Raw genomic sequence first — 142,197 nt, 5'->3', positions numbered from 1 at the left:
TTGTTTATATTTTCTGCTTCTTTATTTTCCAGATTTTCCACAATGGTTATGTATTATTTTAAATCAGTTTCTTGGCCTCAACACCATTGGCACCTTTGGTAGAATAATTCTTTAATGTAGAGGCTGTCCTGTTGTCCTCTACCCACTAGATGCCTGCAGCACATCCCTTGTTGTGACAACCTAAAGTGTCTCCAGATATTGCTGTATGTCCTCTGGGGCCAAGCTCACTCCCATCCGAGAACCATTGCTCTAAATAATCAGGGAAAGGATACAGGAAAAATTACTGAGAAGCCATTGCATTAAAGTAATCTGAGTCACAAAAGTTACCATGACTTGTCTGGGTGAGGAGTCTTGTAAAGTTACTGCTGAAGGTTTGAAAACTTGAGGTCTTTTTGAATCTGGAACTTGTCCTTTATCTTGTTTTCCTAAGAATTGATTATGAGTTTCTAAGATTCATGTAGAACTTTCTAATTTTGATTTTGCTCTATAGGGAAGAAACACCTGGAGAAAGCAGTGCAACATTGCCTTGCACTTCTCAATCTTACTCTGCAAAAGGAAAACCTCTTTATGGATCTTCTAAGAGAGAGTCAGCTGGCTCTAATAGTCTGTCCTTTAGAACAGCTATTGCAGGGAATCAATCCCAGAACTAAGAAGGCTGATAATGTGGTGAACATTGCCAGGTAAGTTGCATTTGTAGGTAGAGAAATGATGAAATGAATGAGATGGCATTCTAGCTTTGATTTCCAAATCTGGTCAGATCCCTAATGCATCGCTTAAAATTTTTTTTGTCTCATTTTATTATTATCTTCTTTTGCTTCTCTGATTTTAATTACTCTGAACCTTATAATCTTTCTCTTCTTTTTAACTTACTCTTTTTTTTTAAGTACATTTAAAAAAAATTATTTTATTTATTTGGTTCACTGGGTCTTAGTTGCAGCAGGCATGCTTCTTAGTTGCAGCTCATGGGCTCCTTAGTTGTGGCATGTGAAGTCTTAGTTGCAGCATGCATGTGGGATCTAGTTCCTTGACCAGGGATCGAACCCAGAGCCCCTGCATTGGGAGCACTGAGTCTTAACCACTGCGTCACCAGGGAAGTCCCTTTCTAACTTACTCTATGTCCTAAAAATTTCTAAGTACAAAATGACATAATCTTAATATTGTTTGTCTCCTCTTGGGAAATTGGATGTTTGGAGGATAGGACTGGGGAGCAAACTTTTCATTGTATAATCTGAACTTCTGGTGGTTTGCTGGCAGTGCTTGGTGTTCCATGACTTGTGGAAGCATCTCCCAATCTCTGCCTTCACCTTTACGTGGCATTCTCCCTGTGTGTGTGTCTGTGTCCACATTTCCCGTTTTTATAAGGTTATCAGTCATTGGATTAGGATTCTCCTTGATGACCTCATCTTAGCTTGGTTAATTATATCTTCAAAGACTCTATTTCCAGATAAGGTCATTCTGGGTTTGGCTATCAACATATGAATTTTGGGAAAACATGATTCAACCTGTAACAGGTTACATCTAGTTAGAAGGGAAAACCTTTGTCTAATTTACCCAAAAGTGCTGTATGAGTAGGGGAAGCCCTGATCCTAAATGTTCTGTATCGAGAATAGTAAGAAGCAAAAATTTCATCACATAGTTCCTCAAATGTTCTCTTGTTTTAAAGATACCTATATCATGGCAATACTAATCCAGAATTGGCTTTTGAAAGTGCCAAGATCCTCTGCTGTATCTCTTGCAATTCCAATATTCAGATAAAATTGGTTGGAGATTTCACACATGACCAGGTAACTGATTTTGTTGTTGTTATTTTTTGGTGTTTCCTGAGTACATCTTATTCTTGTATGTGGAAAAATTCTGAGAGTAAATATATCTGTATATGATGGATGAAAGCCTACCCATGTGCTGGGCTGTGATTTGTGTTTGACGATAATACCATTCCCAGTGATACTATATACACTATAGTATGTGATTATACTCTGTATTATGGTATATGACTGTATGGCCTAATGAGACTCTTGCTACTCCAGGCACATTAAAGTGATTATTAGGTTTGTAAGTGCAACTTCTGTTTGTTTTTTGCATCCTTTGTTTCACCCTTCCTCAGTGGTGAGTGAGCCTCTGCTATTCTGATTTCACTGTTGTGAGTTGTCTACTTCCATGGCTTTTTGGTGACCCACATTTGTGTCACTTCATTTGATACACTGGAGAACGTTTTTAGATGTTTTCCTCTTTTAGTCCAATTTATAATAGTTCTCTTTCTATTCACTGAATAGCTATAATTGGGGAATCTGCTGTTTTTCTTTCTCTTTATAGACATTTGGCCTTTTGTATTTTATGCTGGTAATCACTGCTTTTGCTAGTTGAAGAATATTATTGTCTTTCCGTGTTTTGAAACAGGGACTCTTCTGGCATTCTGGGTGGGACAGATCTTCATTTTATGTGTAACTGTCCCTCAAATTGCAGGACTCTTAGCATCCCTGGTTCCCTGCCACTGTCTGTCAGTAGTAATCTCTAGTTGTGATGACTCAGAATGCCCCCACATATTTCTAAGTGCCTTCTGGAGTGGCAGTACTGCCCAAGTTGAGAACCATTATTTATAGTAAAATATAGATGTCTAATCTGGTTTTTGGATGAAGTTCATGAAACCACATAATTAATTAGGGGATGTTGAATGAAGATTTTCAGTTTGCTGGCATTCATTTGAGTATGAATTGTTATTACCAATTTTAGCATCCTGCTAGAGTTCTTGTTTTTTATTTGTTTTTTTTTTAAGTGTATCTGTTTATTTTTATTTTTTTTTGGCTGCGTTGGGTCTTAGTTGTGTCGCACGGGCTCTTCGTTTCGGCACGCGGGCTTCTCTCTAGTTGTGGCGTGCAGGTTTTCTCTCTCTAGTTGTGGTGCATGGGCTCCAGAGCGTGTGAGCTGTGTAGTCTGCGGCATGCAGGCTCTCTAGTTGAGGCGTGTGGGCTTAGTTTCCCTGCGGCATGTGGGATCTTAGTTCCCTGACCAGGGAACAAACCCGTGTCCCCTGCATTGGAAGACGGATTTTTTACCACTGAACCACCAGGGAAGTCCCCATAGCATCCTGCTAGAGTTCTTAAAGGAGGTAAAGTAGTATCTAGTCTCTCAGCCCAGAAATATAAAACTGGTGTATGTGTACATTTCTAAAGAGAGAAGGTGAGAATTTTATTTTATATTTTAGTTAAGATCTGATGGCGTTGAGTATATAATGAAGAAGTTATGAAATAGCAATTTAATGTTATTTTTTTAAAAAACTAGTTTGATTCTTTGGGAAAGAAAATTAGTGAAGCAAGTTTTAAAACCAATAAACTTTAAAAGTTTTTGTTTCTTTATTTCTATAGCAAGCTAAATGGCACTCAGTTAAGGAACTCAGTTTTATATTAATTAAAAATGTAACTAAAAAAAAAAAAAAATGTAACTAAAACCTAAATACTTTCCTTGGAGCAGATTTGCCTTTTTTCTTTATAGAAAAATGTTTATAAATATATATCATATTTATCATAGTTTCTCTAATATTTAGTCACTTTAAAATCTTTATATGACTTCAGAGTGTAAGTCAGAAGCTGATGGCTGGATTTGTGGAGTGTTTGGATAGTGAAGATACAGAAGAATTTGTACGTCTAGAAGAGGGTATGTCTTAGATTAACATGTATATTTTTTATTTTATGTAAATGCTTACTGTAAAGAAAACTGTTGGCTGTCTAGTGGTGATGTAAGAGAAATTTGAGAATTTGCTAGCATAAAAGTATATAAGGCTTTTGGGAAACCTCTTAAATCTGAACTTAATGTAATGGCTAATCAAGTAAACTAAAACTAAAGAAAACATGGAGGTTTGGGATACAAGTTTTATATTTTTCCATTTGTTATATGTTAACTTTTCATTGTTTTGTGATTTCCACATTAAGGATCAGAACTTGAAAAGAAATTAGCTGGAATCCGTCATGAAACAAGAATCCACATCTTGAATCTTCTCATCACCTCTCTGGAACGCAATCCACCAAATCTTGCTCTCTACCTATTGGGCTTTGAATTGAAGAAACCTGTCAGTACCACAAACCTGCAAGACCCAGGTATAGCCATAAGACACATAGGCATTTATTTCTTTTAATATTTATGTTGCTAAATGGTCATTTATTGAATTCCAGGCTCATGGGATAATTCATTGAAAGAAATAAATAATGTATGAAAGGTAATGTGATGGGCCAATCTTTAGGACTTAAATCAAGTGTGGACAAACTAAGCCTTGAAAAGTTAGTATTTAATACATTTTCTGTATCAATATTTGAAAGGATGTTTATGGTAGGGTATATGTATATGGAATTTAAGTTTTATAACGATATTAAGGTTTTTAATGCAGAAATTTGAAAAGAGAAGCTGAATTTCCTTTTGGTTTTATGCAGGAGTGTTAGGTTGCCCTCGGACCTGCCTTCATGCCATCTTAAACATCTTGGAGAAGGGAACTGAAGGGAGAACAGGCCCGGTGGCAGTGAGAGAATCTCCTCAACTCGCTGAGCTGTGTTACCAGGTATACAGAGGGCTGCACTTTGTAGCACCTAGGAGAAGAAGCTTAATTAGATGCTTGATTCCATCGCAGATATGAAAGAATAACAGTATGACTGAATTGAAATGAGTTTCATTTAGCGGTTTGACCAGTCTTTCATTTATGGATAAAAATCCTGTAGATCTACATGATCCTATATGTTGATCACTTGAAAAATAAGGGAAGTTGGATGCATTTAGACCAGATAATGTGGGAACTTTTCAAGGATGCTGTGTTTCAAGTTGTTTCTTTTTGGTGATGAGAGTAGTAGATTTGAGTCAGAAGACCTCTGGTTCCTATCTCTGCCCCTTAACTAGCTACGTCACCTTGGGCATACCATGAAACTTCTCTGAGTTTTTAAATCTGTGAAATGGGCTGTTGTGAGACTTACATGAGAATGCAAGAATGTAAGTGAAAGTACTTTTTAAGAACCATGTAAATTATGCTGCCCTATAGCTATATGTAAGGTGGTAGACAGTGAAATTAATGTAAGTTTAAACTGTAATGAGAACTGTTGTCTTACTTGTGTTTTATTCTTTTGTTTATTTCTTGTTTTATTCATTTTATAAGTATTTTAAGAACTAGGCTTTATAAGATACGACTAATTTCTCAATTTAAGTGACACCCTGATTCTCATTTTCATGATAAGAAATGCGTCATTAACTTCTAGTAACATGGAGATTTTTCTTTGTTATTTTCCTGTTTTTCTTTTTGTAATTCTTTACTGTTTTCCTCTGTCCTCTAGCTATCCAAACAGCCCTTCACCTCTGAGTACTACAGCTAGGTCTTCCTGTGAATCCCTTAATTTGGGAACAAACTTGATGTATATTTTAGCACAGTGTTACAGATTTTGACATATTTAGGTAGAAGCAATTGATAAGGTTAATCATCTGGGCTAAAGGAGTTAGGCAGGTGAAGTTAAGTGAATGAAACCAGATTTAAGACAAATAGATGGGGAGGGGAGGGAGAGGAGAATCTGGCAGACTGGAGAGCACATGCCCTGCTACTCAGCCCCTGCTCATTTTTACCCTGTTGGGATGCAGGCCCTGGTTTGCCAGATCCTCTGCTTATCGAAACACTGTACTGGCCAAACAAAACATGTCTAAACCAGCAGTCTGCCAGTTTATTACACGTGCTCTATGACTTTGCTACTCAAAATGTGGACCAGCATCATCAGCATCACCTCTTGGAAGCTTGTTAGCGCAGAATCTCAGGCCCCACTCCAGACCCGCTGAGTCAGAATCTGCATTTTAACAAGAAGCACTGCTCCATTTTTAATGAAAGAGGCTTCCTTTACCTCTAGGTTTATTTATTTATTTGTTTGTTTGCTTGTTTATTTATTTATTTAGGCTGTGTTGGGTCTTCGTTGCTGTGCGCAGGCTTTCTCTAGTTGCGGCGAGCAGGAGCTACTCTTTCTTGCGGTGCACGGGCTTCTCATTGCGGTGGCTTCTCTTGTTGCGGAGCACAGGCTCTAGGCGCGCGGGCTTCAGTAGCTGTGGCTCGTGGGCTCTAGAGCGCAGGATCAGCAGTTGTGGCGCACAGGCTTAGTTGCTTTGCGGCATGTGGGATCTTCTGGACCAGGGGACGAACCTGTGTCCCCAGCTTTGGCAGGCAGATTCTTAACTGTGGCGCCACCAGGGAAGTTCCAACCTCTAGGTTTATACTTCACTATGCTTCAGGAAAAAATTAAACCTCTAAGAAGAACTTTTTAGTTTAAAAATAAATTTGATCAAAATAAATAAATAAATAAATTTGATCATATGGAAGGGAAATAATTTGGGCCTTATTGATACTTTCATCATCCAGCAGTATGAGGTCTTCTGGTTGAAGCGTTGACACTGAATCTTGTGCCTTTGCTCTCTTCACTTTAACGATGGAAATTTTTCCTACCTGGTCTTGGGAACTAGGAAATGTATCACGCAAACCCTTGCAAAGTGGCTCTTCATGCTTTTGGAACTCACTGTTGTGTCCTTCTCCCTCTAATAGTATTACCTCTCCCATATCTGAGCATATTTGAGCATCTGTTCTTGAAGCTTCTTAACTTACCATCTAATATGAATAACTTGGTTTTGTTTTGAGAAGTTCAGTGTTTATAGAGTGTCAAAAACAATATCAAAGCTGTTTGAAAGACAAGCATACATCTGTAAGTACTTAAGCTTTACCTTGTGTTCCCTTCTTATCTTTTCCTTGGGTATACATGTTATTTATTTAGGTATGTTCAGTAGACATACAGTTTTGTGTCCCCCCCACCCCCCCCGTAAACTTTCTACGCTGCTACAGTATAAATTACATTAGGTTGTTTCTAGTCTTTTTACTTTGCTTTACTCAACATCTTTAGTTACCTTTTGTTATTTTATATTTTTCTTAAGACTGTATTTCTAGACACAAATTGAATTTACAGTCCGTTGTCGTTACTAGTTGTATAGTCACAGCGAACACTGAATTGGTGAATACTGAACCGTTGCTCTTTGGGAATACATAGAGTTAGATGCCTGCAAGGGATTCTCTGATCCCAGAGTTTTTATCAACTGATTAATACATAACTTTGGTTTTTAGAAGTTACTTCTGAGTAATTTGCTACTAATAATAGTTAAAATACTAAAACTGTTAATTAACTACATGTATATATATTGGAGTTGGCCAAAAATGTCGTTTGGGTTTTTCATAACATCTTACGGAAAAACCCGAACAAACTTTTTGGCCAACTCAATATTAATATATTTAGGGTGATTTCAAGATTAGTCCCATAATACTGTTGTCAGCATTCTCCAATTGTATTCCAGTATATTTTGAGTTAGTGTGCCAAGAACTGCTTGTAACTCTGAGCTTTTATGTTATATGTACATGTGTTATCCATTTTGCTTTAGTTGCTAATGGGTCTTAGTTTCCACTTAGTAGATTTAAGTTTGCCTTTTTTCTTAAAATGTATAATATAAAAAGCTGATTTGGCAGTTTTCTTATTTTACTGTAATTCTTTAGGTGATATATCAGTTATGTGCATGCTCTGATACATCTGGTCCTACTATGAGATACTTGAGAACCAGCCAGGACTTCTTATTTTCTCAGTTGCAACATTTACCATTTTCTAACAAAGGTAGGACATTATTTTCCCTTATTATTAAAACAAATCTGTAAAGTATGTGTTGAGTGATTTTTAATTTCATAACAGTTGGGGGTAGCGGTTTTAGAATTTGTGGAATTCTGTTCTCATTTTATTACTTTGCTTCTGTGTTCCTTTGGGTTGCTTTTGTAATTTGTTCTTGAGAAACCTGATGTTTTAACTGCCAGCATAAAATTATTTTAAAATAGCCTGTTAAGGATGGAATTTGATCCTTTTACTAACAAATAAAAATTTAAAATTGTGTTGAAGGGATAAGAAAATATATAAGAAGATTCTGGAAATTTAGATTTTTTGAGTGAAATTGTTTCATAAAAATCTGTTTTACTTTTGTTTCTTGTGTATATATTGAAACGAATTCAGGTCTTGAAATGAAAAATAGAAAACTAATTACGATGGAAACTATAACTTTAGATTATTGGCCTGATCAACACAGTTATCCCAGGCTACCTATGTTTTATAGGATTCTATTTTATATAATTTTCTTTTTGATCAAGTTATAAGTTTTCTGAGTTCATATTATATCCAGACAGTAGTGGTTTTATTGAGTTTTTTTAAAGTTTATTTTGTATTATCTTTATGTTTTAGGAAATCTAGGCTCACAAATTTCATAATAAATTTCCATTACTAGTAGTTATCAGCTTCTATTTACTTTTTAGAGTATGGTGTGAGAGACTGTTGGGAATTACCTAGTGGTAGAAAATTTTCACTTCATTTTCATAATAAGTGTATTTTATTTTTAGCTCTAAGATTTTGTTTATAAGGTTTTTAAGAAACCCTTTTTAATACCTAATTAGAAAAAAACAGTTAATATCTTGCCTGTTATGCTTTCTACTTTTTAAAAATTGATCTAGCTTTGCTTGTAATCATTATTACTAGCAGTAGTAGTAGTGTTTGGTGAATTTTATATTTATAAAACTGTCATAATTTAGGACTTCAAAGCCAGGCATATTGAAATAATATTGGATTCAAAAACTTATATTGTATAAGGAATTCCCAGTTTTAATTATATATTAGACCAAATGTCCTCCATAATCTCAAGACATCATAAAATTATGCAATTTAGATTTATTTTAGTTTTTAAAAATGTATTTGTTTCTGAAATAAGAATCAAATTTTATGATAGTGTTTTTTTTTAACAAGTTAAATATTTGCAAATTACTTGAGTTTTCTTTTTTATTTTCATGATTCAAGGATTTATTAAGTCATACATGCAAAACATACTGCTAATTGCATTAGCAAAAGATCAATGTAAAAACACTCCACCATTCTGCAACTGTCAGCTTAAACGATTTTGTTCTAGTGGTTGAAAGGTCCAAGCTCATATTCTTGCCAGTGGGTAAGTTGTGCAGAACTTCGTTAGCATGAGCACAGGGTTTACATAGCCTCACAGACCCCAAGGAACATCGTTCGGGCAAAGACAGGAAGTGTGTGTGCACTCAGTGAGGCAAGCGGTGGGGGATCAGTGTTATTAGTCTAGGTGCAGTGTCGGTGATCTGGCAAGGTTTACAGTTTAAGAATATCTAAAGTATTTTAAAAACTGTAAAGCTGCAGCGCATGATTTTTATACCTAGTTACTAGAAGACCAAGGAAAGCACTTATTGGCTTTGAATAAAGTAACATGAAAACAGGAATGCACTTTTATTAATCTACAAAAAATTTTTTCTAATGCATATTCAGAAAGATTTTATAATACAAGGAGGCATATTGCTCATTAAGAAGGGGTTCTAGGGGCTTCCCTGGTGGCGCGGTGGTTAAGAGTCCACCTGCCAGTACAGGGGACACGGGTTCAAGCCCTGGTCTGGGAAGATCCCACATGCCACAGAGCAACTAAGCCTGTGCGCCACGACTACTGAGCCTGCACTCTAGAGCCCACAAGCCACAACTGCTGGGCCCACGTGCCTAGAGCCCGTGCTCCACAATGGGAGAAGCCACTGCAATGAGAAGCCCACGCACCTCAACAAAGAGTAGTTCCCGCTCGCTGCAACTATAGAAAGACTGCGAGCAGCAATGAAGACCCAATGCAGCCAAAAATAAATAAATAAATTTGTAAAAAAAAAGGGGGGGGTTCTATAAGAAAAGCAGTTATACTAAGTTTGCAACTATGAGAATGACCAGATCAAAGATGCATTAAATGCCCAATTTCAGGAGGGATAGGCAGGTTTAAAGAAAAGGAAAAGCTTAAGAAAACACTTACTGATAATACTGACCTTTCTTCATCATCTACTGCATTTGACAGAAATTAACCTTTTAAAACTTTTACCTGTGACACTTTTCATAGTTTATTACGTATACAATGTAGTGTAAATTTCCATATTTTGTTAAAATACTGTCTTCATCTGATCACAAGTGTTCCACACACTCCACCCAGTGCACCCACGGCCAGAGCAGAATGCTTCATCGGAGGGAGCATGGGAGTAAGAGCTCTGTTCAAAATCTCACAAAAGCTAATACACTAATTTGTTCAAAAAATCTCTCTATGAAATCAAAAAGATTGATCCAAAGAGCTGAGCTGTTACATTCATTCATTATGATGTAAAGTACAATGTTAGGTAGTGAACACGGGCTGGTAAATCAGGATGCATTAAATGACAGCGTTTCAGGAAGGAGGCTGTACTGCTCTTCACGTCTGAAACTCATTAGCGAGCGTCTGCATCTCCTGCCTCAGAAGCTACAGTCTCTTCCAAACAAAGGTCTTTAAACAGTTTAGTGGTTAGTGTTCTTAGCCCAGCAGTGCAACTTAGTTCACAAGGTATTTTGGCAACTCTTAATCTGAGCAAGAATAGGGGCTTTGAAAAATAAGGCTTTAAGGAAGCTTGTCATTTTAGGGCTAAACTTTAATAGAATGTGAAAGTACTTTAAACAAACAAAACCTGGAAATTACTGATTGGTTCAGAATGGTTTTATGGAAAAACTAATCTGTAACAAAAACTTGGCATTGAGTGCAAAGTCTCCACCATTTGAGCAAAGCGTACAAAGTGTCCTGGGGGGACGGGACAGGCAGGAGGGGCCCAGACATTCACAACAGCAGGCATTTTCTCTTTCTCTGCTTGACGGGAGGTGGGCAGAGAACTGCCCAGATAGCTTCATCAAAAACTGTCTTGAGGCCTCGCTGCGTGAGCGCCGAGCGGCATTTGATGCCACTGATCTCCTTGGCCATGGCCAGGGCCTGTGGGTAGGTGATGGGTGTCAGCTTCTTCTCCTTCAGTTTCTCAATCGTGTCTTTCTCATCCCTCAGATCAAGTTTCGTCCCCACCAGGATGATAGGAGTGTTGGGACCGTGGTGTCACACTTCAGGGTACCACTTTGCACGAACATTTTCAGGACTCACAAGAGAAAAGCAAATTAAGAATCTGTTTGCGGATAGGATAGGGGAAGTAATAGGTCATAATCATCTTGTCCACCTGTATCCCACAAGCCCAGATTCACCAGTTTTCCATCTGCCATAACATTGGCAGAATAGTTGTCAAAGACAGTGGGGTATACTCTCCAGGAAAGGCATTGGTCGTGTAACTGATGAGGAGGCAAGCTTTACCTACTGCGCTGTCTCCCGCCACCACACACTTGATGGCCTGCATCTGGTATGGTAGACTCAGAATCCTCTACGTCTGTGTGAAATTATTCTGTTGACAGAAACTTGATTCTCTTTTGTTCTTCAGTTGCTTTTGCTCAACTTTCATACACATATACTCGTTTATTTTTTCTCCCTTGGCATCTGTTTTTTTTTCTTTTTTAATTTTCTAGAGCAATAAATTATTATGGTGCCAATTTTCATAAAATATTGACTATGTTACATGGGAAAATATCTGGTGAGTTATGGATTTTAGGTCTGTTCTGATCTTGTGTTATTATACTGGGAAACTAAACATTCATATTTCAATTCCAGAATATGAAATATCTATGCTGAACCAAATGTCATGGCTGATGAAGACTGCCTCGATAGAACTAAGGGTGACTTCTCTGAATCGCCAACGGTCACACACCCAGAGGCTCCTTCACCTCCTACTGGATGACATGCCAGTGAAACCATACTCAGGTGAACATGTGTTGGCATTTGTATTGTTATGCTGCTGACTGGTCTGTGTGAATGCAAGCACAAATCTGAATCTTATGGTTAGTATGTGATTGTAGGCCAAACAAGTTCTTTCTGCCTTTAGAATTCTTTTCCTTAAAACACAAAATCACCCATAATTGCAATTTTATTGTTGTTTCGAGCATTCACATTTTGCTGTATTCATAGACACAGATACACAGTGGAGTTTGTCACACTGAGCCAGCATGACCCAAGATATTCTAATACGTATTTTACATGCAAATTAAGCATAAGCTTTTCTAATCATCTCACTGGCATGGTTGGGTCCTGCCTCTCTTGGAGTTCTGATTATGCTCTCTACAATTGTGAAGTGGATCTCATAGAGACGGAAAGAATTAGATGAATGTTGTTGATAAGTCCTCATCATCTTTGCATTTTAATCATCCGTTTGCAAGGGGCTCTTTGACCTAGAAACAGTGACTTAGAAATAAAATACCTTGTGTTTGTTATTTCCAAATAAATTTTATGAGTGTGTTGTTCTTTTTCTGATTTTTATTACTGATGCTTCAACAGATGGGGAAGGAGGAATAGAAGATGAAAATAGGTCTGTCTCTGGGTTCCTGCACTTTGATACTACTACAAAAGGTAAAGCCCTTTGAATTTGTAATAAATTTGTAGATACGTATATATTAAATTGCATAAAATCTCAAGAGGTAATTAATGCCTGTATCTGCAAATTCTGAACTGATGTAGAAAAGCTATATAAAGGATTGTTTGTCATCAAAAAAAATTTTTTTTGTAACTAAGATGATAGTATGGGAAAACAATATTTTTGCGAATGAATGTATTAGAAATAAAATCCAATTTAGATTTCAACACAGTCTTCAATTTCCAGACTGATGTCCTTTCTGAACATAGTGCTGCCTTAGAGGGTGAGCTGAGTATGGTGGTTAGCTCTTCTCTTCAGTGTCCCAAGTGAAATAGAACTACTTTTTATTATTTCTAGTACGTCGAAAAATTCTCAGTATTCTCGACTCCATTGACTTCAGTCAGGAGATCCCTGAGCCTTTGCAATTGGATTTCTTTGATCGGGCCCAGATTGAACAAGTTATTGCTAACTGTGAACACAAGAATTTACGGGGACAGACAGTCTGCAATGTCAAGGTGAGCGTTGCTTTAGAGCATGTGCAGTATCAAGTGGTTCAGACTTTGAGTCGTTAAGGAAAAAATAACTTTTTATTTTCTAATAGAGATATTGGTTTATTGGACTGGTTTTCACTTTTCAAACAGTCAGGAAAGAAAACTGAATAGGCCACACTAATTTTGCCTCTATAAAAGGTTCCCTATCACCTACCTCTTAGTAGTCATGCTACCCAGCTATCACAATGGAGTGGTTTTACCCTTTTAACTCTCTACCAGGTAAATGGTAATCACCTCACTAGTAGAAAGAAGCTATCCCGTGCAGTTCCACTAACTTTCCTGCCATAGACGCTCTTTGGTATCACTCTCCAGCATGTGAGGGATATACTATTTTTGACAGAAACTTGGACAGTGCCACTATTAGATTATATATAAAGGTATCTGAAACTTTTCCGTCTAGGGCAGTTTAGAGTAATTGCTAGGTTATTGTTCTACCAGTGTCTGAAATGGTCTTATTTTTCTCTCATTTCTCAATTATATAGCTGCTTCATAGAGTTCTTGTAGCCGAAGTAAATGCCCTTCAGGGTATGGCAGCCATAGGACAGAGACCTCTACTAATGGAGGTAAGCCCTGTTGAATATATGTTAGTTTTACCCTTTTAACTACTTAACTACTTAAATTGCCAGTTAGAAGACAAAACAGTGAATTGACTTCTAGTTCATTATTAGTAAACTACTTAGAAGTTAAATTTTAATTGTATCTTTCACTTTTGACTTTGTGACTGTTAAAAGCTGAACTGAAGTTAATGTCTGGATGCCAGAAGAAATAACATCTTTTCTGCTAAGTTAGTTGAGGATTTTGTAACCTTTTCATATTGTGTAATAGAGTTCACTTGCTCCCTATCAGCGAGGAAGGAGTCATTTGTCACCACAAATGGGGAGATACGGGTCAGAGAGCAGGTGGGAAGAACCACATTCATGGAAACACAGTTGGTGAGGTCAAAGCAAGAGGCAAAGAAATAAAAGACACATCAAGGAAACATGCCATTGAACTTGGGTTTTAGGGAACTCTAGTGTTCCAGAGTAAGTATAACTAGACAGTTGCGAGAAAAAAGAAGATGGGGTTAAAAACTCATTTCCACGCACATCGCCTCTGCCCTCTGCCTTACACATGCGCACGTGCGTGCACACACACACAGCCTTATTTATTATTTTTCATAGCTCTGGCTACCAGTATAATGTGAAAAGTTATCTGCTGACTTGCAAGCATGTGGAAGGTTTCCAGAGTATTCTATAAATGTTTTCGGATTAACTGACAGTGTTAAAAATAGGAACCTGTTGTTTAAAAGATGTTATTTGCCTGTGTGTTAACCTTGCAATTCAATTTCTGCGGCTTTAGGAAATCAGCACTATACTTCAGTACGTGGTAGGAAGAAACAAATTGTTGCAGTGTCTTCATGCAAAACGGCATGCTCTGGAGTCATGGAGGCAGCTGGTAGAAATTATACTGACAGCTTGTCCTCAGGACCTCATTCAGGCAGAGGATCGACAGCTGATTATTCGTGATATTTTACAAGATGTGCATGATAAGGTGACATGCTTCATAAGTTACTTTATACTGCCAAACGAATATTTATATCATTTAAACATATAGTTTGCCACTCCTTTTTTCCCATTTGGAGTAAACAGAGTTGTGCAATGCCAGTGTTAAGACTTTTCTTGAGAAAGGTATTAACTCTGTACAGTAATGGTTCTCAACCAGAGTGTGTATCAGAATTTTCTAGGAAGCTTTTTAAAAATCTACATGACACATCTTACCCTAGACCTACTGAATGGGAGACTCTAGTGGTGAGGCCATTATGTTAATTTCCATGAAAAACCTGTAGGGAATTCTGATAGGACTCCCTTCTGGTTAAGAACATGTTACCCAGCATTCTATTTAAATTTCTTTTTGTGTATTAGCTTCTACTGTCTTTGAACAATACAATTCCATTCTTATATTCTTATGGTAATTGAAAAGCTAAATGTATAAGACATGTTAATGACTGTAACTGAAAGCAGGGTGCTCACTCTGATTTGTCTTTCTGCTTTAAGATACTGGATGATGAAGCAGCACAGGAGTTAATGCCAGTGGTAGCAGGTGCTGTGTTCACCCTGACCGCTCACCTAAGCCAAGCCGTTCGCACAGAACAGAAGCAGCCAGTAGTCTTGGGACCCGGAGAGGCTCATTATGCTTTTGTGCTTGATAACTCTTTCACCTCACCTCCGCCTGCAGAGAATGCAGTGGTGGGGTTCGCTTCTATTGGAGATTCTTCACTTCATATCATATTGAAGAAACTGTTAGACTTCATTTTGAAGACAGGTTTTTTTCATCTAAATTTTCTATAACTTACAACTTCTGTATTTGTTTTAACTTAATTTGAAAAAAGGTTTTTACGCTACCATATTTTCCTAGGTGGTGGATTCCAGCGAGTGAGGACACACCTGTATGGCTCTCTGCTTTATTACTTACAGATTGCCCAGAGACCGGATGAACCAGACACCTTAGAAGCAGGTAGAATTAGATTTCTGTCTTTTCTGTGTTTAGAGATTGGTTACTTTAAATTTAAAAAAAAAAAAATCACCTTTTCATCTTTTGGCTCAGCGAAGCTATAATAAATGAGTCTTTATGGAATCAAAGTGCTTGCTCTAAAGTCAAGGAAGAATGTTTAGTTTTCTAAAATTGTGACAATAGTACAAAAGTAATGTACTCAAATACTACTTTAGCTTATATATTTTTGTAACTCCCACTCACCTCTGGTCCCATTGAACAATACATACAGTACATATCTTTTAAAATAGCTTTGTTATTCCATAGTATAGAAGTACCATTTGTTTAACCATTTGCCAAATTCATAAGTGTTTAAATTGTTTCTAATTTTTTACTATCACAAAAAAGCTGCATCAAATATTCTTTTATATGCCTATATATTTCTCAAGAAGGATACTTCATGGTGGAATTTCCATGTGAAAGAGGGTGCACATTTTTATTTTAATAGATTCTACCAAATGGCCTTCTACCAGCTTAAGTTCTCATCAGTAGTATACATATGTCTTTTTGTACTAATGTGAAGTTTTTCTTGGATAAATTCCAAGGAGTAGAATTTCTTGGTCAAAGATCTGTGTATTTAAAACAATGATAAATCAACTTTGTAAACTATGGTTATCTTATTTTGGCTGCACCGCTCAGCTTTTGGGATCTTAGTTCCCCAACCAGGGACTGAACCCAGGCCCTTGGCAGGGAGAGCACGGAGTCCTAACTACTGGACCGCCAAAGAATTCCCATATAGTTAGCATTTTTAAATAAGAGTTAATAATATGGATTCTTTCATTGCCAAATGTGAAAAATGTTTTTAACTATTCAGGAGACCAGCGTATAATACTCTTTGCCAGAGTTACTCTGCTATTTAAGAACTTGTCATAAGTACCTTCTCGTAATGGGCTCCTTGTGCTTTCTGAGAACCTTAATGAGTATTTGTTATTTTGTTTTTTTATAAATTTATTTATCTGTTTTTGGCTGCGTTGGGTCTTTGTTGCTGCGCGTGGGCTTTCTCTAGTTGTGGCAAGCGGGGGGCTACTCTTTTTCGCGGTGCGCGGGCTTCTCATTGCGGTGGCTTCTCTTGTTGCGGAGCATGGGCTCTAGGCACGCGGGCTTCAGTAGTTGTGGCTCACGGGCTCTAGAGCACAGGCTCAGTAGTTGTGGTGCACAGGTTTAGTTGTTCCGTGGCATGTGGTATCTTCCTGGACTAGCGCTCGAACCCATGTCCCCTGCATTGGCAGGCAGATTCTTAACCACTGCGCCACCAGGGAAGTCCTGAACACAGATTCTTAAAAACCACTCTGTGTGTAAGACTTAGATTATCTCATATTATTCATTACTGGCTATATATTTTTGTATAATATCTCTCTTAGAATGTAATAATAGCCAAATAATGTATTTATAGGAATTTCCTACCAGCATAAATAATACACAAAAATATTTTTAAGGTCGTTAAAAATAATAGTTCAGAGAAACTTTTTAAAGAAATAGGAGCTTTTTTTAAGAGAGATAATCCGCCAATACACCTCCCCCATTTTCCTCTTGACTAAAAAATGTTTTTAACGTTGTATTTAGTTGAATTGGCAAAAATCACCACTTAACCACTAGGTGGAGCTCTACAATGTGCTTTATAAGAAGTCATTATCAAGATGTGGTAAAAGCAGTGTGACCATAAAAGAAGATTCTCCTTTTTTAAAAAAAAAAATCTGTGATCTTTTTATTATTATTATTATTTATTTTTATTTTTCTTATTTTGGTTGTTCCGGGTCTTAGTTGTGGCTCTTCGGCTCCTTAGTTGTGGCATGCATGTGGGATCTGGTTCCCTGACCAGAGATCGAACCCGGGCCCCCTGCACCGGGAGCGTGGAGTCTTAACCACTGTGCCACCACGGAAGTCCCTCTCCTTTGCTTTTAATTTTCAAATGATCTATTTTTAGAGCAATTTTATCCCTTAAGTAGCTTTTTTTTTCTTAGTCATAATTACTGCTTATTTTGACTTGTTTTAGATAGCAAAGTACTTTATTCCCTAGATACTAGTGTTTTTAATTTTCAAATTAGAAATATTATATTTAATAAATATTTATGAGCACATACTTTTGTGCTAGTGTACCTATTTTCTGTTGTTTTAAAACAAAAACTGAATTTTTAATGTTTATATACTTACTTTTTCATACCACTTTTTCTTTATTTTTACATAAACATATGTACTGAATACTGGGCAGCCATTTTCCCTGTTTGGTATAAAAGGAATCTGACTTAGAGAGGCTAAGTGACTTGCTTCTTTTTGACAGATCTGAGAATTAGAATTCAGTATCAGCAATGTATTTGTAGCTCATATCACAAATGACTAATTTCTAATAAAGAGCATCTACAAATCAATAACCCAACAGAAAAATGGGCAAAGGATATGAGCAGTTTAGGGAAAAGGAAATTCAGACGTCTCTTAAGCATATAGTTAATTTTCTGAAAATCCATCTGGGTGGATCCTATCACTTTGAGCTGGCAATGCAGTAGATCTGGGGAGGAACCAAAGCATATATTGGGTTGGCCCAAAAGTTCATTTGGGTTTTTCTGTAAGATGATATGGAAAAACCCAAATGAACCTTTTGGCCAACCCAATATTTTTTTTGATAAAATTATTTGGAGGATCTTATATGTTTCCTTAATTAAGAACAGTGTAGTTCAAATCTGACATTGTTTTTGCATATGTAATTCCTGGGGCTTAGTTGACAGCCATTGACATCACAAATAACTCTCTTTGTATTTTTTTCACCTTTTTATTCTCTCTCTTTTCTACCAGTGACCACTAGAAAGAAAAAGTGGATAATTTGACCAGACCCTAAATGTTTAATATGAACCCCAATTATTATGTTCTTAATTTCTCTATTGATCTGTTCCTTAAGCTCTAGTATTATAAAAATATTTCACATTTAAAAACAGATTGATAATGACAAAGATATATACTTTTCAGCATATTTTTAATCAGATTAATGTTTTCAATAAAAGTTTATAAAGCCAACCTATAAAGTTATGCTAACACCTCAGTGTAGAGGATATAGTGCATCCTCCTTAATTTTATTTCTGTGAGATTAGCCCTGTTTGAATGTTTTGTTGTAATTTCAGTAAAATGGATTATATTGCTTTTAAAACAGATTCATTTTTAACTTTCTATTTTCTAGGAGCTTATCATTCAACTTTAATTTATAGTTGATTGATATAGCTGTATGGAAGATGTCAGTTAGAATTTTTAATTTAAAAATTTTTTAAATTGTAATTTTAAGTACTTTTATTATAAGTTTTTCTCATATGTTCTATTTTCTTCTAAACTGGCTTTTCTTTTTAAGTTTGACAAGTTAATGGTACTTGGTAGTATCTTTTATTTATAAATAAGAATTAGGAATTATAATAAGAATGAAGAATTTTCTGCTCTGCTCATAATTCTTCTGGGCTATTGCGACTTTTGATCAAGAATATTCCTGTTGTTCTTTGTTTATGAAACCATAATATCCAATCATCTTTTTAAAAGAGATTAGAAAAGATAATCTCTTGCCATTATTAAATTTTTTAGGATCCTATCATGAGATTTTCAGTTTTTATGGTCTAGGTGTTAGTATGATCTAGAATTATAGTACAAGTACACCTCTGATTTTAGTCATAAAGTAGTGGGACTAAAAGGATTTCATAGAGAATCTTGCCTGTTGTTAACTCCGTTCTTGTGAATCTGACTCCAATAAGTGACTTAAAAATACAGTACCAGGGGCTTCCCAGGTGGCACAGTGGTTGAGAGTCCGCCTGCCGATGCAGGGGACACGGGTTCGTGCCCCAGTCCGGGAAGATAACACGTGCCGCGGAGTGGCTGGGCCCGTGAGCCATGGCTGCTGAGCCTGTGCGTCCGGAGCCTGCGCGTCTGGAGCCTGTGCTCCGCAATGGGAGAGGCCACAACAGTGAGAGGCCCGCATACCGCAAAAAAAAATAAAAAAATACAGTATCAGCTACAGGAATTCCCTGGCAGTCCAGTGGTTAGGACGCCGTACTTTCACTGCTGAGGGCGTGGGTTCCATCCCTGGTCGGGGAACTAATATCCTGCATGCTGCATAGTGTGGCCAAAAAATAAAAATAAAATTAAAATACCAGCTGAGGCTATATATATGTGTGTAGTGGGTGCAGGCTTTATGCTTGATGTGAATTTAGATGTACATTTCTCACCACTCCTTTTATTTTTTTTACAACCCGAGTCAGGTCCTAGAACCTTAGAACCTGACTAAAAATTCATAATCAGATATTTTAAAAATATCTTTTAGGGCTTCGCTGGTGGCACAGTGGTTGAGAGTGCGCCTGCCAGTGCAGGGGACACGGGTTCGTGCCCCGGTCCGGGAAGATCCCACATGCCACGGAGCGGCTAGGCCCATGAGCCATGGCCGCTGAGCCTGCGTGTCCAGAGCCTGTGCTCCACAACGGGAGAGGCCACAACAGTGAGAGGCCCGCATACTGAAAAAAAAAAAAAAAAAAAATCTTTTAGCTTTTATTTTTTTATTTAAAAATAAATATTGATTATAGGAAATTTAGAACACACTAATAAACAAAAGGAAAAGTCACACATTTTACCTTCTAAGATAACTATCACGACATTTTGGTTATAGCCAGCCATCTTTTTTTATTGATTTAAATCTTCCCTTTTCTCTCTATTTAGTATTTTATCAACTTTTCCTGCCTCATTAAGTAACATTTTTAATACCTGTATAGATTTTGCCACTTATGGATATACCATAATTTATTTAGCCTACCCATTTTTGGACATTTAGATTATTTCCCCTTTTTACAATACAAACAAAAATCAGTAATCATTTGGTGGTTGATTATTTTTAGTTGTTCCAGGAAGCAGGAAACATTAATTGGGTTCTTGCTTTCATAAAATCTTTTATCCTAGTAAAAATGGCAATATATGTGTTTATAAAACAATAAGCCTTAAATTGGATGATATAGACCAGATGCCAGCAAGCTTTTTCTGTACAGGGCCAGATAATAACTAATTCAGACTTTGCAAGCCATATGTTCTCTGTTGCAACTACTCAACTCTGCCATTATTGTGCAAAAGAAGCCAGAGATGTATGCTATGTTGCATTAAAATTTTATTTACAAAAACAAGTGGGAGATCACATTTTTCCCACGAGCCTTAGTTTGCCAACCCCAAGTATAAATTACAAGTTTTATAAGAGTTAAGAAGAGAAAGGAAATTAAGAGTTTTGCTGGACTCTTCTGGTGGGGTTGCATTTACATAAGAATGTTTGAACTAAGGAATTCATGGCTAAAAAATGTTAAACCTATAAAGTAGTGGCTTTCAGACTTTTGTCCAAAGCCTTTATTCAGATAATTTTGTGGCAATCCTATGCGTAAAACAGAAGAGGAGATGCCATAGCTCCTCAGGCTGGGTTCCTGAAAACCCACCCACCATAGTACCCCACCCTGAGAGCATCTGGTGGCATCCCTGGAGCAAAGTTTCTAAACTTGCCTTTAAGCTGTCAATCAATCAGTAATTAATATTTGAGCTTCTACTATGTGCTAGACACTGTGCTAAATTCTGGAGAAACAGTGGCAGACAAGACAGAATCCCATTGTTAATAAGCTTACATTCGATGTGAGGAGACAGAGATACAAGCATGGAAACTAAAAACTAACATAATTTGAGTAAATCTGATAAATAAGTACTGTGGAGAAAATGAAATAGTACTGTGATATATTGTGTGTGGGGTGGGAGGAGGAGGGAAGCTGGATGTAGTTGAGGAAGTGATATTTGATAGAGGCTGAAATGATGAAGAGGAGGCAGTCATGCTAAGATCTGGGGAAGAATATAAAGAACAGCTAGTGCAAAGATCCTGAGACTGAAGGAAGTGCTGAATTTGAGGGCTAGTGTGGCGGCAGCGTTGGGGTGGAGGTGGAGAGTGGAGGGAGGTGAAATAGAAGTACATGGGACCAGGTGACCAAAGGAAGTGACACGGTTGAGAAAATAATCTCATACCCTGCTTTGACACTATTGGAAATTAACTGTGACTAAAATAAAATCAGAGTAGTGGTAAAGATATTTTAGGGAAAAAATAAACAAACAAAATTAAAAAAAAAGACCTCAGGTTTGACTGCTGCAAACTTTATAGTGGAATATAGTCCACCTTGTGTGTACTTTTTTTTTGTGGTACGCGGGCCTCTCACTGTTGTGGCCTCTCCTGTTGCGGAGCACAGGCTCTGGACGCACAGGCTCAGTGGCCATGGCTCATGGGCCTAGCCACTCCGCGGCATGTGGGAACTTCCCGGACCGGGGCACGAACCCGTGTCTCCTGGATCGGCAGGCGGACTCTCAACCACTGCACCACCAGGGAAGCCCTTGTGTGTTATTTTTATTTTTCATGGTTAAACCTGCTTTGTTTTGCCCTCCATTCTGATCACCCTGTCTTGAGAATCTTTCCACAGTTTAAAAACTGCTACTGTTGGCATATATACACTACCAAATGTAAAATAGTTAGCTAGTGGGAAGCAGCTGCATAGCACAGGGAGATCAGCTTGATGCTTTGTGACCACCTAGAGGGGTGGGATAGGGAGGGTGGGAGGGAGACGCAAGAGGGAGGGGATATGGGGATATATGTATACGTATAGCTGATTCACTTTGTTATACGGCAGCAACTAACGCACCAGTGTAAAGCAATTATACTCCAATAAAGATGTTAAAAAAAAAAACTGCTACCATGTGCTAGTTGGGGAAAAGTCATAAGATTAGTTTCAAATACAGATTATTGCTTTATGTAGTGTATTTATGAAACTTTTCTAAAAGGTTTACAGGAATCTATGTAAAGCATATGATCCTATCTTTAATTATTAGTGTTCCTTGAATTAAATTAAATTTAATTAATTTAAATTATCTTCATAATGAGTATACCTTTTCTTTTTAATAAATATTTCAGTTAAAAATATAAAAGAATAAAATATCTGTTTTTTGGAAGCAGATCTTTGTCTACTTTGTACCTGCTCCTTTGTAGCCAAATTCTCATAGATCTCAATAAAAGATAAAACCAGATTGATTAGTGGAATAAATACAGGAATGTTTCTCCTGGGGTTTCATAGTTCATTTTGATTTCTTTAAGGATAGTTTATCCTTTTCCTAATACCATTGTTCTCAGAGTACATGCATGGAATAGTGCATTGTGTTCTTAAAGTTTACCTGCCTAGACTCATTGGTTGATGGGTCTTTGTGTGCAGGCAGTAATGGAAGGATTTTTCTGTTGTTGTCATGTATGAGGTGTAATTACTCAGTTACCAAACTGCTTTTTGCTGGAGTGTTTTATATGTCTTCTATTGTAACCCTTTAGCCAAGAAAACCATGTGGGAAAGGCTGACCGCCCCTGAAGATGTGTTTAGTAAATTACAGCGAGAAAACATAGCAATCATTGAGAGCTATGGTGCTGCCCTCATGGAAGTGGTCTGTCGAGATGCTTGTGATGGTCATGAGATTGGAAGGGTACAGTAACTCCTGCTGAGTATTATAATTGGATAGATATTTTGACTTATTAAGGCATAAACTGGATCAGCTTTTCAAATGTATGTTACATATTGGGAATTATTTTCTGTAATGTATTTTAGTGAATTTTCTTATTTACTATAATTTTGAATTTCTGTTTTGTTCATTCATATGTTTTGTTTACTTACGTTCAGAATCCTTTATTTGTTCAGACTGTACCCTCAGAATAATCTTTTTGCTAATTTTGAGATTTGCCTTACACTGGTAGAAATTAACCAGCAGAGATGCTGGTTAATCAAGATCTTGGCATAAGAGAATGCTGGATACGTAGCTTTTATACTGAGTGTATCTTTCTCTGCTTTTTCAATGAGTATTTGCATTTATATGTCTTTAAAATATTATGTCATACTGGTGATAATACAGTGAGAAGATAATTCCCTGCTGGTGGAAAATTACATAGCATTTGAATCATGTAGTACGCTCTCAATTATGTTAAAAAATATTTGGGAAGACATAGAACAAAGTAATCTTTGTTTCTCAGATAATGTATTTTCTGTATAAGTTTTCTGTTTTCTACAAGGAGTATGTGAAACTTTACAATTAGGGGGGGAAAAAACTATTTTTAAGAATCCCTTTCCTCCAGCAAGTAATGTTTAGATTTTGCTAAAATATATTTAATGCCATTATTTTAATGTGTTAGGTTTTGTTTCAGAAATATAACTTTACCCTGAAATTTTTTCTTTTATTAATAAATCAAGATTCTGGATACATACATACATTTTTCTCAAAAAAAAAAAGAGAGAGAGAATTGTATTGTAGGCAACCATTCTCCTTGTAAGAAAACTTTTAAACATTTCCAGATAAAGGGAGTTACTGTTGTTGATTTTGGTAGCCATCTCCACATTTTGGATTTTGATGTGTTCTTCCGTCAGATGCTGGCACTGGCTCTACTTGATCGGATTGTCTCCGTAGATAAGCAGCAGCAGTGGCTTCTGTATCTTTCTAACAGTGGCTATTTGAAGGTGCTTGTGGACAGCTTGGTAGAAGATGACCGTACTTTGCAGAGCTTACTCACTCCACAGCCTCCCCTTTTAAAAGCCCTTTATACATACGAATCCAAAATGGTAAGGCTTTATATTCACTTGAAGTTAGATCAACAGGTCACTTCCTCTTGAGGTTAAGGATATATTAAAGAAAATTAACGTGGCCTACATTTTGCATGTTTCTATCATACAAACTGTAATCATTTCTAAGGAGTTTTAAATTTGGGCACATGTGCTAGAACTGTATCTTCTGAGCATGCCAAAGTTGAGTTGAAATGATCCTGAGAGGGTTAGTTGGGTACTGAGACTGCTGCTTACTCACTTCGATTGCTGGTGGTGGCAAAGCCACATGACACCCAGTGGTCTATGAGGAGAAGAGTGAGCAAAAATGTCCTTCCGCAACGAAAATCAGACTGTTAGTTGCCTGTTGAAATTCCAATGTAGATGTGCTGGTTCTACTTTAAACACAGGATTTTTCAGTACAGTGTATATAATTCATTTCCTTTCCTCCAAATCTGTTTTAATTTCTGTTTCCTCCTGCTTAAAAATACCACAAATGTCACAATAAGAGAAGCACTAAAGTCTTAGATTCTTCATTAATTCTGTTTTCCTTCCTTCATTCATTTATTCAACAAGTATTTATTAAATATCTGTTACATGCCAGGTATGGCACTAGGTAGTAGAGATACAGCTGTGAGCAAAACAATCTTCCCTGCCCTCCATAAGCCCACATGATGATTTAGTTGAATGCTTAATCCTTGCAAGGCGTATGTAGCACTTCAGATACGCTGTGCCATTTACTCCTCATAAAAATCCTATGGTTAAGGTGGTATAATATGCCCCTTCCTAGCTAGCTCAGAATTTCTCTTCACCAGTGATTACAGATCAGAAATGTGCTATGAGAAAGTCTCATTTTAATGTGAGACGCTTGGCTCTGATCTCTGTACTGATGATTTTTGTTTCATAACTTCTTAGGCATTTCTCACAAGAGTGGCCAAGATACAACAGGGCGCTTTAGAGCTGCTGAGGTCTGGGGTGATTGTGAGGCTGGCACAATGCCAAGTCTATGACATGCGCCCAGAAATGGACCCACAGGGGTAAGCATCCATATCAATTTATTTATTTTTTAATGGTTTTTATTTAAAATTTAATTTTATTCATTTTTTTATACAGCAGGTTCTTATTAGTCATCTGTTTTATACATGTCAATCCCAATTGCCCAATTCATCACACCACCATCCCCACCCCCTGCCGCTTTTTTTAAAGTTACCAGTAAAGGATTATTAAGGGAAAAAAAAAATTTCAAACATAATTTTGCCGTTTATAATTCTGTTGGAGCAGTACTCTCATCTTGATGGTTTTGTTTGGTCATATACCCCTGCCATTAACTAATAAATGAAAGTTGCTAATAAGGGTAAAAGTGGGTAGGTACCTAGTGCTTTCCATTTTAGAGCAGTAACGTAAGAGGGAAATGGGAGAGCATTTTGTTAGACGTTTTTCTTCCCAACTTTATTGTTCTGTTTAGTAGAAGTACATGTTTTCAGTTATACTGGTCTTTTAAAGTATTGTAATGAAATTATAATTTGTTGTGGATTTTCTTTTCTTGATGACTTGAATAGTATTTTATATTTTTCTCATTTTAACATTTTACCAACTGCTTGCTAATTTGAAAGCTTCAAGTGAAATTATTTTAAGTTTCAAACTTTCTAGCAGATTTCTCAGTTGAGTTTGAATATGAATTTTTTCTTTTTTGTCTACATGGCTGCAGCATTGTTAGGGCCTATAGCATACCCTCCTACTGTTAAATAACAATTTAGGTCAGTTTGAGTAATTTTCCTCAAAAGATCCATTGCCAAATTGTATGTTTGAGTTTTTCAGGCTTAACTATAGAAATATTTTACTTCTAGAAAAGAAAATTTTTTTAGTATAACTTTCTAAGGTTTTAACACAAGAGTCACCTTAGGTGAAGAGGATTGAGTAAATTGTATTCCTCAGTTCATGGCACATTATTATTGCCTGTCTTTGGAAAGCCTTTCTGTTATTTCTTTTTATTTCCATATTCTGCTTTCATTCTCTTCTCTTCAACAGGCAACCATTTTTTTTGTTCAAAAATTTAAATAGAAATATTTACAATAAATAATAGTTTATTAATAGTGTTCTGAGACCTCATCTTAAAGGTTAAGTGATTTTACAATCTCATTTTAATTTTTAAAATCTTGTTTTATTTTATATAATGGACAATGTAGATTCATTTTTGGCTTTGTGTGTACAAGAGGGAAATTTGGGGAGAGTAACTTTTGTTTCTGTCTGTTTCTCACACATAGTCTCTGTGGCCCAAGGGAATATTTAGAGTAGAATAAGTATGTTTGGGGAATTTTAGCACTGTCTTTTCAAATTTATGCAATTATTCTTTACGAAGATTTTTAAAAATTCAGATTTTTTCACTAACTGTACCTCTGGGATACAGAGTCCTCATTAGTAGCTTCACATCTTAATTAGCCACCTGTGATTGTTTGCCGTGGAGATGGTCGGGGACTGTTTTAACTGTTGGACTGCTGCTCTCTCTTTGTTCACTGGATGCAAATCAAGCATGTTTGGCCTGAGAGATGCCCCAGTGTTCATCCCTACTCCAGTGGACCGGTACCGCCAGATTCTGCTTCCAGCTCTCCGCTTGTGCCAGGTCATCCTCACGTCTAGTATGGCCCAGCACTTGCAGGCAGCAGGGCAGGTAAGAGGATCCTTAGTGTAGAAATCATCAAGTGCAAAATCTTTATTTTACAAATGCAGAAGCCCTAGGCATAGAACGCTTAACGTGAATTTACCTTAACCGTTCTGTTTGTGGCAGAGCTGGGTATTGAACATAGACCCCTTGCACTTTGCTCTGAACTTTATCGGTCTGTTTTTGTACTCTTGTTTGAATGAAACACCACAGCTAATTAATAGAATAGTGAGATAGAAGGCAAGAGATCTAAATTTGTTGTTCTGCAAAAGGAAGCAGTTATTGTGATAGAAATAAGCTGGCTTCTAAAATGTAATTTAACCAGGTATTTATTAGAGAATGCTGTTCCTTTATTAGACCTTGCAGAAGATACAAAAGATAAATGATGATGCCACATTTAGTTGTGATGTTGAAAGAATGAGTAATTTAAATAAGTGAGTTTCTAATAAAATATTTTTCCTTCAAACACCATAAATTAGTTTTATTTTCATTGCTTTTCAGTGAAATCTTCAAAAATATGTTTGTTTCTTAGACTAATAATGCAATATGCAATTTAACCTTTTACTGATTAATTAGGCTTATCACTAAGAATCTGCAGTTTTTTATTGTGTTGCTCTATTATTATCATACCCTCAGGAATTAGGACACATCCTAATAATTTCTGGTGATTTTATCTGCTTTCCCTGCCATCAGTCTTCAGGCATACTTTCCCAAGATAGAATGCTGCTGTTTCTAGTGTGCTACCTGATTTTATATTGCGTTAGTCTAAGTGACATTCTACCCCTTTCATATGCAGCCTTTGAGTCAGTTCTTTAACACTCAAAAACTTTGTCTTCTACTTTCTCGAGATTAAGGTTTTTTAGAAGAAGTGGGACGTTGTGATACAAGGCCAGTCTTATACTGAGCATAGTGGAATTACCTGAGTAGGTTCTTTAAAAAATACAGATTACTGAGTTTCATGTCCAACGATGATGGACTCTGAGGCCAGGAATTTGTATTAAAAAATAAAAGTGGCACAGTTCCTGAGAGATTCAAATGTTCAGCCAGTTGTGGTGTAGTCCCTGCCTTCAGGGAATCTATAATCTAGTTAAGAAGATGTTTGAATGTGAAAATGAGTAGAGTCTTCTATGATGGTACACTGTAAAATGCTAAGCTGAAAGGGCACAGTTTAGAGGTCAAGATTTGTATCTCATTTATTTTCATCATATCAAAAGGAGAGTTAGACAAAAGCTTTTATGTGATTGTCCCCATGTCACACTAGTCAGACTTTCACAGAGCAAACTTGAATTCAGTAAGTCATTTTTTAAAAATAAATTTATTTATTTATTTATTTTTGGCTGCATTGGGTCTTCGTTGCTGTGCGCAGGCTTTCTCTAGTTGCGGCGAGCAGGGGCTACTCTTCATTGTTGCGGTGTGTGGGCTTCTCATTGCAGTGGCTTCTCGTTGCAGAGAACGGGCTCTAGGCGCATGGGCTTCAGCAGTTGTGGCACGTGGGCTCAGTATTTGTGGCTCGTGGGCCCTAGAGCGCAGGCTTAGTAGTTGTGGTGCACGGGCTTAGTCGCTCTGCGGCATGTGGGATCTTCCCGGACCAGGGCTCGAACTCGTGTCCCCTGCATTGGCAGGCGGATTCTTAACTACTGAGTCACCAGGGAAGTCCCAGTAAGTCATTTTTGAACACACTCACACACATTAATTCATGTTCTAGTTCCATTTAGACAAAAATTTTAAAAAATAGGGGTCAAATAATAGTTTTCATACAGTAGTTCCAAGTTATATTATACTCTTCTATAGTAGCTTCTAAGTGTATTAATCTCTAAACTTTGAAATAATCCTTATCTTTAGCTTTCTTATAAAATTTAGTTAGATGTTTGCTTCTTGAAAATAAACTACGTAAATGCAAAAGACAACTGCTTATCTAATATTCTTCATTACATTAAATTACTTGCTTCAATGTTATTAAACAGATGGATATAAATTTATAATACAATTTTCTACTCTTCCACCTGTTTTTCCATTTCCCCTCCTTTTCTTCGTCTTAGGTGTTGCAGTTTCTCATTTCTCATTCTGATACCATACAAGCAATCCTGCGCTGTCAGGATGTTAGTGCTGGGTCTTTGCAGGAATTGGCTCTGCTGACAGGAATTATAAGTAAAGCAGCACTTCCTGGTGAGTTGATTATGTTGAATGGATTTTTACCAGTGCTTTACAGACTGACATACACTTAATAGAATGAGGTTATTGTTACTTTGCAGCTATATATTACTTATTTGAGATTGGAACTAACAGAGTTAACTGCCTTTTTTAAAAAAAAATTATTTAGTTATTTATTTCATTTTTGGCTGCGTCGGGTCTTATCGAGGCACACGGGGTCTTTGTTGCGGTACGTGGGATCCTCTGCTGCGGCATGTGGGCTTAGTTGCCCCGCGGCATGTGGGATCTTAGTTCCCTGACCAGGGACTGAAGCTGTGTCCCTTGCATCAGAAGGTGGATTTTTAACCACTGGACCACCAGGGAAGTCCCCTTAACTGCCTTTATTTGAAGTAATATGTTTATAAAAGTGATATATGGTCAGTATAAAAAATTCAAAAAGTTCAAGAAAATAATTAACACTCAAATCCCACTATCTAGAAATTGTCAAATGTTAACATAGATAAGTAGCTTTTCAAACATTGCTCTATGTATATGTATGTATTGGTGGGGGGGAGGGGCGGTGGAGAGAAACAGACATACAGAGGTACTTTTCGAGAATGGGATACCTTTTACATTCAGTTTTAGAAAACAACTATTTAATTTTACGTGAACTTTACAGATGAAAAACTAATTGAAGAGAAACTGAAGACATTGATGAATTCCAGACAAATGTTTCTTTACTACAAGTGTACAAGAGATATTAGTTCTTAAAATATCACTATGATTAAGAAGAAAAAAAGATTATGATAAACTACTAAGATATTTTGGTCATTAAAAACATTTTTTTTACTACATATTTTACTACATGTTTTTTTACTACAAATTTTAGACAGGGGGCTTCCCTGGTGGCGCAGTGGTTGAGAGTCCGCCTGCCAATGCAGGGGACATGGGTTCGTGCCCCGGTCCGGGAGGATCCCACATGCCACGGAGCGGCTGGGCCCGTGAGCCATGGCCGCTGAGCCTGCGCGTCCGGAGCCTGTGCTCCGCAACGGGAGAGGCCACAACAGTGAGAGGCCCACGTATGGCCAAAAAAAAAAAAAAAAAATTTAGACAGAATCAACTAACTCCTGATGTGAAAGATGAAGTAATGAGTTATTTTACACTTCTTTTTCCACCCTCATGTTGTTTGCTTGTATTATATTTACAAGTAAATATCATTTATATTCAGTCTTGTAACCATAATAACTTCAGTTATTTAGTTTTACTTGTATATTTACATGGATTCACAGAAAAACACCAATTCTTTTTTTTCCTCCTATAGCTTCACCATTTCTGAGTTCTTTCTTTTGATTTATTTCTTGGTGTTTTTAATTTGTATTGAGGTCCCCTCCCCTAAGAAAAAGTATATAATCTTCCCTGAACTCTCTAATGTTTACAGACATCTAAAGGTTGCCTTTATTCTTGAATGAAAGCATGGCCTACTATTAATAATAATGTCATATTTTTTTTACAAATGAGGAAACTGAGGCACAGAGAGGTTAACTTGTCCAAAGTCACACAAATAATACTGTAGGGTTTTTCATGCACTGTGGCTTCTGAGTCTGCGTGCTTAACTACTAGCCTATACTACCTCCATCTTTATATTGCTGTGGAGAAGTCTGAGGCCAACTTCTGATTCTGCCCCAACACCCACAATATTTTTTCCTCTCTGGGCATGCCTCAGTACCTGAGCCCTTTGTGTTGGGAGAAGGAGAGAGTTTGGAAGGGCAGAGTGCAGTGCATATTAAGGTACTTAGAGACTGTGCTCATTCTTCGGAGATCCCAGGGTCAACTCCACCCAGCCTTGGAGTGTCTTAGTCCTGTGTGCTTATTATGTTCATTTCCCCACTTCATTCCAGTGTCCTGAGATGATACCAAGACAGGCCACCCTTGCCTTTACTAAGGTCCCATAGTGCTATGTAGTGGTTCTTCTCCAAATGGTTTTTACCTTGGTTTCTCCTAATTGCTAGTTCTCCTAATTACTTAATTTACTTAATCACCCGAATGTGCTGCTTCGCAAATTGTGGGGTCTCCATGAGAATTTGCAAGAGTTTGTTGGCTTATCTTCTTTTCTCTGTATTGCTTCTGAGGGGTGGGATGAGGGTCATGAGTTGAATTATGCTACTTACTCCCCTGGAATTTTCTTCACCTCCCCTTTTTTTTTTCCCTTAAGCACCACCATGCTTTAGTATTTATGGCGTAAGTTGGCCCCTTTCCCTTTTTGGTGAATTTCATTTATTTGTAGTTGATTATAGAAGGGACATTCTATGATACTACTTCATTCTGCCATCTTAATCCAGAAGTCCTGAGTTAGTACAGAGAGAATTTACCTTTTATCATATCCTCTGGCAAGGTGATTTTATTGATGAATTTTCCTTTCGTTCCTTTTTCTTTGTTTTTGTTTTTGTGGTACGCGGGCCTCTCACTGTTGTGGCCTCTCCCGTTGCGGAGCACAGGCTCCAGACGCGCAGGCTCAGCAGCCATGGCTCACGGGCCCAGCCGCTCTGCAGCATGTGGGATCTTCCCGGACCGGGGCACGAACCCATGTCCCCTGCATCGGCAGGCGGACTCTCAACCACTGTGCCACCAGGGAAGTCCCCTTTCGTTACTTTTTAAAAATACTTGAAATATTCTGTATTTTACTAATAGCAGCATTTAACCCTGTCACTGTATTAAAATTATCTTCAGAAAGGCACAGTTTATTTTAACATGCTCATGGTATATTCAAACAAAATAAAAGAATAAAGCACTCTGACCAGCAATTCCTGCTTCCTAAAAGGAACCAATTATCAATTTATACTTTGTTTTTCTAGCAGTTTCTCTGCTCGTGGTGTAAAAATTTTTTCCTCCCTACACAAATGAAATACCATACACACTGCTCTGTAATTTTTTCCCCACATTATGTTTTGGGGATTTTTTCTCATCGGCATGTATAGTTCCTACCTGACTCTTTAATTGGTGGAATAGTTTTCCAGTTGTGAGGTGGTTACCCAGACCCCTGTGACACGTTGACTGTTTCCGATCTTTTTAAAAATGTCAAACAGTATGGCATTTAATAACTGTGTGTGTGTGTATACATATACATATACATTTTTGTATATTTGAGCTGGTAGGCTTGGTAAGTTCCTGGCAGTGCTTTGTCAGATATAAATATACTTTTATATATATATACACACATACATATATACCATTACATACGTGTGTGTATATATATACACACACACACACTTTAAAATAATTTTAAAAGATAATGCAAAATACCCTCCTAATTTTTTAAAATAACTTTAAAAAATAATTTATACTCCTCTTAACCCTACTCTGCCCAGTTCAGCCCTTGATTACTTATGGTTTTGTATTATCCTGTAATTTTACTATATGGTTTTGTCTTAAATGCTTAGCCCAGTACCAGATATGTTGTACCTCCTCAACTACTTATCATCAGGTTAATTTTTTATCTGTGACCCACAGATATTCTGTAAAGTGTTTTGGAGTTGAGGATGATATATATGGTCCACAGCACTCAGGTGGCATGTAGCAGAAAGGTCTTAAGAATCTGAGAATTGGACTTCCCTGGTGGTACAGTGGTTAAGACTGTGCTTTCACTGCAGGGGACACGGGTTCGATCCTCGATTGGGGAAGCTCCGCATGCCACTCGGTGCTGCCAAAAGAAAAAAGAATCTGAGAATTGCTAGTTTTTTAAAATAGAGGCAGCAGTTGATGTGCAGGAGGAATGAAAGAACTGGGGAACAGCAACACAGGTTGCAGAGATCAGAAAGGTTAAGGACAAACAGGAAAAAGCCAAAGTTCCACGGTAGTGTTAAGTGCAAACTCCAGCTTTCAAGGGGTTAAGATGGAAAAGGAGGGCATGAGAATCACAAGCAACAAATGGAGAAAAAAATATTTCAAGAATTTGATATTAATCAGGGTTTTACTTGGTTTTGTTTTGTTTTGGAGTACAAGGGAGACCTGAACACATTTTTAGATAGTGCAGAAAAATCCTCTGCGGTAGGGTAAATTTTAGAAAGTAATTAAATAAAGTGATTCTGGGAACCTACTCCCCGTGGAGGTGGAGGTGGGAAAGGGAAAGGAGCTAGTGGAGCAGTGAGGCGCAGGTGAGGTAACAAGCCAGCATGTGCCAAGTGATATGAGTATTTTCTGTAGGTTTGTGTAGAGGTTGATGGGCTGAGAAATCTAAAAGGAGGAAGGCTTGTCATTATAAGGAGCAAAAGGATAAGGTTCCAGGTTATGTGCTATGGAGTGTATGCTTGGAAGTAAGAAATGGATTAAAGGGATTGTGAAAACACATGGATAGTTAGGGTGGCTGGGACAGGATCAGCTGGGTTCTCCTCATGGCTACAGTCATAGAACAAAGAAATAAACCAGTGGAGAGAATGACCCATGGGTTTGCTTGGAGGGCTCAATAGAAATAAAGGGAGTCCATGGTACTATAAAAGGTTGATCAGCTTTAGGGATTTCGTAATGGGTCCAAACTGAGAAATTGAATGGCAACTTTTTTGTGTATGTGTAAACTGTACTTTACCTAAGGGAAAAGAAAAAAAATCAAATGGTACAATACATAGACGAGATAAAAGAAAAAAAATGCATTTCATTTTTAGTGTTTTATATTCTGAACTGTTACATGAGAAAGTAATTTACTGCTGAGTTTAGAAAATTTTAACTTTTATGTTTATAAATAAAAAGTCGATTTTTCTCAAAAACTTTCAAGTGCCTTTTTGAATTACTGATTCAGTCTAGATTTAGCTTGCATATGACTGAATGTGTGATGTGGTACACTTAACATATTGTGTGGTGGTACACAATCTTTGTAAAGTCGTATTTCTCAAACCTCCTTCATGGCAGAGTCTGTGTCTATTTATGCATATATATATAAAAATATATATTTATACATATATAAATATATATATGTATACATATATAAATATAAAATAGTAAAACTACCATTCCTGGTTTTTTAATGTTTTTAATTTTTTGATTATAACACTACATTTAAAAGCATTCCAAATTTTATAGGTATACTAAGTGAACTTGATGTTGATGTTAATGAAGGATCTCTAATGGAGCTACAGGGACATATTGGAAGATTCCAGGTAACTGATTCTTTCTTATTTCTTTTTTATTTTTTAAATTAAAAAAAATTTTTTTACTTCTTTAAAGAGCAGCTATAAGACTTGTAACAAAATACAACAGTCCTCTCACTGATCCTCCCCATTCTGCTCCCTGAATTTGGGTAAACCCAGCAATGGTTTTAATTGATTCTTTCATATCTCTAAATAATATGCTTATGTTACTACTACTTGATTTTCCAATTTTAAGAGTCATCTGTTGACCTTCCATCGAGAAGGATGAGAATTTAGATCTCTTTACTCCTGTTCTTCTGTCATACAATATGTACCTCTCTTGTAACGTGTCCCCACCCCCAACTCTAATCATAATTTCGATTAGATTAATATTTAGTGTTATATTATTATTACTATGAAATGTCATTTATGAATAAGCCATGGATGGACCATATTTTACTTTTCTATACAACATTGTTTTTCCTAGAGTAAGTAATTGTTTCTTTTTTTTATTTGCTTGGTTTTATGTACTTATTTCTAATTTATTCCCGAACTCTCCTCCAGTTATGTAATCTCTTTTCAATATGTTCAAACAGAGTAGATAGCTTATCAATTAGATATTTTATCGCAGTCTTTCTGGGAGCCTCCTGGCCTGCTTTGATTTGAGCACCTTCACTTTTTTTTGGCTGCAGAAGAATTATATTTATATTCCATTATTTTTGATACAGTAATTTTCTTAAACAGTCCTCTTTTCATGAGCTGTTTTTCAAGTTTCCAAAAGAAAAATGCTGCCATCAGCATAATTGTTATCAATGGGTGCATGGGTATACAAGTAGTACATTTTGAGTCATTGTCAAATAGCACTCCAGAAAGGCTTGTACTCTCTCTAACCAAGCCAAAATACTCTGTTTTGTTTTGTTTTTTTAAGCCTTCTAACTTTTTTCATTGGTGGGGAGAAAAAAATATTTTTGATGAATCTTTCATAAGGTAGCCTCTGGAAATGTGATAGTGCATCTGTTTTTGTCTGTAAGAATAGCAAACAGCCAGTTTTAAGATTTAAAAAGAGTATTTTGACAAATTAAATTTACATTATAATCTCCTTAGTATGTTTTGCCTTATCCGTACTTATTATTTAAACTAACATCAGTTTAAGTTAGATATTATATAATATATATGGATGTATATATGTAGGGGTGAATGTGTGTATGTGTAATACCAGTGTTTTAAACGTGTTTTTATTGTGCACTTACTATGTGCAAAACACTGTACTAAGCACTTTAAATACAATTCAATGTCTCAGGTAATCCTAACAATAATCTTATAAGGTAGGAATTGCTATTATCACTCTAGAAATATGAACACAGAGGCTTGAGGAAGTTAAGTAACTTGTCCCAGGACATATAGCAAAAAGTCATGTACCTGTAATTGGAACCCACATCTCTGATTCTGGACATACTGCCAATTTTGCAAAGCTTGTCCTTTCCCACTGAGAACCTTAGGAACAATTATATTCTCAGGTGAAAATTACCAACATTTCAAACTAATGAGCTTTGCGATTTATCTGCCAAGGTTTCTTCTGTGTTCCCAACTCCTTTTTGAAGTCCCCAGAAGCAGCCACAGGAGTTAGAGCCTTTAAATTTGAGCCTTAGTAGACAAAATTATCACGAATCTGCTTCTGTTTGCCATCTCATTTTGTTTCTCATTGTTTATTGATTAGTATTTATTTAATGGGAATCTACTAAGGAATTATTTGGTGTGATACAAAAAATCTTTGGCAAGCACTTAGATTTTAGTCGGGGTTAACTGCTAGAAGAATTAATATTCTTTTAATGAGTTGTCTGCCAAGTAAATACATTTGCAGAAAGGTAAATTTTAATATTGCTAACTTTAGTTGAGTCAGTTGGAAGTAAGAAATTAGATGCTTTAAAGAGTGATTTTATTCCCCACTGAGTTTTTCTTTTTTTTCTCCCTCAAGAAAGGTCACTAACTTTAAACATATACAACTAGATATGAACAAGGAAGTATCTTTTCTTTCCTTAGCGCCAGTGCTTAGGACTACTAAGTCGCTTTGGTGGCTCCGACAGACTGCGTCAGTTTAAATTTCAAGATGATAATGTGGAGGGGGATAGAGTGAGCAAGAAAGATGAGATCGAACTGGCTATGCAGCAGGTAAGAGGAGTGAGAGTTGTGTAGCTATTCTTTAAGCTTTTTATGTTTTTGGAGGTATTTGAGAAAAATAATAGATGTGGGTAATTTTACAAATTGATTTGTAACTTTGTTGTAGTTTTACAAACTGATCTATAACTTTGTTCTCCTTCAAATCTGGATTTCCATGATATGAGGCATTAGGGGAGCTAATATTTTTGTTACTGCTTGTTCTTCCTTTGTAGATTTGTGCCAATGTCATGGAATATTGCCAGTCACTCATGTTACAGAGTTCCCCTACCTTTCAGCATGCTGTGTGTCTCTTCACCCCTAGCCTGTCAGAAACCATTAATAGAGATGGGCCCCGGCAAGGTGAGCTAGCTAGTTCTTTCTTTCTGTATTTGAGGAATTAAGTTGCCAGGATTATGACAAGCTCTAGTTGGCCCCAGTATGATGCAATTTTTTTTTTTTTAACCACGAGTAATGAATGGGAAATTTTTAAAACGACTTCTTTAAGAAGGAGTGATGAGGAGGTACTCTTGTCAGACCTGTGGATACAGCTGGAGAACTGGAAAGAATAGAGAAATTTAAGATTTTCTGAGGATGAATCTGGAAGAGCCGTGTGGGGAGAGTATAGTTTTATGTAGCGTGTGAGACCCAAAAGGCTCTAGGATTGGAGAGTAAACTAGCCAGGTGAAAAGTATGAAAATAGTTTGTATGTTAAATCATGTTAAGCTGAATTTAGTGTCTCAGTTAGGTTTTGTATTTAGCTCCAAATTTCTGTAACATAGCAAAGTAAAATTTCGATAGTTAGTAAACTGATGTAGCCTATGATTCCCTAGTGACCCAGTAGGGAAGATTAGGAATATGAGGCCGGATTATGGATTGGTTAAAGCTTTTGTCCCATGGGACATTCAAAAGCCAAAGCCCGTTTGGATCTTGGTGGTTGTATTGTGATGGACTGGTGATGATCTCAAGAAACCTTTTGTTTGAGATTTCTGTGAATCATTTTGTCACATTTTCATCGTCTTCAGGATCTTATTTTCTCTGAAAATTGCTTAATCACGTAAAGTATCTATTTAATAGAATAATATTATGAAAAAATATGTTATGCCAAGAACTCTTGTTTGTCTAACTCCATTATAAAATGTCCTAGCAAGTGGGATTAAGAAATATTTTTTTATTGAGATTTTTTATTTACATACAACAAAATATACCCATCTTAGGTGTACAGTTTGAGTGCTTTTTGTAATTTTATGCAGTGTGTAACCACTACCACAACCAAAATATAGAATAATTCCCTCATCCTTAAAAGTTTCTTCTTGTCCCTTTGCATGTGATTGTTTCCTTTGACCCCTGGTCAAGGTCTCTATTATTTTGCCTTTTCCAGAATTTTATATAAATGGAATCATACAATATGTAGTGTTTTTTGTGTTTCGACTTCTTTCATTTAGCTCAGTGTTTTTGAAATCCATCCATGTGTGTATTACTATTTTGTTCCTTTTTATTTCTGGCTGGTATTCCATATTAAAAATATACCATAATATATCTCTTCACTAGTTGATAGACATTTGGGTTATTTCCAGATTTTTAGCTATTGTGAATAATGCCACTATGAATATTTGGATATAAATCTTTATGTGGACATAATGTTTTCATATCTTTTGATTAGATGCCTAAGAATGCAATTGCTGGCTTCTGTGGTATGTTTGACTAAATAAGATACTGCCATTCTGTTTTACAAAGTACAGTCATTTTGCATTCCTACCAGCCATGTATAAGAGTTCTAGCTGATCCACATGCTTGCCAATGCTTGGGTTGTCAGCCATTCTAGTGGTTGTGTTGTGATATCTCACTGTGATTTTAATTTGCATTTCCTTGATGACTAGTGATGAGCCTGTGTCCAGTTTTAGTACTATTTGTTGAAAACATTATCTTTTTCTGTTTGGATTACTTTGGTACCTTTTCTCAAAAATCAATTGACCACATAAATTTGGGTTTATTTTTGGACTCTCGATTCTGTTCCATTAATCTGTATGTCTGTTCTTTCTCTTAATACCACACTGTCTTTATATACTTTATACACACTGTCTTTATATACTTATTCTTCAATAGCTTTATATCAACAGTAAGTCTTGAAATCAGGTGGTTTAAATCCTCTATCTTTGTTCTTCTTTTTCAAAATATCTTATGCTTATGGTTTACATGGTTTATTTCTTTCTGTCTATTTATTTTCATCCTATCCATGTTTTTCTGTTTAAAGTGCATCTCTTGTACACAGCAGAGAGTTGAGTCTTTTTTTCTTTAATCCATTTTGACTATCTCTGCTTTTAGTGGTGTGTTTAGTCCTTTAATATTTAATATAATTATTGATATGATTGGACTTGGATCTATCATTTAATTGTTTTCTACTTATTAATTGCTTTCTACCTCCTTTCTCTGTTTTTTTGTTTTTCCTTACCTGCTTTAAAAAAAAGTTTCTTTTATAGAATTTGATTTTAATTTGACCATTGGGTTTTTACCTACACTTCTTTGTATTTTTTTTTTTTAGGAATTGCCATCGTTTTTCACAGCCTATTTATTGTTAATATAGTACCACTTCATTCAAAATTTACAACTCTTACAACTGTATAGGCCCACATTCCCCCCTTCTTTTATGTTATAATTGTTACATGTATTACATCTACATACGCTGTAAATTCCCTTAGACAATAATTTTTATTTCAAACAATTTAATGCTTTATAAGTAAAGAACAAAAGGGTAAAAAAGAAAAAAAGTCTTTTGCATTTATTTAGATATTAAACACATTTGATGCTCCTTATTCTTTCTCAATGATCAGAGTTTCCACGTGGTGTCATTTCCCTTCAGGCCGAAAAATTTCTTACATAAGTATGGGTCCGTTAGTGATGAATTCTCTTAACTTTCTTTTATTGAAAATGTCTTGATTTTGCCTTCATTCTTGCAGGATAATTCTGCTGGATATAGAATTCTGAGCTGGTAGTTTTGTGCTTTCTGTACTTTAAAGATATGGTTTCACTTTCTTTTGTCTTCCATGATTTATAATGAGAAGTCAGTCATTGATGGGAATGTTGTTCCTCTATATGTAAAGTGTTGTTTTTCTGTTGCTGCACTTGAGATGTGCTCTTCCTTTTTAAACAGTTTGACTGTTAACGTGCCTTGGTGTGGGCATCTTTGTTTTTATTCCGTTTAGTGTTGTTGAGAATTTTTTATCTATACATTTCTTTGTTTTATCAATTTTGGGGAAATTTTGACTCTTTTTTTCTTCAAATATTTTCAGCCCCATTCTCTTCAAACATATATTAGATGGTCTGATACTATGGTTTTTTTTTGTAATGCTCTTTATTTGTAAGAAATAGGATGAGAACATTTGCTATACTTTTTTTTGCAGTACGCGGGCCTCCCACTGTTGTAGCCTCTCCCGTTGTGGAGCACAGGCTCCGTATGCGCAGGCTCAGCGGCCATGGCTCACGGGCCCAGCCGCTCCGCGGCATGTGGGATCTTCCCAGACCGGGGCACGAACCCGTGTCCCCTGCATCGGCAGGCAGACTCTCAACCACTGCGCCACCAGGGAAGCCCCTGCTATACTTTTTTATTATTTGATTTACTATCTCATGTAAAGTTGCGTTACAGTTTATGTATGTTAGCATGATTTCAAGGCCCTGAAGGTAAATGTAATGGGCAGATCATTTATTTTTTGCAACTATTCCTCCTTGTAATTTTTTGTTTATATCTTGGTATCATGAATATGTAAATTTTACGTTAGCAACTATATTTACAGATAATGGAAGACTGGAATTTTTTTCTTCCAGTTTTATTGAGATATAATTGACATACAGCACTGTATAAGTTTAAGGTGTACAGCATAATGATCTGACTTACATGCATCATGAAATGGTTATCACAATAAGTTTAGTGAACATCCATCATCTCATATAGACACAAAATAAAAGGGGAAAAATTTTTTTCCTTGTGATGAGGGCCCTTAGGATTTACTCTCCTAACAACTTTTATGCATGACATAGAGCAGTGTGAATTATATTTATTGCATGGTACATTACATCCCTAGTGCTTATTTATCTTAAAACTGGAAGTTTGTGCTTTTTGACCACTTCAGTTGCTTTATCTTCAGGTTCACTTATTCTTTCCTCAATAAGCTCTATTTGGCAAAATATATCCAGTGAATATTTTTATTTCAGAAATTGTATTTTTCAGTTTTAGAATTTTTGTTTGATTCTCTTATCTCATTTTTATTTTCTCTACTGAGATTAACTATGTTTTCATTGTTTGTTTTCCCTCAGTTATAATAGCTACTTTAAAATGCTCATTCATTAGTTACCAACATCTGGTTTATCAGGGATTAGACTTGCTTGGTTTTCTTGTCTCTTGAGAATGTGTTCCATTTTCTTAGTTGTTTATATGTTGGGTATTTAAAATTGTATACTGAACATTACAAAGGTTTGAAGGTTCTAGATTCCATTATTTTTTCCCTGTATGGTGTTTTTCTTTTGTTTTGGCTTAATTACCTTGGCTGTTTTGACCTGTGAACACTGCTTCTTGGGTGACAGGTGCTGCGTCAGTTTATGTCTTTTGCCTTTAGCTGAGATGTTTTGAGTGTGTTACGTGCATGGTTCAGGGGTCAGTTAGTGATGTGGGTAGCTATAGGGATCCCCTCTCTACTCTCCTGGGATTCCCCTAAAACTTTCTTCACTGGTCATGGTTTCCAGGCTTCTCAGCTGCTGTTTTTTTGGTTTGTCAGGCGTTAATGACTATGCTTTTTCCATCAGCACTCCTGCTTCTGCATTGTGTTGCTTGTGCTACTGCTGGGTGTACTTAGCCCCAGGCCGAAGGCCATGAGCTGCGAGCTTAGAGTTGTACCGGTTCCATCTGCCCTCTTCCCAGTGCGCCTGCACTCCCTACCAGCATCTGTCTGCTTCTGTTTACTTTGGTAACTTTAGGTAGTTATTTTTTGTGTTATGTCTAGGTTTTTTATTTTCTGCCATGAGCGGGGAGTGGGCTGTTGTCTACTATGGTCTTAGTTTGACATATTTGGAAACAGAAGTTCTTAAAACCTAGTAAGATACCTTTACTTAAAAATACCTGTCATTCAGTGATTCATTTGGAGTAGCCTTGGGTGAGAGTATGTCTTAAATAAATTGAGGAAGTAACTATAAAGATTTATAGTAATATTTTATGGTGTAAAGTGCTTAAATCATTCAAACTGGATATATAAAACAATTTCTTTGACTTAGTTAAGCAAATTAATTCTACATAGTTCTAGCTTTCTCCTATATTCAAAAAGTTTGCTGCCAGGAAGATCACTAGACTACAAAGGTGCAGCCTCACCGGCATGTGGGAAAAGTGCTAGTTCAGGTGGCTCAGCAGATAGGAAAAAGGAGGTCTTCTTCACTTGGAGGGGCATGGGATGACTGGGAATCCTACTCAGAGCCCCCTTTTCATTCAGAAGAGTGGTTTTCCTACCACACAGCAGTGACATTTAACCTGCTGTGTCCCCTTTCTGTCTGGGAGTTTGTAAATGAGCATGAATCTGTTTACTAATCCCTGTAGGTCTATAGCTTGATGCAGACCTCTAACTGCCTCAAGAGGGCAATCCTTTTCTTCCCCTTTGAATCTAACTTTTTTTTTTTTTTTTTTTTTGTGGTACGCGGGCCTCTCACTGCTGTGGCCTCTCCCGCTGCGGAGCACAGGCTCCAGATGCGCAGGCTCAGCGGCCATGGCTCTCTTGCCCAGCCGCTCTGCGGCATGTAGGATCCTCCCGGACCGGGGCATGAACCCGTGTCCCCTGCATCGGCAGGCGGACTCTCAACCACTTGCACCACCAGGGAAGCCCTGAATCTAACTTTTTAAAACAAATTTAACCTGAGCATAAGATTTTTTAAACAAAATTGTAATTTTGTCATTTATTCTTCAAAACATTAATATCACTAATAATTATTAAAATTTCATTAGTTTCTTATCATTTTGAGCCAATCTTTTGCATACCATGTTGTTTTTTGATCTTTAATACTTAAAGATAAACTTTATGAAACCTTATAAATTGGTCTTTATTTTTCTTCAGACTTTTTTAAGGGTTAATAAGCATATTCTTCTCTGCCAATTCTAGACATATGAATGGGTAGGTATCTGGTAGGTTCTAGAATATTTAGTTATAGAGAGATAGTTTAACCTAGTGGTTAAGAGCACGGACTGATGATGAACTGCCTGGATTTAAATCCCAGTGCTACAAGTGACTTAAGAAAAATGACTTATCTCTTTGTGCCTCAGTTTCCTTGTCTATAAAGTGGAAGTAATAACAAGCTCCCTCCGATGAATTATTGTAAGGATTAAATGTGTTAATATGTGTAAAGTGCTTTAGAACAGTGCCTGGTGCTTGGCATGACATCAGTGTTAGCTATTATTATTCTTATTATTGCTCTTGTATTATTGTTATCCTCTAGTATATTTACTATTACTTGTGATCAAGGGACCCTTTTCTGTAGCACTTCCACTTCTTTGACTTCATGGTCTTTTCTGCAGAATCTGTTTCTGTAGTTAGATATCTCATGGGCCATCCTCATCTGATGTCTAAGTCTGGTGCCTCTGAATGCTCTAATATTTTCTAGGCTTAAGCAAGTTAGTATATAAGAACTCCTGAAGTGATTTGGAATACTCTCAGCATTAGACCATCATATTTATGGATAGCTTCCTACCAAGTTGAGGTCACACAAATGTCTGGGGACCGGCGTACCTAATTTCACTAGAAGAAGGCTCTCTGTGATGACCTGTATCATAAAGATTGTCATATCTTCACTGAGACTGGTGAAGGAGAATTGGCAAATCCGATGAGTATAGGATATTTTTTTGGTGGCAGAATCCACTGACAAGGGACTCTTTTCTCTTTTCCCCTCCACATGAAGGTCTGTGAGATTGGACTTTGGAGCAAAGTTCAAGGGGGTGGCAGTGAAGGAAGCAAATATAGATCTCTCCTTCAGTGTTCATGGCAGTTGGGGCCATTAAACAAAGATTATCTCCAAATTAAACCTGAAATTACCAAGGTGTTTCTCAAAGAAATCCCTCAGTCACAAGAGGAAATTGCTTTACTTGCACCACACAAACCATCTCTATCAATAGAATAGGAACATTATTGCTCGCCTTGTTTTTCTTTCCTCTACAAACAGCTTTTCCAACATCACGTTTTTCTTTTATACCTTCATCAGAAAGTCGTCAAGTAAAAGGCAGATCATTTTGTTCTGCTATCCAAATGGAGTTATTGTGGTAGAAGACTTACTAAACTTTAAATTTAATTATCTATTTTTTAACTATTTGTTAGCGTTCTCCTTGTCTCTTTGGAAGAATAACTTTGATCTGGGAACTCAGCAACCAGAAAGATGCAGACTGGAAATGAGTCCATATAAGTAGAGCCGCAGGGCGAGGCAGGAGTTATTCACCTGGGGTCAGGAAACTGTAAACTGTATTTGTGTGCACGGGGTGGGGGGTGGTGGAGAGACAGGTGTAAAGGTTTATAACTTCTATAGAGTTCTCAAAGAGGTCTTCACCCAGTAAAGGGTAAGCTGTCTCAGTGTCCATCAGCCAGATCTCCTTATTGTCTCAAGGCTCCAGCCTTATGTACCTACCTCATTACAGTAGCTCCTAACCACTCCTTTGAACTGTCAGTGGTATTTAAAAGTAGTCTTGGATTGGTTTTAATAATAGTTTACATGCCCTTAAATTCCTGGGCTTTCCTTTTTTTAAAAAAACAGGTCATTTGAGATTCATATAAGATGGCTATAAGTAGAACATTGTTCTTTATCAACTCTATTAGATACCCAAGCTCCAGTGGTTCCATACTGGCGCCTACCTGGTTTGGGCATTATTGTCTACCTGCTGAAACAGAGCGCTAATGATTTCTTCAGCTATTATGACAGTCATCGACGGAGTGTCAACAAGCTACAGAACGTGGAGCAACTTCCCCCAGATGAGATAAAAGAGGTATAAATCTTATAATGAGTGGTAGATACTTTTATTTTTTTAAGAGTTATTTTATTATTTATTTTATTTATTTTTGGCTGCATCGGGTCTTAGTTGCGGCACTCGGGCTCTTTGTTGTGGTGTGCGGGCCTCTCTCATTGTGGCGTGCAGGCCTTCTCTCTCTAGTTGTGGCTCGTGGGCTCCAGAGCGCCTGGGCTCTGCAGTTTGCGGCATGCAGGCTCCCCAGTTGAGGCGCACGAGCTCAGCAGTTTTGGCGTGCGGGCTCAGCTGCCCCGCGGCGTGTGGGATCCTAGTTTCCTGACCAGGGATGGAACCTGCGCCCCCTGCATTGTAAAGCAGATTCTTTACCACTGGACCACCAGGGAAGTCCCAAGCGATGGAGACTTTTGAGAAGCCATTGTTTTTACTGATAAGGACCAGGGGTCTGGTGTCAGACTTGTAGGTAAAGATGATGCGTGCAGTGAGATGAAAGGAATTACAATGACTCAGAGCTCTGTGTGGCTTGAAGAAGAGCTCCTCACCTAAGCAGCACACCTCATGAGCATAGAACCTCTTGACTGAGTGACAGGAGGTTGTACCTGTTCAAGAAAACCACCTGCTATTCAGTAGAAATTTCGGTAGCTGGCCTTTGCATAAAGAGTTTGGTAATTTATACTCTAAAAATCTGTGCTGAGAAACTTAGGTGCAGATGCTTTTTCAGTTAGAAGTGACTCCTTAGGCAAGATGTCTCTGTTCCTTCAGCATTTCCAGTATCTGTTAAGTGAATTTTTCAGACAAATGAGATGGCGTATCAGATTTGACTGCCTTCTCTCAATGATCCAGAATCATACCCTGGCACTTATTGTAACTAAAGATGTTGAGTTACTGGGCCTGCTCTTTCTTTCCATGTGGCACAGCTGAGCTATAAGGCTTCCCTTGGCCAGTGCTGAAGCTTCGTGTCTTTTGTGGCAGCCTGCATGTTGAGCCATTTTGCCATTCCTGGTTCACACCAGGTTTTCTGAAAAACACCATGTCACTCTTAAGAGTAGTCAGAGCCTACTCTCTTTTACCATTCTTATAATTCTAGGGGACATTTATTGAGAGTTTATGATGTGCCAAGCCATGAGCTACATATTCTACCTGAATACCTTAGGCAGATATTGTTGTGTCTCCCATTTCTCAGATGAGGAAGCTGAGGCACTGAAAGACAGACTAACTTATCCAAAGCCACACAGCTAGCAAGTACAGGTGGAGGCAGGTGTTACTGACTGGGTTCAGGTAACCCCTGAAATTGTGTGGTTTACACCCGGCGGTCCTTCCCCGTCGTGCACAGCTTATGGGTGATGCTAGTACACACAGGAGGGGCTGCAGCATCACGGTAAAGCATGTGGCACTCCACCAGTCCCACTGTAGAACACCTGCTGCCAAACCCAGTGTCTGCACGTTAAATTGACCCACTGTGCTTGCAAGTATGCCAGATGGAGAAAGGATCAGGGGAGGTTCTGGTTGATGATCATATATTTATTATGCTCTGCAAGTCTAATTCACATTTTCTTCAGAAGATACCTGACAGCTGTTATAGAAATTCTCCACACAGCATTGTGACACTTACTGCTTGGAAGTCCCACTGTTTTGTTTTGTTTTAATTTGACAAGAAATTCAGGATTGGTTGGCCCCTCAGCAGATTGGAAATGTCTGTTTCAGGGACTGGACTTTCAGAAAGCAGCAGATGAACGTTCATTTGTGAATTCAACTGCTTCTTTGGCTCTCGTTTTTTAAAATTACTAGCTTCCTAATTAGATAATTAACTCTTGTCTGCAAGGATGTTTAAATTTATTTGAATGTTTTTCACAGTACGTATCACAAGTGACTACTTATAGTGTATAGATTTTCATTAAACTTTTGTTACAATATATGTCATTCTTAATACTGTGTTTGTTTTTTTTCTTAGTTGTGTCAGTCTGTGATGCCTGCTGGTGTTGATAAAATCTCCACTACCCAGAAATATGTTCTAGCAAGACGCCGTTTGGTGAAGCTGATCAACAATCGAGCTAAACTGCTTTCCCTTTGTTCTTGTATCCTTAATGAGATCATAGTGGGGCTTGAAGGGTGACCTTTAAGAGAATTTTCAAATGTGGGAACTGTGTACTTATTTTCACATTACTTGGGTATCAAAATCACATGGAAAGGGACATAATTACTGTTAGTTTTTTTCTAGTTAAATGTGTGATATATTTCTAAATTGAAAATATTTTTCTTACCTTTTAGAGTAACTAGTAATCCTCATAATATACACAGACACTTTCTGTCCGGACAGGAGACAAGGACACTGAAGGCTATGCTGGCCCAGCATCCCACAGTTTCCACCTCCTTCCTCTCAGCACATCTTGCTGCTTTCTGGAGAGACCTTACTTCCAGTTTATTAGACTGAGGCTGTGGTACATCACTGAATGGTGCAGTCTCTTCTTTTCCCTCCTGCTCAGAAACTGTTTTGCAAAATCATGTGATGAGATTGTTTTCCTTTAATCTGAGCTCTCCTCTATAGTTATCACAGAGACCTGCCTGTTTATTCTCTGGCGCCATCTGGAGTACTACTTGTTACATTGCACACCCACGGATTCTCAAGACTCCTTATTTGCCTCCAGGACCTTATTTAAAAGCAGAAGGCTACAAGGTAAACTTTATTCTGAAAACTAGTGAACCATAAATGCCTATAGATTTTAGCACCTTAAAAAACTAGTTACATTTAATCTGCTTTTTACTGTGCAGGTTACTGAACAGTAACAGGGTGGACTAGGTAATCAAGAGCTACTTAGTTACTAGGCATAGCTAGCTATGTTTTGTATTTTCCCTTCTGTCCATGGGAAATTGGACAGAGCATTGTAGAGGCTGCCTTCAGCTGCTTCTCAGCTTCTTGCAGTTAATGGCTGACCCAGGTCCAGAGTCCTCTGGTCACAAATAATTTTCCAGAAGAATGGAAATGGGTCAGCCTAGGCCATGATTCTTGTTGCTCAAGGGCCCTTCTGTGACTGATGAGCGTGTATTGGATCCCTTAGGTGGCAAGAAACAGAAGGAAAGCTTGAGAACCCTGGCCTAGAACAGTGAAATGCTTCCTAGGGGCTTCCATTTACTGAAAGCTGAAATAGATTTCTCAGTCTAGACCCATGCTTTTCACGGTGCTGTGGTTCATTGTCATCGGGTTCTTCCATTGTGTAGTAGACACACACCTGCAGAGCTGGTTTGACTGTGTCTTTATCTCTAGATTCCTTCGCTTCGGAAAGCAATCTGGATTTTAGAAGTGGGCTGACTATAGTGAGCCAACATGATATAGACCAGGTAACGTTCTATTCTCATACTCTTTTTTTTTTTTGAAAGTAAAAAGGGAAAGCCTGGTATATTAGTAAGATAATAGTTTTCAAGTTTACATCCAAAGACCTGGTTTGAATTCTAGCATAGCCACCTATTAGGTACGTGACTCAGAACAATTTACTTAGCTTCTGAGCCTCCATTTCCTCAGCTCAGAAATGGGAATGATAATTCAACCTCTAAGCATTTTGTCAGAATTAAATGAGGTTTCATGTGTAAGACTCGTAGGGTAGTGCCTAGAACATAGTAAGAGTTCAGTAAGGGTAAGCATCATGATCTGGAAACTCCGTATATAAATAGTTATTGCTATTTAAAGCAAATTTTAAGTTTTACGCATTTATACAACAAGGGAAAGAAGGAAAAACATTAGTATCATACCAGTAAATTCTAGGGTGGAAAATGTGAATGTTGAGTTAATTTGGCACATGGGAAAGGACCACATTACAAAAATTCAAAGGTATTTAAAATAGGAAGACATAGAATAAAAGAAATATTTGAGACTACTTAATAATGAAATGTCACCTGCGTTACCTGTAGCTTCAGGCCGATGCCATCAGTGCTTTTGGAGAATCACTACAAAAGAAACTTCTGGACATTGAAGGATTGTATTCAAAAGTTCGATCTCGCTATAGTTTCATACAAGCTCTTGTCAGACGTATCCGAGGCTTGCTGAGGATATCACGGAACTGAGAGCCCGTGCTTATGCTCTTCTGAGGAAGAGAGGAATTGGGGAAAACTGTCTCCTTTTTATAGTTTCTTTTTAAATTATGACCAAAAGATATTTTGCTATTTCTTTCTTTATATATGGACTTCTTTTCTGTAAACTTCTTTGCCTGGTTTCGTCCTCACTAGTAAAAAATAAATAAATAAATACTTTTTAAAAAAAACAAATATGTGGTCAGTCTCTTGAAATTTTATCTAGAATATGGTCAATATTATCAGGAATTCAACAAATAATCCTTCCACAGTGATGGTTTTCCCCCAGGGGTATTATTTGGAATGCTAAATTAAAGCCATGGTCTGAAAATTCTAATTTTTTCTCTCTTTGTAGCTACATTACACTTTTTTTTTTTGCGGTACGCGGGCCTCTCACTGTTGTGGCCTCTCCCGTTGCGGAGCACAGGCTCCGGACGCGCAGGCTCAGTGGCCATGGCTCACGGGACCAGCCGCTCCGCGGCATGTGGGATCCTCCCGGACCGGGGCACGAACCCGTGTCCCCTGCATCGGCAGACGGACTCTCAACCACTGCGTCACCAGGGAAGCCCTACATTACACTTTTTATGATAATGCTCTTTAAAGTCAAGCCATCTCTTTACTAAAATTATTTTTTCTTTTCTGCATGTAAATGATAAAATAATCACTTGCATTTGTTCCTTAAAATATTTGTGGAACTTTTCAAATAAATCATCTGCATGTATTTCTCATATAGTTAATAGGATGGCTGCAGTTAGAGAAAAAGAATTTACCCAATAAAAAAGAATAAGAATAATAAATAAATAATAAATAAATAAATAAAAAATAATTTACCCAATTTGCCCGATAGTATTTATGTGCATGTGACTACCTCATCTGAAAGTCCGTTTTCCTGTTTCCAGCCAAAAATTATTTCAGCCTGATATATAGAAGAGACTGCTGAGAGGGGAAAGAGTCTTGACTCTAAGGTAGTGGCAGAAAATTAACACTTAGTTCTATGGTGTTATGGGGTTTTTACCCTTAATCTTATAATAAAATTTCCATGGCTTTTTAAGCATTTATAAAAGGCTTTGTCATTGTTATTGTATTTTGAAATTAATCTACTGCCTACCGCTTATAAATATCAAGCCTTAGCTGGAAAGCATCCTGTTAATAAATAGCATTCTTAGAGGGATGTGAATGAATAATTAACTGGTCCAAGATATAGTAATACTGGCTGTTGCTCCACTGGTGAGGCATATGGTAAACTTTATCATGTGGAACACAGGCATGAACGCAGAAATAATCAAAAAGAGCCTGGGGCACAGATTCAAAGCATCTTATAAACCTCTGAAGTGTGAAGCCTTCTGCAGGACAGAGATATTAGCTAATTTGGAATTAGTTAAGATTTGGGATTTACTAAGCTTCTTTATTTTGTTTTCCCATCATTTCTTCCAAAATTACAGCAGACTGGGGGTCAAAAGTTAGGGCAGTGGAGAAGTGTGTGGGAGGGAGAAGAAGGAACGATTGCAGCTGCACGTATGCTACTTTTAAAAGACTGACCAGAAATGCTGTTTGTGTAATAAATACAATGGGGAGAGGCTAGCACTCAAGGCACGCGCCGCCTGACTCGGCACTGTTTCCTGAGGCGTGGAGAGAGGCTGTTGGATGCAGCATGTGCTCTTCAGCAAAGCAAAGGAGATTGAAAGAGATTTTAGATGGCTTGTTTAAAAATGTTTTAGCATTTAAAGGTAGATTCATCTATTCCTCAACAATAATAAATATAGGATCTTAATATGTTGTTTTTACTGAGTTAATTAGTTTGGTGGAATCAGAAAATCAAAAAGAGGTGAGTACCTTCTTCCTAGTTATTAGTGTTTTAGTTTTGATAAATTAGTGATGTTTAAATATAGCTGTCTGAGCTTTAGCTGAGCTATTTATAAAAGCAGTCATACACAATCTAGTCTTTTCTAAGTATTTGTCTCTTGTTTTCACAACTTATTTTGACAAACTTTGAATCTTCATAAAAGTTGAAAGAAAAGTAATGAACCCATATACCTTTCACCTAGCTTCATCAGTTATCAATATTTTGCACATTTGCTTTATCTCTTTTTTTAATATGTATATATACTGGTTTGCTTCCTTAACTATTTAAAAGTAGGTCATAGACATCATGACACTTTATCACTAAATATTTCAGCAGGTAAGAACAAGGATATTTCCTTCCTAACCACAATACAATTATCACACTTAAAGATGTTTACCTTTTTAAATTTTTTTGGCTGTATCTCACAGCTTGTGGGATCTTAGTTCCCTGACCGGGGATTGAACCTGGGCCTTTGGCAGTGAGAGCGAGGGGTCCTAACCACTGGACCACCAGGGAATTCCCAACAATATTTTCTAATGTTTAGTCCATATTCACATTGTCTCAGTTGCCCCGAAAATGTACTTTTAGAACTTTTTTTTAAACCCAGGATTTAATTATCACACGTTACATTTAATTATCTCTTTAGCTTCCTTCATTCTGAAACAGTTCCTCTGTCTTTTGGGGGAGGAGAGGGTCTTTTACAACATTGACTTTTTTTAGCTGTTTTGAAAAGGGTATTTGGTTTTTCTTTATTAGATTCAGGTTAAACATTTTTGGCAAGAATACTGCAATTATTCAGGTGATATGCCTCGGCGTGTCATATCAGGAGGTACGTATCAGTTTGTCCCATTATATTGTTTGACCATTTGGTTATGATAGTATTTGACAAACCATCTCTATTGTAAAGGTTCTCTGTTTCCCATTGCAATGAGTAATCTGTGGCTTGATACGCTGAGACCATGAATATCTTGTTTCTAAAAAATCTTTCAACCATAGCTTTTATCATTCATTCCAGTTAAATATTTTTATTAAATTGCATACTGTTTCAATCATACAAATAATATAGTCAAGGTAATGAACGCCCATCTGGGTGTTCTGTTCACTCTATCATTTCATACAGCTAATTTTATCAAATCTTAAAATTAATTATATTTGCTGTAGATCTTTCTAAAGAAAGAAATATGGGGAATGTAAATTGGTGCAGCCACTATGGAAAACAGTGTGGAATTTCCTTAAAAAACTAAAAATAGAACTATCATATGATCCAGCAGTTCCACTCCTGGGTATATATCCAGAAAAACTGAAAACACTAATTCAAAAAGGTACGTGCACCCCAATGGTCATAGAAACACCATTTACAATAGCCAAGACATGGATGCAACCCAAGTGCCCATTAACAGACAATTGGATTAAGAAGATGTGGTATATATACAATGGAATATTAACCATAGAAAAGAATGAAATACTGCCACTTGCAGCTACACAGGTGGACCTAGAGAATATTATGCTTAGTGAAATGTCAGACAATGAAAGACAAATATTATATGCTATCATTTATACGTGGAATCTAAAAAATAATACAAATGAATGTATATGTGAGACAGACTCAGATACAGAAGACAAACCTGTGATTACCAAAGGGGAGAGAGAGGGGGAGGGACAAATTAGGGGTATGGGATTAACAGATATTGTACAAACTATATAAAATAGATAAGCAACAAGGATATATGGTTTAGCACAGAAAATCATACCCGTTATCTTATAATGACCTATAATGGAATGTAATCTGCAAAACAACTGAATCACATCACTATGCTGTACACCTGAAACTAAGACAGTATTGTAAGTTAGCTATACTTCAATTAAAAATATATATACAGTTGAGGTTCCTGTGAATTCTCTGATCCCATTCCCCTCCCTCCTTCTCGGAGATAAACATTATCAAGCATTTGTTGTTGTTCTTTCCCATTTATGCTTTATACTTCCACTACATATGTGTATTCATAGGCATTACAAAGTATTGTTTTGCAGGTTGTTAATTTATATATGTGTATCATCAGGTTATTTTTTTTTTCTTTTCTTTGGCTGCACTGCATGTGTTGCGGGATCTTAGTTCCCTGACCAGGGATGGAACCCGTGCCCCCTGCATTGGAAGGTGGAGTCTTGACAACTGGACCGTCTGTGTCATCGTAGTATGTCATCATATTATGAAGCAATTTGCATGTTGGTTTTTTTGTTTGTTTTGTTTAGCATTGTGTTTTTGATAATCCCTCATGCTCATTTATTATACTTATGGAATTATAGGATTGCATTTTACGAATACCCTAATTTATTCATTCTACTATTGGTGAGCTGGTAGACATTAAAGTTCCCAATATTTTGCTATTACCATCAGTGCTGCAATAATGATTATCATACATATAAGAGGGCTTCTCTGGATTATGCAACTAGAAATGGAAATCCTGAGTTGGAGATTAAATGCTTCAATTGCACTAGACATTGCAATATTTTTCTTAGGGATCGTACCAATTTTCTCCTACGCATAGGGAGAGCTCCTGTTCGTCCACACCATTGATAACACTTCCAGTTGTCATACTTTTTTTAAGAGCAATTTTTTTTTTTTTTTTTTTTTTTTTTTTTTTTGCGGTACGCGTGCCTCTCACTGTTGTGGCCTCTCCCGTTGCGGAGCACAGGCTCCGGACGCGCAGGCTCAGCGGCCATGGCTCACGGGCCCAGCCGCTCTGCGGCATGTGGGATCTTCCCGGACCGGGGCACGATCCCGTGTCCCCTGCATCGGCAGGCGGACTCTCAACCACCGCGCCACCAGGGAAGCCCCAAGAGCAATTTTTGTTTTACAACAAAATTAAGAGGAAGATACAGAGATTTCCCAAATACTCCCTATAGCTACACCTGCATAGTCTCCCCTGTTACCAACATCACTCACCAGGTACATTTTTACCAAGGATGTTCCTACATCCTACACTGACACATCATAATCAGCTGAAGTCCATGGTTTTTATCTTAGGGTTCACTCTTGGTGTTGAACATTCTATGGGTTTGGACAAATGTATAATGACATATGTCCTTCATTGTAACATCGTACATCGTATTTTCACTGCTGTAAAAATCCTCCGCGATTTGCCTGTGCCTAATCATTTCTCCACCCGCCCTGGCAACCAACGACCTTTTTATTGTCTCCATAATGTCATATAGTTACCTTTTGCAGAATGTCATATAGTTGGAATCATATAGTAAGTAGCCTTTTCAGATTAGCTTTTTTCACTTAGTAATGTGCATTTAAGCTTCCTCCATGTCTTTTCGTGGCTTGATAGCTCTTTTTTTTTTCTTTTAAGCACTGAATAGTATTCCGTTATCTGGATATACCAGTTTACTTATGCATTCACCTACTGAAGGACATCCTGGTTGTTTCCAAGTTTTGGCAGTTATGATCCAAGCTGCTGTAAACATCCATGTGCAGGTTTTTGTGTGGACATAAGTTTTCAACTCCTTTGGGTAAATACCAAGGAGCACGATTGCTGGATCATATGGTAAGAGTATGTTTAGTTTTGTAAGAAACCACTAAACTGTTCCAAAGTGGCTGTACCATTTTGCATTCCCACCAACAGTGTATGAGAGTTCCTGTTGTTCCACATCCTCTCCAGCATTTGGTGCTGCTATCAGTGATCTGGATTTTGGCCATTCTAATTGATGTGTAGTGGTATCTCATTGTTGTTTTAATTTGCATTTCCCTGATGACATATGATGTGAAGCATCTTTTCATATGTTTATTTGCCATCTGTATATCTTCTTCAGTGAGGTGTCTGTAAAGGTCTTTGGTTCATTTTAAAATCAGGTTGTTTGTTTTCTTATTGTTGAGTTTTAAAGTTCTTTGTGTATTTTGGATAACAGTCCTGTATCAGATTCATCTTTTGCAAATGTTTCCTCCCAGTTGATGGCTTGTCTTCTATCTCTGTTGATAATGTCTTTTGCAGAGCAGAAGTTTTAAATTTTATTAAAATCTAGCTTATCATTTATTTCGTTCATGGATTGTGTGTTTGGTGTTGTATTGAAAAAGGCACCACTATACCTAAGATTATCTAGGTTTTCTCCTATGTTATCTTCTAGGAGTTTTATAGTTTTGTGTTATATATTTAGGTCTATGATCCATTTTGATTAATTTTGGTGAAGGGTCTGTGTCTAGATTCATTTTTTGCATGTGGATGTCCATGATCTAATTTTACTTTACTTTTTTCCCATGTGGATAATCAGTTTTCTTTTTATGATTCATTGAATAGCCCGTGCTTTCTCACCGATCGGTAATATTGCCTCTGTCATATGCCTCAGATATGTAGGAGTTCTTTATATAAAGGAACTAGTCCCTTGTCATAGGTGCAAATGATGTTTTTCTTTCTTTCTTTCTTCTTTTGCTATTTGCCATACTAACACTTTGCTTTTTTCCACTTATACTGAAGATCCTTCTATATCAACACATATAAAGCCTCTCCCTTTCTTTCTGTCTCTCTCACAAACACACATATACACACAGTATTTCAATGTATGTATATAGCATGATTTACTCACTTATTAACATTTCTTTTTTTTTTTTTTTTTTTTTGCCACGATGAATGTTTTTGAATATACACAAGTTCATGCGATTGCTGAGATAAAGGATATGCTCATTTACACTTCTGATAGTTTTGGCCAAATTGTCCTCCACAGAAGTTTTTAACAATTTGTTTCCGGACTTCCCTGGTACTTCAGTGGTTAAGAATCCGCCTACAATGAAGGGGACACGGGTTTGAGCCCTGGTCCTGGAAGATCCCACATGCTGCGGGACAGCTAAGCCCGTGCACCACAACTGCTGAGCCTGTGCTCTGGAGCCTGCAAGCCACAACTACTGAAGCCCACGCACCTAGAACCCGTGCTGTGCAACAAGAGAAACCACCACAATGAGAAGCCCACACACCGCAACGAAGAGTAGCCCCCGCTTGCCGCAACTAGAGAAAGCTCACGCGCAGCAACAAAGACCCAACGCAGCCAAAAAAAAACCCACCACCAACAAAAATTTGTATCCCTATTAGTACTGTATGGCTATGCCTGTTTCCCTACTTTTTCCAATACAGTGTATAATCAAGCTTTTTGATTTTTGCTAATCAGGAGGAAAATGACACCTCATTATGGTAGTAATTTACATTTCTCTTAGTGTGAATGTCACTGAGTATCTTTCCATATGTTTGAGCCATTTGTATTTCCTTTTCTATGAGCTGTTCATGTCCTTTGACCACATTTTATTGGATTGTTGGTCTCAATGAATTGTGGGAGCTCTTTACATAAAGAAAATTAGGCCTTGTCACTTATTTTACAAATAATGTTTTTCTTTCTTTCTCTTTCTCTCTTCCTTTCTGCCATACAGAAAATTTTTTATTTGTATGTAGTTGATTTTATCAGTCTTTTCTTTTATGGCTTCTGGGTTTTGTACCATGTGGGTCATGTGAAAAACCTTCAAATTTGGAAATTATAAAAGAATTTCTCCCTTTTTAGTGATATTAATATTTTTTTGTTTTGCTTTGTTTTGTTTAGGTTGTTATTTATCTGTAACTTATGTGTAAAGTGTGAAGTAGGAACCCAACATTATTCTTTCCAGGTGGAAAAATAACAGTGAACCTCATTAGATCAATATCATTTGTTGAATGATCCACGTTATACGTTTGATGCTCAGAATGGAACTGAAAAAGGCAGACTGATCAAGAATTAAAATTTTGAAATGCAGGTATCACAGAATGGCAATGGATATGAAATTTGAGGCTAATGGTCCTTGACTGAAGTTCTGATCTCTTGGGGGTTTAGACCAGATAGAAAAGGGTGAAGCCAGGAGGAAGCTCATAGCTTGTGAGACTATGGAACAGCTGAGAGACTGGACATCTGGCTAAGGTCAAAGAGTTGATAGGATAGAAGGTAGGATTTTGGAATGTAATACTTCACAGGTGGAGCAGGTCCAGGAGGTGACAAAGTGTGGGTTATGAACATGATGGTGGATTGCTGAAGTGGTGTGAGGATCAAAGTCATTAGAGGTAAGGATTCTTTGAACATACAAATGTTCATGGCCTTTGAAGTCACCCATGATGATGATAGCTTGGGACTGAATGGAAGGCTGTTAGATGCCAAACCTTCAGTGAATGGGGGGACTGCCTAAGGAAGTCAATAAGTTAAGGCACTGTGAAGGGGTAGAGGGAAGACATGAATTTTAAAGGAGGTTTTTAAAATATGAGAACATTTAAGTAATAACCTGAAAGTAGTCAAAGAATCCTGCCTTTTCCATGCCTCGTGGTTATTTGGGGTTATGGAGAGAGAGCCTTTAAAAAGGCCTTAGGGGAAAAGCCAGACTTCATTTAAGGCTTTATCTGTAAGAAGGAGACAAGGTTTTATACAAGGAATTTCAATAAATATTGTGTTCACTTTCTGGGCACTAGGAATGGAGTTGTGAACCAAATAAAGTCCTCACCCTCATGTAGCTTATAGTCTGGTGTCTTGTAACTCAAAGCATGGTTCACAGACCACTAGTAGCAGCATCTCTTAGGAGCTTAGTAGAAATACCGACTCTCAGGACCCAACTCAGATATGTTGAATTAGAATCTGCAGTTTAACAAGATCCCCAGGTTATCTGAATGCACATTAATTTTGAGAAGCCCTGGTCAAGACTTGACTGACTCAAGGTTTAACCTAGACATATTGGAAAGTAGAGTGTGTTACAGCCATCTACCAGCATCTCCTTCCTCTTGGCAGCCACTTCAGTTCAAAGAGACCCTGTCTGTTCTAGTTACAATTGATTGGAAAGCAACTGACACCAATCATCATTCCTTTCCCAGGTATTTGAAAATAGTAATGAAAGAGTGATCCAGTCTTTCTATTGGATGGACCATTTAATGAGTAAATTTAAGTAACAGTGGCCATATTCTGGAAAGCAGAAAAAAAACGTAAAGCAAAGAGAGAGAACAATGAGACAGATGTATGGAGAAGGGCAGAAATGGAGAGAAAATGCTGCTTAACTCCTAATAGCTTTCCTATTCCTCCTTGTCGTCTACTGTATAATACACTCTCATTTGGTTTAAGCTAATATGATTTTGTTTTTACTATTTGAAACCAGAGTTCTACTTAATATAGCAGATAAGGGTGAATTCAAAAGGCTGAGAGCAAAGAGAAGACGGTGGTCTTACTTTGTAAGTGTGTGTGTTGATGGAGGTTGTAGAGGGATTCGAAGACCAGGAGTAGGAGGTGGCATCTCTGTGTGCAGAGAGGCCAGGAAGAGGTCTTCCAGAGCTCACTGTCCACACCTGACACATGACAAGCATTTATGGATCCCTTACCTTGTCTCATTTGATCCCCCTACAATTCAGCAAGGGAGCTGGTGCTAGCCCCATTTACACTGAAGAAAAGCAAACTTCAGGGAGGTTAAGTAACTCGTTTCTGGCTGCCCCAGGAAGTGCACGGCAGTCATGAATCGAACCCAGCTGTGCCAGACTCCAAAGGCCTCCATCTTACTACTTAACCTCTATCACAGATCCTCAACGCAGGTTACACAGCATTATCTGTGGAGCTTTTGAAAAATACAACTCTGCGTGGGGCCCCAGTGGAGTATATCGCAAAAGCTCCACAGGTGATTCGCTTTGCACGTGGGGATGGGAACCACCGCCTCCTGTGATCCTTCTAGGTCAGGGAGTTCTAAGACTGGCTGTACATCATAAGTGTGGCGATGCCGGTTAATAATATAGATTCCTGGGCCCCGACCCAGCTTTACAGAAACGGGATTTGAGGACTGGGCCCTGGAATCTGAATGTTCAAAGCTAATGCAAGCCCGGCTTGGGGCTTGGGACTTGCTCCTAGCCGGCCCCGCACGCTCGCGCCGGGCGGTCAGTTCAGGAGGTGATCCCGAGGAGCTCCGCCAGGGAACGCCAGAAGCCGCTTCCGGCTGATGCGAGGCGGAGGGTGCCAAAGGGGCGGGGCGGGGCGTGAACCGGAAGTCGGCCGCGGGCTCCGCCTGTCGCGCCGGAGGAGGCACTCTCGGACGGCCCACGGAGCTGTAGCTGACCTACGAGTCTTCCTTGCCGACATTATGCTCCAGTTCCTGGTGAGTGGAGCTGCCGAGGAGCGAGCTGGGAGCCCTGGGCGTGGGTCCGTCGGGTCCCACTGCCCCCCGCGCCTGCTAGTTGCCTGGCGGGGTGGGCTGCGGGGTTTTGTTTCTGCCTCACCCAAATCCTTTGGCCGGCATTTTTCTGCCTCCCTTTAAGTCCCTAAAACTTCTGAGGGGTCAGAGCGTGCGTTTTCAAAGCTCTTCTGTGACGTGCCCGCGTGCTTTGTGTATTCCTCGAGTTAAGGCTCCCGGGGTCCTTAATGACTTTTTCTGCACTGCCACCCCCTGACGTAGACACATATCCCGTCGACTTAGAGCCCTGCTGGTTGGCGTCTTTGAAAACGTAGGAGGGCCAGGAATAAACTCTAAAGGAGTAAACCGCCAGAATTAGAGGCCTGGGGAGCGCTCATCAGACCTTTTATAGCTTCCAGACGGAGGATGGCTGGTTGCTGGCCTGAGTCAGGCCCTGGTGTACAAATAATTTTTCCAAAATGCTCACTCTAGGGTAAAACGACTGTTACCATGAGTAAACAAATTATTTTTCATGGGTCTTTCAGTTAAAAGCGGGTTTTCTGGCAAAGCCCCATGTGTTTCAAAGATTGCCTGGTTGAAGGTTTCAGGAGGACTTGCCAGACTTCCAGGTGAAAGTCTTTCTTCCAGGTTTTCGTGCCTTCAAAACTGGATGTTTAAATTCTGATTCTGATAAGAGGCAGGTATTGTAATACCTTCCAGGTGGCCGATGGAAATTGAGTGCTCTTGGGATGAGATACTTTCCCAAATGTTACGTTCTTTATGAAAGAGATTAAAGAAGAAAAAGTGCCCCTCTGTCCTTTTTGAGATGGTAATTAATTTTTCAATCTCTAGGCCGGAAAGAGAGTATCCTTGACATAAACTGCCTAAACAAGACATGGCTACACCTCTGCTTCTGGAAGTTTCTCCAGTGTCCTAACTGGGTATTAGCTTAGGAGTCAATAGAAATAATTACTGCCATATGGTTGTAGGAAACACTCAGGTTAAAAACAGTGTCAGCCCCAAAGTGTGAGATGATGTAATTGAGTCTCCTGTACAGCCGTAGCTCATTGATAACTGGGAGGAAGCACATGGATTCATTTACACTTAACTTTCTAGGTACCTTTGCAGAGTGACTTTATTTGGTTTTGAAATAAACTATTGCTGTGTATGAATATGGATGTGACTGATATGCAAATTCAGAACTCTCAGCATTTAAGGAGAGATGCTGAAGCCATTCATTAAATTCCTAGTTCAGAAGTAACACGGATGTTCTCCCACCTCCTCATTGCATTTGTTGAAAGAAGTAATAGCATAACTTTACCTTGATTCTAACTCTGTCAAATGATTCACCAGCTCATTTGAACTTGGGCAAATCTTTCTCCTTGCTCTCAGCCATTTCATCTATAAAACAATGGGGTTGATGTAGATGATCCCTGAGATCTCCTCGAGCTTTTAACCTGTGACCAGCCATCATGTCCTAGTGCTTAAGAGGTCAGATTCCAGAATCAGACTCCTGCCTTTGAATTATCATTTTTAAGCAGTGGGAACTTGGGCAAGTTATTTAAATTCTTTATGCTTCAGTTTCCACATCTGAAAATGGGAGCCTACTTCATGGTTTTATTGTGATGATTAAAAATGAGTTAATACATTAAAGTACTTGAAACAATGACAGTAAGGACTCAGATATTGTTCATTTCTCCTTGGATTAAAATATTTGCCCATCATCCCTATATCGAAACTTGCTGCTGTGGTCCTGCTGCGTCTTTCCCCTTGCTTGTACTGCAGTAGCTTCCTTAATTGCAGCATGGTTTAGCCAGTTTGGTGTAAGGAAACTTTTGAAGCTTTTAAAGGGAAACCTGATATGATGGGCACTGCTCGTGGCTTGTGTACACTGCCTGTTGTACTGTTACTGGGGTAATGTATTGCTTTTCTTATCTCTCAGAGCAGCAGCACCTGGTACTCTTAATCACCGCTTTAATCCCTCCTCCCTCGGCTTTTGGATACTGCATCTCAGTGCTTTCCAATATTCTTACACATTGTAACACACATGGACATTTTTTTAAAAATAAATTTATAATTTTATTTTTGGCTGTGTTGGGTCTTTGTTGCTGCGCGTGGGCTTTCGGTAGTTGCAGCGAGCGGGGTCTGCTCTTTGTTGTGGTGCACGGGCTTCTCATTGCAGTAGCTTCTCTTGTTGCGGAGCATGGGCTCTAGGCACGTGGACTTCAGTAGTTGTGGCACGTGGGCTCAGTAGATATGGCACATGGGCTCAGTAGTTGTGGCTCGCAGGCTTTAGAGCACAGGCTCGGTAGCTGTGGTGCACGGGCTTAGTTGCTCCGCGGCATGTGGGATCTTCCCAGACCAAGGCTCGAACCCGTGTCCCCTGTATTGGCAGGCAGATTCTCAACCACTGCACCACCAGGGAAGCCCTGGAGGTCCCAAATCTTACTGTTTTTTTTTTTTTTAATAGTTTTGAGATACAGTTAGTTCACACATCATACAATTCACCCATTTAAGGATTTAGTGGATTTAGTAGGATTTAGTGTTTTTTCAATATGTTCACAGAGTTGTGCAAGCATCACCACTATCTAATTTTTATATCTAATATTTTATTGCCCCCCACAAAGAAACTCCATACCATTAGCATTCATTTCTCATTCCTCTCACACCTAACCCTGGACAACCACTAATTTATTTTGTGTCTCTCTGGATTTGCCTATTCTGGACATTTCCTTTAAGTTAAATCATACAATACGTGGTCTTTTCTGACTGCCTCTCACTTGGCATAATGTTTTCAAGGTTTATCCATGTTGTAGCATGAATCAGGACTTCATTCCTTTTTATGGTTGATTATTATTACATTGTGTGAATATGCCACATTTTGTTAATTCATTCACCAGTTGATGGACATTTGGGTTGTTTCCACCTTTTGGCTATTATGAATAATCTTGCTATGAATATTCATGTAGTTTTTGTGTAGGTACATGTTTCAGTTTTCTTGGTTATATACCCTAAAGTGGAATTGCTGCGTCAGATGGTAATTCTGTGCACAGCTTTTTGAGGATTTGCAAGACTTTTCCAAAGTGGCTACATCATTTTACATTCCCACCAGCAATGTATGAAGGTTCTCCATATCCTTGCCAACACTTATACATCTTTTGGATTTAAGTCGCCCTAGTGGGTGCGATGAGACCTCATTGTGGTTTTGATCTGCATTTCCTTAATGACTAATGACTAATGATGATTTCATGTGTTTGTTGGCCGTTTATTTGTATATCTTCTTTGGAGAAGTGTCTGTTCAAATCCTTTGCTTGTTTTAAAATTGGGTTGTCTTTTTATCATTCACTCATAAGAATTCCTTATGTATTCTGGGTACAAGTCCCTTATCAGATATATGATTTGCACATATTTATTTCATTCTGTGGGTTCTCTTCACTTTCTTGTTGGTATTCTTTTTTTTTTCTTTGTGGTACGCGGGCCTCTCACTGTTGTGGCCTCTCCCGTTGCAGAGCACAGGCTCCGGACGCACAGGCTGAGCGGCCATGGCTCACGGGCCCAGCCGCTCCACAGCATGTGGGATCTTCCCAGACTGGGGCACGAACCCGTGTCCCCTGCATCGGCAGGCGGACTCCCAACCACTGCGCCACCAGGGAAGCCCTCTTGTTGGTATTCTTTGAAACACAAATGTTTTAAATTTTGATAAAATCAAATTTATCTATTTTTTCTTTTGTTACTTGTGCTTTTGGTGTCATATCTAAGAAACCATCGCCTACCCCAAGATCATGAAGATTTACTCGTATGTTTTCTCCTAAGAGATTTACAGTTTTAAGTCTTACATTTAGGTCTTTGATCCATTTTGAGTTAAGTTTTGTTTATGATGTAAAGTAGGGGTCCAACTTAATTCTTTTGCATGTGGATATCCAGTTGTCCCAGCATTCTTTCCCCATTGGATGTCTTAGCACCCTTGTTGAAAATCACATGACCATAAATGTAAGGGTTTATTCCTGGACGCTTTATTCTATTCCATTGATCTTCATTGATTTTAAAGAAGAAAAACAATTCATTCGTGTTTGCTTGCTCTCCCGTGTGCCTTCTCTAATCTGTATTTTTTCAGCCTTTTTTGGGAACAGCTGTCAGGTGAGTGCTTGCAAAGCAGGGCTTTCATCACGTTGCTGCTGGTAAAGAGCAGTCAGTGGCTCCCCACCGTTTTGTAAATGAACTAAACTCCATTGCTTGTTTTTTGAAGTCCATCAGCTAGCCCTATCCAGCTCTCTGTACTAGTAGTTTCTCTCCAGTTTTTAGTTCAAATCCACTTTTCTAATTGGGCCTATTTCTTTTATTCAGGTCATTACATTGTCATTCCTATCTTGTACCTTGATTCTCCACAGTCACGTCCCTTTCCAGTTTAAATTTTAACACTTCCTCAGCATCTTTAGAGCCTTTAATAACAAGTTGAGGTACACCGATCTCTTTCAGGTATGGTTTCTTAAAAGAATCACTTCTGTATCACTCATTTTGTTACTTAATTCATCACTCAGTTCTGGTTTTTCATGCATCTATTACATTCAAGATCCTGTGCTGGGTGCTGCTTTCTGTTGTTATATAACTATTTTACTTATATGTAGCTTTTCTTTCTATACATCATATAAATTCTTTAAGATAGAGACCATTTTATAATCTTTCCACACGGCTGGATATGAAATTGATTTTCAGGGTATAAGGGACTGTAATCCTTCAATCAAAACCTTTGGAGGCCAGATGTATTTGGGAGGATTTTTTTCAGATTTCTTCTCACCTGTTTGTCCTTTACATCACTTCACTCATGTCACTCCTCAGTCCCCAAACTTCTGGTGTTTTACCATTTATTGTCCCCAATATGTTTGTGAGAAAAAGCTACGTATTCCTAAAGTTTCAAAATGATGGCAGAGAGGACATAATAGTGATGTATTTAGTGTTGAGCTTGGGAAGAAGGCATTTCCCTTCCTTCTGCACTATCTTGTCTGCAGGGAGTACTATGGGGGGACCCTGTGATGTGGAGGAAGACCATGGTGATAGCGTCCAGCCATCTGGATGGACCACTGAGGAGGCTTCCAGGTCTTGGCCTGCAGAGAGGTTTCAGACTCATTCGAGACGTTTTATACTCTGGCTCCAGTCTAACTTCTCAGACTAATGAGTCTCTGTTCCTCAGATTTAGATTTTATTTTTTGAGATCCTTTATTTATTCAGATTAAAATTTTTTACCTGTCTAAACTTGTCTATTGAGTATCCCATGAACAACATATAAATGCTTTTCTGGTGTCATGCATTTTCCTCACATTTCTCTCATGTTGTTTATGTAATTTTACAATATCCCATAGGTAGACCTAGCAATATTCTGAAACTGGAATTGGATATGACTTGTCTAGAGACCCATGGTTTTTGTTTTGTGTTTTAAAATAACTGCTATTTTTTTCATGTGCCCTGATGCCTCGTGAAATTGCCAAAATGAAGACACATTAGATATGCCATATTTATTTTGAGACACACGTGGTAAGAACCAAGAATCCTAGAATGTTGGAGCTAGAAGGAGCATTGTTGGTATAATGTTTTAGAAATCAGGAAACTCAGATAAGCAAAGCGCCAAGGAGGTTAAGTGTCATGCCTAAAGGTACACAGCTAGACAGTGGTAGAACCAGAACTCTAATTTATTTTTCTTGAAATTTTTCAACCCTCTGTTCTTTCTGTTTGGTGTTAGAGCTAACATTCTTAGATGATTTTTTTCCCCTCTTCTTCTTCTTTTTTTTTTTTTTTGCGGTACGTGGGCCTCTCACTGCTGTGGCCTCTCCCATTGCGGAGCACAGGCTCCGGACACGCAGGCTCAGTGGCCACGGCTCATGGGCCCAGCCGCTCCACGGCATGTGGGATCTTCCTGGACCGGGGCACGAACCCGTGTCCCCTGCATTGGCAGGCGGACTCTCAACCACTGCGCCACCAGGGAAGCCCTTCCCCTCTTCTTTTAAGCAAATTTAATACTCTTTCTGGATTTGGAAAACCTCTGACTGCCTGGTTTCAACCCATAGGAGTGAAAAAAATCATTTTGCTTCTTGGTGCACATTGGTAAAAATATTCACAAGATATGTTTGATTAATCAAATGATCAGAAGATGATCTATGGTTAGACTTGATAGCCTCTTTTATGCTTCTTAACTTACAACAAACCTATTTAAATTATGCTTTTGGTGTTTAAAGCTTAGTAAGCTTAAAACTTATTAAGGATCCAGCTGTGTTCTGAAGTTCTCCAACTTGTTCTCTGTTCTCCAACTTGAAGACGATTCGACCACACCACATATGACCATTAGTGTTAAGTGCTGCGCTTTGTTTTTCTCTGTTAACCTCTGCTGTGTATTGAATAGGAGTGACACTGATTAAAGAAAATGATAAAAAAAATCAGATGCCAGTTCACATTTATAACATTAGACGTTAGGTCTTCAGTTGGAGATTTTTGATTATTGGGGGAAAAACCCCAGGAAATTATAGATCATCATTAAAACTCCAATCTTAAGGAACTTTGAAACTCTTTTGGTGTGAAGGGAGTGCTTTAAATTTTCATGAAACAGATTTTGTTCAGGAAGAGTCACCCAGTGGGATAAACAGTTCTCTAAAAATCGTGCCTGTCTCTCTTGTCACTGACTAAGAGATGGTTAGGGGACCTGTGTTCTCTGCAGGTCTTAAGTGCCCTGCCCATTAGACTCCATCCAGGGCAGAGTGCTAAACCATGTGCTGTCTCAGTTGCATGTCAGCTTCCTGCTTTATCTCACTGTATATTTTAGTGTTTGAGTGTGAATCTAATTTAGGTTGTCCTGTGCTCCTGTTATGAATGGCCATGTCCTAGGCCTCAGGTGCCTCTTGAAATATGAAGAGATTGAACTGTGAAGGTCCCTTCATTTTCTAAGATCCTACGATTTAGCCGAATGCTTTTTAAAATTGAATACTTTTTACTTGATGTAGCAAGAAATAAAAAATCTCAAAACCAAAAAAATAAAAATAAATAAACTGGCTTTTAACAACAAAAATCGGAATTTTGGCTTGAGTTTCTAGAACTTACAGCCAAATATTTATAAGGTCGATGTGTTCAGTGCTACCGTATATTCTTTCGTATACTCTTTAACCTTTTGGGAGGATATTTCTGTGTTTATTTTATAGAAGAAAGATGTGAATTTCATGCTATGCATGGCCCTAGCCTGGACATCGGGGTCTTATAACTGTCCTGCGCTCCTTAGAAGAATATTATCCATGTAGTCTGGTGTGGTATTGGATGGCACAGAGCTCCGTCTCCAGTGTGACTCTTCCTGTTCTATCCTTACAGCTTGGATTTACTCTTGGCAACGTGGTGGGAATGTATCTGGCTCAGAATTATGACGTAAGTGACCATATTCACGTCTTCCTTCATTTCACGTAACTAATACATAGTGACTTGTGTTTGCTGAAGTAAGGTATGCCTTCCAGCAAACAAGGTCCATAGGTCTGAGGAAAAAGTCCTGAATTTTGTAGAAAGACTTTCCATTGTTTGAAAAAATAACAGAACTCACAGAAGCACCTGTCACCATAGGAGTGCAAAAATCCCATCAGTTTAGGTGGTCTCATGGTGATCCTGAGCTGGGTTTGTTAGCATAGAGTAACACTGTTAGATTCTTACAGTTCTATGGAAAATCAAGTGATACTTAAATTGGATAATCTTTTCAGCACCCTACCCAGTAGTAGAGATGACTGGGTAATTTGGAGGTGGATTCATATAGTGCAACACATTTAAGGAGAACAGCGTTTTGTGAAGTAGGGAGTTGTATTAGCTTCACTTTACAGATGGGGAAGTTGAAAATCAGGTGACACAAATGCCCATGAATGGGGATCCTAAAAGGTAATGCTTATTTTAAAGAGATAAGGAAGGGAAACATGATATTAACTTTTGATTTGTTTTATAGTGAAGCTTTTAGTGTGATAAAGGGAATTCCCTTTGTCAACCTTCACTTGAGTCATGTGGTTTTCTAGGCAGGTGCTTGTTAATTTATGTCACATTTATTGTTTATATGTACAACTTTTACTTGGCACTGGATTGAGGGGCTAAGTGGGTATATAAAAGTAGAAGTCAGGTTCTGGCTTTTGGGGAGGGAGCCTACTTTAACTTACATCTTTTGGTATCCTTCTTAGGCAGTTATGAGGCTAAGAAAGACCACTGTTGAGCAGGTTTCTTTTAGAGGAAAAGTAAAAAATCCATTTATCTTTAGAGGAAGAGAAATGAAAAAATATTGATTAGGTAGATGCGAAATGATAATAATCTCTTTTCTCTTTAAAGATACCAAACCTGGCTAAAAAACTTGAAGAAATTAAAAAGGACGTGGATGCCAAGAAGAAACCCCCTAGTTCATGAGGCCAACTCCAGCACTGCCTCCTGGATAAACTGATTCTACTGTTCTTGAGGGCCTCCTTTACCATCTGAACCAAAAGCTTTTGTTTTCATCTCCAGCCTCAGCAGTTTTCTTCTTTGCTAGACCCTGCATTGCCTTACAGCACAAATGGGGCCACAAGTTAAGAACAGCCCTTACTTTTCCAACATCCTCACTTCTTCCCTTCCTCCTTCCAGCCACTTGGGAGGTCCTGAGAATGGAATTGTGGTGCTAGATTAGTAAACGTAACCTTTAATTAGTAGTCTCTCCCTTATTCTTTGGGATTTCTACTACCGTTTTCAAAAGAAAAATTGATGAGTTTTGTATAGCTGATGAGATATAAATAATGCTGATTTCACAGTCTAGAAATTATATTGGGTGTTTAAACCTTTGGTACTAAATTATGTTGTTTCAAAATAGTAATTAAAATGAAAATCTAGAAGCCAGTTTCTGGTGAGTTATCCACTAATTTTATGTTGTTGTCAGGAAGCTCCATAGTTGCTAATTTAACCAATAAATCAATTTGCTATTCATTAACCAAGAAACTCTGTTTTGAGAACCCTGTCAGGAACTGGGGAATTGAAAAGTATTTAAAGTAATGGCCTTTGTCCTCAGTAGAATTCATAGTCTAGTATGCATGTTTTTTCCTAACGATGCATTTGATCTGGCTCTGTTTTCTCATAAGAATCATACTTATTTTATGGGATTACAGGCACATTTGACATTACATGGTAGATAAATGAGAAGTTGTCTATAAAGGAAATTTTATGCCTTTTTACATTAAAAAAATGTATTTAAATTATAACTTTATAGTGATTCTCATAAGAAGACTTTTTGTGTTTTTCTTTCTGCAACCATAAATTACTCTTGTAATTTTTCAAGTGTATAATCAGTCCATAATTTTTTTTAATTGATAAAAAAGTTTAAATACCTGACTTTTCCCCTGGGTCAGTACAAAGTGATCTGCATTGTCCCTCAGCTCCTAGTTCCTCTCCCTGGAGTCAGGCACTCGCTAGTTCCCTGTATCCTTTTGCGAAAGATTTTGTGCCTGAACAAACACATGTACATGGGGGTTTTTATACAAATGATAACAAACTATATACAGTGTTTTCCCCAGTGGAGGTCATTCCATATCAGTAGGTAAGGAACAAAGAAACTCTTTCCTTTTTTTGGCTACATAAGGTTCTACTGAATGAATATACCATAATTTTATTTAATCTGCTCCTGAGGAACATTTAGGTTGTTTCCTATCTGTTGCTATTACAGTGATAACCTTGAACCTAATGTTATTATACATATCTGTGCGGGGGGATAGCTCCAAGCTAAAGTCCTGGAAGTGTATTTTGCACTAAATATAAATAAAGGCCCATTTCACTGGGTGTTTGGTTCCAGAGGGCTTGTTGGGCAGCTTCACTGATGATGCCATTTCTGAAGACATTTTAGCAGAATTAGTAAACTGGAAGAATGGTTTAGAGACTGTTATTTTCAGACAGTGATGCCACTGATACTAAATGTGATTATAAAATAAAGTGATTCTGCTTCTCTTTGGAAACATGGATCTTTCATACATGGAGATAAGTTTTGTCCCTGCAGGTTGTACTGGTGCGTGAGACAGGTTAGGATCATATTATGGTTGGCTTCTCCCTTGCAGTGTGATCAGGGGCAAGCAGCTTATTTTTCTGAAACTGTTGTGTTCTCTGTAAGATGTGGATACAATACCTACCTCATAGGGCTTCCATGAGAAACAGTAGAAATAATGTATGTGATGTGTAGCACAGTGCTTTGCAAATTGTCCAATAAATAGTAGATATTTGTCCAAACATGTTGCTTTTGGTCAGAATACTTTTGTTTTTCTGCACTCACCTTTGGAGCCAGTTTATGAACTGTGCAAAACTTGTCATTATTCTATGGTCACTCTCTTTGTTGATGAAAATCTGTAGTATGCACCTTGATCATACCACCTGGCTTACAAGGTTTGATCTTGAACGACCAAATCCTCGAAGGCTAGAGGTTTACCATCCTTGAGGGTATTCAAAATGCCACAAGCTTGGGAAACTGTTTCCAAAGAGGGATCCCTTGTTATCAACCATGGAGCATTGTGTGCGTGTGTCCAGAGTGGCTTCTTTGAGGGTCACTTGGACATTGGAAAATTAGGTCTCTATAATTATATATTGTAAACAAAGCTCGTTTGGACTTGGAGCTTCCCTCAGGAGTGACACTTACCTCGATGACAGGATCATTTCTGCCAGTGGGAGCCACCCAGCAAATCACCTTCACCGTGTAAACTGCTACACAGTGAACGCAGGCTGACTTCCTGGTCACCATTCAGAGCCCCTCTCCTAGTTTTAGGTTCTTGCAGGAGTGAAAGGAGCTCGGAGTTCTCAGGCAGGTTTATCTTCACTGAGATATATTGTTGGAGGAACCCAGAACCATCATGGCTTTTAAGGGGTGTGGTTATTGTGATTGTGGCACTGAAAGGTACATTTCCTGGGTGTTTTGTAGAGGCCCTTGCCTTACAAAGCAGTGGAGGGATGGGAAGAACCATTGCAAGACATGCCTTCTTTTCTTTTAAAAAAAGTTTGAAAACAACTGCTGATGTGACTTAAGGAAACTTTTTGCTACACCTGACTTAAGAGGGTTACATAAAATTCTACTGAAGGTTACGTGTGAAAAATAAGACTTCAGGGTTTATGTTGGGAACCTAAAAAATACATTGAACTGGAAAGCTCATTCTTAAACTGTAACCCTCCCAAACAAAAAAAAAAGCCAAAGGGAGAGAAAAAAACAAAAGAACCTTACTTAAAATTGTTAAAAGGCACTGTATTTTATGAGTTGAAGTTACCAGTTGATGTCTTTAGATGTCTCATCTGATTTAGTGTTTTATACAGTTAAGCAGTTTTGATTTAAAGGGACAATTTTATTTCCTTCTTTCCAACTCATAGTGAACTTTAAAAAAAAAATTAATTTATGGCTGCATTGGGTCTTCATTGCTGCGCGGGCTTTTTCTAGTTGTGGTGAGCCGGGGCTACCGTTCGTTGCGGTGCGTGGGCTTCTCATTGCAGTGGCTACTCTTGTTGAGCACGTGGGCGCGTGGGCTTCAGTAGTTGTGGCACGCGGGCTCAGTAGTTGTGGCTCATGGGCTCAGTAGTTGTGGCACACGGGCTTAGTTGCTCCATGGCATGTGAAATCTTCCCGGACTAGGGCTCGAACCTGTGTCCCCTGCATTGGCAGGTGGATTCTTAACCACTGCGCCACCAGGGAAGCCCCCTCTTTCTAAATCATTTACTCAATTTTCATTTGTGTGACTCTAGAGAAAAGTTGGGATGTGTGGGTTTTCCAGTCGTCTGTACTTAACGGGTTCATGGAGCATATAACATGCATCATGTTTTCACTTCCACTGGGCAATTCACTCCCTAGGTACTATGCTGATGTTTGTTTTTCTGCGGAGCTCTCTCACATTTTAAATGCTTTTTCTGTTACTCCTCCTGAAGGAACACTATATACCGTACTGGAGCATATGAGGCTTTTCTTCAGCTTCCCGGCTCGGACTTTGCACATACCATTTCCATGCCTTACACAGATGAATGAGTTCTTCTTTCCCTACTGACTGTTAGGGCCTTGCCTTATGGAAAGGAACAGGGCGATGAAGGGGAAGTATAGTGAGACCTTGCCTGATCTTGATAGGGAGTCTGTGAGACTTGGATTTTCCAGTGTTCAGTTTATACCTTTCCTAAATCTGGGTGCAATGTAGTCAAGTACTGAAGACCTAGCGGATGGCATGTTTTGAGGCACTGGGAGAGAAACAACCCAACGGTGAAGATTCGTGGAAAGTGCATGGGGCAGGGTGGGACATTGCAAAATCTGAGTTCTGCGCCTGCTTAGGAAAAGTGCAGTGACGTTGCCTGGTTCTTAGCTGTACAGCTGTACAGGATTGGACCAAGCAGAAGGTGCCCTGTAAAAAGTGCGGGCAGCGTGCTCGGCATTCATTCTGTGAGCACAGCCCCAGGATGGCTCCCTGTGCCCTCGGGTGCTGTCAGTTCCCTTTCTCTTTTAATGGTTTGGATATCTCAGTAGTGCGTGAGGGTGATTCTAGTGTTCAGATGTATTTTTCAAACAGGGTCCTAAAGCCACCTGCTTTATTTGGGCTCAGCTAAATAAACAGGGATCTATTTTGACAATGGAGGAAAAACTAGCTATTTTTTACTTCCTAAGATGGCATGTGAGTCTTTTTCATGTAAATACTAACATAAAAGATAGTATACCCTGTACTTCATGGGTGACTTAAAGGAATTTGAGAGACAACTTTAAGCAGATTTGATGTATAATCGAGAATAAGATGCAACTGTGCTTATTGTTTCTCAGTTTCATCATCTATAAAATGAGCTGGTATAAGATGATCACTTATAGCTTTTCTGCCCATGTAGAGTTGTGATATGAGAAGATAAAATCAAATTTAATATATTTGCAAGAGACAAGACTAGTAAGTACAGCTATTATTGTAGTTCCTGTCCAACAGCAGAGTGATTTTAGAAGACAAAGAATTGTTAGTCATAGCTGACCATTTGTTAGTCATATCTGGAACGAGCAATCTTCTTTGGCCTGAATCTGTGGTCTGGGGAGAACACAGTGCTGTTCAGGCTACTGACCAGACCAAAGTAAACACCCTTTCTGAGCTGGCTGCTTAGCTGACTGGCGGACCTGGCAGCAGCTGCAGGGGGGCTCCACTGCTTTCCCTTTCGGAGTGAGTCAGGGTCTCAAATAGCTGAACAGGGGCCAATCATTCTAAGTCAACTTTTCTTTCTCTTTTTACTTATTTATACTCCCAGAATCATCTTATCTGTGCCTTTGTCTTATTGTCTGACTTAAAGGCTTGGTGTCTAAGTTCTGTAATAGGTCAGACATTCGAGGATTTGGCTACCCTGACATTAGGAGTGACATTCTGACTCTTCTGAACTTTTTTTTTTTTTTTTTTGCGGTACGCGGGCCTCTCACTGTTGTGGCCTCTCCCGTTGCGGAGCACAGGCTCCGGACGCGCAGGCTCAGCGGCCATGGCTCACGGGCCCAGCTGCTCCGCGGCATGCAGGATCTTCCCGGACCGGTGCACGAACCCGTGTCCCCTGCATCGGCAGGCGGACTCTCAACCACTGCGCCACCAGGGAAGCCCCCCTGCTCCCCGAACATTTTAAAGCCACGTGACTGTAGTGATCTGGCTTCGTCAAACCAGACGTAGTGTACCTAATACTGGTATTTCATATGGGCTCATTCACTTTTATAAGTGGCCAGATAATTTGGCTTAAGCTAATTGGCAGAAGCAGTAATATTCCTGATTAAACCTGGTGCAAGTTTGGCACAAAAGAATTTTGTAACTCACAGATACTTGGTAAACTAAGGGAGTAACTTATTGGTTAATTATTATGGGAAAACTGCACGTGTTATCAATAGTAACTTAAAATCAATTCAAGAAGTGCAGCAACTGTGGGGTCCTCCTTTTCCCATAAGGTGTATTTAGCAAGTAACTGATGGTAGAAATCAGAAATGTGTAATGCCTGAAGACTGGAGGGCCTGGGAGCTTCATCCAGTCCTATAGCAAGGACCTCTGTCTTGGGGGAAAGGGTGTATAGTACAGGAGGAAGGAGGAGGCCTGGATTTCCAAAGTGATTTTTCTCAAAGGAAACGTTTATTGAGCAGGTACAGTTTACTATATTGTATAAGTTGTTGGGGACTTTAGGAGACGTAAGACATCTCCCCTCCCCTCAAGAGGCTCATTAACTTGTAGAAAGTGACTGATGTGTTTGGACCTTTCTGTGCTTGTCTTCTCAGGGACGAACTACTCATTACCTCCAGAAGAAAGTCCGTCAAATATCATTAATAGTGCGATGGTCTTAATCACAGTTTCGGCCTCCTTATAAGACAAGTATGAACGTTTTTTCTCCCTCCCGACACTTAACCAGCACGGTGGTATTGATGGTTAGTGATGAGTGAAGAGAGAGACACTAATCTCAATGTGTCTTCTTTCTCTACTTCCTTTTCCTTTGACAGAGAGAACAGCACCAGCCTCTTCCTGAAGGGGACTATTTCTTTACAGGAATTTGGTGCCAAGGTATAGAGAAGCCACTGAAGAGAGACACTTAAAAAGGAATCAGAGTAGTGATAAAAGAGTACTGATTGCCACAAAGAGGACTTACTAAGAACTGCCTTTTTGTGGAGAGAACTTATGATAGAAACACTTGAGAGAAATGAGGCAACATTAGGTCTCAAGTTCTAGGTGAGATTTTCCCCCAAAGAGAAGTCACTGGTGTCACTCTCTGTGCATAGGTAGGATGATTTGGATTTCTCCTTCTACTCCTAAAAGGGATCAAGAAATTAAGAATAACATCAAACCCAGTGAGGCTAGTCAGTTTGTGAGGATTAGCCTCTGAGGGGCAACAAAGACAGGCTTTTGTTTCTTCCTGTCTTCAGAAAGAGCTGATTGGAGAGACTAGATACAAGGAAGTGAGAACGGTTTTAGGTTTCCTTGAGCTGTGGTGCTAAGGAAGGAGGGCAGAGCAGAAGACACTAACATCCGAGCCTGTGCATTTGGTTGTTGAAGGCTCCCTGCAATTCACTCGAGGTGGTAGCTGGCGGAATCTTCTGCTGGGGGTTTTGCACTCCTAGTGGTTTGCTTGGCCTGTTGGTCAGATTCTGCCAGGTGCTGGCAGCTCCTTTGGTTGGGCCATTTGCCCACTTCTGTTAGGCCTGATCAGTGATGTTACTGACCTTAGCCCAGGCGGGAAAAGTGTCCAGGTGGAAGAGGCTAATTCCCCATGTATTGATGGCCACCATCACTATCACCAGGCCAATGACATTGACCCCCAGACCAGCCTTCACCTGCAGGAGACAAAGCAGCAGGACACACAGACTAGTCACCGTGAGCAGGCAGCAGCACAGATCCCCAGATGCTCCCCACCTGTGTCCCCTGCCTGAGCCTCACCCCCGATGTGATCACAGCCCACCTGCTTGGCCCCGATTTGTTCCAGTCACTGCCTGGGGTGCCCTAGTGGTGCCTTGTAGGGGGCACAGGACTGTTGAGGACAGGAGAGCAGGGAGGACTTGGGGCTGGGAGACGGCCATTAGAACCTTCTCTGTGTTTGTAGCACTCTCGCTATTACATGGAGGCCTAGAAGCCATGTACTTGGAACACCAGATCTTGGGATGTTAAGTTACACTAAAAAAAGGGTTCTGTAGCTACATCATAGGGAATGTGTTCATCAAGATTAAACAGAGCTTGTAAAGCAGGAACCTCTCAGAGCCTTTAATGTGCTGACACATACGACTCACAGGAGAGCCTGTATTCTATGACTGTTACCTTTTTTCCCCCAAGGAACAGCTCATGGAAGTAGTGTACCTTAGGTTCACCTGGGGCAACAGGTCAGCTGCCTTCCCACCAGCCCTTCCACAGGAAGGTGACACAGGCACCCTGGCTGGCATGGGGCCTTTGCTGCTTTCTCCTGAGGGAATGTCACCTCCACAGCTCTGACCCCTTCCATTTCTGTCCTGGCATTGACACTGCCAGGTGGAAGAGGGACGTGAGGGATGGCAGAGCCAGGGCCATTTGGAAAAGTGTACAGTAAGGATGGCTGGCATCCTACCAGGTGATGACCAAGTATACAGCGTGTCACCACAAGTCCACTAGCTGGGACTGAGTTGGGAAAGTTGCAAGGGAAAAATGAATGCCAGGGAATTGTTCTAAGCCAATGACTAGATGTGCCTTTCTGCCTTCTGGCTCAAGGCCTGGACTTAATCACCCTGGCCTCCTGGGCCTTTTGGCCTGGAGAACTAACCATGTTTTCCTAGCAGATGGGAGGAGGCAGGTTCTAAAGGAGCTAAATTAAGGCCGTTTTAGAGCTGAAAGGGACCACACAGAGCATCTAGTTTGAACCTCCTCACTTAGCAGGTGAGGAAACTGAAGTCTTGAGTCGGTACCCAGGCTGGGAATAGAACCCAGGACCGGCTCACTGCTCATCATCCAGTGCCTTTAAAAATGACTCTTTCTTCTTAGAGGAAAACATAGGCAGAACACTCTATGACATAAATTACAGCAAGATCCTTTTTGACCCACCTCCTAGAGAAATGGAAATAAAAACAAACATAAACAGATGGGACCTACTGAAACTTAAAAGCTTTTGCAGAGCAAAGGAAACCATAAACAAGACCAAAAGACAACCCTCAGAATGGGAGAAAATATTTGCAAACGAAGCAACTGACAAAGGATTAATCTCCAAAATATACAAGCAGCTCTTGCAGCTCAATATCAAAAAAACAAACAACCCAATCCAAAAATGAGCAGAAGACCTAAATAGACATTTCTCCAAAGAAGATATACAGATTGCCAACAAACACATGAAAGGATGCTCAACATCACTAATCGTTAGAGAAATGCAAATCAAAACTACAATGAGGTAACACCTCACACCAGTCAGAATGGCCATCATCAAAAAGTCTACAAACCATAGATGCTGGAGAGGGTGTGGAGAAAAGGGAACCCTCTTGCACTGTTAGTGGGAAGGTAAATTGATACAGCCGCTATGGGGAACAGTATGGAGGTTCCTTAAAAAACTAAAAATAGAACTATATGACCCAGCAATCCCACTACTGGGCATATACCCTGAGAAAACCGTAATTCAAAAAGAGACATGTACCACAATGTTCACTGAAGCTCTATTTACAATAGCCAGGACATGGAAGCAACCTAAGTGTCCATCAACAGATGAATGGATAAAGAAGATGTGGCACATATATACAATGGAATATTACTCAGCCATAAAAAGAAACGAAATTGAGTTATTTGTAGTGAGGTGGATGGACCTAGAGTCTGTCATACAGAGTGAAGTAAGTCAGAAAGAGAAAAACAAATACTGTATGCTAACGCATATATATGTAATCTAAAAAAAAAAATGGTTCTGAAGAACCTAGGTGCAGGACAGGAATAAAGATGCAGACGGTAGAGAATGGGCTTGAGGACATGGGTAGGGGGAAGGGTAAGCTGAGACGAAGTAAGAGAGAGGCATGGACATATATACACTACCAAACGTAAAATAGATAGCTAGTGGGAAGCAGCCGCATAGCACAGGGAGATCAGCTGGGTGCTCTGTGACCACCTAGAGGGGTGGGATAGGGAGGGTGGGAGGGAGGGAGACGCAAGAGGGAAGAGATATGGGAACATATGTATATATATAACTGATTCACTTTGTTATAAAGCAGAAACTAACACACCATTGTAAAGCAATTATACTCCAATAAAGATGTTAAAAAAACACAAAAGACTGTCTCTGATCACTTGATTCCAGGGTAGAAGGCAGGGTTGATCAGGGGAAGCACATGGCAGAGGGAGCGGGCCGGGGAGAAGCGGCGGGGGTGGTCTTCGTGGGGACAGGGGAGTTGGGGCAGAGCTCAGTAGGGGCAGACAGGGTTGTGTAGTAAGATCTGAGGGGGACAGAGGGGTGCTGTGACCTCTCTTCCCTGAAGTAATACAGATGACTCAGCTGAGCAGTTTGAAAGTAGAAAGGATCTGAATATCTGCTCCCAGCCTGAAGCTCTTCCTTTTCTCCATTTGATATTTACAGGGCTGCTGAGATCAAGTTTGGATTTGAGTGAAAAGTAAATAGGCCCTCAGCAAGGGTGAAGCGGCCGGGTTTCAGTCAGCCTGGCCCAGTCATCTGTATTAGTTTCTTCCTCCTTTCCCAGCCCCGTCAGCCCTGGGTATTAAAAAGCATAGCAGTGAGCATAGGTTGAGGGGTGGAGAGAGGATGTGCTGCACACTAAAATCAGCGGCAAAATGTACCCTCAGAGCTGTCTTTCGTGAGCCTCGCTGAAAACTAAGAAATGAGCTGTGAGTGCTTCATTTTGTAGTTGCTGCTTCGGGGGTTCCTTGCTTGGGGGAGAGAGTTGAATAGAAGGATCCTGTTCTTATCACCCTAGGTTCATGCAATGTCTCAGACTTAACCTTCTGTGAATAAACCAGCAACTCTGAGTGAATATCCCCACAGTCCAATGAAGAAACTGAGGCAAAGACTAGAACAAGCTCTTACCTTCTGGAACTGGGTCACATCCCGTGTCTGTCCCAGCTTTTTCTGTCCACATTCCCACTTTCTCCCAGATTAGGATTTTGGGAAGAGCACATTTTTGCTATTCTTGGTGCGCACGGACCATACAGAAACCTTTTACCAGGACCATTCTTTCTGCCACAGCAGACTGAGCTATGACAGGTCAAGGGCACCGCTTACAAAATAATAAACTTGAGGAGAAGGCCGTGCGGCCAGTCAGCCCTGTCCTCATGGCAGGTGGGCCTGGCAGGAAGAGGACACCCACGACTCACCATATCTTTAATCTGGCAGTGCCCATAGCTGAAGACGATGGCGTTAGGGGGGTTTCCCACTGGCAGCATCACTGCAAAGGAGATGCACATGGTGACTGGGATCAGGGTGTAGAGTGGATTTATGTGCAGCGTTTCGGACTAGGAGAAGAGAGAATTCACAGAAGCATTAGCCTTGAGATTAGACTTGCATTTCCTGTGCTAACTCTCATGAATGTGCTTTAAATGATGGCTCGGTGTTGGCTAACCTTGGCTGGACACCATGTGCTGGGGGCAGTTAAATCACACCCTCAAAAGCATGTAGTGCTGGGCTACTTGGATGGGTTCCCGCTGCTCACTCACTTCCCGTGGAAACATGGGCTCCAAGTGACTTCCCAGAAGGGATGTTTCATTTCTTGGTGCTGGTCTAAGGAAGTGGTTTTAAAATTTGATTCTTTAGCTGAGAAATTCTTCAAACACAGATCTCATGAATAAGCTGCTTTGACTGGAGTAGGCATCTCTCTCTCTCGGGGTGCAGAATTAAGGTTTTTTTTCCTAGGTAAGATAATTGCCTTACATGGGACTTGAGCCCATGGTCTTACCCTCAATGTTGCCAAGTTTTAACTAAGTGCATTCCCATGCTCGCACAGGCAGGGTGATGGAAGGGAGAAGTTGGAGGGAGTCCTCTGAGCAATGAGCAAAGAGTGGCTGGGAGGAGTTTGGGGTTAGAAAGAGCAGGAAGATATTATTTTGTTGGCAATGAGAAGGAGCCTTCATTTTACAGGTTCCACCTCACAGAATGGGACAGAGGCAGCATTTTGTTTGGTGCATTACCTTTGGGGCTGCTTAGCCAGGCTGAGATCTGGCAGTTGCTCCCTCCCCTATTCCATTAATAACAAATTGTTCTGAGACCGTGGAATGAGGCTGGCATTGCTCATAATTCTCAGAATCTCCTGGACAGAGAAGCTGGGTGGAGGCGCTGATGACAGAGCTGTGGTTTTGGTCTCTGCAGCCGAGAGTACTTCTGGGAGCATTTTGCCTCCATTTTCTGTAGCTATTTCTCCCGCCCTCCTGTTAGGTCTCATCTTAGGAGAGAAAGGTTGATGATGATTGTGGGGAATTAGAATCCTAGGGTTTTAAGGTTATCTTGTCCACTCTTGTTTCCATTCAGGGCTGCCCCTAAACTAAGCCTAGTCCTTTGGAAAAGGGTTTCTAGAACTCTTGCTGTTATTAATTATCTATTTACTTATCAGTTACTATTTGAAATAGACTTCATTTATCAAACTATGGCTTGAACACCAATCAGTGAAGGCTGTGGCAATGACCAGAAGAGAGAGTCCAGCCGTGGAACTGCCCCTGTCTGTTCCTGTGGTAGCCGGTCTGGATATCTGGGAACCCTGCTCTACTCACCAGGCTGCACAGGATGGGCAGGAAGATGGTGATGGTGGCCGGATTGCTCACAAACTCTGTGACAATGGACACCAGGATGCACGCCAGCAGGGTGACGGCCCACGGTGGGAGGCTACTCAGAGACAACATCTGGTGCCCAATCCACGTGGAAAGGCCGGAGCTCTGCAGGAGACAAGGTGATGCAGTGAGAAGAAAGCGGGAAAGGCCACTCCCAGTGGAATTCTTAGCCTCCAGAAGGTCAGGGATGGTGAGGGGCTGAAAGGGACCACCAGGAGCCATCTTATTTGCTTCCCTGTTTTCAGGCAGACTGGACCCACAGGCATTCCTGATTTTTTATGGTTAGATCACTATGTAGCCCAGCAAATTCTTTTTTTTTTTTAATGATTGTACACCATTCAGTCTAATTAGGGCCTCCTGGTCAGTCATTGTCACAGGGCACGGAGAGCCTCTAATTGCTGAGATCCTCCTTAGCCCTGATATGACTTGGCAGGGATTGGAGATCTTTGGGGTGATGAGCCCCTCAACTTCAAACTTGTTACTCTTTCTCCAGCCTCTGACAGTCTCATGCTGTGCATTCAATCAACAATTCCCTTTACACCGATTGCCAAGTGTAATCCTTAATCCTGCTTTTGAAATCTATTTCTCTTATTTTATCACCCGTGAAATGGGAAAAATTATCAACATGTTTGGATAGTAACCTTTTCTCTGGTTTGGGGGGCCTTGAATGGGCAAGACTGAACATTAGAAGTTTTACATGAGTAATGAAGGAGAGAGGGATTACAGGTCTATCTCCACGTAGTGGGGAAGGTGCCACGTCACTGGCCTAGAAACAGTCATTCAGTCTCAACCTGTGTTAGGTTCAAATCTCATCGTGGCTGACATCAGGATCTACCATCTGCCCATGCTTTTTGGCAACACGATATAAAGGCATATTGCCACGCTTGAACATTTTCCATTAGCAACACCTGTACACATCTACTCAAATCAATGAATATTCCCATTTGGAATAATTCATTAGGTTGGAAGATGTCCATCTGCCAATGATGAGGGCTCTCCCCCTCCCCTAAAAATGAAGGGCACAAATGAGTTTATGTTCTTAAAAAACCCCAGGTTGCCATACGCATTCACCAGCTCTCCCCACCCTCCCTCCTCTCCCTTCTATGGTTGACAAGCTCCGACTTTTGCTGTTTACCCTCTAGATTGCAAATGCAATAAAGAAATGGGCAGTAGGGCAGATAGCAAGGTGAGACATTTTATGATTCCTCAAGCTGTAAGCCCTACTCATGTTCTGCTGTTAAAGACTGCCTTACTACACTGTCAGCAGGCCACCCTTTCTCCTCTTTTCCAAGTTCATCAAAACCTCCTTTGATCTCCACAGCACCCTGGCCACTTCATGACATGCTCATAGACGACTGATGACCAAAGGGCTTCAGAATTCTCTCATGTAGCCATTTTTACCTTGGACCACTTCCCTTTCTTTTTTCTCAACTGACCAAGAGCTATAAATCCAGTGTGTGGGGACTACCTCAATTAATGGTAGGTGCAGAGTCTCGAGGCCTACAGGAACTCTGTAATTGTTATCTCTTGTGACACATTAAATTTTGCTCTCTGGACAAAGAGAGGGGAGGGAGAGCAGTTAGCTGAGTGGAAACAGTATGTTTTATAAAGAAATGGATTTTTATTTATCATGTTTTCCACATAGTACTTGTAAGTAAAGTGAAATAACTTAGTGGCAATTTTCTTTTTCAGAACAACGAGTTGATACTATAATGAAATAAACTGGTAAATTAGACTGCAAAGTTAGGAAAAAAAACACAGCAAAGGAAACCTTAATTTTTTAAACCCTTGGTATGAAAACATTTTTTATTGGATTTTCCTCACTAATGTTAAGACTGAAATTATTTGAAATTCAGTAGGAATCACACATATTGTACCTGAATTATATTATTAAAGTAGTAGTCAGTAGGTTCTACAGTTATACCAACTATACATGAACAATTTTGGTTAAAAAAGAAAAAAAAAAGATCTTGCCAGGCTAGGCTCAGAGGCCAAAACTAACCACTGAAATTCAACAAAGATAAATATGATATTGTGAACTTGGAATCAAAAATATTGACAGCATATATACAGGATTGGTTGAAGGACTTGAAGCTTAATAGTAGCTAACAATGAAAAGAATGAAGCGTTTTAGTTGACTGCAGTTTCAATATAAATATTGACATGAATGACAATGAAGCCTTATAAAAGCTTCCATAAAAATACAGGATGGGGCTTGGGTAATTAACTATTCTACTCTGCACTAGACCGACCACCCCTGGACTGTGTTTGAGCAAAGGCAAAGTGGTCCTAAGGAGAAAGACCAGCATGGTAAGGGGTCACTACTATGAGGAATGGTTAAAGGAACTAGGGAGTTTTTGTTGGAAGAAAAAAATGATCTCAAGGGACCTGATTGTCTTTGTTGTTTTAATAATTATTACAGGAGAGGAGAGGGTTCCTGAGAAGAAAGCCAGAACAAAGAGTGGAAGACATCCAGAGGACCTGAACTGAAAGTAAAGAACAATATTCTTTGTTGGCTGTGCAGGGCTTGCCCTGTCACTGGAGGTGTCCTGGAGGGAAATCTCTATTTGGGTGGGAAGATGGGACTCAGTGTCGCTCCATGGCTCCTTCCAAGTGGAGGATTCTGTGACTTTGTTACTGATGCAGAAAGCATTTAGGCCCACAATGAATGGGCAGTGAAAAGTGAGCCAAGTTTAGAATGGGTGGATGTAGATAGACGAGGTAGAGGAAGAAAACAGGGAGACCCCTAACCTGCTTGATTCTTAGGACTGTTTATTTCAGGAAGGGCTAACAATCTAGGAAAATCAACTCTTTCCCACCAGCCCCCTTTAAAAGATCTCATCCCAAATCCTCCCAGTCAGGAAGTGGGGGGCATTTATATCTGCCTTAGCATACATTCTCCAAAGGGTCTCAATATATGCATATGGAGTCCATATGCATACGGACTCACAAGTTGCTGTGAGTCATTCTGGAGCATCTCTGGGCCCTTACACCTTACACCTATCACCACTGTCAAAACTCCAGAAGGACATGCCTGCAAAGTCCAGTACATCTTTTGCTTGTAGCAGTGTGGGCCCATAAGTGAGGTGTGAATGCCTGTGTGCCGTGACTGTGGCACAGCTATCTGTAACTCTGTTCCCAGTAGTGCCAGCTTAGAAGGTGGGACAGGATGTCCATTCCTGGCTGAACTGCTTCCCTTCCCAGTGACTGGGGTGAACATTCACCTCTCAGCGCCTTTGAATCTTCCTTCTCGGCACCATAATGACTCATTAGGTCAAGCTGCTGGAAAAACATTGGACCCAATAAGAACAGATTCAAGGGTTACCTTGCTGCCAGAAGCCAGAGCATAGCCTCCTCCCACCAGAATGACAATCTCCCAGGGCATGGTCTTCTGGAAGTCCTTCCACGTGATCATGGGCTCCGTCCCCGGTGAGGGCTCCTGGTCTTCCCCTGGATCACAGGTAGACAGCGAGGCAGAGCCAGATGAACCCTAATGGGTGTGATTTGTGGAGACAGGGGCCTAATTGATGAACCAGAGGATACTCTGCTATTCTGGGAGGAGTTGGAAGGGCTTTGGTAAGGCTCCTCCCAAAATTCTGACTTCGACCATTATTTGACTAGAGCCAGCCCCAACTTCTTCTCTTGAACTCCTCTCACCATCGTTCTTTTTCCCGAAGCAAGGCTTCTTCGCTGGAATCAGGAAGAGGAGGAAGCCAAGGAAGACAGAGACTGTGGCATCGGTGCGGTAGCCCTTCCTGGCGAAGAGACAAGAAGAGCTGGGGAGAGGGTCAGGAAGCCCAGGGGTAACACAGTGTCTCAGGACAGCCTGTCTGAACACAGTGCCTCTCTTGACCTAGTCTAGAGGGGACGTCAACCTTCCTTCTTGCCAGTTGCTGCCATGCTGTCCGGTGGTGGATTTAATGGGCAATAGTTAATGTCTGGAGGCAGGGCCTGGTTAGGGTAGATGTCTTAGTGTGAATTTATGGACCTATTAAAAGGAGTGGTCAGGAGTTATTTAGATAAAGGAGACTAGAAAAGGATGAGTTCTCTTTCCTGGGAGGGTCACAAGCTGGCACTGAGAGCTTGTGGCCTGTGGCCCTGGCCCTCGGGAATATGTAGGGGTGGGACAGGCCTCGGCCACAAGGACCATGGTCTTTACAGGTGGTGTTTTACTCTGCAGACATATTCCCCTTTAACTCTCATAACAATTGAGGTTCCAAGAGCTTAAGTAACAAGACCAAGGTCATGTGGATGGTAAGTGGCAGCTCTTGATCCCAAGCCTGGACTCAGACTCCAAAGACTATTTTCTTCCTGACTCCACACTGCAGCTTCCCTAAAAAAGGGGGACTTTCAAGGGAACAAAGTGCTTCCTGGGTTCACGACTATCCCGAAGAATCTGGGAGGGGACACCGGCGGGTACTGCCTGAAGGGTTTGGGTTAGTGGGTGGTTCTCAGAGACAGTATCCTTTACTTTTCAAAGAAGGAATCCCAACCAGGAACAAAGCCAGGCTCCCGGGTAAACCACAGCACCGTCATCAGGATGAAGAAAAATCCAGTCACCATTTCCGGGTAGCTATAAAAGAAAACAGACCCACTCCAGGAACTGGGAAGTTTCTGTTAGCTTTCAGACTTTGCTTTGGGATGCTCCTGTATGCAGAGCTCCAATAGTGGAGACCTAAAACGCAGCTACTGCTTAACCACTTGGACTTGGAATACAGCAGAGGGGAAGGGTGGCCCTTAGAGTCTGGGCCAGCTTGACTTTGGCATTAAGTAGCACCTCTAAATACCTAGATTCGTAGTTGATGAAAATTCCCCCAGCTCAAGGGACCGCTGAGAACAAGCCTGCTTCTGCGCACACTTTACCTGCCACATTTTCTCCTGGGGAAGGAGAGAGGGTGAAGGGCTGATTCTTACGTAATGGCTCCCAGCTTTTCATATTCCTCTTGGATCCTCTTCTCTGATAACTCTTCCCTTTTGGTCTTCTTCTTCTTACTCAGAGAGCAGGTCTCTTTAAAACTGAGATGGGAGAATGAGCAAAAGAATAAAGGAAGCACACTTCTGAGGCCCAGAGGACAACAGGTCTTAAGCAAATACTAAACTACTGGCTGGCTGGCTGTGATGGTGCTTCTCTCCACTCGCCCCACCTATCACGCGACTCTTGATCTGCCAAGTTACACAGCCTCTCATCAGCCTTCTCCCCAGCCTTTCGGGTATATCTCTGGTATATATATGTAAAGTCATGTCTCATGGACTTGTGCAAGTGTACTTATGTGAGGTTGTTTCTACACACTTGTATTTTTAATTTTTTTTGCCCAGTTGGGTTTTTTAATTAATCAATTAATTAATTAAATTTGGCCGCTCCATGCAGCATGTGGGATCCTAGTTCCCCAACCAGGGATGGAACCCGCACCTCCTGCATTGGAAGTGCAGAGTCTTAACCACTGGACCACCGGGGAAGTCTCTACACACTCGTCCTTTACATAAGTGAGAATCAATGTGATGCGGCATATGTGTATAGATGCTTATATATTTGTGTGTTGCACACACACATAGGTGTGTGTATGTGTATCTGTCTAGAGACAAGGCTTGTCTGGGGTGAAAGTGGGTGTTACTTTTCAATTAGCAGCACTGGAGGCACAGAAGTATACAGTTATCTTTGATTTGACAATTGTCTCTGAGTTATTAAAATAAAAAGTCAACTCAGAGAACATTCCCTGAGCAATGGGAATGTTGGGTCCCCGGACTCATAGCAAAACATCATATACATCTTCCCTTTATGTGTTCGGAGCTGATCAAGTTTGGAGTCAGCATCCGTAATGAGTAAAAGGCTGGCTAAGCAAATTAATATTAGAAATAATATTGCACGAGGAATGTCTAATATTATTTTGAGGGATATGAGCATATTTCATACAGCTACTAAGTATAAATCAGTCATGTCTATAAAATTAAGCCTAAGGGAACTTCTACTTGGCATCATTTCTTTAGAAATTAGTTCAAATTACTCTGTATGGAACTACATTAAACACTCTGCGATTCAGACTCTTTATGAATCCAGCACTTCCCCGACCAGTTGGTTGAAATTAAGAACATTTCATTGCCGAGCTCATAGTGAAGTGCAGAGTCCACGTATGTTCAGAGTGTCTAGAAGATGTGATGCCCGACTCCTCATCTAGTCCACTGCATCCTCCGGGCACCCTCTGTGGTTACTTGGCAGCTCCCCGTTGGATGGCACCCTCCAGGGCTTGCGCCATGGCCCTGGATGGACAGGAGAGCCTTGCTGGCAGGGCCCTGGGACTCACTTGCAGCCCAGGAACAGCCAGTGCATCCAGAACCAGCTGACCACCAGCATGATGAGGGAGATGGGGAAGCTGAAGAGGAACCAGGTGCCGAAGTTGACCACTTCTGCTGCTGGATACTGGCTGGAGGGGAAAGAACCAGGTCAGTGATTAGAAAAGGGTGGATTTCCATTTGGTATTTCGGGGTAATACGCTAAATGGTCCTTAAGAAGACAGAGCAGAGCTCATGGTAGAGCTAATGATAAAAATATGGTAAAACATTATCGAGAACTCACTTGGCAGCTGCAGCTGCACTGAGCCCTGCCAAGAATTATGAAATAAGCTAAAAAAGCATCCAGGCAACCAAAATCGATACCACTGAAGTGTATATACTTTGCCCTCAGGAGAATCACTCTGGATCTGTTTGCTCTTAATTTATGTAAAGATTCTGATCTGGATTTCAAGACAACAGAATAGAGGAGGCAATCTGATGTACTTTCTTTGTAAAGTCACTGAAGGAATGTTTTTTTAAAAAATTTATTTATTTCATTTATTTTTGGCTGCGTTGGGTCTTCGTTGCTGCGCACTGGCTTTCTCTAGTTGCGGCGCGCGGGGGCTATACTTCGTTGCGGTGTGTGGGCTTCTCATTACGGTGGCTTCTCTTGTTGTGGAGCACGGGCTCTAGGCGTATGGGCTTCAGTAGTTGTAGCACATGGGCTCAGTAGTTGTGGCTCAGGGGCTCTAGAGCGCAGGCTCAGTAGTTTTGGAGTACGGGCTTAGTTGCTCCGTGGCATGTGGGATCTTCCCGGCCCAGGGCTCAAACCCGTGTCCCCTGCATCAGCAGGCAGATTCTTCACCACTGCACCGCCAGGGAAGCCCCCAAGGAATGTGTTTTGACTGGGGGACACAAGGCATCAATTCTGGAGAACTTCGGTCTCTAGAGCCTCATGAAGGTTCTAGATGTGAACTTTGCCCACAGGAGAACCATGGCATGGAATCTCCAAATCTGTTATCAACATCCACTGCTTAGGGGGCCTCCTTGATCTTAGGGGGCCAAGGAGGTTATCTGGTGGACTCCTTGTTCATCATTGGGCAGAGCTGTGGCCCCAGCCCAGGTGACCACCTGGTCATCTCAACCTCTGTATCAACATTTCCTCATCTTTCCCCTCATTTACGTCAAGGGCAACTCTGTTTCCCCAGCTGCTGAAGCCCCAAGCCTGACAATGAGACTTGGGCTTTCCCTCTCTTAGGCTCTTCCTAACCCTACCCAGACCGGTCGAGTCTCCCTCTGAATGTTGCTCAGATCTGGCCATTTCTCCTCCCACTGCTGCCCAGGCCACCATCAGCTCTCTCCTGGGCATCTGTAGCCATGTCCTGGTTTGTCTTCCTGCTGCCTGCCTTTTCTGTTCCAAACCATTGTCCATTTTTAAAATCCAGAATGAGTTTTCAAAACTGTAAATATGATAACCTCACTCCCTGCCTAAAATTCTTCAAAGGCTTCTCACGGCCTTTCGGACGAAGTCCAAGTTCCTTAGTGGGCCCTGCGAGACCCTCTGTGATCTGCGCATCCACCTCCCTGGCCTCCTTTTGCCCTCTGTCATTTTCTTTTACGTGCTCTGCTCTCTTGCCTCTGAGCCTACTACACTGTTTTCTTTGTCTGGAAGATCTCCCTTCATCTAGTTAACTCCAGCTTGGCCTGCACGTCTCCACTTTCATCGTCGCCTCTTTGGGAAGTAATTTCCTCCCTCTAGACTGGGTGGGGTCCCTCAGCAGGGCTCCCCCGGCAGAATCCCACCCTTCTTGTCACATTTAACTGTAATGACTTGATCATCTTTTTTCCCTCTTAGTACAGAAACTGCTCTGGTTCGATTTTCTTTGGTATACTCAGCACCTGGTTCTGTCCCTGACACACAGTGGGTGGTTAGTAAATATTTGTTGACGGAGTGAATTACTTACTTATTGAAGTGTTCCAAGAAAATGAGGCTGGTGGAGGTGCCAATGATGGTGGTCAGGCCCCCAATGGTGGCGGCATAAGAGATGCTCAGAGAGAGGCACTTGCAGATCATTTGGTCATGCTGGGACTTGTACTTTCTTTTGAGTTCCTGGTTCCTGGGGCTGGGGGTCAGGACTGGTGGCTTTTCCTACCAAAGGAAAATCAGTGAATTTCTCCAACCCAGCTTGGGCTGTCTGGCACACAAAGCATGAAAAACAGGGGCACCATTGTGCAGTGGAAAGCTTGGGTGTCAGAAAAACAAATCCCAGTCCCAGTTCTACCTTTTACCAACTTGGGCAGCCCCATCTCAGCTGCAGTTTCTGTAAAATGGGGAAAATCCTATTTTCTCTGCCAGATTGTTTTGAAAAGTACATGGAATGCACTTGGAACACTTCCTGGCATTTAACAAATGATAAGCTATTATTATTTTTGTTATGGGTATTAACAGCACATTCTGTTTTTCACTTGAATTCCAGTAAAACTGGCTGCTCTCCACTTTGTGTCTAAATACCAAATAGAAGGTGGTTATTCTACGTGGAATTAAAATACAGTCCTGGTTGGGAGATGACTGAAAAATAAGCTTTGCATTATAGAAAGAGTCCAGCTTTCACTGGGCGGAGAGTCAAAGTGTGTGATTCTCTCCTTCCTTCTTTCTCACTTTTTCCCTTCTTGCCTATTGGCTTTCCCTTCCCACTTTCCCCTCCCCCTTGCATATAAACCTCAGCCTGGCCATGGTCCTTTCAGGCCCTGCGTGGTCCACGTGACGGCCTTTCAGGGTCAGCATATAAACCTCAGCCTGGCCACGGTCCTCTCAGGCCCTGTGTGGTCCATGTGACGGCCTTTCAGGGTCAGCAGTTGTTGACCTCTGGTCTCAACTGTGGACTAAAGAAGCAAGTGCCCCTCTGTCCTGCCAGGCCTGGCCCCAAATTGTGAAACTAGGAGTAGCCTGGTACAAATGTCAGCAGGCCAGGTCATAGGAAAACTAAGGGGAAGAGGCCACCCTGCCACATTTCTCAAAGCCCGTAACCACTGCCCCATCTGCCTAGGAGGGCCCAGAAAAGGCTGGATCCCGCCACATTTTCCTGAAAGATTCATTGATTGTAAGAGCTGGGGGAGACCTCAGAGATTCTCTGGTCCAGTAGTTTTCCACAGTCCTTTCTCCTAATGAAAATTTACATGGACCTCCAATAGAGAAAACAAATGTAGCATTTAATGGGCAAACATCTATTTTTTAACTGAAAGTACACACATAGGGTCAGGGAGACTTGGATTTGAATCGAGGTTCTCCTCTGAGGCTGAGGCCTTGGGTACATGATTTCATCTCTCTGCGTCTCTGTCAAAATGGAGTTCAAAGTTGCTACCTCTCTGAGCCAAGACTAGAGAGCAAACGCTCAGCCCAGTGCTCGGTATTTAATAAACAATGGCATTTATTTATGATGATACGGATGCTACATAATTGAGATGATTTTGATGAACACAAAAATTTGAAATCAAGGGCTATAAGTGATGGTTGCAATTTTACACCACCTTCGACGTCCATTGTACTTCTGCATTTTGTTTCAGTGATCAAGTACCAGGAAAATCAGGGAACAGAAAAGCAGTTGCCTTAAAATCTCAGGATACGCGAATAAAATATGTGCAGTGCCCCTGAAGCACCTTTGAGGAGTAGTTTGAACACCTCTGATCTAGTCCAAGTCTCAGTTTTTATAGCTGAAGAAACTGGGGCTCAGACAGTGGAATGACTTGCCAAAGTCAACAGCGAGTGGGATGTCTTATCTCCGTGGCACACGCAGGCCAGACACACAGATGGATGAAGTGTGCCTGGCGACAGCCCGCTAGCCTGACACCCTCACAGCTTCACGAGCAGGGCCCCTTGGGAAGCTCAAGGCACTTCACGTAGGAAACAGGATGAGGAGGTGCAATTCCATTACCTGAGACGCGCGCTGCTTCTTGTCCTGGTGGTTTGCTGCTCTGGCGGAGCTGGTGATGGCGGGCACGCCATTCAGGTTCTGTCGGGACACAGACCGTCACACTACCACGAGGAGACTGTGGGGCCTGGAGAAGCCACCTGATCACCCTGGGGGCACCCACGCCTCCTCCCTGTGGGACTCGGAGACCAGAAGCAGGGCGAGCAGGTGGTAGAGAGCCACCCCTACTGTGCCTGCCGCCTTCTCGCAGGTTCCCCATTTGAAGAGGCTTTTGAAACTTGGAAAAACATGGCTCTGTCCTTATGGGAGAGCTTGGCTTTCTAGAACTTCATTAGCTAACGAAGAACCCTTCATTTTTCTTTAACACAAAGAACATGAAAAAAGAAATCGCACACAACCAAGTCCACAGTTTGGACGGATCAAAGCCCATCCATTGGGACTGAGGTAAGAAGAGATGTAAACCCAGCCCTGGGCAAGGGGGTGAGGCCACGTAGAGTGTGCAGGCAAACTTGGCTTTCCCCTATAAACGTGTCCCCTTTTTATAATAAGATTTTTGTAAACGAATCCCTCCTGAAAGGGATCCTGCGGCTGAATACGTGGCTCTTGAATATCTGGATGGCTGACTATTGGGTTTACGCGAGGAAAGGTTAACCTGTCCTTTGTGACGCTAAGCCCAGTACTCAGGGCCGGGGCTCAGAACTGCCCAAAGCCTCACGCATCCAGGCTCAGGGGAGCACCTCTGTGCCCTCACATCAGAGAAGGCCGCTGGGCCCTCGACAAGCTGCCAGGCTTCTCTGGCCCTGAGTTATCTTGAGGGTCTTTCAGGTATCTCAAAGCACAGAAGAAACCCAGGGCCATACCTTGTTCTGCATCAGAGAACTGAAGTCTGCATTCGACGTGCTGGAAGAAAGCAAAGGAAGTGGGAAAAACAACAGTGGCCCAGACTTGATGAGATGGGAATTCTCCCCCATGGTGTTTGGTATTAGTGACCCTTCTAGACTCAGGTGTTCTAGGCTACACCTAGAAGAAGACGAATCTCACCTTCCAGAGATGCGGTAAGGATTTGTGGGAACAGGGGCAGGGCGTTTCCTTTGGAGGGAAACCGAGACTCCTAATACTAGCTAACATGGAGTGCTTGTTAGGTGCTGATCACTCAAATATGGACTTTAATCCTCACGACAGATCTAAGGGGCGGGTAGCACCACCTGCATTTACAGAGTAGGAAACTAGGCAGAGAGAGGTTACTAACTTCCCGAGAGGACCGGGTGCTAAGTGGTGGTGCCAGAGAGGAACCTGTCTCTGTCTCTGCCTGGAGAGCCTGGGCCCCTGACCATGTTCTCACTGGCTCACTTTCTAGAAGGAGAAACATGAAATGCTTATCTAAGGCGACAGGAGCAGGGAGGGCCAGGGCCACACATGGTAAAAAGCATGTGAGAGCAAGAAGATGGGGGTGAATTTCTCATCAGCAGCTGCACCTCAGAGGGTGGCAGGCAACGCGTGTGCTGAGTCCCTCCCACTCTTACTGGTCCCCAGTCTTTGCCTTGAGGAGGGAGGAAGGTGGGGATTTAACTACCAGCATTATGGACTTACACTGAGCACTAAATGCATGTTTCTGGTCTGTCCTAGTTCTGAGGACAGTGGGTGCTATGAGCTCAGCCGCTGGGAAGGCCAGTGAGAGGGGCTGGACACACGTGCAGGAAGTGGGGTCCTGGGGTCGTCACCCACCTCCAGGCTCTATCAGGGAAGGATAAGGCGTTGACGGGGCTCAGGAAGCATTCACCGGAGAGAGTCGTTAGGCTGGGAGGAGTATTGTGATGTTTCCCCGCCTTCCTTCCCAAATCGGGTGAGGAGGCTGGCATGGAACCCCTCAGACAGCATGGGAGGTGCTGGCGTGAAAGAAGACCGCCATCCTCACACCGTGGCAGCCCTGGATCCCCCCTGCATGCTGCTGAGGAAGTCCGGGACAACTTGAGCTTTGGCTTTGGAGTTTGGGGACATGTATTTTCATCCAGAAAAGAACAAAGGCAAGAGGCCAGTGTGTGCTGCGCAAGAGGCCAGAGTGAGGAGAAAAGGCCCACTGTACTGGGAGCAGGCTGTGCCCTCAATGACCAGTGGTCTTCACTGGGGGTGGCAGGGAAGGTGGCTGGGCTACTGCCACCTTGAAAAGGCCCTGCCCGAGGGGCCAGAGGCGTCCCCAGAATAAAGAGGCTGGGGAGCAAGCCACCAGAGCACAGAACCGAGGGAGCCCAAGCGGTCACCCAAGAGCACCTCGTGCCATGAGGCCCGGGCTCTGCAGAGGTGGCCTCAAGGGGACACTCCGAAGACCCTGAAGGTAAGTGCCCGACGTGTAAAGGAGTCGGGGCCTGAATCTCAGGGCACTGACCACACTCTGGAATACCTCCAGCCAAGATCCTCTTTGCCCCTTTATCTTTCCTGCTCACTACAGCCTCTGCCCTGACCCTGGAGAATTCAGATGCAGAGAGTTGGTGAGGGGAGAGGAAGGAGTGTGGGGGAAGAGTAAGAGAAAAGTCAGTTGTCTCACCTGCTCACTTCTACCTCTTATCCTGCAGGCCTGGGCTGAAGGGGGGTTGGGTGAGAGCATGAGAGGAGGCGGGGAGAAGCTTCCGATGAGGGATTGAAATTTTGCTATGAGTCTGGACTAGACTGCCGAGTATCTAAAAACGAGATCATTCTAATATCTGAAAGGAACTAGAAGAGCTGTAGGATTTGCCTGAGATACGGTCGGGGCTGGGGAGGAAAGTCCAGTGTATTATGATTGGAGCCAGTGACGGGAGGAAGATAAGCTGGTGGCACCCTTCTGCCTCTGTCCCTTCACATCGTGCTGGTCTCACTCAGTGTGAGTTCTCCATTTTTCAATGAAAAGAGCAAATCGCAAAACTGAGCTCTAGTACCAATCCAACTTTCCAAATGTCCTATTCATCCCAGTATTCCTTGAAGACCACATTTTGATATTAGATCTCCAAAAGAAATCAGCTGTTAATGGATCTACCCCACATGGGTGTTTGAGGTGATATTTCTCCTTTTCTAAAAGCTGCTTTTTTCATCAGCACATGGCTGTCTCACCAACTGTCCTCGAATCCCCTACCTGCCACCTAGTTTTTCTTTGCCATATCTAATAAGACCGAATCTAGTAAGACCACATCTAATATCTAAAAAATACTTTGTGATTCTCTAAGAATCTCCAGTGACGTCTAAACTGTGAGCCTTTTTTCATTAATAGATTAAATATATTATTCTCCCAAGAGGGACATCAATTTAGCTGAAATGTACTTGGTAGATGTACAGATAGTCCACATACTCCCTCAGAGTCAGTGTAGTCTTTTCTGCTCTTCCCTCAGCCCTGCGATACCCGGTGGTTAAGGGAGGTGCCCTCAGGATCTTGGCAAGTGGCTCCCTGGTATGGAGAGGAGAGCGGGATGGGGGGAGGTGGTGGTGTGGCAAGATGTGAGCTTGGCCCATGCAGCTGAAAGAGGCCCTGTCGGGGAGGAGGGAGGTCATACTCACTCTTCATTGACAAAGATGAGTTCCAGGGAAGGTTGGCTGTTGTTTACATCGAGATCTACGGTAGCAAAGGAAAGCAGGAAGTGAGATGTGGAGTGTGGACCTGACCCTGAAGGGCAGGGGCTCTGGGCTGGGGCTGGATAAGGAAACAAGGGCATCAGGGCTCCTGCTGGGCCTGGTGCCTGACGACTCCCCTTCCCTCCGCTCGGAAGGCATAGTGGGACTCAGCAACACAGACAGGCCTGGGGTCTTGTCGTGATCCTTGAGCGTTTGGGGGAAAGGAGCAGCGGTGGCTGCTTTAAGTAGGGCAGGAAGGAAGAGCTGGGAATGGGGGACACAGGGAAGCTTCAGGTTACAGGGCTGGTACGGGGTAAGGGGCCAGGAAGGGGAAGAGGCGAGACGAGAGGCGAGACGCAGGTGAGGGTCAGCGGGGGCAGGCGCAGAGCTGGGCAGTGTCACTCGGGCGGAGGAGCAAAGGGGAGATGAACTCTAGCAAACTGTACTGATGGGCTCGGCCTCTTCGGCGCTGGAGCTGCCGGCCGCAAGCTGCTCCTCCTCGGCCCTGACCAGCTCCTGCAGCACGGCCTCCACGATGGGCATGACCATGGCGGTGGTGGACGTGTTGGAGAGCCACATGGACAGCAGCGTGGTGCAGCACATGAAGCAGAGCAGCAGCCTGGAAGGCAGGGAGGCGCAGGGGGAGCATCACAGCATGCCCCCCTCCCCGGGGGCAACTTGCGACCTTGCAGGGCTCCCGCGGGGCCTCCTACAAGCCTGCCGGTGCTGGCATTTATCCAGAAAATGGGGTTTTATGTCATCCATTCAGCTTTGTACTCCCAGGGCTTGGTACAGAGTAAACATTAAATAAAGATGTGTTGAATGAATGCATCACACTTCGTGGGCTAGTGGCCTTAGCCCCCAAAAAAAAAAAAAGAAAAAGAAAAAGAAAAGCCCTTGCTTAAGCAAAGAATAGCTTTGGTGGTAGGGTCACAGGGCATGGACTTCCTGATTGCTCTCGTCCGTGGACATTAGCTTGGTGATGATGTGTGTTTTTTGTGTATAAAGGAATTCTTTTCTCGACCCTTGCAGCCAGCAGTCCTACGAGTACCATCCCATTCCTTGCTTTGCAGCCAAGTCACTGCAGTTATTAGCGACCAAATAGAGACTAATGGACAGAGCTTACGGTTCCGCCCACTACTTGTCCCACTACTGACCGTTGAAAGCATAGCCCCCAACGGCTCAGCAGTGTCCCATTGCACTGTGTGCACTTTTTCAAGGCTGTGTCTATGAGTTGACACTTGGAGGAAAACACAAAGATAACTCTCAAGTTCTCCTTGACTTTGAAAACATGCACTGTGTGTTTGTACAGATATAGTTCTTATTTCCATAAGAGAAGCCAGCATAAAGACTACCCGTGTTGATCACCTTAGGTGGGATCATTGACTTTTCACAGTTTGGGGCCAGCACAGCTGTCCTGTGGATCATGACCGGGTAGGTGCCAGAGCCCTGATGGTGTCTCTGTTTAGGCTGATGGAGACATGAGTTTGTCTGCCCTGGACATGCACCGGCAAACAGAGGGCCCCGTGGTGGGTGGAAACTTGCTGGAGGGTGCGGTAAATAGAGACAAGTAGAAACGCAATGGGGTAACAATTCTTGACGATAGTACCCAGGGGTTTCAAAGAGCCGCAGAGCCTCACTCAACATGATGTGGGGAAATGCCATTGTGTGTCTAGGAGGCCGAGTGTGGAGTACAACACCTCAGGTTATTACTGAGTGATTATGCCCTGAGTTAGGCTGTGGTTAAGTGGGAGACAGGAACATCTTTTTAAGTATAACATGCCTTCATCTAATGACTAGGGATGAAAACTAACACCATATTATTTATTTATGCTCTGTTGGACTCCCAGGAGAGTCAGGGCAGCTTACATAAAAAGTGTTGCAAGAAAGTTGTAAACTAGGAGGTGAGGACGATATTCCAAAGGGAAGATAAGGGCAGGGTTATCCAACAGAGCAGGCCCTGGTGTCCTCCCACCCCCACTGGTAGAAAGCCTCAAGTGGACGTCCCTCTGACCGTCCAGGGGACCCACTGGGAGCTGAGGGGATGCGCTCAGTGTGACTTACATGCCCGGCTTGGCTCCGGCCATCAGGACCATGCGCAGAGCGATGCGCTTGTGCAGGTTCCACTTCTCCACAGCCGCCGCCACGCAGATGACGCCCACCAGCAGCAGCGTGGTGTTCTTGAAGTACTCGGCCGCCACCTGCAGAGGCCAGCTCGTGTCACCCCTACCCGACCCGGGGCCTGGCCCCCGCCCGACTAAACTCAAGCTCAACCAGAGGCTAGCAAGCAAAAAGCAGGGAGATGAGAGTTATTAAAATAGCCAGTTGTTGTATATTACATATATATATAATTTTAAATTTAAAAAATTTTATGTACACGTACATACATACATACTACCTTGGGCAGGCACTGTGCTAAGCACTTTACAAAGATTTCATTTACTCCTGCCAGCAACTCTGTCGGGTAGATATTCTTCTCCATTCTAATTGTGATATGAATACGATTTCAAAGAATAAACATATTTACAGTTTTACCTTAATTCTTAAAAATTATGAAAATAACCCTGGGTTTGTCAACTAATCTCATTTTCTTTAGCTTTTTAGAAAATTATGTTCATTTTTTTATTGGAAAGTTCATACATGTTCATTATGGAAAACTTTAAAATATAGAAAAATTAAAGATAAAATTACCCTTAATCCTACTACTGTTAGCACTGTGGTATATTTTCTTCAATTTTTTAATGTCTATATAGATACATAATTGGATTTATACAGTATGTACTGGTTTATATCCTGCTTCTTTTTTTCATTTGACATTGTACCCTGATCATTTTCTTATGAGACTTAAATTTATTGAAAAAATTCATGCTAATGACAGCATGAAGTACCATAGAATTTACTTAGCCGTTTTCCTTTTGTTGAATATTTAAGTTGATTTCTTTTTTTCTTTCTTTGCTGCAAATGGAGCAAAGAATAATTTTCAGCTTAAATCGTTAACCTTATATAAATGTGATTATTTCCTTAGGACAGAGTTCTTGAAGGTGTCTTTATAACCTTCCTTAAACCTTTAAAAAAAACTTTATATTTGAATAACTCTTTAACTCCAGATAATTCCAGAGTTCCAAAGGGTTCCAAAATGATAATAGTGCAAGAAATAGCCATCCACTGTGTGTATGGATTTTTTTTTTTTTTCCCTGAACCGCTTGAGGGTAAGTCATATACATTTTTGTCCTTTATCCCTAAATACTTCAGTGTTTATTTCCTAAGATTAGGCGTTTTCTCTCACACAACCATAGCATCAGTTACCAGCTGCTTCTTCTTGCTTTTTAATGACGAGGTAATTGAGACCTAGTCCTGCTCAAACATGTTTCCTATGTTTGGGCTCCAGGACCAACTCTTCGTTGATTCTCTCTCTTGGAACATTCTCTCCTTATCTCCACTTTGATGAGACTTCAAAGCCCAGTTCAGGCCTGGTGGCGTCCAGAAAACCTTCCTTGTGACTCTAACCTCTGACTCCAGAACATTCCTTGTGGGTACTATTAACTCTACACATCACAGAGCACATAGGGCAGTGCTAGAACTGTTACTTCATGCTTGTACTGTTTATTTTTTTATGTGTATCTCTCTTGTTTCTGTATCTCTTAGCACCTAATAGGATAATACGGAAAAGTCGATGCTCAATAAATACTTGTCACATACAAGAGAGTTGTTCCCAACAATGCAACCATGATATAAATTGGGAGGAAAAGATATAGAAAAGTTTAACTCCTAACTTAGAAATCCTCTTAAAGTGAGAAAACAAGAAACTTTTTAACTGCAAGAAAAATAAAAACTGAACAGGGAAGGAAATACAAATATAGTAAAATCTGCAGTGTTGGAAGTAGACAGAATTTATATAATCATACTGTTAAACTTTGATTATTGAATTATATGCCTGTACTGGGAAGGTAGAGGGAGGAGAATTGGGTGATGTAAGAGTACAAAATCCTCACCTGCTATAATCAGAAGTCAACTGATAATGTCTAAAAGTGATAACTCAAGAATTAATATAAGAATATCATATAGGACCGTGGAGCTTCATACCAGAAGAAGCAGTTAACAAAGTTAAGTTATTGACTCTGGGTCAGGGGAGGTGGGATTTGGTGGAGGGAGGGGTGGGGAAGGAGTCTGCTGTTTTTTTCATTGTGACCTTTTCAGTATTATTTGAGTTTTAAACTCTGCATGGAACACTTTGGTAAGATAAGAGCCCCCAAAAAGGTAACCTGCTCCATTTCTCCCTTCTCACTTTTTCCCCACAGAGACTTCCTTGTGTCTGGTTGATGAGTTCTGTGCAACAGAAGGATCATCTCTCCTCTCTGAGACCGTTTCCTGGGGTAAGAGGCCTCTGCTTCTGGTTAATCTAGTCTAGTCCTCGACCCCAGTCCTCATGGACACTGTCACTAATGCTCCCGGAGGGCAGAGAAGCTGTGCTGGGCTTGTGACTCTGGGGCAGAGTCCGCACTGGGAGGGACAGGAAGGCCTCGGGCCCTGACGGTGGGTGGAGGTGCTGCCCCCTAGTGGGAGGTGGAAGCACTGCTGGGATGGGAGGGCTGGCTGAACTGGGGGCCTAGGACCTTCCTCACTGCCCACTCATGTTCCTAGGCAGCTGAGAGGCAGCTTTGTGGTGGAATTGGTGTTTTAATTTCATCTGTCTACCAAGGAGAGGAACCCGCAGAAGACCTGAGACACCATTGTCCTCCTGGGTGATGGTCCCCCACTGGCCCCATGACTCATGGCTCTCCGTGAAGCTTTTAAAGACTCCGTGTTACCAGGGTTACTTTCCCAGGGGACTGACTGACAACATTTTAGTTTTCTGCCTCTTTGGCACATATCCTGATAGACCCCAGTTGGTGATGGCCTTTTAGGGGGATCAGAGCCTGCACAAGAGGTGGGGCTACTTTCTCAGGGTTCCTCTCAAGGGCAAGGAGAAAGGAACCAACATGTGGTAGAGTGCCTTTTACATGCCAGAAATGTATTTTGCATTCACTTTCTCACTTAAGGTGAGGAAACAGACTCAGAGACGTTAAGGAACTTTTCCAGGGTCACAGTGTGAGGTGTGGAGTTGGGATATCAATCCAGGTCCATCTGAATCTAAAGCTACTATTCGACATGCCACTCAGGGTGGCCAAGTAGAAACCACTCATCTAATTCAACTCCAGGGGAAATTCTGGGTACCCCAGACAGCACGGGCCGGCCCACATTCCTCATCTTTATTCATAATCACAGTCCTGACACTGGCCCCAAATACCTGGGCCCGGTCCAGTGAAAGCCCCAGGCCCAGGTTTAGTAGGATATTGGCCCTGTGATGTTTTCTTATTTGGTGTTTGGTGTGCTCAGGTCTGTTCATGTGTCCTTCCTGTCCCCCTTGTAAGCAATGCCGAGTGTTTGGTGATGTAGCCTGGGTGTAGTTTGTGACTCGGCTGTATGCTGGGCAAGTTATTCAACCTCTCTGGGCTTCATTTCTCTCATCTAAAAAAATATATGAGGATTATATGAGTCCCAATCTTCTGTAAAGCTGTCGTGAAGATTAAATGACACATGCAAACCAGCTAGCGTGGCCCGCCACGTTGACAGCCAGGGTTCCTGGTGGCTCTCCTGTTACAATGTGGTCCACACAGAGGCTGACCTGGTCTGAGGCCGTTAGCATACAGAGAGGGCCCAGGCACAATCAATAAAATCTTGTCCAATGGTGTTGGTTAGTTTTCTAGCCCACTGATTTTTTTTTTCTTTACAATAAAACCTTGGTTATTTACAGCCCCTCTGGGAGTTCCAGGGTTCTTGAGGATTATTTTAATCGTTTTCTAAAATGTGTTGCGTCCTCACACTTGCCGTGAGCATTCCTTTCCCCACTATCTAATTTCCAAGACTAATATTCTGTGAGTTGGGAAACTAGATAATGAAAATTGTTAGAACTATTTGCAAAGAGAAATTAGATTCTAAAACAAGTGCTCCTCCCATGGCTAGACTGCATGGATTTTGTGACATTTGTGTTGGCAGTGTTACCGCCTTTACTGCTTTTCTGCTCTGTGGTTTTTCTCGGTGTGCCCAAACCCCAAGTTTGGAGAGCAGAGATGTTTCTGGACTGTGTTTAAGAAGAGATGGGCTCAAGGAGGCCGCTCTGAAAAGGTGGAGCAGAGGACAGCAAGAAAGAACTCAACCTGGGTTCAAATGCTTGCTCCCCACAGATGAGTTGTATGTTCTTGGACCAAATACTGAACCCCTGTTCCCCCATCATTTCAACCTTTTAAGTAGTAATACACAACACATTGAATCCGTATGGGCCTTAAGTAAGATGATGCAAGACAGGCCTGGCACATAGGAAGTGCTCAGTAATGGTCCATTATTATTGTTAAAGAAGTGAAAAGATGAAACGCTTCAAGATGAGATCGAGGGTTAGGAATCAGGTATGCCAGCATGACCACGTGGGGGATAAGAGAAAGAAATGAAGTAAGAAGGAGCAAGGTGGACCTAAAAGACAAAGATTCCCCCAAACTTTCTTAAGTGAAGGGTGAGTACATCTCAAGAGTTTTCTAACCCAGCCTGCATTGAGAGGCACAAGGACAGAAGTGTTGACCAATGTAGTCTTTTAACGAACTAGTTCATTGTTAGTAAATTGCAGGTGACATCTGTTAGTGATGAGCTTTTAAAAACATCACTCTCTTTGGTCACGGAATTATTTGTTGCTCTCTGGATATGTCAGGTTTTAATTTTTTTACAAAGTTTTTTTTTTTTTAAATGGGAAGGTGAGGGGAGTTGTGGCTTTAATCCTAGAAGTTTGAGGAGAGTGGAAATCTGGATGCTGATCTCAGTTCAGTGCTTTTCTCACTAAGAACAGGGCCATCGTCAGGGAGGAAGACAGATGGACCAATGAATCATTCGTGCAGATAAGCTGGGTGCTGTGATGGGCACTCTGTCACTCAGGTAGGTCTAACATCCTCACAACTCCCCACGAGGTGGGTATGCCTATTATTCTCATTTTCCAGATGAGTAAAATGGAAGTTTAGAGAGGTTACACATGTAAAGAAAAGAATGTTGCCCGCCATTCCAGTTCTATAAGGATCAAGCCATTAGCCACTGCAGTCGTGCACCCTGAGGGGAATTCAGGATGGAGAAAAACAGGAAGCATTCTGTACTTTGGGTACTGGCCCTAAATAGTTAAGATGCATATCTAAGGGATCATTTCAATGACCCCAGATTCTTACTTCTTCCCATAGATAGAAAAGCACTAAAATCATTAACTTGAGATGTCTGTTGTGATTAGCAGTAGTCTTTGGATGTGTGACTACATGTTTTTCCAGAAAAAAAAATTCATATATTTCCTGGCTCCTGCCTTACCTCTTAGGAGCAGTACCTCAGTTACCTAAGAGGGTGTCTCCCAGGCCATAGTCCTCAGTAAGTTCCCCCAATAAAACTCAACTTGCAACTTTTATTTCAGTCAACGCACAACTTGCTCAAGACTGGTCAGTGAGAAAACTGGATTCAAACTCAGTTCGACCCTACTCCCAACTTGGATCCTGACCCTCTCCACATGGCCAGTGTCCTTGCGTATAGTGGTGGCAGCCAGAGACTGGCAGAATGCGTGGATCTGAACGTGTCCTGACGTAGGCACTGGTGGCATTGTACAGGCCCCGTCAGAAATGCAGCCGGTCAGCACGCTGCTGCTGGCTGGACACACCTAGGCTCTCCTTGCAAGTTGCTGTGGCCGCGCCTCTTCACGCGGCAGGAATGTGGCATTCCCTCAGGAGGCCAGTGGTGGTCTCTGGAAACGGACCTATTCTGAGGCTCTTTTGGTTCATCTGAACAATTTTGCTGCAACCCCAGGATGGGATGCCTGGGATGGCCCCCCTCCGGGCTGAGCTAAACCCCCAGCAGAGCTGAAGCCCCTCACTACACCATTCCAACCACCACCCTGGCGGCGTGGCTGCCTCTCCGCCCTTCCCTGGGGGCAGGAATGCTGCTTCTGCTGGTAAGTCTCTGGGGGCTCAGACACCCTCCTAACCACCTGTCTGTATTCCCTGAGCACAGAGGTTTTCAAACCACTCACTGCCTCTGAAACTTCAGCGGCAGCTGTGGGAACAGGGTGGCCATGAAGCATTGGGAGGGAAGGGCCCGGGCAGCCAGGGCTCTGGGCCCCCATGCCTAATCAGAGTAGGACTTCCCCTTCCATCTGCTTCATGTATTGATTTTCCTAAGATTTAGTTTAAAGGAAAGGTTTTGTTGCTTAAAAAACATTCTTTGTAAACCCTACCCTAGAAATGTCTAAAGCAGAGAGACCCAGATGGGTGCTGACCTGACCCGAAGTCAGCCCAGCTCCTGCAGAGCTTGGAAATGCTGACTCATAAGGTGTCCCCAGTTTCTTCAAGACTGAATGATCTGCCCCTGTAGCTCTTCCTATGGAAACATCAGCTTGGCCTCAAAAGGCTGCAAGATCTGTGGGTTCCTGGTATCGGGCCCACGTATGGCCTGGGTGTGTATGCATAAGACATCGTAAAGCTCAGCCCTGGGCTGTGTCTGGATGGCTGTAGGTGAGGGTGGGTAGCTGGGCACAGATGCTCAGCCTGTATCCTCACAGGCCTGTATGTGTGGCTGGGGGCGTGGAGGTAGGGGTGTCAGCCTCCATAGTGAGTAGAGGCCAGAAAGGCAGAGTGGAAGGTGATATACGAAATGCCCCCAGGTTTACACACAGCAAGTCAGGGTCTAGGCACTGGTCAGGAATCCAGTGGGTCAGAAAGATCAAGAGCAAACAGGGAAGCAGATTTCATGACATCAGACTCAAGTATAACTTGGCTGTAGAGGCTGTTTTGTTTCTCCAGCTGGAGCTGCCTTGCTGCCTCTCTTGCCTTGGCAGGAGCTAGGATCTGAATTAGACTTGCTAGAAGCCTGCAGTGCAGGGCCACCGAGACAGCAGAAGGAGCGTGTCTGTATGCGCGTGCGCGTGTGGGTGCGTGTGTTGGGGGGTAGATAGAAAGCAGGTGTAATCTCTACCAGAAGTAGTTCCTGACCCTGGGCATCTCTGAGGCTCCTTACAAATTCCAGTGTTCAAACCATGCTCTTTAGTTCCCCAGAGAGCGGCTTGGTCCCCACATCTAAGCCATTCTCCTATAAACAGTGAATCTCAGCTCTCTTGATTGACACAGGTACTGTCCCCAGCTACGGCAACACAGCAGAAAGGCTTAGAGGACTTTCAAGGCCTCTATGATGACAGTAACGAGAGTCACCATGGAGGCAAAACAAAAAAACAGACCTAAAAACAAATCGGAAATACAGGACTGAGCTCTGTACACCAGCAGAGGGGAGCAGAAGCTGGATGCTTACAAGCCGATAGATTCCTAAAGTCAAGGGGCCCTTAGAGCCCAGCCCCTCTCCCGAGGCACAGAGTCTGCCTCTAGTATCCTTACGTGGTCATCTGGCTTGTGCTTCTGGGGACAGGAACACCAGGACCACGTGTGGCCCCCATTTCAGGGTCTTCCCTCCCAGAGAGGGGATCTACCTTATGGTGCTTTGACTCTGGTTCTGGTTTGACCCTTTGAGCCTGGTATGTTGAGCTGTACAAGCCAGAAATCATGCCCCTCTTGAGGCTTTTCTTCATTCCTCATGTGACTTAGCTTCTAGATTTCAGACATCTTGGCTACCTACCTCTGAATGAGCTCCTTATCCAGAATTTCCTGCTCTGAACACATACGTTTATTAATTGAGCAGGTTTCAGTACATACTGGCTAGCAATTAAGGGTGAAGGTTCTGGGGTCAGGCAATTCGGGCTTCAAGTTCTGGCTCTACTACTTACGAGCTGTATCACCTTGAGTAAGTTACTTAACCTCTCTGAACTTCAGTTTCCTCCTCTGTAAAACAAAGATAAAAATAATAGCCACTTCACAGAGGATTAAAAGATACAGTGCACGTAAAGGACCTCCCACTGCGCCTGACATGTGGTAAAGGCTTGGCATTTTGGCGGCCACCCTGGACAGAGAGCTGACTCCCACTGCGTCTATACTCAGCTGAAAGCCAAAGATCTTTTTCACACACACTGCTAACATTTATCCTTATTAAGCTTCATTTTGCCTGGACTTCCCTTCCAGTCCACTGTCTCTTCCTGGCAGCATTGATTCTGTCACTGTCCATTAGCTAGTCCATCTAGCTTTGAGTCATCTGCAATCTGATGACATGCCTTTCTTATTTCCATTTGTGCTCTCTCTCCAGCGCAATGCCAACATGTTCCTCAGATTCTTTTGGTTCAGCTATTCAACCAGCACTCAAGTTACTCAACTGTGCTGTCATCCAGACCACATTTCTCTGACTGAGAAATTGTTATCCCTGGAAATATCGAAGGCTCCAAAGAAAAAGTTAATTTATGTTCAGCAACATTTGTTTAAAAGACCAGGGAAATTATAAAGCTTTGTGGAAAGACCTCAGTCAAAAAGTGGTCAATATAAAGTTTGGGCACTCGACAGGGTAAATTTCATTTATATAGAACATTCCCTCGTGTGAAATTGTGTAAATTGGGGTCTGCAAGGCCAGAAAAAGAGGCATTACTGCATAGGGTCTTCTGTGTTATTCCATGTGGTTTATACTTTCTCTCTGCTAGAGTAGAAACTTCTCAAGGTCAGGAGCCATTTTGACCATTTTCTGTCTCTTTTCAGCATCTGAGTTCGGCTGATAGAAGACAGTCTCAGCTTTGCACACAGTGAACTCTTAATACCTGCAGACTGACAGTTCATCACTGTAAAATTTAACCATTTACATGCATACATCCAGCCCTAGGGGGAACCCAGAGCATTAGCTGTGAGATTCAAGAGTGCAGAAACGATATATTTAAAAAATTTCTTTTTTTGGCTGCACCACACAGCATGTGGGATCTTAGTTCCCAGACCAGGAATTGAACCCGTGCCCCCTGCATTCGGAGCAGAGTCTTAACCACTGGACCGCCAGGGAAGTCCCAGAAATTATATATTTTTTTCATTTTTGTCACCTGCAAGGTATCTGTAACATCCCATATTGTATTGCACATGGTAGGTACAGCACTCAAAATATTTTTCTGAATGTTGACTGAATAATCTGAGGGACAAAAGCCACAGATCCAGGGTCCCACTGATCCTATTCACATGCCTTCCTTCATATGGAGAGTACACTACTGACACACTGTCAAGAAACATTGCAATCAAGAAACGTGAACTAAGGGCTAGTGCAAGAATGGCCCGTATGCGTAAGACATCGTAAATCCTAGAGGGCGTGAAATGTGGATGGAGAGAGGGCGTGTCCACAGCAAGTTTATATCTGATGTATCTCATGTACCGTTTAAAGGACAAAGGTATCAGGGGGCTCCAAGGGAAGTGAACAACTCTTTTAGCTGAGGTTTTTGGAAAGGCTTCAACCAACAGGGTAATTGGGTAGGATCTTAAAAGCTGAAGGAATTGGAGAGAACTTTCCAAAGTGGAAGAGTGGCCTGAGTCCCGGCAAGGGGCTGGGCAAGCACAAGGTGGGTTTGGGAAGTGACGAGTGGATGATTTGTCTGGAGTAGGGGGCGTCTGCAGACCCCCGGCCTAGCTTTTCCCAGGGAGCCATGGCACATGCTGGTGTAGGGGAGAAGTCGGTGGCCGTGGAATAGATATTTTCTCTGTCTGCAAAGTCAACTGGCTCACAAAGGGCTATAACCCATGTCCTCTACCTGATCGGCATGTCCTTTAATCTGAGTTTAAAAGGCTAGCGAAACAGATTATATTTGGCCTAAACTGCTCTCCGGAGCTCGGCTGTTAAATATCACCAGCCAAAGCCACTTCATCAGACGGATGGGGTAGGGTTTTTCACCTCAAATGATAAAATTGGCCCCTGGCTTCTCCAGCGTTTTCCACCTCCAGCCCCAGCAATAGCAACACCCAATCTCTCCCTGCAAAGTCTTCTTTTTCTCCTTACAAAGTCCTGTTGCCTTTGAAAACAACTGCCTCCCTAGACTCCTTATAGGTTGAGCCTTCCTGGCTGTGCAGATGGGCAGGCCCTAGGATGAACTGTTGCCTAGCAACATCCCTAGTGTGTGGAGGGGCTGATTGGCCCACCTGTCTATAAGATTCCGCTGCAGGAGGCCCTTGGGGAAATAGAGACATCATCTACTTTAAGACTAAGGCATACTGTTGGCTTTTGGGCTGCCTGTAGTGAAATACAAAGATATTAGTCTTTTAAGGAATAGTTAGCTCACTTTAAAAATGTTACTTAAGTTTCAATTCTTTCTATAACTTCACTTCTTCCTCTGCTCTCTACTTTCACCTCCCGACTCATTGGCTTTCGCTTTCACAATTTTAAAGAGAAATCTGCAAGACAAGTTCATTTATGTTTCTCTTAAGAAAAGTAATATTACACTACCAAACGTAAAATAGATAGCTAGTAGGAAGCAGCCACATAGCACAGGGCGATCAGCTCGGTGCTTTGTGACCACCTAGAGGAGTGGGATAGGGAGGGTGGGAGGGAGGGAGACGCAAGAAGGGAAGAGATATGGGAACATATGTATATGTATAACTGATTCACTTTGTTATAAAGCAGAAACTAACACACTATTGTAAAGCAATTATACTCCAATAAAGATGTTAAAAAAAAAAAAAGAGGGCTTCCCTGGTGGTGCAGTGGTTGGGAGTCCGCCTGCCGATGCAGGGGACAAGGGTTCGTGCCCCGGTCCAGGAAGATCCCACATGCCACGGAGTGGCTGGGCCCGTGAGCCATGGCCGCTGAGCCTGCGCGTCCGGAGCCTGTGCTCCGCAACAGGAAAGGCCACAACAGTGAGAGGCCCGCATATCACAAAAAAAAAAAAAAAGAAAAGTAATATTGGTGCTTGTTCTTTTAGGCATGCACACAGACCCAGACTACCTGTTCTCTTTCCACAGAGGAAGGGGGATAATTGAAGTGACTGCCTAGTGCTTCAGGTCCCAGGCTAGCTTTTATGTGGGTCCCCAGGATACTGGTGTTGGACCCATCTCCAGGAATCAAAGCACTGCTGAGGGTTTTGGGGATGCTATCCTTTTTGGAGAGTCTGAGGCTATTATGATTACTAAATGCCAACAAAGGAACTAATGTACCAACAGCCTCCAAACCAAACTGCCCCAAACCAAAACAAGCAAACAAAAACCAGCCATTTGAGTCCATGTAGTAGAAGGACAACTTGTTAACTTGTAGTCAAGTACAGCAGTTAGGGGATGGCCTAATTTTTATCTCTGGACTTTAAAAAAAATTCTGTTATCCATGGTTAAGGCATCCCATGGACCCAGGTTCATTATTCCTTCCTCACATCACACAGGTGAAGAGATGTACAGTTCTTAGTATTAACTCACCATGAAGCTACAATAATACATTATGGAGTGTTTTTCTTATGGTACAGTAAGCAAGTGCATAGACTTTGAAATCTGATAGGTATGAGTTTGAATCCAATTCTGCTATTTCCTACTTTGTGATCTTGGGTAAGTTTCTTAACTCTGCGAAACTCTTTCCTCATCCGTAGAATGGAAATATTAATATCTACCTCGTAGACATCTCGGGAGTATTAACTAATACAGCACTTCTGGTGTAGTGCCTGATTCTTAGTAGGAATTCAAACATTAGTTCCCTTTCCTCTTTCTTCTGTGCCTCTGTCCTTAACTAACCTCTACCATTCAATCTCCTTCAGAAACCCTAAGCGGAGACCAGGTGCTATAAGGAGATAATCCAAATGGAACCAGGTGTTAATGAATGAAGACCGTCCTTCATCTTGCTCCAGGTTTCTGGCTGTGATTTTCTTCTCTCCTATTTGTGGTGGGCTTAACTGTTTGCACTGGCACCACCCTGGGCTTCCTGTTGACAATTTCTGTTAGAATTTTAAGAATGCCACAGAGAGAGGGAGAGAGTGAACAGAGGACAGATTCTAGGTAGACAGCAGTCAGGGAAAGAATATGCAGTAATCTTGAGTTGGGGAAGAAGGGACAGAAATGTTTTTTAGAGAAAGTGAAGACATTGTCAGGACTCAGGGAAATGCGGTAAGTCTCTCTGTCGGCAAAGCATTTATTGAGCACCTACTCCATACGGGCTCAGCTTCGTCACCAGATTCCAAGGACCTGGGAGGCCTGATTCCTGCCTTTGAGTGCTTAGAGTTTAATGGACAATCAGAAGAACAGAGAAAGAATCACAGCAGTCTGGCTGAATGTGCCAATCATACAGTTCCCAAAGGGTTTCAGGCTGAAGGAACAATTGGATGTAATTAACCAAAAGGCTTCCTGAAAGAGGCAGTTTGACAGAGATGAAGGTCATGGGTTGAAGGAAAGGAGCTCAGGGTCCAGGACAGCAGGTGCAAAGGCTTAGTGCTAATGGGTTGTCCCAGAGGGCGAAAGAAGCCCCCTCCTCAACTGCTCTGTGAGTCTCCCTTCGCCTTGAGCCCTCTTTCACTGGCCCAGCAGGGACCGAGCAGGGGGCTGCTAATGGTCTAACCTCGCTGGATCGCAGGACTCCAAAGAACGGGTAGAGGAAGGCAGGCACCAGGGCTGCAGCTCCAAGAGGCACCGCCTCGGACACCCAGTACACAGCAGTCACGATCAACACGTAAGCACACGCAGCCTCCTGGAAGGGGAGGAAAGTGGGTGGTTAGTCACAGGGACAGCCACTGCCACCAAGGATCCAAAAGAGACCCAGGGCAGAGGCAGGAGGCACACGGACTCAAACGTGGGCACTGGAACACAGCTCTGGGAGGTGCAAAGGTGGACTTGGCAGAGAAGTTTGGTGGATACGTGTCATCGTATTTTGGTGGGTGAAGTTATGGCTGCTCCTTGGGGCGACTGATGCCTTGCACGTGGTTTGCACTGGTTTGCAGCAGGGTGGCCACCGGGACTGTTATGCTATCACAGCTCGGTTGGTTCCTGAAACTGAGCAGGATAGGGACTGAAATTAACTGCAGTGTCCAGATCATGTACATAAAGGTGGAGTTCACAGTTTTAACTTGGTCTAGGCAGGATATTTTGGTGTCAGATTGATCAGATACTAGAGGTTCTTGGGGTAGCTGAAGGTGGGGATTAATTTGTGTAATTGATTCACATGTGAGTTCTGAAACTGGCCGGTTTGGGGCTGGATCACTCCCTGCTGGGTTGGTGGGGAGAGCTGTCCTGAGCATTGTCAAATGTTTAGCAGCATCCCTGGCCTCTACCCACTAGACGTCTGTAGCACCTCCCCAACTGTGACAACCAAAACTGTCTCTAGACATTGCCAAATGTCCGTTGGCGGCGGGGGGGAATCATCCCTTGTTGAGAACCAGTGCCCTAACCAGTGTCTGGGACACTCCACTGCCTGATGTACATGGAAACTTCCTTCTGACAAAGAGAGTAAGAGTGCTGTCTATCAGGGAAGGCCTGGAAATTTACCAGGGTTTTCCCCAGCCCACTCCCTTTGCTGGTTGTACAACCGTGGGGTGCACAGAATAAATAAGTACAACATTCTTATAAAAAATCAGTCCTCCTTAACCTTAGCTCCAGTAATCCTGGTTGCCCCAAATGGTGCTGATTAATGGTGGTGAGAAAGGTCACTGGCTTACTCTTGGGAGAGGTCACTGTCCAAGGGTTTTAGCAATGGACTCCGGAGGGCCAGTGAATAGAAGATCCAAGCTGGCTGTGGACTCCTCCGTTTATACCTAGTTCTAAACCCACTGCGCTCAGGTCTGACCTGCCCTGAGGCTGGCTGGTGATCAAGGAACCTGACAAATCTTGTTCTGTTTATCTCTCCCTTGGGTTCAGAACAAGCGTCCTCAAACTCTTACACAAAAGTTACAAAAGGTCGCCACGATCAGTGAGGGGCGTCAGGAGTGATTAACCCAGCCTGGCTGGATGGAACCTTGTTCCCTCCTGATACGCATGGATTATGGGGTTGGGGGTTGAGAAATGGGAACTGGGCGCAACAGTTGTTGACTGTAGCTCCCACTGAGATTTCCTCTGGGGCCAAAAGATCAGAGAGAAGTTAAAGCTTTTGGAAGTGCTGATAAGACAACAGAACCAATACTGGGGGGAAAAAGAGCTCCATTTGAAAAAGAATGCAGTTTAGAGAAATGCTCCCTTTACTGCAGAAATAAAAATACCTAAGGAGTTCAAAGCCCTTCAGCCCACTTGAGCTCACTTATTCCCATCTCCTTCCTGGGAAAGAGACAGAATGGCAAGTGTTGTTTCTAGTTGAAGCAAAGGAGATAGAATGTCTTTCCCTCACTGAGAAGCCCTTATTCCTTACAAAGAACCTTCAGTCTTTCTTGGCTTGGTCATTACAGGTCCAGGAGCGAAGGAAGGAGAGAAAAGGGAGAGAGAGAGAGCAAGAGCTATTTCTTTCTACCATGCATCATTTTGGTTTGAATTAGGAGAATTTGGGTAAGCCAAGGTAAACTTTTTGATTGTAACTATTGTTAGGAATTAGAATAAGTTACTGGAGGAAGTCACCAAGCCACCTTCATCCAGCAGTATTAAGAACAGGATAAACTACCATCATTTTAATCTGAACTTTCCTTAGAGCTTTCTGACTTTCATTAGAAAAATGGCCAAGAGACCACCTTCAGATGGCCTTTCCATCTACTTCGCACTCAGTACACCCGTGGAATTTACATAAACTTCCTTTTGCCCCTTCTCAGCTGTCTCAGAATTCAGTAGGGAAGCTTATATTCAGATAACCCAGAATCCTCTGTGAAGTTTGTTTACAGGCTCCTGTGTCCCTGCATCTGGCCGTGGTCTGGCAGGTAGCTCAATCAAGGTTGGTGAACTGAACTGGGCTCCTCTGCTGGCTAACAGGTCTCTCTTATCTACTGGAGAAAATATTCTGGAAACCCGCAGCCTCTTATCGCTGCTGCTGGTCAGCAGGAATGTAGGGATTGGCGCGTACTGGGGCAGTGCCTTTAAGGGATAGTGTTGTCAGTTCTTTTTTGCTCCTGTTGACAAATAAAGGAGCGAGTTCAAAAGTGGCATTTCCCCACAGCGGATGCTCCCTGACCCTGCTACTAACTGATGTTTGCATCTGCTTCTTTCCCTACAGTCTGACCACCCCGATGAAATACCATTCAGGCTCCACTGGAAGGAGCTTGAGGTCACGTCATTTGGTGTCATAAATGACTGGAAGGGCTTTTGAAAATTTAGCTTGGGAGTTGGGTGTAACTTTTATCCCACCGGGATGCTGTAGCTGGGCTTCGTTGCAGATGCCCCCCGCTTGACCTTCCTCTTCTGTGTATGGGAAATCAAGTCTGGGCCCCTGGCTTTAGAGAGCTGGGCAGGAAAAAAGGGGAGGTCATACTAATCCTTCCTAAAATGCAGCTGCAGCCTGTCACTTTGAAGAAGCATCAGAACTGCAGGCCAGGAGCTCTTGCCCAGATCACTTCTCTCAGTTCCAGCCCAGAGCAAACAAGGCTATTTAGGGATCTTAAGGATTAAAGATCAGAATCTAAGTGTGATGCGAGGGGGCCGAATAGATGAGAGCCAGTCCCCGTGGTGGTTTGTGCCCACTGTGACCTCAAGGTGCTTCTGCGTCATTGCAGAGGAAGGAGAAGCAGCGTCTTACTGACACTGTGACACACGGAGGAATCACCTTTGCAGGGCACACTGGGGCGAGTGGTGAGCAGGCTGCATCCGGGTCTGAGGGCTTTGGCCACCCAGGCTCCATCTAGCTGTCCCGAGGGCTACCCATGAGCACAGACGGGGAAGCTCTGAGGTAGCGTATTTCTCTTTTCTTAAGGCACTGGTTCTCAACTGGAGCCAAGTGTGCCCCCCAGGGAATATTTGGGAATATCTGGAAGCATTTTTGGCTGTCACAATTGCAGGGGGTGCCTGTGTGCTGCTGGCACCTGATGGGTAGAGACCAGGGACGCTGCTAACCACGCTACAATGCACAGCACAGCACGGCCCTCCCCTCACGACAGAGAACCCTCTCCCCCCGCCCCCAAATGTAACTAGTGTGGCTGTTGAGAAACCCCACCCTAAGGTGAAACTCAGCTGGACAGAAGGCGCTAGGTCAAGGAAGGGCAAGGTCTCTTGCTCTCAGTGAGTCCATCTTTAAAAACCTATTCAAGAATTTTGATAGACTCCAACAGAGCAGAGGCTTACCTTTCCTCCCTTGTCTCTCCTCTTTTTTTTTTTTCCACAACATCCCTCTTCTGTCACATGTATAGATTTTTTTGGTCTACTTCAATCATTTGTTATTTGTTTTCTTCTTCATGTGGATACTTCTCACGAGTCATTGGTAACTGAGAAGCTCCAAGACAGGCTCCCAGAATTAAATGGCTGCACTACCCCCCGGAGTCATGGTCACCAGAGATGGGGCTGACTCAGGGGACACGGTGGGGGGGGGGTGTGCCTGATGCCGCTAATGAGAAGAGCAGGTGCCACTTGGTTGGCATTCCCTTAACCCATCTGACACCGAGTAAAACAAAACAAAACAAAAACATGAAAAGGAAAGAAAATCAGGCTACTGGGACAAAGCCAGAAATGGACAAGTGTATACGCCGGGAAAACGTTCACACCGATCACTGTCTGCTAATCCCAGCCGGTCTTCATCAGCAGCTCCCTGGTGCTCTGAGCTTTTATTCTACTAAAGACTTAAACCAGTTTGTTTTTAAGAAACCATTCTAATCCCCTTTAACTGTGTCATTTAATCTTGGTTACGAAGTTACTCTGGGAGCTGAGTGGAAGACACCCTTCCCCTCCCACAAACAAGATTAACCTTTCTTAGCTTATTTTTCCTAAAGTCTCAAGGGTAGTGCCAGCTAGGGGAAGGGGTAAAGCCACTGGGAGGAAGGGGGGGGGGCAGGGAGAAAAGGAGCCGGAGGAAGGCAAGGAAGGCAAATGACGGTCTCAGAAGCAGAGCCCAGGCTCTTCTGCTCACACAAACCTGGACAAAAAATTGGGCCACAGTCTAGAGTTGGGGGCTCTTATTCTGTTTTATCGAGTCATTTGCTGTCTCTCCGTCAAGAGCACAGAGAAGAAAACACAGAGGATACAAATAATCAAAGGGCCACATGCATGGGACCAGGGCAGGCTGCCAAGCTGCGCTTTCAACTTAAAGTTCAGAAGGAACTTGAGGGATTAAGAGTTTCAAATCCTGGTTATCAGAGCCCACCGTGGTCACCCACAGACCCTGGCTAGATGCACAGGAGCCCGGCCGGGGACCCCACCGCAGTGCACCTCAGGCCGGGGTCCACAGTCCCCTCCCTCCCCCATCTGGGAGGTCTTCCTGCATGTCCAGTTGCTCTCCCATATGGACGGTCACATGTTGACTCCTGGCAAATACCAGCTCTCCAGAGCGCCCTTCTCTTTATCGGGTGTCCGCCTGGCCCCTGCCCCCGAGCAGGCTGGCCCACTGCTCTGTGCCACACAGATCAGCCACTCCAGCCATCGGCCCTTCCTCTTATCTCAGTCCTGGCCAGGGGCCGTGGGGCCGGGGGACTGGGAATGGGGTGAAGGGGTGAAAATGGCAGTTTTTAGGCAGAAAGTATGTTAGCCTCCTGCAGGAAAGCATTTCCATTTCTTTACACCAACAGAAGAATGCTGAGGCGCTGCACGAGCACCCCACTCCCTCCACCGACCTCCCCTCTGACCTCCCACCTGACCCCCTGGCCCCAGGAGGGGACCGGCTGGTACTCACGCTGCTGGGGTGAAGCATGGGCAGAGGCAGCAGCAGGAGCGGCACGAAGATGACGAGCAGCAGCTTCCTGGCTCGGTGGAGGCCCTTCAGCAAACCCATCCTGGACCTCCTCCCTTCGGAGCCCGCGCCCGCCAAGTGCCTGTGCTGCTGGCGACGCTCGCCTCCCTCCAGAAACACTCCTTCAACCTTTCTCGGCTTCCAAGAGTCCTCTCTCGTCTTAAGAGCAGAACAGGAGGGCAGGTAGAGCCTCTGTTTGCAACAAAGGCCGGCCTCCTCGCCTTCGGTTTTAGGTGGGATTGGTGAGCATGGTTTTATGCCCAGCAAAAAGGAAGCGGGAAAGGATGATAAACGGGGGCATAATGGCTCTCTCTTTGCTTGATCAGTAATGGAGTAACTTCATTCCAAAGCTCAGCAAAAGCCCCCTTAATCAATCAAGATTACACCTCTGCTGCAGCTGTCTGGCTGCCGTCTATTGTGCCCTCCAACGTTTCTCCTCTCTCTGATGGCCTGTTTTGGGCAGTACCACTTTCGCTCTCTACCTGTGCTGGCTGTACCCCCTTTCCTTAAAAAACCTAGTCCCCCCGCGTCCCTTAAAACAAACCCCCGAGTTTGTCAGCAGACCATGGAGACTTCAAATAGGGCTGGTCTCTCCTCCCAGGACCTGGCACTTTAACTCTGTTCAAATTGCTCTCCTTCTAATTGGTTTCCCATTATAATTTGCCTTGAGCCTGGGCCTCCAAAGCAGAAAAAAAAAGTCCCCAAGACATTCCTTTTTGTCACGGGACAAACTCTTGCTGGAGGCCCACCTTAACTTTCCTTCACCTATGGGACGCAGGACAGAGGCAGTAGCCACGCCCATTCCTCACAGCCAGTCAGCACGTTGGAAAGAATGAGTCAGTATCTCTTCCAAAGGCAGTTCAGGATTGGTCCCAGCAGGGGCCTGCTGATTCTGCAGAACCTAAGCAATGTGCAAAGCTTATTTTTGTTTCTCAAACATCCTAGGGGCTGGAGTGATGACCATCACCGTAAACAGAATCCCACTTCCTCAAGCACTGCTTTAACGTTGCAAAGCATAGGACCCTGAGTTTTCTCTGGGAGGGCCACTTGCTGACCTAGGCCTTAGGAAGATGAAAATGTCTGGTGGCAGGGAGAAAATGAAATATTAATCCTGGAGAACTTTACCCCAGAGTATAGAATATTAAGTCTTTTAGATTTCCCTGGTGGCAAAGGTTGTTTGCTTCAGCACCCGGGTGAATACAAAGCATCTGAGTCAACAGAGGATGTCAGCCTGTCGGAAAGACCACAGACCCTTTCAGGGAGAATGGGAAGGGTACTGCCTCTCTGGAAAAATCTAGATGCCAGTCTCATTTCAGAGGCCCTTGGCGCCCAGACATCTGTGGTCTTTCTGGCTGGAGTAGGTGTTCCAATGTCCCTCTCTGAGGCTTTTTACCAAAAAAGAAGCAGGAGGCTTCCTTTGGCTGGTGTGCAGGGAGGAGGTGGGAGGGCAGGAAAAAAATTGATGGGTGCAGGAATAGGGCCTTTGCAGCCCTTGGATGCTGGAATTTCTGCTGCTTACAGTTCAGGAGAAGCATTCTCTTTTCTCTGAAAAGTCATGTGGATATGGGGCAAGGAAGAAAGAAAAAGAGAGAGAGAGAGAGAGAGAGAGAGAGAGAGAGAAAGAGAGAGAGAGAGAAAGAGAGAGCGAGAGAGAGAGCGAGAGAGAGAAAGAAAGAGAGAGAGAGAGAGAAGGAGAGAGAGAGAAAGAGAGAGCGAAAGAGAGAGAAAGAGAGAGAGAGAGAGAGAAAGAAAGAGAGAAAGAGAGAGAGAGAAAGAGAGAGAGAGAGAGAGAAGCCCCCAAACTTTTATATTTGGTGGTCCTTGGCAGCATTGTCTTCATCTGAGAGATGCTGAGCAGAGTCAAGGGTTATGGAATTCACGTTCGCTTGAATTCACAGAACGCAAGGAATGGCATTCTAGGGTCTGCAGCTATGCCAGTTGGAAATAATCCCCAGGCTAAAGGCAAAGTGACTCCAAAAAGGTGACTCTAGAAAACCAGTTCTTCTTGACCTCTAAAGCAGGAGCAACTGTGGACGACCCAGTTTGAAATCTTCTTGCCATTGTAGGATGCGCTACAATGACTCATCTCTTTAAGTGCATTTTAAAGACTGGCTACTGTATTTACTACATTCAGGCCTCGTTTTGTGATGGTTTGGAAACTCGGAGTGGGCAAAAACACATGTGTGATGTTTTGGTGGCAAATATTAAAGAGTCAGGGTACAAGTAAACAGCTGTGGAAGTCAACATTCTCTGTTAAACCCATGAGCCACTTCAAATTCCTTGGTGAGATAGTATGAGATAATAAAGATTCCATTAAGCCTGGAAACTCGATCATGACATTTTTATTACACCATAAGTGAATATTTGTTAAATAAAATTATGTGAGTGACATAGTAAGACCAGTAGTTCTCCTTCAGGACTCTATCCACTTTTTAGATAAAGAAAACATTTTCCTAAGGAAATTTTATACATTGCTTAAGAAATGTAAGACAGATTCCACCTATATGAGGTATCAAAAGTAGTCAAACACTTAGAAACAGAAAGTCGAATGGTAGTTGCCAGGGGCTGGGGGGAGAGGGAAAAGCGGAGTTGTGGTTTCATAGGTATCGTTTTTGCAAGATGAAAAAGTTCTGGAGCTCTGTCACACAACAGTGTACATGTAATTAACATTACTGTACCGTACGCTTAGAAATGGTTCGGATGGTAACTTTCATATGATGTGTTTTTTAACCACAATAAAAAAATGAAAGATATTAAAATGGGTTAGGAAAGTCAGGGGCACCATGTAAAGTCATTTAACAAGCATTTAATTTTAGGCCAGTGCTCTGGCCTTTACCACTTATGTGATTTACCACTTACGTGATTCTCCTTTATGAAGGTTTCAGCATATAGATGTTTTTCAGTGTCTCTTGAGTGACACCAGAGGTAGCCATGAGAATGCCGACTATAGAGGAAACTTCCAGAATTTTTAGATCCTAAAATTTCCCGGCAGTCTAGAAATGGTAGAAGGGTTCCACTGAGTCACAGGCAAGCTTCCACTACTATGTCACACTCTGAATTATTTTTTGAGTAAATATGACAAAATGTGACTGGGTTGTGATGGTGGTGTGTACGGTGCGGCATTAATGAGGCAAAATGGGAGAGTCCGTTGCTGTCCAGGCTACTCCCTCACTGCTCACTGGGCAAAGAGTCGGGTTTTGGGGTGGTGGTGGTGAGGAGAATGTTTGATTTTGCTTGTAAATGAAGTCAGTGCTATAAAACTTTTTGTGGGTAAACAATTCATTTGTATTCAGCCTAAAATAGTGTTGAAGTATCTAGTTACTAAAAACGAAATTTTCATTTGTCTTTAAAAAGGTTGTGCCCGGGCTTCCCTGGTGGCGCAGTGGTTGAGAGTCCGCCTGCCGATGCAGGGCACACGGGTTTGTGCCCCGGTCCGGGAGGATCCCGCATGCCGCGGAGCGGCTGGGCCCGTGATCCATGGCCTCTGAGCCTGCGCGTCCGGAGCCTGTGCTCTGCAACGGGAGAGGCCACAACAGTGAGAGGCACGCGTACAAAAAAAAAAAAAAAAGGTTGTGCCCTTCTTCTTTCTTTTCTTTTTTCAGTTGCTTGCCACCTAAGTATGGACCCAATTTATCAGTACAAATGTGCCTTTAATTTTTTGTGGCAGGGTGAATGAACCGCCATTGCTATCACTGGTCCTGGGAACCACCCTCCCATTCACGGATCTCCTACCCCTGGGAGCATGTGTATCCTAACAAGGTAGGCAGGGACGACAAGGGTGGGTCTTTCCTCCTGGTGCCTAGAAGAAAGCTCTCAGATCCATTCTGATAGGGGTGGAGCGCCAGGGTGTATGCAGGACTCTGACTGTTAAGAGTATTGCCCAGTGTCTAAGGATTGAGGCCCTGCTGAGCCCTTCTCCAGCCCACATCCAGGAAAAGCACAAATACTGAAGGTAGGCCGTGAGGCTTATCTGCTTTCTGGGCAATCCCAAACTTGTCTGTACCTCTGTCTTGACTTTGTTTTAATCAGACAGTGATCCCCAAAGGAGACAGTGAGCAACAGAGTACGGGCAAGTAGAGGCAGCGAGGGGTCAAGCAGGAGAAACTGGGAGATGCCTCGAGGAATGGATATGAAGATAATCAGAACCGGACCCAAAGACAGAACAGCAGAGACACCAACTGCAATGAAAAGAAAGAGGCAAGTGGAGTGACTGCATGAAAGAGAACATGCAATCTTAGAAAGAGAAAAATTGAACACAAAAGCATATATCAGAGTCTGCATTTGAGGGAGGTAAAAGATCAATATAGCCACAGGGAGTGAGAACCAGAGGGGCTGATTAGTCTTCTGAGCCTGAGGACATCGGGATGCAAAGTGGGATTTTTCTCTGACGATAAACACCTTGTTCCTGCATCCTGGTATTACTTCAAAAGATCATGCAGCTTGCACTGCTAGGCGAGGCTCACTTATTCAAAGATTCTAAAGAAGTTCAGACCAGCTTTCATCTTCATTCAGTGACAATTGTCAAATACCCATTTCAGAATAAAAAATTTAGCCCAGTGAATCCTTGTTTATTCAAAGATCAGACTTCCTGCAGCTTTAGCCTCCAGAACCCAGCTGTAAACCTCCGAGAAGCTGGAAAGATCTCTGAGCTGGTGAGGAATCTTTATTAGGACCCAGGTGCTTTACTCCTAGCAGGGACCTTCATCTATTAACTCTTATTTAATGTGGAATTATAACAAGACTTGCTATCTTATTTTTCAGGCGATGCCCAGTAAGAAAGAACAAATTGCAAAGGGCGAGTTATGTTGGTAGCAAAGAAAATGCTACTTTTATCGCCTGACAGTGAGGAAGGCAACAGAAAAACTCACACCAGATTCAGAGTTAAGAAAGCCTGGGACTGGGCTTCCCTGGTGGCGCAGTGGTTGAGAGTCTGCCTGCCAATGCAGTGGACACGGGTTCGTGCCCCAGTCCAGGAGGATCCCACGTGCCGCGGGGCGGCTGGGCCCGTGAGCCATGGCCACTGAGCCTGCGCATCTGGAGCCTGTGCTCCGCAGCGGGAGAGGCCACAGCGGTGAGAGGCCTGCGTACCGCAAAAAAAAAAAAAAAAAAAAGAAAGCCTGGGACCTTTCAGGGTTGATACAAACAGTCCAGCAGAGACATCTCAGGTCCAGGTGTCCTCCCTGTAATATCTCACAGTTAGTTGAATGCTTGTGAACATTTCAGAAGTAGAGGAATCTTAGAGATGATCTCATCTAACTCCTTCATTAGAATGTTTCCAATATACTAAATTCAACCTTACTGGCTTTCATATATATCCAGTCAATATTGCTAAAATGAAAGTTTTGGCGTTTGAAAGGGTAAAATTCTGTCATCTGAAAATCATTTTTGTTTGGAGCACTTAATTCTCTGATAATGCTCAATAATTTTAGCATTAGGATGGGCAGGCCGTGGCACTGGTGCCACCTCTTTCGTTAGGATGACCCTCTCTGCATTAGCTTGGTTTCTCTGTTCAAAAGTCAAGGCATGACAGTAGCATTTCTGTTGGCCCCCTTCATGTTTCTCCTCTACATTAGACCAGGCTTCAGGAAAGAAGAGTCTAGATATATAGGTCATAACTGATTTTCTGACTGATTCTTTTTGGGGACTTTTGGAAAAGTTGAGAAGTATATCCTTGGTTAACAATGTATTTATTTGGCTATAGCTCTAGTTTCTTTATATCTTACTACAGAACTTTGGAAAGGTGTTCATTCAATCCAGCACCCTGATCTCTTAGGACCAAAGAAATCTGTCCCCCACTTTCCCGCCATGCCCAGACTTCTGTTATGTCTCTCCTGGCTCTGTCCTCACTCTTGGGTGTTTGTGTTACAGTCACTCAATGTTAAAGCATATCTTAGACTCCTGCAATTCACCAGGCAAAACATTCAGCCTCTGGAGGCATCTTGAATTACCATTCCAGCCCTTTTTTCCAGCCCAGGTCACGTTATGATAGGAATCACAATCTTATGCTTGTCAAGAAGTTACAAGGGGCAAAGAGCATCGGTGTTTCTTGTTTTATCTTTGCTGCTCTGAGTTGGTGGTATGTGTTTTGTGGCTGGTCTCTGTAAATGGAGTAGAGAATGAAGAATTTCTGGATTACTGTGTGCTGGTCCCTGCTCCCTGGTCCTGGTGCCAGCCAGTCTCTCAGGGAGATGCTCTGGGACATGAGGACCGCATTAAGTCATGCCTCAAGGCATGGAAAAGGCTAAGGAGGGACTGGGCCCAGATATCCTTCTGATGCCCTTGGGACGAGGCTGTGCGGTAGGCTGTGTAGGCCAGGGTCAGCGCTGTCCTTTCGAAGTCCTCTTTCTTGAGGGTGCCTGGGTGGTTGGAGAGGCTGGCGCTCAGCCGCCGGATGTCTGGGATGCTCTTGGGGATCACATCATTGCAGATGGCGCGGAAGTCCGAGGCCTTCCGCAGGGAGGAGAGCTCCTCGTCCTTGATGGAGATCTTCAGGTCAGGGCTGATCTCAAGTTCAGCCAGAAGGAACTGGGGGGAAACATGGGGTGTAGAAAAGCATGAGGCATTCGTTGTGGAGGACATCACTGGATTCACGATCACGTGCGTTCATGTAGGGAGGTGACTTGCAAAGAGCTTTGGAATCGAGAGACCTGGGTCCCAGTCCTGACTTTCCCACCACCTGCGTAACCTCAGATGAGTCACCTAACTTCTCTCAGCCTCCTTTTCTTCCTCTGTGGAATGATTAATAACAACAGTACTTCACTGGGATATTGTGAGGAGTAAATAAGACAAATATGAGTGACACCTGTCACTGTGCCTGGTACAAAGCCCCTATTAAGTGACTCTTTGTTGTTTCTAGTGCCCCGAATCACCCCCTTCTCTCCTTCCTCCCTCCCACCCACCAAAGATCTTCTAAAGCACAGACTGACTGTTTTGGATAATTTAAAATCAGAAGCTGGGAATTAGAAGCATGCAGAGAATTGTGCTAGGAATTAAGTGTGCTACAGAGATTTGTCCTCATTTCTCGACTGTTCTTTAAGAGTAGGGGTGAGGTCTGTCATAGGCACCCCCTGCTCAGTGCCAGGCTCATGTCAGGAACCTAATCAGTACCATTTAGACGGAGTCCTAACTCTCCCCTCTGTCTCCGGCTTCCCCCGGCTCTAATTCATCCTGCGCGCTACTGTCTGTTATCTTCCTAAAACAGGCCTCTTGCTCTAACTCCCACGTTCATGACCTGGCAGAGGCTATGCATTTTCCAGTTTGTTCCCCGAGGCAGGATTTGAAATCTTCTGCCTGGCTCAGCTGCGTGACTATAGCAGGCTGTCCCCTTCTTAGTCAGACAGTCCTAGTACATGCAGGATGTCAGAGGGCGTCCAGACAGGAGGGGAACTTTGGCGATCTTTGGAGTCCCTCCTTTAACAGCTGAGGAGATTCAGGCCCAGGGAGAAATGGTGGCTTATGCAAGGTTACGTAGCCGATGGGCGGCAGAACCAGAACTAAAGCTTAGGTCTCGAACCTGGAATTTTATCACTGAACCTAACCAAGCGGCCTTGGGTAAAGTTACCTGTGGTTTGGAGGAGAGGTGGGGTCTTGGTGCCAGAGGTATGAGAGGCAGAGGGAGAGAGCCTTTGGGGCGGCCCCAGATTCAAAAATGGGGCTGTCACAGTGTGAGGTGACTGAGACACAACTCCACTCAGACAATAGGTTTGGCATTGCCTGGGCGCTGCTGATGAGTCCTGGCTTAAAGCTCTGGCTGGGGAATATTGCCCTGCTCTGTTGCTTGGGTGCAGGTAGAGGCGCCTCTGGGCCAAGCCTAAATCTCTAATTTTGCCTCGACTAAACCCCTAATGCCAACCTTCCCTGGGACGGCATGCGGGAAAGGAGAAGGGGGTGCAAGGAACACTTTCCTCTGGGATGGGCAGGATTCCACTACCTCCACACACAAGTCTAGGCCAGTCCCCCGGGGAACAGAGGTCACTCATTTTCAGGGGCTCAGGTCACTTCTCCAAAAAATATAGAGAAGGAGCAATGCCTTTTGAGTTACTTGCGTGGCCCACTCTCCCCTCTGCCTACCTCATAGAGCAGCTCTACTTCCTCCAGGGAGCTCTGCAGAACGGGGTTCAAGGGCACCGACGAGGATCTCTTTGGCCGGTGGGCGCCAGGGAAGAGCACGGCTGAAAGAAAAAAAGAGTGAGCTCGCCGGGCTGCAGCGTGCACTGGCTTCTCCCGTGGGTGAACCCCAAGGTTAGCCATCCAGTCTTGAAAGTGACTGACTCCAAGTGGTGGTGGAGCTGCGAGAAAAAGGGGCAGCTTCTTTAAGACACTTGGTTGTGATTTACCAGAAAACTGGGCAATAACTGTAAAAATTGGTGAGACCTCGGGGTAAGTAGGGCCCCCGGAAGTTGTGCAAAGCGCAATTTGCATAACCATACATGACAGCTCTGCTTCTTGATAATGGCGCCCTTGGGCCATCAAGATAGTGTCCAGTGATGTCCAGAGTACTGTGTTGAAGAAGGGAACTGCATAAGCAAGGATTTCTATTAGAAGTGATAAGAATGAAACATCTTCAATGTAAAGGACATTGGTAGGAATCTCCCACCTCCTGGAAAAGCTGGTTGGCTGTAATATTGCTTTCTCTGTAATCCATTTATTAGCTAGCCCACAAGTTCCTCAGGGGCTTGGATCAAAGTGCTTTCATGTTTATGCCTGTGCAGCATAGCCTGGCAGGTTTCCAGGGTGCACACAAGGTGCAGTTGTTGGCAGACTGCATCCCTGCATTGATGGGGGCCTTGACGGGCAGAGGGGTAGCCCTGCTTCTGCAGACCATCTTGGGGGATGGAGCCTACAAACTCCAGAGCAATAGTTCCTGGCCCAGAATTTTAGCAGGATTTGTTCTCTTTGCCAGAAAAGTGCCCATTTCCCACAGAATCATAGATTTTAGGACTTGAGAAGGCCTTAGACTCTGCTCACTCACAGCCTCTGCCTCGGGTCTCAGGTGGAGCTCAGGAGGGCGAGGCATCTCCTTCCTACTCCACAGCTTCACAACCTTGACCATACATTAGAGTCGCCCAGGGTGTGTGGGTCCCAGCTCCAGTAGTTCTGATTTACGTGACTAGGATGTGATTGAGACAGTCAACTTTCTGAAAGCTTCCTAGGTACTTCTAATGGCAGCCAGGTTGCCAGTCAGAAGGTGCTTGACCCAAGCCTGTGTAGAAGGAGCTGTTCCTGCTGAGCGGATGCTCCCAATTCAGCCCAATGCTTCTCAGCCTTGACTGTGCGTCAGAATCACCTGGGAGCTTTATAAACCTACACGCCCAAGGCCGCCTCCCAGGCCAGTTCATGGGCATCTCTGGGGTGGAGGTAGGCATCGGGACTTCTGACAGCTCCCTGGTGTTACAACGGGCAGGCAGTGTCCATAACCACTGGGTTACCCAGACCCACCACCAAGCAGCTGGTGCCTGGCTAGAATTCAGAGCTCATTCCCATCCGATGAGGCCTTATAGGGGCATCTGAAGAGACCAAGGCCCTCGTGTTCTCGGAGACAAGAGAGTGGCGGCACAAGGAGGGGTGTACTTTGACCCTACTTTCTCCTTGGTGGGAGGTGACACTAGGACCAGAACGGGTCCTGGACCAAGATGCGGCCTATTCCTTCTTACCATGAAACCCCTTTTCAAGGTAGGATTGAGAGCAACTCCTTTATGTCTTCTCTGTTATAGTGAAATGAAAGGTATTGTTCCCTTTAAAAAGATTCACACTGCAGCAGGTGAAGGGGATAGGAGGGAACAAGGTCCTGGCACGGGGCCCTTTCTGCTGCCTCCCAGGAAGTTATTCAAGGCCAGACCTACACGCTCTTCACTCAATTGCTTCTCTGCGAACAGCTACTTCCTTTAACATGCACACCCCTGGTGGACCCCTAGTTCTCAAGAGTTGGGAAGAAAATACTTCCTGATGCAAAGCTGGGCTTAATAATGGAAATGTTGCTTCCAGGAGGCCTTGTTCTCATAATTTTTAAAATAATAACACAGTTTGGGGAAGATTGTTAAAAAACAATTCAGCCTCTGGACTAGGGCTGATCATTGCTTCAGAAAGTATATGTGGGGAGCCCCGGAGTCTCACAGATGGACCCCTTCCCCCTTCTTCCCACCTTCCACGGGTACCCCCCACGTTGCTGTGGCTGCTCTGACGGTGTGTGTGGGGGAGGGGCTTTTATGGCCCTCTGGGCTGTGACGTGCAGCCACCCCTGGGGCAGGCGTCTCGGCATCTGCCCGTGTCTGACCTCCTGTGCATGAGGCTAGGTCTGGAGACTTGGATTCATCCCCCCTGGAGATGCTGCCGGTGGTGGGCGAGAGATAAGCTGTGTCTGGCCCACGTCGAAACATTCAGGTAAGAAGTTAAACGACTAGCCACTCCAGAGGTCCTTGTCCATAATGACAGAGGCCGGACCCTGCCAGAATGCAAATGACCCGACCAAGAGCTGACCAACTCCGAGAGGTACACACGCAGACCTTTAAACCAGAGCGGCTCCCACGTCGTTAGAAGAACGGCCCTGTGCCCCTAGGAAGCCTTTCCCTGGGACCCCACCGTACACTGCTGTGTTCCTTCTCCATCTCCTTAATTCTCTTTTTATCTTCCTCTCGCATCCTTTCTATACATTTCACATCTTGCTGTCTACTGCTGGCTCCTGGGAGGGAATGAATTTTATGCTTCTGACCTCAGTGTCTTCATAGAGCTCAATATATATACTGAGTGCAGTCTCAATATATATTTTGGAATGATTTTAAAAATAAACTAGGTATTAAAACAACAACAAAACAGAGCATCCCTGGAGACTCTCCAATTCAGGCTTTGCTGGTTTTCCTTCCTTTCCCTTCTGCCCCATCTCCCAAATTTTTGAGGTCATTTTAAGTTTGACTCCGTCCTCGCTGTGAGCGATTATAAGCGGCTTTGGGCAGCCCAGTCTTCGTGAGGCTGATAGTTCTGAGGCCTGAATGCTCCTGCTGGACGGCTGTTAGCAGCTGCACCCTCTCGGAGGGAGAAGGGAGAGAGGCGAACGGGGTGGGGAGGCCAGAGACTGGCAGAAGGATCCCACTCCCTCTTGGGCACCACCTGAGTGTGGAGCCTTGGGCAGGAAGGCTGCTGGGACAGTGTTGTTAAGATCACTGACTTTGTGTGTCTTCTGCCTGGTGTAAAACTAGGCCGATTTGTTTCTTCCTTTTTCACTTAACGCTCCACACCCAGCCCACACTCCGGCTGTTTCTTCAGGTTGTGGACGTGCCCACAAGGACCACTCAGTGTGATCAGGGGACTCCAGAGACTCCCCCATGGCCTTGCATGAAGGTCTGCTGTGCCGGCCAGCCTCGGGCAGGGGGGCCAGGCCCTCGTCCCCGAGCCCCCGGACTCATGAGCCTCCAGGGGACATTGTGAAACACTGGACCAACCCGCATGGAACAAAAAATTTACTTGCTAAAGTTCACGCCACATGCACTACTTTAGTTCAGGAACGGGATCCAGGGATTCGTGTGTCTCAGCATGTTCTGTCCGTGTCTTCTGTTGAGAGACACATTTGGATCTCAGGCCAAAGTCGTTCAGATGTGGAGCCCGGACATCCTAACAGCTTATGAGCTCACTGTGGGTCAGTCAGCATGCTTGCTGCTTTCCTTATGTACCTTGTGAGGTAAACATTCACAGCTCATTTTATAGATGAAGAAACTTGGAGGCTAAGAAACTTGCCCTTGGCCACCCAACTTGTTTGTAATAGGCCTGAGATTAAAATCCAGGTCTCAAGGGCTTCAAAACCCAACTGCTGTATTTAAAATAGATAACCGACGAGGACCTACTGTTTAGCACAGGGAACTCTGCTCAGTATTCTGTAATAACCTAAATGGGGAAAGAATTTGAAAAAGAATAGATACATGTATAGGTATAACTGCATCACTTTCCTGTATACCTGAAACTATCACAACATTGTTAATCAACTATACTCCAATATAAAATAAAAATTAAAAACAAAACAAAACAACATACAAAAAAAAAATCCCCAATCTCACCAATAGGGTGAACCACGCTATCTTTTTGTAGGTGCATCTGCCCCAAGACTGGGCGTTCTTTAGTTGTGTGTAGCCACGGGAAGGATACATGTAGTTAATTAGGAATGAATGAATGCATATGGTATAAAACATACTCTTAAATGAATCACACATATTTAAACACATCTCTACCTTTGATTGATAATGTGATATACAGGGTCAAATTTCTACAGCCCTATGATCATTCTCTTGCACCAATCCTCGTCTCCTTTGCTCCCTCTTCGTTCCTTTGCAGTCACTAGGCAAAAGCACACCCCATCTCTTTACCTGTTCCACACCTGCACCTGGGTTAAGTGGTCTCACTTGAAATTCGTGATCGTTATTTTCAGGAGGGGCCCGAAATGCTGCCTGACCATTACCCGTATTTCCTGCTTCCCCTCACTCTATTTTAGCGTGAAGTGGATGATGATTTCACACCTCCTCCTTTCTCCTCAAACCAGTTACCGGCCTCGTGCCCAGGTCCTCTGACTTCCCTTCTGTTATTGTGTCCCTGCTCTTATCTCGAGCCAACTTGTCCCCGTGTGCACGAGGTCTCCAATAAAGTTGTCGCTCACCTTTCCACTTTTCTCTCCCCCATCATTAATTTTCCCCTCTCTACCGATCTTTCAAGGCAGCATGAAAACACGTTGCTGCTGCTGCTTTAAAAAAAAATCCCCCCTTGCTGGCCGCTCTTCCTTCCCCTCCGTCTCCTCGCCTTGCAGACTCCTGGCCGCAGCCTGGGTCTCTCCCCTCTCACTAGCCACACTGACTTCGTAAGGATGTTCTGCTGTGTATTTCCAGGCCCGACTTCTAGATATGCAGCTGCCTGCGGGAGAGTGTCCTTTTGGATTCGTAATAGTTGTCTCTCCTGATCTCCAACCCAGTCCCAAGCCCCGCCATCCATCACACCTGCTCCGCACCTCCTGCTTTGTCTGCTGTCTTCCCATCTCTTGTAGCTGCTGAGGTCAAAACCTGGGAGTTGTCAGTCATCCTTGCCTTTTCTCTTTCTTTCACATCTCACACCCCACTAATCAGCAAATCTTGTTGGCTCTACCTTCAGAATAGATCTGGAATCTGGCTACTTCTTACCACATCCCAGCTAGCCTCCTGATCCAAACCTTGAACATTTCTCCTAATGGTGTCTCTGTTTCCATCCTTGGCTGCCAACTTCATCCTCCTCATTGTATTCTTTTTTTTTTTTTTGGCCACGCCACACGGCATGTGGGATCTTAGTTCCTCTGCCAGGGGTTGAACCCGTGCCCCTGGCAGGGGAAGCGCAGAGTCTTCACCATTGGACCTGCCAGGGAAGTCCACCTCATTGTATTCTTAACACAGCAAGTAAAGCGATTCTGTGAAAACGTAGGTTGGATGATGTCAATTCTCTGCCCAGAAACTTCTATGGCTTTCCATCTCCCTCAGAGTAGAAGCCAAAGATCTTCAGATGGCCACCAGGTACTGTGCGACTTGACCTCTCACTACCTCTCTGCACTCATCTGCTATTATCCTCTGGCTCATGCCCCTCTAGCTGCAGGCCTCCTCACTGTTGCTTGAGCTCACCAAGCATGCCTCTGCCACAGGGCCTTTGAACTTCTGTTCCATCTGCCTGGAATACTCTTTCCCTGGAGACTGCATGGCTCACTCCTGTGTTTCCTTCAGGTCTCAAGTCACCTCCTCAGTGAGGCCCTCCCTGACTCTCCTATTTAAACTTGTGATCCTTTATATCCTCTAATCTGTCCCAACCTTATTGCCATCCAATGAACCAGGTATTTTATTTCTATATGTGCTTATTGTCTGTTTCCTTTCCCTAGGACGTCAGCTCACAAGGGCAAGGGATTTTGTCTGTTTTGTTAATGCTGTATTCCCAGTGCCTAAAATCCTGCCGGTGACTGTTGAATGAATAAACAATCCCATAGAAACACATTCACTCTCCTTGTTACTCAACTCCATTGTTTTCAGAGTGCCTCACCAAATCCTTCTCTTTTTAACAGGGTGATTCTGGAACTTATTTGCAGTTACAGGTCCTGGATAATTATCAGAAAGTAGATGTCTTCTCCTGTCTCCATCACACCCTCCCTTTATCTATGAGGAACCACTGTTTGGGTCTAGGAGAAACCGATTTTTTTTTTTTAATTGAAGTATAGTTGATTTACAATGTTATGTTAGTTTCTGGTGTACAGTAAAGTGATCCAGACATATGTATATATACACACACACACACATATATATTCTTTTTCATTATAGGTTATTACAAGATACTGAATATAGTTCCCTGTGCTGTACAGTAGGTCCTTGTTGTTTATCTAGTTTATATATGGTAGTTTGTATCTGCTAATCCCAAACTCCGAATTTATCCTTCTCCCATGCCTTTCACCCTTTGGTAACCATAAGTTTGTTTTCTCTGTCTGTGAGTCTGTTTCTGTTTTGTAAATAAGTTAATCTGTATCATATTTTAGATTCCACATATAAATGATATCGTATGATATTTGTTTTTCTCTGACTTACTTCACTTAGTATGATAATCTCTAGGTCCATCCATTTTGCTGCAAATGGTGTTATTTCATTCTTTTTTATGGCTCAGTAGTATTCTGTTGTGTATGTATGTACCACATCTTTATCCATTCATCTGTCAATAGACATTTAGGTTGCTTGCATGTCTTGGTTATTGTGAATAGTGCTGCTATGAACATTGAACTGCATGTAACTTTTCAAATTATGGTTTTCTCCCGATATATGCCCAGGAGTGAGATTGCTGGATCATATGGTGACTCTATTTTTAGTTCTTTAAGGAACCTCCATACTGTTCTCTGTAGTGCCTGCACCAGTTTACATTCCCATCAACAGTAAAGAAGGGTTCCCTTCATACCCAGAGAAGCTACTTTTAATTATCTCAGTCAAGGCTTGCACCTGCACCTGTCTTGCTCCCCAAGCCTTACCTCCTTCAAGCTTTCTTGCCCAGACGTATAGGCAGAAGCCTCCCTAAATGGAAGAGCCTATTTTTGCTTTGAGCCTGATCTTCTCTTTGACTTTTTATAACATGGGATAAAAATCTCTTCTCCCATCTCCCAAATAGGTTAAAAAAAAAAAGAACAATATTAAGGCTGACCATGGTTTCCATGTAACTGTGCAGAGCATCTGTACCAAAGAGCTTATTGGAAAGGATTCACACTGTAGACCATATCATACCAAAATATAACCATATTTTTAATGAATCAGTTGAAGCAACTCTATGGAAATGACTGTGGGTGTGGAAAGGAAAAGCTCTCATTTATAAAAAGTCTTTTGCCAGATCCTACTGACGTCATTTACTTTTTTTTTTTTTTTGCCGTACGCGGGCCTCTCACTGTTGTGGCCTCTCCCGTTGTGGAGCACAGGCTCCGGACGCGCAGGCTCAGCGGCCATGGCGCACGGGCTTAGTTGCTCCGTGGCATGTGGGATCTTCCCGGACCGGGGCACGAACCCGTGTCCGCTGCATCGGCAGGCGGACTCTCAACCACTGTGCCACCAGGGAAGCCCGTCATTTACTTTTTTGCTCCTGAGCCAGCCCTTCAGAAACACAGTGATGTTCTGAGGTAGCCAGGACCTTGGCCCCGTGTGTTGGGGTCCCCTGGAGTGCTTCTGAAAGGGCTGCTGTGTGTTGGCTCCCCTTGGCCAGAATGTGCCACCGCCCGGGGGGAACACCTGGAAGGGATGGAGGGGTGTGAGTGAGGACATTGAGACTCTGCCTCTGCAGACTGGGCTGGGGGAGTGAGATCCAGCTCTAAGCTTCCGGCTGAGGGATCTGGGGAGTGCTAAGTTCTCCCCCATCCTCCAGCTTTCTTACCTGGTAGTGGTCAGAATAACGCCTCCTAAGGCAGTGACCATGGAGTGAATGAGGTGGCCGCTTAGTCATGCTGGACCAGTGAGTCAGTTGACACTTACTGAAAACACCCATCCGGGGCCCTTCCCTTCACGGAATATTGACGACTGAAAACACACACAGCACTAAACTGGACACGTGAAGATGACGTACATTCCACCACTGCAGGGCCACCCTTCCTTATGAAACTGCTTGTCAAAGAAATAACATATGTATTTAATAAAAATCAGATACTTATAGGAATTAATACGTGTATGTTTTTTTTTAAGACTGGCTAGTTCCCTGCAGCCCCCCAGGCGGTGTGCCGGCAGGACCTGGGTGGGGCTGGGACTTGGGCCAGGTGTGTCCACTTCCCAGCAGCCTCGCTAACCACAGGTGGGTCCCTTGGTCTTAATCAAGGCGGTGGGGCTGGAGCAGCCATCCTGGCACAGGGAGCCGCCTCCCAGGGCAGAATCCTAGAGAGCGCCGAGGGAGAGGCTGGGAGAAAGGTAGGAAAAAAAAGATGTCCTGATGGCAGGGTGTATTCCTTTTGGGTTTATTTCCACACTTCTACCCGTGGAAGCAGGGGGTGGTGCTGGGGGGGATGGAGGAGGAGTTTTGTAGGGAGAAGTCGCCCTCTGACTGTTTCCAGAGGGAATTCTTCTAAATTAGGCCTAGCACTGGGGTGGGGGGCAGGGTTGGGGTAAGGATGCAGGTGAAAGGAACAGTTAATACATTTGGAAAAATTGGTTTTTCTCTGGGTGTGTCTCCCATTCCATCATAAAAAAAGGGCAATTGTGTATTCCTTTTATGATTAGAAAAAAATGTTGAAAACGAAAAAAAAAAAATCAACTACGTGGAAGACTTCTGATGATGGTTGGAAGGGCTCCGCGTCATTTGTTGGCCCCGAACACTGATATGAACGGCTAATCCAGCACTTAGCATCAGCTGCCTCGCCATGGCCTCTGTTTCAGCTGTGTTGGTCTTGTGTCTTTATACAGATTGTTATCATTATTGGGGGGCAGACCCTCCCCAGTGAGGAGGGGTACAGCCAGAGCAGCTGCTCTCAGGACGTTGCTATAGAACCGATAGTTTTCTGTTGAGAACCTCAGACTTTCTTTCATGAAATTTTTTCCTTTTTTAAGTGGTAGGTAATAGCTGACATTTATATAGCTCCTCACTTACAAAGCGTTTATTTACATTTTTCAATATGACCCTCCCATGACAACACAGTGAGGGTCAGGTTTTGTTACTGTTAATATGTTATCTGTTCATGAACTAAAGCTCAGAGAGGTTAAGTCTTCCCAGACATCACACAGCCAATGAGAGGCAGAACTTAAATCTTTGAGTTCCTTGCAGGATAGCTCATCATGTGCCTATTGTGTTTACAAGCCTTGTAGCAAATCAAATCATCTCATTTGGCTTTCTAACAGCCTGTGCGTTAAAGAGTGGATATTATCATCCTTTTTTAATAGGCAGGTTAAGGAAGGCCCCCAGGGTCACACAGGGGTAAGTGGCAGAACACAGCGCCAAGGTCTCTTTGCTCTGTGCTTCCGGGTGTTGCCCCCAGAGTCTGTGCACATGATGAGCAGGGAGATGTGTGTGTGAGGGAATAAAAACCCTAACAAGTGCATTGGCTTTTTCTTTCCCCGGTTTCACGTCTGCTCTGCGCCCCAGCTGGCCGTCCCTTCCTTCCCTGACACTCTCGTTGAGAACCAGGGGGCTCATCCTTTTGTTGCTGTGCAGTCGTCACCCTATTTTGGATCTCTGGAAACACCAGTGAGCCTGACTTCTTTTTCCAGTTCTTTCCAGGAGAGAGACCTCAGTTGACTTTAGGCAGTGGAGAGATCTCAGTTCAGATCAGTGTGGAGCAGTCAGCACTATTGGTCCCTTGCTTCCTAAGTGATAAACCCTCATTGACTGGAGATGCCGCCAGTGTCTGCCCACGGGAGCCATAAACGATGCCAGGCCGGCTCTGAGAAGCTGTGTCCCGAGAGCAAGGAAGTCGGCCGTGGGGAGCAGCCTTGCTGGGCTCCTTCCTTTCTGAGGGGGCTGGCCAGGGCGGTAGCAGCCGGGCAGACACGAGGGTGCTGAGGGGCTACTCGTCCTCTCCTGCTGCTGGACCAGCTCTCTCCAGCTGGAAAGATGCGTCCACTGCTGCTCAGGAAGCAGCGTGGAGCCCTCCACGTGGACACCCCACTCCCTCCAGGTAGCAGGCCTCTTGCCGGTCAGCACCCCCAGTCCCTTCATGTCAGTATCAGTCCCGAGCACCTGCTCCCCGCACGCCCTGCCCAGCTGCAGCAGCCTGGGGGGTACTCAAGGGAGTCTGTCCACATTCTAAGAAGCAAAGATGACTTCCCTCTGGCCTGTCAGAAAGGGATGCTCTCTGCATTCTCCCCCTCGACCCAGTTCCCTCAGCAACTTTGATTTTTTGGTGTCATTTCCCCTGTCACCTTCTAATACCTTCTAGCATGTCGAGAAGCATCAAGCAATTGGCAGAGATGAGATAAAAGGAGGGTGCAGGGCTTCTAATTTCTTCCTGCTCTCTCCATGCTTCCCCCCAAATTCCTAATTGTATCGAAGAATGAGCATCCAGCAAACAAATAAATTAAAAGCAACTCACCCCTGCTCCACCTGTGCGACAGAGTGGCCTGAGCGTCATAATACAACAGCAGAAGCAGCAACGTCTTCCAACACATCTTTTCCTCCAAAAAGGTGAAAAGTCGCCCTCAGACCCAGTGGGACCCCAGGAGCTACAGGTATGCCCGTACTGGTCCTCCCAGTGTGACGATATCGTGCTTACCTCCCCTTCTTTTTCAGACCTGCAGAGGTGCCCTCTCCTGCCTCAGAAGGGTAGAGGCAAGGGCTGCCTCCTGGGGAGGACAGGAGCGGGACCTCTGTTAATCCTACTCTCTCTGGGATTGGGGCACTGGGCTTCCACAGAGAGACTCTGTTTTTGAGCACATCTGGAGTGACTCATGGGGCATGTGATCTCCTTGGCAGTGGGGTGGATAAATATAATTTCTGTACTTGAGTTCCATGTGTTGGATGCACCCACTGGAATTTTTCTTTAACAAACAGACTTGCGGAACTTGTTAGAGAGCCCGGCAAAGACCTGGCTGCTGTCCCTGTACACACACACACACACACACACACACACACACACACACACACACACACACACACACACACACACACACACACACACACACACACACACACACACACACACACACACACCAGCGCCAGGGGCAAGGGCTGCAGCAAGAGCCAGGTGGCTTGCCTGGTAGACGCCGGGGGCCGACTGAGCCCAGAGTTGCCTTCAGGACAGCAGAGTCATTGTGGTGTCTGGGCTGAGTGTCACTTGTTCCCTTCCCTGCAGCTAGCCCTTGAGGAGCAGGAGAGAGCTGCCGTGGCGCCTGGGTATTGTGCAGGCAGGTGATGATCCAGGGGCCCACAGGTGACCCCATTCACATTCGTGACAGCTCGATTTCTGGACTGTCTAGATCTGGTACCAAATCACTTTGATCCTCTCAAGCAAAATGGTAGTGTTTTTCCAAGATCATTCTTTTGGCATTAATTAATTTTTATTGAGATATACTTGGTATATAACATTGTGTAAGTTTGAGGTGTACAGCATGTCGATTTGATACACTTCTCTGTTGCAAGATGGTCACCACCATGGCTTGAGCAACCAACTTCATTGCATCACTTAATTATTCTTTTTTGTGGTGAGAACTTTTAAGATCCATGACCATTTTTAAAGTTCTGCCATAGACACCTTGATTTTGTCCGATTTCCTCGCCTTCTCTGAAATCATAGACGTACGACGCTAAAGCCTGTGGGATATTTGAAGTTGATTTCACTCTGTGGGTTTCCAAGCTGTGGAGGTGGTGCCAGGGTGAATGAGCTGCTGGAAAGGACACCCCTTTGCTTCAATCAGAAGAGCTTTTTATCTGTTAGAGGAAGTTGCTTGAAAAAAAGAAAACTTGGCTACAACATTTGCAAAACACTGATCTTTCTAATATTAGGAATCGCTATTGGGTGCTTACTTTGCTCCAGGCACTGTGCTAGGTGCTCTCATTGTATTCATTGATTTAATGCTTGAAACAAACTATGAGGTCCATATAGAACAACCCTCTCCAATGGAAATATAATTCGAGAAACAAATGTAATTCAAAATGTTCTAGCAGCCATGTCAAGAAAGTAAAAAGGAACAGGGAAATCAGTTGTAGTAATACCTTTTATCTAACCCAATATATCTACAATATTATAGTTTCTACATGTAATCAATACAACTTTGAGAAGCTATTTTCTATTCCTTTTTCATACCAAGTCTTTGAAATCCAATGTGTATTTCACACATTTAGCACATTTCAATTCAGACCAGCTGCATTTCAAGTAATGGCTACAGATGGCCAGTGGCTACTGCATTGGGCAGAGCTGGGCTAGAAGGTAAGAGGGCAGGTTCTGCAGCCAGAGGACCACAGTAGGTTTAATTAACGTCCATCACCTCACATGGTCACACATTTTTTTTTTTCCTGTGTTGAGAACTTTTAAGATCTACTCTTTTAGCAACTTTCAAATATACAATACAATGTTATTAACTATAGTTACCATGATATATGTTACACCCCCAGAACTTATTTATCTTATAACTGGAAGTTTGTACCTTTTGACCACCTGGACCCATTTCTCCCCCCTCCCCCAGCTCTGGCAACCACCAAACTGTTTTCTGTTTCTGTGAGTTTGGTTTTTTAAGATTCCATGTATAGGGACTTCCCTGGTGGCACAGTGGTTAAGAATCCACCTGCCAATGCAGGGGACATGGGTTCGAGCCCTGGTCCGGGAAGATCCCACATGCCACGGAGCAACTAAGCCCGTGCGCCACAACTACTGAGGCCTGTGCTCTAGAGCCTGTGAGCCACAACTACTGAGCCCACGTGCCACAACTACTGAAGCCTGTGTGCCTAGAGCCTGTGCTCCGCAACAAGAGAAGCCACCACAGTGAGGAGCCAGTGCACTGCAGCGAAGACCCAATGCAGCCAAAAATAAATAAATTAATAAATAAATTAATAATAAAAAAAAGATTCTATGTATAAGTGAGATCATATAGTATCTGGCTTTCTTTGACTTATTTCACCTAGCATAATGCCGTTAAGGTCCATCCATGTTATTGCAAATGGCATAATTTCCTTCTTTTTTACGGGTGAATAATATTCCACTATATTTTTACATACCACATTTTCTTTATCCATTTGTTGATGGACACTTAGGTTGTTTCCAGGTTTTGGTTATTGTAAATAATGCTGCAATGAGCATGGGGGTGCAGATATCTTTTTGAGATAGTGATTTCATTTCTTTGGATATATCCCCAGAAGTGGGATTGCTGGATCATACGGAAGTTCTATTTTTAATTTTTTGAGGAACCTCCATGCTGTTTTCCATAGTGGCTGCACCAGTTTGTATTCCTACCAACAGCGCTTAAGGCTGCCCTTTTCCTGACATCCTCACCAATGCTTGTTATCACTTGTCTCTTTGATGATGGCCATTGTTGACAGGTGTGAAGTGATATCTCGTGGTTTTGATTTGCATTTCCCTGATGATTAGTGATGTTGAGCATCTTTTCATGTATCTGTTAGTCATTTGTACTTCTTCTTTGGAAAAACGTTTATTCGGTTCCTCTGCCCATTTTAAAATCAGTTTGGGTTTTTGCTATTGAGTTGTATGGATTCTTTATATGTTGTGGAAATTAACCCCTTGTCAGATACATTATTTGCAAATACCTTCTCCCATTCCGTAGGTTGCCTTTTCATTTTGTTGATGGTTTCCTTTGCTGTTCAGTGTACTTCCTTTTTAAATCTGCAGGGTTTGCCCAAAGGACCTGGCACAGGACTGGGTGCTTTGCAGTTGCCCCTTGAATATTTGCTGATTGATGCTGAAGCTGAGAAAGCTTCCACTCCCCCTGTTCTCTTGCCAGGAGAACTCCCATGAGCGAGGAGGTTGCTGGGGAGGGAAGATGGACATGACTGTCCTGGCCACTGGTCCTGGAAACCAGGACCAGAAAGCACAGTCTTGGTCTCCAGTCCTGGACTTTCTCATCTTCAAATGCAAATCATCAAACTGTCACCTACTAATTGCTAAGCTCGGATGAGGATTAGCTTTTGGATCTGGGCTGGGGACAAATGTGTTTGCTACTCATTTCATCTGATAAGGCAGGCCCTCTCTCCCACCACTTCACCCCAGCAGCAGGAGGCGAACGTGTTCAGTTTCTCTAGGAGCCTGATGGGAGTCTTGGGAAACCTTGGCCTAACACACTGATTTTCTTCTCTCTCCACGTTTTTCTTGGTCTTGCTGCAATTCCATGCACGCTGGGTAAGACTGACAAGTGAATGCAAGCACTGCCTTTTGTAACAGCACAGTAAACCCACAACAGTGGAGTTTCCCACAGCTACTGATTATGTGTCAAATACTTTTTTGTGGGGAGGGATGTTCTCCTTAAGGCAACAGTTGTCAAGTCCATTTTCACCTCTGAACTCCCACTGCACCTACCTGTGTATCTCTTGTCAGCACCATTTTCCAGCTTAGTGACATCTACTGTTTATTGAATTCTGACCATGCACCTTATTTCATTCAATGTTCACAGCCAATCTGTTCAGTGGATGCTGTAATAGAGTTCATTTTACAGAAAACTGAAGCTTAGAAAGTATAAATAACGAAGGTCACACAACTACTGTATGGTAGAAACTTCCACATACTGCCTGGTAGGGACTGAGATGAAACAAACACCAATAAAGCAGCTTCTATAGGTTGGAAGAGTGATCAGTAGAGGGAAAGCTGAGCGGGGACCCATGTAATAGTGATAGTTGTGTGTGAGTGGGGGGGGGGCAATTCTGTTCATTTTGAGGGCATCTGACTTTAGCACAGAAGTGGCCCAGTCAACCCCCATTTGATTGTCATTCCACTCGTTCATTCCTCTACTTTTGGAGCAATAGGTATAGGAAACCAAATAAGATATGGTTCCTGCCATCAAGGACCTTCATTCTACCGCGGGAAATAGCTCCACAGAGATTTAGAGCACGTGATATTAGATTTAATGAAGGATCCTATGGTGGGAAATGAGAGAGGAGGTGGGTCAGGGAAGGCTTCTTGGAGGGGTTGACACATGAATCAAGATTTTAGGCATGAGCTGGATTTAACTAGATTGTGGGAGAGGGTACAGTGAAAGCTGGGACAACCTGAAAAGTGGCACAGAAGGGGAGAGGTGACTTGATGTGTATGAGGGGTTAAGGGGTTTGGCCTTTTGCTAGAAGATCAGGGATGGGCAGTGGGAGAGAGGCTGGTGGGAAGGCAGGGCCCGGTCACACCTGGACTATACCCTCCTGGGAGTAGGTGGTCAGGGAGGGTCGCCCGCAGGGGAGCGAGGTGGTTGGCTTTCTTGTGGCTGTGCTGTTGAGGGTGGATTTGCCAGGGTAGAGACCAGTCAGGGAAGGAGAGGATGCAAAGTTCTAGGGAGAGACAGAAGGACCTGAAACAGGGCAGGAGCTAGTGGTGAAGGAGAGGAAGGCATGGGTTTGAGAAAGATTGAGGAGGTAAAGTCAGAAACGCACAATGATTTCTCAGAGGAGGAGCTGAGCGAGGGAGAGGGGGAGCAGCTGAGACATGCTGTGGTGTCCCCAGTGAGTCTGGGACACAGAGCGGGAGGCGCTGCTTTCGCGGACACTGTGATTTCGGTGTTGGGTGTGTTGAGGCTCACGCGTGCGCTGGCCGTCTCTGTTCCTGGGTTTCCAGGGCGTGTGCTCCCTGCCATGCCCTCTGTGACGTGCCGCTGCTCTTTACCCGTAGCCCTGGGGACGGCCTCTTGCTCTCTGATTTGGGTGCTGTCTTCTGCACTGGGGTTCTCTGCTGTGGTCTGCAGCTGTGAGGACAGGAGACAGTGTAAGTTCTTCCTGGAGAGAAGAGTCACCTGTGGATGGATTAGGATATGAATGAAGGTAGATCTGCCTTTGGGGGGAAATAGGGACACTGGCTTCCTCCTTCTGGGTCTTCTCCCTTAGCTGGGGGCGGGGGTACCTTAAGATCCCCACTTTATCTGGTTGACTCCATTCATCCTCCACATTCTGGCTCTCCCTGGGAAGCCCTCCCTGACTAGAGTGACTCCCCGATTAAGCATGTTCAGGGGTCTGTGAACCTCTCCTTTGTGTCGCATCCCAGTTGCGATTTTACTCTGTGATATTTTGATTCAGCCAATTAAATGGCGGACGGTAAGCCCTATGCAGGCAGAGACTGTGCTAACGTTTGCTCACCATCGTATTCCCTGTGCCAACGTTTGCTCACCATCGTATTCCCTGTGCCAACGTTTGCTCACCATCGTATTCCCTGAGCTAACGTTTGCTCACCATCGTATTCCCTGAGCTAACGTTTGCTCACCATCGTATTCCCTGAGCCAACGTTTGCTCACCATCGTATTCCCTGTGCCAACGTTTGCTCACCATCGTATTCCCTGAGCTAACGTTTGCTCACCATCGTATTCCCAGGAACGTCTGGCACTTACGAGGTGCTCTAGGGCAGCCAGGCAGTAGGGGTCTCAGTCAAGGTCCTGGCAGGAAACACTTTCTGAAAAGGAATTGAAAAGACTCTAATGAAGGGACTATTTATAAAGGAGTGAAAGGATTAAGGGAGCAGTCCTGGGACTAGCCATGGTGGGAGGCTGTTACCACTTGTTAGGGATTGAAGTATGTCCTCCAAGGAGAGAGATATATATTTCCTTTTTTTTTGGCTGTGTCGAATTGTTGAGGCATGCGGGATTTTTTGTTGCAGCGCGTGGTCTCTTCGTTGTGGTGCTCAGGCTCCTCTCTAGTTGTGGTGTACGGGTTTTTTCTCTCTCTAGTTGTGGCGCACGGGCTCCAGGGCACGTGGGCTCTGTAGTTTGTGGCACGCGGGCTCTCTCATTGAAGCGAGCTCCGTAGTTGTGGCACAAGGGCTTAGTTGTCCTGGGGCATGTGGGATCTTAGCTCCCCGACCAGGGATTGAACCCATGTCCCTGCATTGGAAGGCGGATTCTTTACCACTGAACCACCAGGGAAGTCCCTATATTTCTCAATTAATTAATTAATTTAGGCTGCACCGGGTTTTCGTCATGGCACGTGGGATCTTCGTTGTGGCACGTGGGATCTTTAGTTGCGGCACGCGGGCTTCTTAGTTGCAGCATGTGGGATCTAGTTCCCCGACCAGGGATCGAACCTGGGCCCCCTGGCATTGGCAGCATGGAGTCTTACCCACTGGACCACCAGGGAAGTCCCCAAGGAGATGTTTTGAAGTCCTAACTCCGTTTTTGTGAATGTGATCTTATTTGGAAATAGGGTCTTTGCAGATGTATTCAAGGTAAGATGAGGTCATTAGGGTGGGTCCTCATCCAGTCTGACTGGTGTCATTATAAGAGGAGACATAGGCAGAGACACACAGGGAGAAGACAGCTGTGTGGTGACGGAGACAGAGATTGGAGTGATGCACCTATAAGCCAGGGAACACCAAAGATCGTTGGCAATCACCAGAAGCTAGAAGAGGCGAGGAAGTCTCCCCCACATGTTTCAGAGGGAGCATGGGCTTGCTAACATCTTGATTTTAGACTTCTAGCTCCCAGGACTGTGAAGTGATCCATTTCTGTTGGTTTCAGCCATCTAGTTTGTGGTACTTTGTTACAGCAGCTCTAGAAAGTTCATACACCACTTCTGGGCCTGAAGGGACAAGGGGAAGAAATGAACCATTTGCAATGATCTGCAGCAGAGGGGCCACCTGCCAGGAGCTATGGCCCAGGTAGAAGAACGCAACTACTGCAAACCCTGGCCGAGCAGGGAGGGAACAGGGGAATAAAGGCCTTGACCTCTCACCTCTCCCACTTTCTAATGTCCATGTCCTGCTCCCGTCAGCCTAACCCATCTGGCAGCCAGAGGGCAAGGAAGCTTGGTGATGTGGTCTGTAGGAGTCAGCCTCCTAGACACAGAGCAGAGAGGCTGGGGAGAGTGATCTGGAGGGCAGGGAGAGGAGGTCTCATAGAGGAAGTCAATAAAGTATTGACTGAATGAGTGAATGAGTGAATGAATGAGTGGGAGCATGATGGAGGCAGAACTGCAAGTTAATCCGCATTTCTAGTTTGGGAGCAGATGACTTTGTGGCACTGCCCTGTCTCCATCCCTAGGCGAGAAGAGAGGAGTCACAGGATTTTCACAGGTAGGGCATTTTGGGTCGAGCTTGCAGCCCCGCCCTCTGGCGTAGCACCCAGGTTTCGAGTCTTGAGAAGCATCCCTCTTTCTTTGTTCCGTCAGCACCTTTAGGCCGGATTCTATTTTAGGCTCTGAGTGAGGTCATTTGGAACAACTACAGAAACACAGCTGTAGTTATGAAGTACCAGCCTCCGGAGCAGAAACGTCGTCGGCCCTCAAGGGTGGCCAGCATGAGTGGCTCAGTCGCACATGCAGGCTTGTGCCAGGCCGGCCAGGCCGGCCCCCTGCAACGTGGACCGAGCAAAAGGAGCACTGGGGTAATTCAGCTCCTGTGTTGACCTGGGCCCTCAATAACCAGGTACTGCTGGCTCTGCCAGCTGGAGCAGCGATACAGGGGAGTCAAGGTGGCCCACCGACTGATGGGCCAATCGAACAAAATGGGCCAGACCTCTCCTCTGGTGGAAATATCGTCAAGACCAGGCTGTACCGGCGCAGCCTCTGAAGCTGGGTTTACGTGTCACTAAAACATCTGCAGTGGGATCGGGTCAGCTACTTGGCTTTGTATAGACCCGATGACGGCCTCATCTCCATCCTCCATCAGGTAGCTTGACCTGCCCAGCCCAGGATCTTTTTCTTTCTCAGATTAAAAATAACCAATTATACCCTTTGCTTCTAGGGGTTTTTGTTTGTTTGTTTGTTTGTTTTTGCTAAAACAGAGGCAGGGCGCGAGTAGAGATTTGGATGGAACAGATTCTTGGTGTTCCCATCCATTGCTCGAATTTTCTGACTATGCTAAGAACGCTGTGAATTCCTCTCAGAATTTTCCCAGATGACAAGCATTCACTGGTGTCCACCATGTTCAAACCACTCTGGGGAAAACATAAGCAGTGGCTCCACCCTCTGAGAGATGACTACTGTTTCCTTTTTTAGCAACCAAACAGTTTCTGTAGGAGCTGAACCAGGAGGGCACCTCAGGGCAGATGTCGAGACTCCTCATTCACTAAACCCATATAAGGCAGGCAGGAGACCTTGAGAGGAGAGGCAAAATGAGTTCTTTGAGAAGCCTCTTTTGGTGTGAAACGCTCTGGGGAGAAGGTGGTCTAATTTGCACAGGGAGTCCCAGGGTATTCAGTGAGGGAAGGACTGGATATTAACTCTATTAGTCAGGATTTGCAAGGTTACGCTGCTTTAACAAATAACCCCAAACTTTCAGTGGCTCACAACAACAATCATACAGGTTCATTTCTTACTCATGCGACATATGCATCCTGAGCTGGCCATGGCTTTACTCCATGTTGTCTTTGTCCTGGGATCCTGGATAGTGGAGCAGCTTCTATATGAAGCACTGTTTGGTCTTCATAGCAGAGGGAAAAAGATTCATGTAAACCACACTCTGGTTCTTACAGTTTCTGCTCCAAAGTGACACACGTCCCATATTTCAATTCCTCCCACATTTATCAGTAAATGGCTAAAACAAGTCAGGGGGCAACTCCTGAGTTCAGCAGGGCAGGGATGTATAATTCTCCCGTAGGATGGAAAAATGGAATATGTGGTGAACATTAATACAACCTGCCATATTTATCTGCACCTTCCTCCTGAGGTTCATAATTAGGGAGATGGGGGTATAGCTCAGGGGCAGAGCATGTGACTGCAGAATTAGGGAGATCGATTATTGTTGGCATCAGGCAGCTCTGATCATGGCCAGTTGCAGAGATGGGCAAGTGGATTCCCAAAATGAAGTTACCATGAAGTTAGAGAGAGAGAGAGAGAAAAAAAAAATCCGATGGGTCCACCTGAGTGAGGCTGGAGAGAAGGCGGTAATGGTTCTGGGTCCACGAGGTGCTTGCTGGAACCCATCCTGACCCAGTTCTCCAGGGTTTGGCTCACCCTGAGAAACAGCTAAAGGAATCCTTGGGAGAGGAGCTCAGATTTTTGGTGTAGTTTTCTTTTTTCCCACAGCTTTATTGAGAAATAATTGTCATATATCACTGTATAAGTTTAAGGTGTACAGCATGATTGTTTGACTTATATATATTGTGAAATGATTACCACAATAGGTTTAGTTAACATTCATCATCTCATATAGATACAATAAAAAAAAGAAGAAAAAAGAATTCTCCCTGTGATGAGAACTCTTAGGATCTACTCTCTTACCAACTTTTCTATATATCATACAGCAGTGTTAACCATAGTCGTCATGTTGTACATTCCATCCCTAGTACTTATTTTATACCTGATACTTTGTATCTTCTGACCACCTTCCTCCAACTCGCCCTCTCCCTGGTGTAGTTTCTTGACTGAGCATAGGCCAGAGGGTGGCTTCCAAGGGGCGCTTTGCTTATCCTGACTCTACACTCAGGGGAGTAAAACTTTTCTCCAGCCACCAGCCTGCCACTGCTGTTGGCACAGCTGGAGAAGACTAAATAAGATTTGACCCCTTCCCAAGGCTTCTCAGTTCCTTTGCATTTTCTCCCTCTATCCCCTACCTACATACTAATCAGAAGTCAGATATCTTTGGATATAAAGAGGCAAAGGAGTTGGGGTTTTGAAAAATTCAGACTGGATTTCTAGCTACTACCAACTCTGGAAACTGGTTGAGGCTGTTTGTACTACAAACTGTGAAGAGGGACATCTGTTACATAAAAATGTATACGTCACAATTCCTCCAAGAATTATGGCCTAGAAGGCAAGACATAGAATTTAGAAAAAAACTCACAACCAAGGCAATATTTGCTAAGAACAACAGGTATTAAATGTAAGAGACAAATAAGCCTTAGTATGCTAATCCACTGAGATGTTGGGAACGTTTGTTATAGCTAGACTGTAACATGACTAATGTAGTGTGTGTGTGTGTGTGTGTGTGTGTGTGTGTGTGTGTGTGTGTGTTGTGGAGAGGTGGGAATAGACGTCAGAGATCCAGAAGGAGTTTCTCAGAATGGAAAGTTCTGTGGGGTGGGCATCTTAGCTGCTCTTTGACTCGATTCCATAGAAGGAGAAGATAGTGCTGAGACTTTATGGAAGAAGTGGTCGGTGTCTCTGCAAGTTAAATCCCATCTTCTCCCCTAAACTCTCGCCTGGAAGGGATTTGATGAAGTGGATGTGAAAATACACTATGAAGCTGTAACTTACAGTAAGTGGCCCATCGGACCAGCCCCTCAGAGCCAGTGGGTGGCCAGGAAGCCAGGAGAAATAGCCGGGGAGGAGTCTAGTTTCCTGATCTCCGCAGGCTTCAGGAAGAGAGGCTAGTTATGCAGGGAATTTCCTGCCTTCGAAGTCCTTCATGCCAATAACCACAGTTCAGCAAATTCACCTCCTGGCTACTTTTGGGAATTTTCAAAAAATACCTCAGAAGCCCTTTTAGGTTTGTCCTTAAAATCCAAACCCATTTCAGGACTGGTTCATTTCTGAATCAGATTTTGGTAAAAAAAAAAAACAACAAAACCTGACAATTAGTTTATTTCATCAGCTTTCAAAATGGAAGAAACTCTTTTATCTTTTCTTCTTTATTTGGAAATTCTGGGGTGGGGGGAGAATTTGTTCTTGAAAGAATAAGAGGTGGGTGGAGGGCGGGGAGAGGTTAGAAAAATACCTTGGTTTCTGGATGGCGCTGTCAGAGCTAGAGCCGGCCAGGGGCTAGGATAAGGCTGACGGCAGCCGATTACACACAGTATTGTCACTTTAAGAAAAGGGGGAGGCCAGTCTAGGGAAAGGAAGGAGGAGTCAAGTAACAGAGAGGCACCACCCCTGCCTGTTTTGAGGATGAGAGACATGTGAGCTCAGGGGCCTGGACCCGATCATTAGGATCCCAGGGAACTGTTTTGCTTCCTATCTTAGAAAAGCAAAGTGGGTGGGAGGTGAGAGATATGTGTCTTGATTTGAAGGAGCTGGGAAAACAGTGATGTCTTAGGTCAGCTGGTGCAGATGAAGTATTCCTGGGGTACACGCTGGGTAATTTGAGGGACAAGCAGTGCTTAAAGGGGAGATGGGGGATCTGAAAGCTTTCGTAAAGGCTATTTAGTTGTGACATCTACACCTGGTTGTCCTCTTCCCTTTTCTCGTGAACCCCTAAAGAGTGGCGATCAGTAGAGAAATGGAACTAATTAGGAAGAGAAGAGGAGAGGTGTGGAAGAAAGGAGAGATCAAGGGCTGAGCTAGGAGGTATGAGGGAAGCCCAAGAGGGAATGAGATGCAATTTGTGTCTCCTCCCCCCACCTCCCCCCCCGCCCCCCCCCCCCCCCCCCCCGCCACCTCCCACCACCCTTTCTGTGGTATG

The 142,197-nt window shown here is 42.8% G+C and overlaps 4 protein-coding genes, 1 long non-coding RNA gene and 1 pseudogene across 8 annotated transcripts in view; 3 read left to right on the top strand and 3 right to left on the bottom strand.

Annotated features, from left to right (window-relative positions):
* Positions 1-48,310, top strand: part of NUP205 (nucleoporin 205) — an 81,236-nt gene extending 32,926 nt beyond the window's left edge. The window contains exons 18-43 of one of the 2 annotated variants that reach the window (XM_030853921.2): positions 491-680; positions 1,664-1,784; positions 3,570-3,651; positions 3,927-4,091; positions 4,422-4,546; positions 7,541-7,655; positions 11,566-11,715; positions 12,286-12,357; positions 12,719-12,876; positions 13,395-13,475; positions 14,251-14,442; positions 14,946-15,213; positions 15,307-15,405; positions 22,784-22,932; positions 23,865-24,056; positions 24,951-25,072; positions 26,565-26,703; positions 28,734-28,860; positions 33,895-33,971; positions 35,982-36,110; positions 36,332-36,458; positions 43,928-44,094; positions 46,025-46,148; positions 46,619-46,747; positions 47,336-47,409; positions 47,977-48,310. In XM_030853921.2, coding sequence (XP_030709781.2) covers positions 491-680; positions 1,664-1,784; positions 3,570-3,651; positions 3,927-4,091; positions 4,422-4,546; positions 7,541-7,655; positions 11,566-11,715; positions 12,286-12,357; positions 12,719-12,876; positions 13,395-13,475; positions 14,251-14,442; positions 14,946-15,213; positions 15,307-15,405; positions 22,784-22,932; positions 23,865-24,056; positions 24,951-25,072; positions 26,565-26,703; positions 28,734-28,860; positions 33,895-33,971; positions 35,982-36,110; positions 36,332-36,458; positions 43,928-44,094; positions 46,025-46,148; positions 46,619-46,747; positions 47,336-47,409; positions 47,977-48,129 — 3,527 coding nt within the window. In that variant the 3' untranslated portion in view covers positions 48,130-48,310. Of the gene's footprint in view, positions 1-490; positions 681-1,663; positions 1,785-3,569; positions 3,652-3,926; positions 4,092-4,421; positions 4,547-7,540; positions 7,656-11,565; positions 11,716-12,285; positions 12,358-12,718; positions 12,877-13,394; positions 13,476-14,250; positions 14,443-14,945; positions 15,214-15,306; positions 15,406-22,783; positions 22,933-23,864; positions 24,057-24,950; positions 25,073-26,564; positions 26,704-28,733; positions 28,861-33,894; positions 33,972-35,981; positions 36,111-36,331; positions 36,459-43,927; positions 44,095-46,024; positions 46,149-46,618; positions 46,748-47,335; positions 47,410-47,976 lie in introns of those variants that run through there. The other variant, XR_004038896.2, reaches the window with a different exon arrangement.
* LOC115851713 (ras-related C3 botulinum toxin substrate 1 pseudogene) lies at positions 10,699-11,257 on the bottom strand (annotated as a pseudogene).
* Positions 48,311-49,807: 1,497 nt separating the features above from the next.
* Positions 49,808-52,229, top strand: LOC132597829 (uncharacterized). The gene is made up of 3 exons (XR_009565193.1): positions 49,808-49,960; positions 50,735-50,807; positions 52,092-52,229. It is a non-coding gene; the product is annotated as an uncharacterized lncRNA (long non-coding RNA).
* Positions 52,230-57,984: 5,755 nt separating this feature from the next.
* Positions 57,985-68,583, top strand: STMP1 (short transmembrane mitochondrial protein 1). The gene is made up of 3 exons (XM_030853923.3): positions 57,985-58,103; positions 65,463-65,516; positions 66,447-68,583. Exons 1-3 carry the CDS (start codon positions 58,089-58,091, stop codon positions 66,519-66,521), a joined length of 144 nt encoding a protein of 47 aa, XP_030709783.1. The 5' UTR covers positions 57,985-58,088; the 3' UTR covers positions 66,522-68,583.
* A 3,565-nt stretch (positions 68,584-72,148) lies between these two features.
* Positions 72,149-111,846, bottom strand: SLC13A4 (solute carrier family 13 member 4). The gene is made up of 16 exons (XM_030853926.2): positions 111,748-111,846; positions 106,585-106,713; positions 94,174-94,310; positions 92,556-92,728; positions 92,056-92,110; positions 89,391-89,430; positions 88,534-88,611; positions 86,566-86,750; positions 84,634-84,753; positions 83,249-83,350; positions 82,806-82,907; positions 81,992-82,089; positions 81,660-81,784; positions 78,278-78,439; positions 76,892-77,029; positions 72,149-73,404 (listed from the first exon to the last, which is right to left on the bottom strand). Exons 1-16 carry the CDS (start codon positions 111,844-111,846, stop codon positions 73,267-73,269), a joined length of 1,881 nt encoding a protein of 626 aa, XP_030709786.1. The 3' UTR covers positions 72,149-73,266.
* A 2,169-nt stretch (positions 111,847-114,015) lies between these two features.
* FAM180A (family with sequence similarity 180 member A) lies at positions 114,016-130,610 on the bottom strand. 3 transcript variants are annotated; one of them, XR_009565256.1, is made up of 4 exons: positions 130,325-130,610; positions 119,875-119,975; positions 115,808-118,329; positions 114,016-115,316 (listed from the first exon to the last, which is right to left on the bottom strand). XR_009565256.1 is itself a non-coding variant. In XM_030853925.2 (3 exons), exons 1-3 carry the CDS (start codon positions 130,398-130,400, stop codon positions 117,985-117,987), a joined length of 522 nt encoding a protein of 173 aa, XP_030709785.1. In that variant the 5' UTR covers positions 130,401-130,610; the 3' UTR covers positions 115,397-117,984. The 3 variants fall into 3 exon arrangements, 1 of the variants encoding a protein (XP_030709785.1); XR_009565257.1 differs by having other exon boundaries at positions 117,753-118,329; XM_030853925.2 differs by lacking the exon at positions 114,016-115,316 and having other exon boundaries at positions 115,397-118,329.
* Between the last annotated feature and the right edge of the window lie 11,587 nt (positions 130,611-142,197).

Source organism: Globicephala melas, chromosome 9 (genome assembly GCF_963455315.2).
Source record: "Globicephala melas chromosome 9, mGloMel1.2, whole genome shotgun sequence".
Classification (NCBI taxonomy): Eukaryota; Metazoa; Chordata; class Mammalia; order Artiodactyla; family Delphinidae; genus Globicephala; species Globicephala melas.
Note: the sequence above shows the minus strand (reverse complement) of the source record. Positions and strands in the feature narration are given on the sequence as shown.

Excerpts from the sequence above, each read along its gene's own strand:
- STMP1 (XM_030853923.3), top strand. Across the intron at positions 65,517-66,446 it reads ATCTGGCTCAGAATTATGAC|ATACCAAACCTGGCTAAAAA; the intron begins GTAAGTGACCAT and ends TTCTCTTTAAAG.
- SLC13A4 (XM_030853926.2), bottom strand. The coding sequence starts at position 111,846 with ATGGGTTTGCTGAAGGGCCTCCACCGAGCCAGGAAGCTGCTGCTCGTC. Across the intron at positions 106,714-111,747 it reads CCATGCTTCACCCCAGCAGC|GAGGCTGCGTGTGCTTACGT; the intron begins GTGAGTACCAGC and ends CTCCCCTTCCAG. Across the intron at positions 84,754-86,565 it reads TTCTTGGAACACTTCAATAA|CCAGTATCCAGCAGCAGAAG; the intron begins GTAAGTAATTCA and ends TTTCCCCTCCAG.
- FAM180A (XM_030853925.2), bottom strand. The coding sequence starts at position 130,400 with ATGTGTTGGAAGACGTTGCTGCTTCTGCTGTTGTATTATGACGCTCAG. Across the intron at positions 119,976-130,324 it reads GTCGCACAGGTGGAGCAGGG|CCGTGCTCTTCCCTGGCGCC; the intron begins GTGAGTTGCTTT and ends TTTTTCTTTCAG. Across the intron at positions 118,330-119,874 it reads AAGTAGAGCTGCTCTATGAG|TTCCTTCTGGCTGAACTTGA; the intron begins GTAGGCAGAGGG and ends GTTTCCCCCCAG.